Source organism: Podarcis muralis, chromosome 6 (genome assembly GCF_964188315.1).
Source record: "Podarcis muralis chromosome 6, rPodMur119.hap1.1, whole genome shotgun sequence".
NCBI lineage: Eukaryota > Metazoa > Chordata > Lepidosauria > Squamata > Lacertidae > Podarcis > Podarcis muralis.
Window position 1 is genome coordinate 88,879,422 of NC_135660.1, and position 142,599 is coordinate 89,022,020.

At 46.0% G+C, this 142,599-nt stretch overlaps 4 protein-coding genes and 1 long non-coding RNA gene across 7 annotated transcripts; 3 read left to right on the forward strand and 2 right to left on the reverse strand.

Moving 5' to 3' along the window:
- Positions 1-242: 242 nt before the first annotated feature.
- On the reverse strand, positions 243-22,812 carry MTG1 (mitochondrial ribosome associated GTPase 1). Of its 2 annotated transcripts, none has more exons than XM_077930696.1 (11): positions 22,643-22,812; positions 20,901-20,967; positions 19,735-19,837; positions 19,047-19,127; positions 18,728-18,784; positions 17,144-17,234; positions 16,916-16,977; positions 5,788-5,884; positions 4,179-4,260; positions 3,175-3,287; positions 243-2,168 (listed from the first exon to the last, which is right to left on the reverse strand). In XM_077930696.1, the coding sequence occupies exons 1-11, from the start codon at positions 22,746-22,748 to the stop codon at positions 2,071-2,073; spliced, it is 957 nt and encodes a 318-aa protein (XP_077786822.1). In that variant the 5' UTR covers positions 22,749-22,812; the 3' UTR covers positions 243-2,070. The 2 variants fall into 2 exon arrangements, with proteins under 2 accessions (XP_077786822.1, XP_077786823.1); XM_077930697.1 differs by having other exon boundaries at positions 22,576-22,656.
- Positions 22,813-22,849: 37 nt separating this feature from the next.
- On the forward strand, positions 22,850-34,380 carry LOC114596981 (uncharacterized). The gene is made up of 3 exons (XR_003706661.2): positions 22,850-22,993; positions 27,211-32,466; positions 33,474-34,380. It is a non-coding gene; the product is annotated as an uncharacterized LOC114596981 (long non-coding RNA).
- PAOX (polyamine oxidase) lies at positions 31,375-45,479 on the reverse strand. Its single transcript, XM_028728901.2, has 7 exons — positions 45,258-45,479; positions 41,162-41,651; positions 39,409-39,608; positions 36,976-37,231; positions 34,496-34,608; positions 32,285-32,442; positions 31,375-31,590 (listed from the first exon to the last, which is right to left on the reverse strand). The coding sequence occupies exons 1-7, from the start codon at positions 45,433-45,435 to the stop codon at positions 31,447-31,449; spliced, it is 1,539 nt and encodes a 512-aa protein (XP_028584734.2). The 5' UTR covers positions 45,436-45,479; the 3' UTR covers positions 31,375-31,446.
- A 3,369-nt stretch (positions 45,480-48,848) lies between these two features.
- Positions 48,849-61,928, forward strand: TMEM72 (transmembrane protein 72). The gene is made up of 5 exons (XM_028728900.2): positions 48,849-49,853; positions 56,481-56,547; positions 58,294-58,365; positions 58,530-58,669; positions 60,460-61,928. The coding sequence occupies exons 1-5, from the start codon at positions 49,658-49,660 to the stop codon at positions 60,855-60,857; spliced, it is 873 nt and encodes a 290-aa protein (XP_028584733.2). The 5' UTR covers positions 48,849-49,657; the 3' UTR covers positions 60,858-61,928.
- A 33,453-nt stretch (positions 61,929-95,381) lies between these two features.
- Positions 95,382-113,078, forward strand: CXCL12 (C-X-C motif chemokine ligand 12). Of its 2 annotated transcripts, none has more exons than XM_077930699.1 (4): positions 95,382-95,638; positions 101,256-101,373; positions 106,201-106,287; positions 107,014-107,904. In XM_077930699.1, the coding sequence occupies exons 1-4, from the start codon at positions 95,575-95,577 to the stop codon at positions 107,021-107,023; spliced, it is 279 nt and encodes a 92-aa protein (XP_077786825.1). In that variant the 5' UTR covers positions 95,382-95,574; the 3' UTR covers positions 107,024-107,904. The 2 variants fall into 2 exon arrangements, with proteins under 2 accessions (XP_077786825.1, XP_028584732.1); XM_028728899.2 differs by lacking the exon at positions 107,014-107,904 and adding an exon at positions 112,800-113,078 and having other exon boundaries at positions 95,383-95,638.
- The last annotated feature ends 29,521 nt before the right edge of the window (positions 113,079-142,599 follow it).

The following is a 142,599-nucleotide window of genomic DNA, read 5'->3' on the forward strand; positions in this document are numbered from 1 at the left end:
GCTGTCTCTGGTGCCTCGGGGGTGGGAGCGAGAAGGGTGCTTCATTCATGAGAGATTCCACATGAGATATTTCCATGTAAGTAGCATGTTTACAAAATTACCTCTTCTGTACTTTGTAATCATGGGTAGCCCTCACCTATACAAAATGGAGAGGCCCAATTCGTGACACTGTGTCTCAACACTCTTTTCTCGTGTTTGAAAGGTGATGTGAAAATAAAAAAGAGAATTAATCCATGTTAATGTTCGTTTTGAAATCTTGTATTTTAAGAGCAATGAGCTGCGTAGTTATTTTTACAGCAACAAAGCAAATCACAGAGCACCGCAGACGACGAGAGTAATTCGGACAATTTACCGTGTTATTTGTCAGATTACCTGTACAACTGCATAATTTATTCTAAATACAGTGAAATACATTAGGGGGGCAATACCAGGATCTGGGCCTGATAAATGCCCTGATAAATGTCTCAGACATTTGATATAAAAACTGTTAGATAAGAATAGGTCAGTTTTTCGCTACCTGAGCATCTTCAAAATTTAGTTTCAACTCTTGGCTGCTCTTCTATTAAATCCAACGAGGAAGCAATCCTCATGTTGCCTCACAAGTGAACTGCTGCATCCTTAAAACATCTCCTCCCATCTGCCCCAACGCTATTACTTCCCAAGTGTTGCTTCTGAATGCTTCCATCTTATTTCGACAGTATGTGCCATCAGGGCAGCCCCCAGCCATTACAATGGAAAATTCTTGCATGCTAGACTGGGGGAATAAATAGTTGAGATTCCTTTCTCATCCACATCGGCCCCTAATAAAGCGGAGAAGAAGAAGAAGAAGAAGAAGAAGAAGAAGAAGAAGAAGAAGAAGAAGAAGAAGAGTTTGGATTTGATATCCCGCCTTTCACTCCCTTTAAGGAGTCTCAAAGCGGTTAACATTTTCCTTTCCCTTCTTCCCCCACAACAAACACTCTGTGAGGTGAGTGGGGCTGAGAGACTTCAAAGAAGTGTGACTGGCCCAAGGTCACCCAGCAGCTGCATGTGGAGGAGCGGAGACGCGAACCCGGTTCCCCAGATTATGAGACTACCGCTCTTAACCACTGCACCACACTGGCTCCCAGTGTCAACAAAATTCCAGCAAGGAGGACGAAAGCAGAAGAGCAAAGAAGCTGGAGACAGCAAAGCAAATCAACCTCCCAGACCACTCTAAAGGGAAGAAGTTAACCAGCTCAGTCACTTCCGAATTATGGCCAATTTTTCCAGCCTGAGTAAAATGTCCCTTTGCATCAGATCAACTTTGTACAACAGATCTGCCCCAAGACATGGCCAATTCACATTTTAATAATATATTGTAAGAGCAGGCAGGAGGCAACAAAGGCGAGGTGCAGTCCTCGCCGAGAGTAAGGCAGCAGGAGGCAGAAATAACTCCTTTGAACTGGAACTATTTCTTTAAAAATCATTTACTAAAACCATTGTTAGCCACCATTCGCAGACAGCTTACATACATAGTTCAAACAAGTTAAAAATCCACATAATCTACATCACTTTTTAAAATGAAAGTGGAACGGCAGCACTCTCGTGTTATTGCTTAGAAAGCAGAGACAAGCTGAGAATCACTGCCTACCCCATACTGGCACAGGGAAAGCAGCAAGCAGCAGTGAAAGCCCCCCAGAAGTAATAATCCCAAGGGTACTCAGGGTCATCAGTTAGCTTATTGCATGTGCAACTTGCTGACAAACTGTTTGCACAGATACCGCAACCTGTAACAGGTTCCTTTCGATCAGCTTCTGAAGAAAGGCCTTCCTCTCTCTCAAAATAAAAAACTCGTCCAGCTGCTGCAACCTGGAGAAGGAACGGCAGGTGGGGCAGCGAGGGAAGATGTACAGAAAAGAGGGAGAAACGTAGCCAGTTACGGCCACTGCTGCCTGCTCCATCCTCATCACGGGGCTCTGCAACTGCATCCACAAAGGAGGTCAACCTGCCAGTGGCTCCAGGCTTAAGGACGGCACACTGCTGTCCCAGGTAGAATCCTCCAGAATGACCCAGGAGAAAACTTCAGCACCGCCTAGGAAAGTGCTGCCCTTAGTCAAGCATGACTTTCCCCAGGAGTCCCTTGCGGAAAGCGTGGATAAACTCAGACGCCGCTGCGTTGTAGTTTGGTGCCTTCACGGTCACATTTCCTGCCGGGCAAAAGGATGCAGAAGACTGAATTACAGAAGAAGAAGAAGAAGAGTTTGGATTTGATATCCCACCTTTCACTCCCTTTTTAAGGAGTCTCAAAGCGGCTAACATTCTCCTTTCCCTTCCTCCCCCACAACAAACACTCTGTGAGGTGAGTGGGGCTGAGACTTCAGAGAAGTGTGACTGGCCCAAGGTCACCCAGCAGCTGCATGTGGAGGAGCGGAGACGCGAACCCAGTTCCCCAGATTACGAGACTACCGCTCTTAACCACTACACCACAGAACTGTCTGTGCCCATTGTGACGATTACACAGGGCCCCCGGACGTTTGATGGTCTATTGACCCTGTGCCACCACTGTGATTGCTTTCTTCTTTGCCACCAACCCGTTTCTCCTCATGGGTAATCACGGAGTCCAGACAGTTGTTAACATTAACAAATAATCAAGTTTATTTATAGGCATGAACAAGCTTATGGTTTCTGTTAATTTTCCTCGGTAGTTTCTTAAACTTAGCTCCTTAACTGTCCTATGCGTTCCTAACAACTTCAAACTGATTATTCCAACTATCTATCTGACTCCACCTAACAATTCCTCTCACTCTCTCACCACACAACTCGACCAACCCAGACTTAACCTCCCTCCTCCTTCTTCAACTCTCAACTGACTTTCACACAACTCCCCCTCTAACCCTAACTCCTCCTATCAGTTTCCACTGGCCAATCATATCACACTCATTTTAACCCTTATGACCCACCTAGGAGGCAAACGCCACACCCACCGTCACTATGTCGGGAGCAACAGCAGCAGCACACAAAGGCGATCACCAAACCTCGCCTTCCGAGGTGCAGGACGTCAGGAAATGCCAGCAGACACGGGATCCTGGGCGCTTCTCTACATGTGTTTTACCTCTAGGCTGAACTCTTTCCACCCCAATTTGCAAAACTTCCAGGCGGACACCTTAACACAGCCTAAACAGCTGCTGGCAAGGAGAGGAGGACGGGGCTCACCTGTGCCAGTCAGTACTTTGATTTTTTGAGTCTTGCCCAGGCTCAGAGCAATGCTCTTAAGTACACTCTCCACGTTATCCGAAGGACCATCCAGCCCATAACGTTCTACGTAACTGCATGGTCAAGGAACAAAAGGAGAAGTTTCTTTAAAAAACAAAAACAACACAATTTAACACCTGAAAGAATAGCAAAAATGAATAAAAATTGTAGCGATGTCTGCTGGCGATGCAACACTGGAAAAGGTACTATGATACATATATGGTGGAATTGTTTAAACATCAAACAATTTTGGGAAACAATATATAACGAAATGAAAAAAATGTTCAGATATTCGTTTAGGAAAACACCATAAGGTTTTCTATTGGGAATAGTACCAGGAAGTCTAAAGGAAGAAGACAAGACATTATATTTATACGCAACAGTAGCTGCAAGGCTATTGATTGCGAAAAATTGGAAAAGTGGTATTATACCGACAAAAATAGAGTGGCGTGGCAAATTATTGGAGTACTACAATATATCCAAAACAATGGGAGAAATTGGACGGATCTCAAAAGATAAGATAGACAGGGACTGGAAGGTGTTTAAAGGATACTTGCAAAACCATATTGAAAAATCAGAACTCCTATTAGAATAAACAAGTTCCGTTTTAAATACTGAAATACTAAATAAGATGGATAACAATGTGTAATAGAAAAAGAAGCATGAAATTAGGTTAAAGGTGTGTGAAAGAAAGTAATAGAAGTGGAAAGAAACTGCAATTGAGTAGATTGGAAGTCTAAGACAAAGGTGGGGTGAGGGGTGGTGGATGGTGATGGGAAAAGAAATTATCTGTGGGATTGAGTGTAGGTATGTTTGAGCATCTTTAAGGATTGTATGAAATGTATGTTTGTATGCTTGTATATTTGCAATATGTGTGTAATAAAAAAAACAAAAACAAAAAAACCCAGGAGACTCCCATATCTAGTGTTTCCAACCCCAACCTGGATTTTAAGGGATTGTCTCACCTGAATTGCTGCCGCTGGTTCAGTGTGTAGAGAAGGTAATCGGCAATGACATCCTCGCCCACCAGGTGATCCTTGATCGCTCCTGGGTGAAAAATGGCCAGAGGGATTTGTGGCAGAGTTGGGCCGGTCTATACCCACCAAGCATCACCCTATGGCGAATGAGCAGCTGGAGATATCGTCAATAAGATGCTCTAGTGACCAGGCTGAGCCAGATGTTCATTTGGGCAAGATGCAGCACACACCCAAATCCTGGTTGGGCTGGGGTGCCAAGCAATGCAGAATCCAGGACTCCAAAGAGGTTTAAGTGAGCACGTGATCCCTGCTTGCCCCTACTGCCTTTCAAGCTTCATATTAGTATGGGTCAGGATAAGTAAAGGTAAAGGGACCCCTGACCATTAGGTCTAGTCGTGGCCGACTCTGGGGTTGCAACACTCATCTCGCTTTATTGGCAAACCAGAGTAGCGCACGGAAACGCCGTTTACCTTCCCGCCAGAGCGGTAGCTATTTATCTACTTGCACTTTGACGTGCTTTCGAACTGCTAGGTTGGCAGGAGCTGGGACTGAGCGATGGGAGCTCACCCCGTCGCGGGGATTCGAACCGCCGACCTTCTGATTGGCAAGTCATAGGCTCTGTGGTTTAACCCACAGCACCACCCGCGTCCCTCGTGGGTCAGGATACACAGGGCAATATGCAGAGCCATAGGCAAGGAACTAATACAGAAAGATGGTTTAAAGAGCCAGCCCTGGACTTGTGAGCAAGCCTCATAGCTGCAGGTTTGCTATTGTTGTTTTATTATTTGAATTTATATACAGTCCTATACATGGTGGTCTCAGGGTGGTTCACAGAACAATGTGGAATGATGGAGGGTATGCCTTGCTATTATGCTGTAGCAGCAGATTCCCAGATTGGATTAAAAGCCTAAGAATGCTCTGTATTCTGCAACTTTTAAAAGTACATTTGCAACATCAGGCATAAAGCAAGGAATTCAACATCACAGTATTATGGTCACTTTGTCAGCACAAGCTGTTCTAGAGGGAGTCTCCTGAACCCCCAGAACTATTGGGGGGACATGGGATGAGAGTGGAGGAAGCCGTATTGTGCTAGCATGACTTCTGCTGGCTTCCACCAGCACAACTCCTTAGTGGAATCTGGGCCAAAGTGCAATGCTTTGTTCAGTAGTGGAGTCAAACAAAAGTAGCAATGCTATTATCACAAATATGATTTCTTTTTTAGTCTGCGGACTAGAAAAGTTACAGCAGCCTGAATTATAACATTTTAACATAATTCTTTAAAAAAATATTTTATTCATCACCCCAAAAGATTGAAATATATTCATTTTGCTCCCAAAAGTCCCATTTCCCCCCCATTTCAGACTTTTAAGAAAAAAGTTGACTTTTCTGGTTCCCTGGCAATGGATCCTATGTGGCTATTTCCATCCCCTGCCTGGGGCATTGCTTGCTTAGCCAGCAAGATCAAGAATTCTTCTTGTTGATCCCTTTTGAGTTGTTGTTTTACAGAAGCGGTGCATATCAATTTTATGAAAATAAAATAAAATTGCCTCTCCTACCCAGACCCCATAAGTAGCATATATGCACCGAGTCCTCTTACCGCAGAGCGCTAACTTCAGTCCTGTTTCCACACACCCAATCTGGGGAGACAGCACTCCAGGAGTATCCAGCAAGAACATGATGGGCCTTTCGCTCACCTGAAACATGGAGACATCTAACATCCTTTTGGGAAATGATGCTCTAAGAATACGCTTAAAAAATGGCTACCCAGCTCACTCGCAGTGCTCAAGAACCAGTGCAGCCTTCTCAATAGAGGGGTCCTGCTTGAGGCAAGACCCAGATTCTCTAGAAACATCCAGCCTTGATTACTACAACAGTTTACACACACACAGTTGCTTTGGGAAACTTCAACTAATTCAGAACACAGCAGCCAGCCAGAGGCTCAGCAATGTATGAATATTGCAGCAATTCTTAAGAATTGTCACGGACTCAAAGTTTGCTGGTGAGCACAATTAAAACTAGTGCTGCTTCTGCCTTATCAATCCCTAAACAATCTGGGATCAGACAATCTGAATGACCAGCTGTAGTAACTGATCTCAGCAACTGAGATCTTCATTGGATCTCCAGCTTCCACTGCCCATGGAGGTTAAGTGGGTTACTACAGGGGAAGGGATTTTTTTCCTTCTATAACTAAGACCCAACTGCAATTCTTTCCCCAAGGGAGATCCACCTGGAATCTTCTCTATTATCTTTCAGCTGCCATGGCTCACTTCGGTACTGCTGATGCAGCAAAAACCACGTGGGAAGGAGCAGCTAGGAGTTATTGGTCTCTGCGGCTACAGCAGGCGCTGCGATTCTGTGGCCGTTTGACTTCACCCCCCGGGGTGCACTCCATTGTCCCTCGACACAGACAGATGCCAACTACAACTGCCAGAGAAAGTCTGTCCTGTTCATCCCAGCGATTGCTAATTTTAATTTTCTATATAGTTTGGGCTTTGTCTTCGTAGGGTGTTGAAAGGTTTGTGACTCCTGACGATTTTCTGGAAGCTGAATCATGTAATTGCTTTAAAAAGCCTATTGGTGTGTATGCTGCTGTTTTATATTTTTAGGAAGTTTATTATTTACTATTGATTTTATATCTCGGATTTCCTTCTAAGAAGCTCAAGGCAGTGTACCTGGGTCAAGTCACACCCAGCTCCACTTCCGGTCGGTGCCAGCGCTTAATGGCGGTCCTACCTCCGAGCTCCGGAGAAGGACTGCTCCGCAAGTTCGGGTCTTACCCGCTACGGCGAGTGGGGGACCCCTAAAATCTCAGGCGCGGAAGCCTGAGAGCAAGGAGACTCGGTGGGCACCTTTGCGCCCCCCGGTACTGTGAAAGAGCCTTTTTAAAGGCTCCGGAGCGGCATCGGGAGTGAGCGCGGTGCTGAGAGTCGCTACCCAGCCTGCGGAGTGAAGCCGCGTCGCCATTAGCGGAGAGCGCCGATTCCTTCCTGAAAAGAAAATCTGGACTGGATTCCCGTGAGTAAGAAGGGAAAAAAAATCAGGAACCTTTAAAAATAGAAAATTTGGCTGAAACCGGGAGGGCAAAAAATAAGGAAGTCTGCCCCCCCCCGGACTGCAGGAATTTAAAGCAACGAAAGACCTCGCTGCAGTTATTAGAAACTTAGTTGCGAACTGTCAAACCTGAGCTGTCAAAAGTATCTCTCCCCTCCAGATTGGCAGGAGAAGGGGGAAAAAAAGACAGTCTTGTGAAGATACTTTTAACTTAAAGGGAAACAAAGTTTTTCACTGCTCTGATCCCCGGGATGACCTGCCAGGACTTAACACTGGGAAAACTGTTCTTTAAAATAACTTTGAAGTGGATATAGACTATACCTTAAATGGTGAAAAAACTTTAAGACATTTAAGATTTGAATGGGACTTTGTTACTGACATTGGTCTAACCAAATTTAAATTGGAGAAAAAGTTTTACAACTTTAATGGCGGACTTGAGATTTTCTACATCCGGCTTTCTGCCTCTTTGTTGTTTCTAACTTGGAAACTTTTAACTGCTCCCTCTTGAGGGCTAAGAGGGAAAAATTGCAAAGTATCTGACTAATAGTGGGATTTTCCATTGCAAGTTTTTCCTGTGAGAACGGCCTTGGGATATGAGTGGCACGGCAGAGGAGATAAGAACCAGATCTAAAGCTAAACTAACACAAAAGAAAAGAGGTTCAATCTCTGGCAACACAGTGCCTGCACCGGACAGTGTGACAGCAGCATCAATGGAATCTATGACACAGGCACTGCTTAAAATAAATCAATCCCTTGAGGCCTTAACAAAGCAATCTACAGAAAATTCAAAGAAATTGACAGAACTTACAGCAAGATTGGATCTGAATACCACATCAGTGGCAACAAACACAGAATCTATAAATAGACTGATTCAGGAATCTTCAGAAACAAGGAAAATTGCAGAGAGTGCAAAATCTGTTGCAGGTGAGACACAGGAAAGACTTGTGCCGATTGAGAAAAAGGTGAATGAGCATGAAGCGGCGAGGGAGGTATGGCGGTGGGGGCAGATGTCATAGGCGAAGGGGATCGAGATATGGATATGCTCGTACCCCTTCCAATCTGCGCCCCATCCCGAGAGACGAGGGTAGGGTGAGCAAAGATTACTCACCTCCGTCACTGGTGTTGTGCAATGCCAGGTCTATAGGCAACAAAACCGCCACCCTGCGAGATTTCTTCATCTCGCAGGGGGTCGACCTGGCTTGTGTGACGGAGACCTGGGTGCGCGAAGGGGATACTGTTACTTTACGAGAGATGGCGCCCCCGGGTTTCTCCGTCCTCCACCAGTCGCGGACTGTGGGCCGGGGGGGAGGGGTGGCATTATTAATCCGGGAAGATTGTTCTTTCAGGGCTCTACCATCGCCATCGATCCCCGGCATTGAATGTGTTGGCCTAGTGTGGGGCTCCGAGGTGAGCTTGGCTGTCTGGCTGGTGTACCGGCCACCTAGCGCACCAGCAGCCACCCTGTCAGGCCTGCTGGAGGCGGTGGCCGGCTGGGCCTTGGAGTTCCCTAACCTATTGGTATTGGGGGACTTCAACATCCATGCTGATGCCACTCCCTCCTCACAGGCTCTGGACCTGGTGTCTTCCATGGCGACACTAGGGCTCTCCCAGTTTGTTTCGGGCCCCACCCATCAAGCAGGCCACACGCTGGATTTGATCTTTGGCGCTGGTATAGATGTGATCATGTGTCCTTCGATGAAGGTGCCATGGTCTGATCACTACGCTCTGAAAGCCAGGATTGACGTTCCACCCCCACCCTGCTTAGGTGGCGAGCCGATTTGGGCTCGCCCGCAGAGGCTGATGGACCCTGATAGATTCCGTCAAGCCTTGCGGGACCTTTCTCCCCCTGGCGACTCATTGACTGAGCTTGTTGAGGGCTGGAATACCCATCTCCTGGCAGCCATCAATGAGATCGCACCTAAGCGCCCTCTGCGACCCCGCAGAAACCGGGCTCCCTGGTTTACCGAGGAGCTCCGGAAAATGAAGCGGGACCTCAGACGGCTAGAGCGAGTATGGCGGCGTGCCCGTGACGGAGCTTCAAGAACATCTTATAGGGTTTTTATGAAAACCTACGAGATGGCTGTGAAGGCCGCTAAGAAGTCCTACTTCTCGGCCTCCATTGCATCCGCTAGCTCTCGCCCGGCACAATTATTTAGTATAATTCGGTCTTTAACGTCCCTCGAAGGACAGCCAAATTTAAATAACAATTTGACACACAGCTGTGAGGCATTTGCGAGCTTTTTTGCGGAGAAGGTCTTGTTGCTCCGCCATGACCTCCCTGCCAATTTGGATACAATAAAGGAACTGGAGGCCCCTCGACTGTCCTCGGGTCCAGTATTGGACCACTTCGACTGGATATCCCCAGCCGATGTGGACAGACTCCTCCGAGCTGGAAAGCCCACCACCTGTCCTCTTGACCCGTGCCCGTCTTGGCTGATTAGAGCGTGTCCAGATGAGGTGCGGGCTCTCCTGGGGGATATCATCAATTTGTCCCTTGGCACGGGGACATTCCCAGGGGAACTGAAGGAGGCAGTGGTGCGCCCGCTCTTAAAGAAAACATCATTAGATCCTTTAGATCTATCCAATTACCGCCCGGTTTCGAATCTTCCGTTCCTGGGTAAGGTGATTGAGAGAGCGGTTGCTGAACAGCTTGGTGGGTTTCTGGATGAAACATCGGCTCTGGATCCATTCCAGTCCGGCTTCCGCGCTGGTCATGGGACCGAGACGGCTCTGGTTGCCCTAACAGATGATCTTCGTAGACAGCTGGATCGAGGCGGGTCGGGGCTGCTGATTCTTCTAGACTTGTCAGCAGCTTTTGACATGGTCGATCACGAACTGCTGGACCACCGCCTTGCCGACGTGGGGATCCAGGGCACAGTCCTTCAATGGCTGCGCTCGTTTCTCTCTGGTCGGGGACAGAGGGTGGCGCTTGGGGGGGAATTGTCATCGCGCCACTCCTTGGTGTGTGGAGTGCCTCAGGGTGCGATTCTCTCCCCGATGCTTTTTAACATCTTTATGCGCCCCCTTGCCCAGCTTGTCCGGAGTTTTGGGCTGGGCTGCCATCAGTATGCTGATGACACCCAACTCTATCTGCTGATGGATGGCCATCCTGACTCGGCCCCAGACACACTGATCAGATGCTTGGAAGCTGTGGCTGGATGGTTACGTGGGAGCCGGTTGAAGTTAAATCCTTCGAAGACAGAGGTCCTCTGGCTGGGACGGGATGATACGGGAATGAGGGGGCAACTCCCATCTCTTGCGGGGGTGCAATTAGTGCCAGCACCGTCCGTTAAGAGCTTGGGTGTAATCTTCGATACCTCCCTCTCCATGGAGGCGCAGATTGCAGCTATTACAAAGGCGGCATTTTTTCATCTCCGCCAAGCTAAGCAGTTGGCTCCTTACCTCTCTCGCCCTGACCTAGCTACTGTGATCCACGCGACGGTCACCTCCAGACTGGATTATTGTAACTCGCTCTACGTGGGGCTGCCCTTGAGACTGACCCAAAAACTCCAGCGGGTGCAGAATGCCGCAGCGAGACTCCTTACGGGGTCTTCGCTTAGAGATCACATTCATCCGGTGCTATACCAGTTGCACTGGCTCCCGGTGGAGTACAGGATCAGGCTTAAGGTGCTGGTTTTAACCTTCAAAGCCCTATACGGCCTAGGGCCCTCGTACCTACGGGACCGCCTCTCCTGGTATGCCCCACAGAGGAACTTACGGTCTTCAAACAAAAACACCTTGAAGGTCCCAGGCCACAGAGAGGTTAGGCTGGCCTCAACTAGAGCCAGGGCCTTTTCGGCTGCGGCTCCAACCTGGTGGAATGCTCTGTCACAAGAGACAAGGGCCCTGAAGGACTTGACATCTTTCCGTAGGGCCTGCAAGACAGAGTTGTTCCGCCAGGCATTTGGTTAGGGCGCAGCCTGACTCCCTCCTTTGGCAACCTTTACAAAACTTTATGGCTGCCATCAATCTTGATTTTAATTAATTTTTATAATGTTTTTATAATGTCACACTATTTGGTGTTGTTAGCCGCCCTGAGCCCGGCTTCGGCTGGGGAGGGCGGGATATAAATAAAATTTATTATTATTATTATTATTATTATTACTGGAATTACAACGGAAAGAACGAAATCTGAAATTTAGACAGGTTCCAGAGAAAGAAGAGGACAATCTGGCGGAATTTCTCACAGAGGCAATTCTGGAAAATTGGCAAGGAGATCTGGAGGAAGATGAAGTGGGGATAACAACTGCTTTCAGACTTGGTAGAAAGCAAAGCAAGAAGTCAAGGGATTGTCTGATCACCTTTAGAACCAAAGAGGAAAGAGACAAGATACTGAACCTTCACTATCAAAAAGCTTTGGTGATTGGAAACATTCAAGTCCAAATCTTTAAGGACATCCCTAAATACATCTTGGAAGTGAGGACTTTTTATAGAGACCTTGCCAATTTGCTGAGGAAGAACTTCATACCCTTCAGGTGGGAATTCCCACAGGGGTTGTCCTTTAACTACAAAGGGAAGAAAGTAAGAATAAGAACAGTACAGGAGAAAGAGTACTTTTTGGAGAGAAACCTAGAGGACCTACAGAAAGGTACGGTGGACCCGGCAAGAGAAGGACAAGGATTAACATCAGAAGGAGGAGGGCTGACGGACATTGCAAATCTATCATTTGGACTACCACAACCGCCAACTGAAGAGGAAGAAAAACTTGGAGCAGTCGGAGGATCAAACATCTAACAAACAAAATGTCTCTGCAACTTCTAAGCTGGAATTGCAACGGTTTGAACCATCCCAGAAAAAAACGACAGGTTTTCCACATTTTGAAAAGGGAACAACTGGATCTGATATGTCTACAGGAAACTCATATAACTAGAGCACACAGGAAATTGTTGGTGAACAAAAGATTGGGACAAGAATTTATATCTTCCGATAGAGTAAAAAAGAGAGGAGTAGTGATTTATGCAAAGGAAAAATTGGACCCAAAATTAAAATTTAAGGATGAAGAAGGAAGATACCTGGCAATTGAAGTACAGATCCAGGGGGAAAAATATCTGATAATTGGAGTATATGCACCAAATGATGGGAAGGCAGAATTTTTTAAGAAGTTGCATGAGACCTTACTAGATTATCTCGACTGCAAAATAATAATGATGGGGGACATGAATGGAGTGGTCTCTACAAATATGGACAAGGCACAAAGACAGACAATATCTAAAGAAGGAAGATTACCAAAGACTTTCTTCGAGATGACGGAAAATATGGACTTGATCGACATCTGGAGAACAAAGAATCCTCTCGAGAGAGAGGGAACTTTTTTCTCGGAATCTAAAATGACATGGACGAGAATCGACCAAATCTGGGTATCTAGTGTGATGGCTACAAAGATTAAAAAAGTAGAAATCTGCCCAAAAACCTGCTCCGACCATAATGCCGTAAAGATGGAAATGAAAATGACAACAACTGGATCCTTTAGATGGAGAATGAATGACTCCCTATTTAGAGATGAACAATTCTGTATAAAGGCCCTAAAGACATTGAAAGATTACTTCGAGATAAATTTGAGAACAGACGTGGAAAAAAGAACAATTTGGGACGCGAGTAAAGCCGTGATGAGAGGCTTCCTGATACAACAGAATTCAATCAAGAGGAAAAAGCAAAATGAAAGGAAAGAAAGAATTTTAGAAAAAATGAAGGAAGGAGAAAAGAAACTGAGGTCAAAACCAAAGTCTCAAGAAATTTTGAGAGAGATAAAATATTATCAGACGCAATATATGGAACTGACAAATCAAGAGATAGAATGGAAAATTAAACAAATGAGACAAAGGACTTTTGAGTCTGCAGATAAGTGTGGGAAGCTCCTTGCATGGCAATTGAAAAAGAGGCAAAAATTGAATACAGTTACTTGTTTGGAGATAGAGGGAAAGAATGTTCATAAGCCAAATGAGATAAGTAACTGTTTCCAAAGTTTTTTTAGGAAATTATACACACAAGGGCCAGTAAACGAACAAGAAATAGAAGAATTTCTTAAAAATTATGGACTACCGAAAATTTCAGAACAGGGCAAGTTGATTTTGAATGAGAAAATAACAGAACAGGAAATAGAGGAGGCCATTCAAAAGGCACAACTGGGAAAGTCTCCAGGACCAGATGGACTGACGGCTAGATATTATAAAGCTTTGAGAGAAGGTTTAGTGCAACCACTGAAAGAAGTTTGTAATGAAATATTGGAGGGGAAAAAGGCACCTGAAACGTGGAAAGAGGCCTTTATCTCACTTATACCAAAGACCGAGACTGAAAAGAACCAGGTTAAGAACTACCGCCCGATATCATTATTAAATGTGGATTACAAAATTTTTGCAGACATTTTAGCAAAAAGATTGAAGAAAGTATTGACAGGTGAGATTCATAAGGACCAATCCGGCTTTCTCCCGGGAAGACACATGTCTGACAATGTGAGGAACATAATAGACATCGTGGAACTGTTGGAAATGAACATTAACAGAAAAGCGGTTTTGATCTTTGTGGACGCGGAGAAAGCCTTTGACAATATTTGTTGGAGTTTTATGAAAAAGAATCTCCAAGGGATGGGGGTAGGCCAAGGTTTTGAAAATGGTATAGGTGCAATTTATTCTGAGCAGAAGGCAAAGCTAATTGTGAATAATGTGGTAACGGAAGAGATAGCTATAGAGAAAGGAACACGACAGGGATGCCCTATTTCCCCCCTACTTTTTATACTGGTTCTGGAGGTTTTGCTAAATATGATTAGAAAGGACCAGTTGGTTAAAGGAATTCAGGTCGGAGTGAGAGAGTATAAATTAAGGGCATTTGCAGATGACCTAGTTTTGACTTTGCAACAGCCAATCACTAGCACAAAAAGAGTTTTAGAACTGATCGAGATATTTGGTCAAGCTGCAGGATTTAAGTTGAACAAACAAAAAACTAAAGTCTTGGAAAAAAACCTAACAAATGAAGAAAAAGAGACATTCCAGAATGAAACAGGTTTGGAGATAGCAAAAAAAGTGAAGTACCTGGGGGTGAATTTGACATCGAAAAATGTGAATCTTTTTAAAGACAATTATGATAAATGTTGGACAGAAGTTAAGAAAGATTTAGACATATGGTCAAGGCTGAAACTTTCCTTGTTAGGCAGAATTGCTGTTATCAAAATGAATGTATTGCCTAGAATGTTATTTCTGTTTCAGACATTACAAATAATAGACAAGATGGACTGTTTCAAGAGGTGGCAGAAAGACATATCGAAATTTGTTTGGCAGGGCAAAAAGCCAAGAATAAAATTTAAGACATTAACAGATGCGAAAGATAGAGGGGGTTTTGCCCTGCCGGACTTAAGACTTTACTATGAATCAGCAGCGTTTTGCTGGTTGAAAGATTGGCTGCTCCTCGAGAATACAGACATTTTGGATCTTGAAGGATTTGACAACAGATTTGGTTGGCATGCATATATATGGTATGACAAGGTAAAATTGCATAAAGGTTTTAAGAACCATATGGTGAGGAAAGCTCTGTATAATGTTTGGATTAAGTATAAAGACCTATTTGAAAGTAGAACCCCCAGGTGGTTGTCACCAATGGAAGCAAAAGAGGTGAAAAAATTGAATATGGGTTCTAATTGGCCTAAATATTGTGAAATTATAGAACAAGATGGTGAAAATGTAAAATTGCAGAGTTTTGAGAAACTGAAGTCTAAGGTGAGAGATTGGTTACATTATCGACAGATAAATGAAGTATTCAAACAGGACAGAAAGAAAGGCTTCCAAGTGGAGAAGTCAAAATTAGAAACAGAACTGTTAGAACCCAATACTAAAAATTTGTCAAGAATGTACAACTTGCTGTTGAAATGGAATACTCAAGATGAAATGGTGAAATCTAATATGATTAAATGGGCACAGGATATTGGGCATGACATTGAACTTGCTGACTGGGAGCAGTTATGGACCACTGGTGTTAAATTTACGGCATGCAATGCCTTAAAAGAAAACATTATGAAAATGATCTACAGGTGGTACATGACTCCTGCTAAGTTAGCAAAGATCTATCATTTGCCCAACAACAAGTGTTGGAAGTGTAGTGAAACGGAGGGAACCTTCTATCACCTTTGGTGGACCTGCCCGAAGATTAAGGCTTTCTGGGAAATGATCTATAATGAAATAAAAAAAGTTCTGAAGAGAACGTTTGTTAAAAAACCAGAGGCCTTTCTCTTGGGTATGGTGGGCCAAATGGTGCCAAAGAAGGATAGGACATTTTTTATGTATGCCACTACAGCAGCAAGAATTCTTCTAGCAAAGTATTGGAAGACGCAAGAATTACCCACATTGGAAGAATGGCAGACGAAGGTGATCGACTATATGGGACTGGCAGAGATGACTGGCAGAATTCGAGACCGGGGGAAAGAGGCGGTGGATGAAGATTGGAACAAATTTAAAGTTTATCTTAAAAACTGTTGTAATTTGGAAAATTAGGGGCTCAGAGTTATAAGAGATAAAGAACTACAGTTGTATTAATAACTAACTGAAGTTAAATACATGAAATATATTTAAGTTATGATCAGAGGGTTGCTGAAAAATCTTGAAACAAGAATGCAGAAAAGGGGTGGTACGGGGAAGTCGTGTTTTTGTTTGTTTATGTTTATGTCTTTGTTTTGTCTCTTTTTTATTTATGGAAAATTAATAAAAATTTATTATAAAAAAAAAAAAAAGTCACACCCAGCTCCATTCTAGCCTCCCAACATCCGGTGAGATAAGTTACGCTAAAAGATAGCAACTTGCCCAGGGGCCAGCTTAGTAAATCTCATGGCCAAGTGGGGATTTGAATCTGGGTCGCCCTGGCCCTAATCTGACACGCTGACCCGTACACAAAAATGAAACACTGCTTTTCTACTAAAAAATTTAAATTGTTATCACCAGCTGCCTCAAGCATTCCCAATTCATGCAAATAGGAAGATGTAACACAGGAAGATGTAACACAGATGTATGGAAGTGAGAGCTGGACCATAAAGAAGGCTGATCGCCGAAGAATTGATGCTTTTGAATTATGGTGCTGGAGGAGACTCTTGAGAGTCCCATGGACTGCAAGAAGATCAAACCTCTCCATTCTGAAGGAAATCAGCCCTGAGTGCTCACTGGAAGGACAGATCGTGAAGCTGAGGCTCCTGTACTTTGGCCACCTCATGAGAAGAGAAGACTCCCTGGAGAAGACACTGATGCTGGGAAAGATTGAGGGCATAAGGAGAAGGGGATGACAGAGGACCAAATGGTTGGACAGCGTTCTTGAAGCTACCAGCATGAGTTTGACCAAACTGCGGGAGGCAGTGGAAGACAGGAGGGCCTGGCGTGCTCTGGTCACGAAGAGTCGGACACGACTAAACAACAACAACACAGGCGCTGTCTGTTGACTTGTATGTTTACATCCAACACAAATCTAACCAGACATAGAACCCACCTCTGCACACTTTGCAGGTCCGGCTTCTGTGAGCACAGAGGTTTTCCCCGCCACTTTGGGAGGCTACATATTCATGGCAACACTACTCAAGCACTGCCATTTATCACTGACGGAATATCCATCTGTGATACATCCTTCGCTTTCATATACCCAGAAAAGGAGTCTTGCACTGCAGCCCCCCAGCCACTTCCCAATTTGTGGAAGGCCCGTCGTATTACCTGAATTCTGGTGAGAACTGCTCTGGTAATGCCTGGTGTCCCACCAACCACGGAGGCTTTCCCTTTGGGTTGGGCAGAGGGGAGAGAGAAAGGGGAGGGGGAGAGATCAGCAGTTACACGCAACATACAGAGTAGCTGTCAACAGAATAGGTCCCTAGGCCTTTCGGACCATGGAATCTGCTCACATGCACCAGCGCCATTGGTCCGATCCAAAGGAGCAAAACATACCTTTTCTGAGGTGCACCCTTCTCAGAGAATTGATGACTGATGATTTCCCCACATTTGGCACTCCAATGACCATGATGCAGCTCTCCGCGTTCTGGAACCAAGCAGAAAGGCCAGAAGCGGTCTGTAGCCTTGCAAAAATAGCCGACAACAGCTGACAACAGAAGTATATCCATCCACAGAAATAAAGGGCAATAGCTCAGCTGCCCCACTCCCTATCCCCCACCCCATCTTCCTGCCCCACAGCAGTTGATTGCAGATGTTAATCTCCTGTCCTTATCCTGTGCTTGCAGAAATGGAACCATTGTCATCAGGCTACAGTGGTACCTCGGGTTAAGTACTTAATTCGTTCCGGAGGTTAGTTCTTAACCTGAAACTGTTCTTAACCTGAAGCACCACTTTAGCTAATGGGGCCTCCTGCTGCTGCTGTGCCGCTGGAGCACGATTTCTGTTCTCAACCTGAAGCAAAGTTCTTAACCTGAAGCAGTATTTCTGGGTTAGCAGAGTCTGTAACCTGAAGCGTATGTAACCTGAAGCATATGTAACCCGAGCTATCACTGTACTTGTTGGGGGTGGCTGCCTGTCAGGATGAAAGTGGGGGCCTGTTACAGTTTCCATCACTTCCCCTGGAAAAGCTTCCCAGTGCTGCAGAGCGGGGACACCTGAGGCCGCCTCCTCCAGTGATGAGGACAAGCAGCAATTCCTCCTGTGATTTCTCAGGCGGGAGGGGGAAAGGAGGAAAGAAAGGGGGAGGAGAAAGGGGGGGATGCAGGATGGGGGATAGCTTTCTGGGTAGAGGCTGTAACTGTTCTCAGAACTCTATAAAATAATGTCAAAAGGTGGGAGGGCAAGCTGTGTTTCATACTCAGGATTCAATCAAGTGGTTTCACTAATTGGAAATCATTCAGCAAATAATTGCTAGTATCTCCCTACCCCTTGCATGCTCCAGAACAAAAATCGCATTTTTAAAATGCCATGTTAAATATTCTGTATTCAGGTGTGGAATCCCCTCATTATAATAAAGTGCCAGCAACTTTTCTTCAAGGAAAAAAAGCACTGACTATATACAATAGACAGCATCTTAAAAAGTAGAGACATCACCTTGCCAACAAAGGTCCGTATAGTAAAAGCCATGGTTTTCCCAGTAGTGATGTATGGAAGTGAGAGCTGGACCATAAAGAAGGCTGATCGCCGAAGAATTGATGCTTTTGAATTATGGTGCTGGAGGAGACTCTTGAGAGTCCCATGGACTGCAAGAAGATCAAACCTCTCCATTCTGAAGGAAATCAGCCCTGAGTGCTCACTGGAAGGACAGATCCTGAAGCTGAGGCTCCAATATTTTGGCCACCTCATGAGAAGAGAAGACTCCCTGGAAAAGACCCTGACATTGGGAAAGATGGAGGGCACAAGGGGAAGGGGACGACAGAGGACGAGATGGTTGGATAGTGTTCTCGAAGCTACCAGCATGAGTTTGACCAAACTGCGGGAGGCAGTGGAAGACAGAAGTGCCTGGCGTGCTCTGGTCCATGGGGTCACGGAGAGTCGGACACGACTAAACGACTAAACAACAACAACAACATAACTGACCTCATCCCTCTGGTACCGCGGACTGTTGCTGATCAGTTCTGTGACATGGGGAATAATCTGCAAAGAAATAAAAGAGCAGTTTCAGTGGAACTACTGTTGGGCTACTCTTGGCCCCTAAATGAGGGAGATCAACAGGACTACTGGTCCGTGTCTCTCTCTTTTTTTCAATCCCCCAAGTTTCATAAATCTTCTAAGAGACAGGGTCTCACCATTTCAGCTGCTAACAAGCACAAGAAAGGAGCCTGATTTTAGGATGCAAAACTTCCACTCCTAACCTACCTTACCAGAATATAACTTTGCTCTGACAGCAAAGCAGTACCTTTTGGATATTTTCATCTTTCAGGCAATCCGTGAAGAGGACGTTCCTAAAACCTTGCTGTTCCAAACATTCTAGAATCCTCTATAAACATATAAAGAAGAGATTTATGAAATCAGGGAGCGTGAGGAAGATGAGAGTTATTTATACTGTTTATTTATAAAGATCGTGTATCTCGGCTTTATTCACAACGTAGATACAAGGCAGCTGACAACTTGAATTAGCTCAAAAGAACAGAACAATTAAAAATCCAGTGAAGGAACAGTATAAAACAATACAGCAGAGACAGAAAAAGAAAGGGGGAGAACCCATGTCAAAAAAGAACTTTGAAATGTACCTTTAGCTAGAAAATGTCCAATGGAATAAATCAGTTTTAAGTCTTCTCTCAATGCAACTGCAATTGCCTGGGGAAGGTGATTTCATAGACTGGGCACTCTGATGGAGAAAGCCTTTTGTCCAGTCCTCACCTGCTGAACTTCAGTCAGCATGAGACAGCAGGAAGGGCCAGAGAAAATACGAATTTTATTTCTGTCTTGCCTCATGATTCAGAAGGAATCCCAAGACAATTTACGTTAAAAAATAAGTTTCAAGATCCCCAGTTGGAAAACTCATGCTGCTGTTTCTCAGCCTGTCAATTTGTTTGTGGGCTTGTCAAAGTGACAAATATAGAAAGAACCTACTTGGGTCTTACCTGTTTGTGGGTTAGGTCTGCCAGATCCATTTTGTTCAACAATAATAAGTGTGGGCGGATACCTAAGGCTTCCTGCAACTGAGGGTTCCGGCCTGAGAGTGGGATGTGCATGTGCTAAGGAGCCAAAAAGAGACGAGAAAAGCAGCAGCAGCCTAGTGTACATTTAGAAAAACAAAAATCTTTAAAAATCTAACTTACCTTCCTTCCCCTCCCTTCTACAGTTACTGATTTCATATCCTTTTATTACTGCATATACAATTCAAATATATTTATACATTTCCCCCTTATCCTTTCCTTAGTTATCTCTTACTGCCCATGTTTATATCAATCATATTGTTTACAATACGTCCTCAAATAATCAATAATTCCCCCCCATTCTGTTTTTAAAAGTCTCTCTTCTTCTTGATTTCTTATTCTTCTGGTGAGTTTTACCATTTTTGCATATTCCATTAATTTTAATAGATGAAGACTTTCTTGTTCCAACAGACTTTTGGGAAATGACTTTTAATGAAAAGGATGCAGTACTGTTTTCACTGTAATTACATACTTGTATGGTTTTAATAGATCTTAAATATAAAAGTCTATTAATGTATCTATCCATCTACCTACCTATAGCTTTAAATCTATAAATGTTTGCTTTTTTATTATTTTCCTACATTCTTAGCTTTTCTTATGTTTAGCTGTAAGTCATCATGAGTTGTTCTCAGGGAAAATGGTGGCAGCGGGGGTGGAATAACAACAACAATGGCAACCAGCCAGTTGAAATGCCCTCCCATCAGATATCAAGGAAATAAACCACTATCTGACTTTTAGAAGACATATGAAGGCAGCCCTGTTTAGGAAAGTTTTCAATGTTTGAAGTTTTATTCTGTTTTTAATGTTCTGTGGAAAGCCGCCCAGAGTGGCTGGGGTAGAAAATAATAATACTAATAATAATAATAATAATAATAATAATAATAATAATAATAATATATTATTATTATTATTATTATTATTATTATTATTATTATTATTATTATTGGAAACAAATCTTCAGACAGTGAAGCTGCATGAAGATTCTTAACTCTGTGAGGGGGTAAAATTGCAGTGCCCAGGAATTCTTTCTAAGGGAAAGGATGTGTTTTAATGGGTATAGCTTGTGCGCATGCTGATCCCCACAAAAGGATATGCGGGCATCGTGAACCTCCAGTAAACAGTCGACCACTCGCAGGCGTTTCTGCATATCCTTCAGCCCTACAAAAAAACCAAAGTATTAAACAAAATCAGGAAAAGGACTTTGGTATCAAATTTGAAGAATATTGGAATAGTCTATGGACAAAACCCCCACTAAAATCATTTTCCTCTTCACTACTCTTCCCTTTTTTCCTTGTGTGCTGTGCACGTGCGATTTTAGATTTTATGCTTGTAGTCAGGGAGTGTCTTGTTCTGGTTTCATGTAAGCCGGCCTGGGAGCCTTTATAACAGGAAACGAGTGTTTTGGTTTTTTAACCAAATAAACAAACAAATGTCTCCCTGCTTATTTAACATATGCAGAATTCATCATGCGAAAGGCTGGGCTGGATGAATCCCAAGCCGAAATTAAGATTGCCGGAAGAAATATCAACAACCTTAGATATGCAGATGACACAACCTTGATGGCAGAAAGTGAGGAGGAATTAAAGAACCTTTTAATGAGGGTGAAAGAGGAGAGCACAAAATATGGTTTGAAGCTCAACATCAAAAAAACGAAGATCATGGCCACTGGTCCCACCACCCCTTGGCAAATAGAAGGGGAAGAAATGGAGGCAGTGAGAGATTTTACTTTCTTGGGCTCCATGATCACTGCAGATGGTGACAGCAGCCACGAAATTAAAAGACGCCTGCTTCTTGGGAGAAAAGCAATGAAAAACCTAGACAGCATCTTAAAAAGCAGAGACATCACCTTGCCAACAAAGGTCCGTATAGTTAAAGCTATGGTTTTCCCAGTAGTGCTGTATGGAAGTGAGAGCTGGACCATAAAGAAGGCTGATTGAAGAATTGATGCTTTTGAATTAGGTCAGTATACCACTAGTGGTACCTCGGGTTACATACGCTTCAGGTTACAGACTCCGCTAACCCAAAAATAGTGCTTCATGTTAAGAACTTTGCTTCAGGATGAGAACAGAAATCGTGCTCCGGCAGCGTGGTGGCAGCAGGCGGCCCCATTAGCTAAAATGGTGCTTCAGGTTAGTAACAGTTTCAGGTTAAGAAAGGCCCTCCGGAACGAATTAAGTACTTAACCTGAGGTACCACTGTAGTTAAAGCTATGGTTTTCCCAGTAGTGATGTATGGAAGTGAGAGCTGGACCATCAAGAAGGCTGATCGCCGAAGAATGGATGCTTTTGAATTCTGGTGCTGGAGGAGACTCTTGAGACTCCCATGGACTGCAAGAAGATCAAACCTCTCCATTCTGAAGGAAATCAGCCCTGAGTGCTCACTGGAAGGACAGATCCTGAAGCTGAGGCTCCAATACTTTGGCTACCTCATGAGAAGACTCCCTGGAAAAGACCCTGATGTTGGGAAAGACTGAGGGCACAAGGAGAAGGGGACGACAGAGGACGAGATGCTGGGACAGTGTCTTTGAAGCTACCATCAGGAGTTTGACCAAACTGCGGGAGGCAGTAGAAGACAGGAGTGCCTGGCGTGCTCTGGTCCATGGGGTCACAAAGAGTTGGACACGACTAAACAACAAAACAAATATTCAAGGAAACAAGCCCTCCTGGCTCAGAAGGGCTTTGAGCCACGCCACAGAGACGCCTCGGCCTAGAGAGGCCACACCACAGAGACGCCTCGGCCTAGAGAGGCCACGGCCCTGGTTCCTACCGGAAGTCCAGCCTGCGCGCTATTTTTGCCCCCGCTCCCCACCCGAGTGGTCACCGGCCCAACGTGCCTCTCGCCATGTGCCCGGGGAACCAGTGGGCCACATCCCGGCCGCCGCAGTCGAACCGCTCCCGCCAGCCTCGGAGCTGCGCCCGCAAGAGAGACGTGAGTCGCATGCCTGCCTCTTTCGGCCTCTCTCGGCAACTGCCTGTCAGGCGGCTATACGCACTTCCGGTAGAGAGGCCCGGTTTTGTTTCTACGGCAACGGAACAAAGGCCCCGCCCCACCAATCCGAGAGAGGGGCGGGCATCTATGACGTCAGCGGTCGGGAACGGATGCCCGCCGGCGCTCCCATAAGGCTCCCGTAAGGCACCCCAGGCCGCATGCGCAGAACGAAGAGCGGGGCCCGTCGCTGAGGCAGGTAGGGGAGCAAGGCTTAAGTGTTCTGACCCGCAAGGGTCGTACACGTGTTTCACGCAAACGTGTGAACGCACCTTTCTGCGTAGTTTGGTTGGAAAATACCGTGTAGTTTTTGAGGGTGGGGATACAGACCTCGTGGTCCTTGCTGAGCCCTAGAATTGCACGGAGTAGGCTGATCAGTATTTTATTTTGTGGTGTTGTTATTTCTGTTGACATTAGGTGGTGGTTTGTTTTTTTTGCTCTGTTTAATGGAATGACTGCTGGCCGTAGGAAACACTGGGGGAGCAGAAAGGAAAACCAGGATTTTACCATATACGTATGTGGGCTTTTACACCCACCCACCCACCCACCCCATAGCTGTCAACTTTTCCCTTTTCTTGCGAGGAATCCTATTCAGAATAAGGGACCCACACCCCTCAACCCAAATAAAAAGTTGAAGTTTTTCGTCAACTTCCTCAGCCCAGCCTTAATATTGTGTGCAAGATTGTTTTAGCATTTACAGTGGTACCTCGGGTTACATATGCTTCAGGTTACATACGCTTCAGGTTACACACTCCGCTAACCCAGAAATAGTGCTTCAGGTTAAGAACTTTGCTTCAGGATGAGAACAGAAATCGTGCTCCGGCGGCGCGGCGGCAGCAGGAGGCCCCATTAGCTAAAGTGGTGCTTCAGGTTAAGAACAGTTTCAGGTTAAGAACGGACCTCCGGAACGAATTAACGTATACAACATTGCCCCGTCAATGAAAACGCAAGTGCAGTCCATATGTTTGCAGAACGACGGGTCTGCAGTGTTGTCCACTGTATATTTCGGGTTAGAAATGAGGTTGGGTGGTTTAGGGCACCTGTTGCAGCACAGCCATTGCTGTCTCGCGTAATGAGACTGTAGATGAGAGAGTACTGAATGACAACCTTTAAGAGTACCTTAGTGTTATTATCCTAACTCATGCTGGCATGTTGGCACTTAAATGAGTTAAAAACTCTTAGCTTCCATTCCTAAGTACATTATTATTATTTATTGAATACCCCGGGGGGTCTCAGTATAAAGCTGGATGCAGGCAGTGTTAGAAACCAGGATAGAAATTAAGCTATTTGTCACCTGGCTGCTGGAACCAAGGTTACAGGAGCAAAAACAGAAAGTCTAAGCGCCACTTTATATAAAGGTGACTTGCACAGTGGCGGGGGAGAGTCAGCGAACCTATTCTGGAGTCTGGCTGGGTGACATTTCTCCTCCTGTGCCCTCTGCGCCATTGGCGGTAATTTTATTATTGAGTCTCAGTCACCCTACAGGGCGACAAGATTCCTCAAAGTGCTCGCCTCCTGACAATTCCCAGTCGTAAAACGTGCCTGGCTAATTTCGAACGCTGGTGGACTTATAGAAGGGTAAGAGAGTATTGGGAAATGATATATAATGAATTGAAAAAAATGTTTAAAAGTTAAATTTCCAAAAAAAAAACCCAGAGTCCTTTTTGTTGGGGATATAATTCAGAGGGAAATTCCCAGGTGCCAAAAAAGATTATTTATTTATGCTGCTACTGCAGCCCGTGTTTTGTTAGCCCCAAAATGGAAAACGAGTGAGCCAACCAAAGAAGAATGGCAACTTAAATTGATGGAATACGCACAGCTTGCAGATTTAACTTATAGAATAAGAGAACAAGAAGAACAAGAAGAATATACGTTTAAAAAAGCCTGGAAAATGTTCACTGATTACCGTATTTTTCGCTCTATAACACGCACCTGACCATAACACGCACATCGTTTTTAGAGGAGGAAAACAAGGAAAAAAATTCTGAATGAAACAGTGGATGTATCATTTTTGTGCTTCATGCTGTGGCCACAGACATGTGATCTGATGGTGAATTTGGGGTAGCTCAATGCAAAGATCCTGAGGATCCATGTGGATCCATGCTTTTTAACCACATTTTTGCACCATTGCAGCCCCAGGCAACAGTGGGTGTGTGATTTTTGGGGGGCAGGCTGCTATGTGATCTGATGGTGAATTTGGGGTGGCCCAATGCAAAGATCCTGAGGATCCATGTGGATCCATGCTTTTTAACCACGTTTTTGCATTGCAGCCCCAGGCAACAGTGGGTGTGTGATTTTTGGGGGGCAGGCTGCTATGTGATCTGATGGTGAATTTGGGATGGCCCAATGCAAAGATCCTGAGGATCCATGTGGATCCATGCTTTTTAACCACATTTTTGCACCATTGCAGCCCCAGGCAACAGTGGGTGTGTGATTTTTGGGGGGCAGGCTGCTATGTGATCTGATGGTGAATTTGGGGTGGCCCAATGCAAAGATCCTGAGGATCCATGTGGATCCATGCTTTTTAACCACGTTTTTGCACCATTGCAGCCCCAGGCAACAGTGGGTGTGTGATTTTTGGGGGGCAGGCTGCTATGTGATCTGATGGTGAATTTGGGGTGGCCCAATGCAAAGATCCTGAGGATCCATGTGGATCCATGCTTTTTAACCACGTTTTTGCACCATTGCAGCCCCAGGCAACAGTGGGTGTGTGATTTTAGGGGGGCAGGCTGCTATGTGATCTGATGGTGAATTTGGGGTGGCCCAATGCAAAGATCCTGAGGATCCATGTGGATCCATGCTTTGTAACTACATTTTAAGTGGGGAGTGAAGGAAAAACACAGAAGGGACAAGAGAGCGGTGTGCAGAGAAGCAGCTGGCTAAGAAAGCAGGAGAGGGATTTAACGGGAGGGAGAAAAAAAGGCAAAAGTTTCCACAAACCGAAGCCAGCTTTCTCTCTTCTCCTGCATGTTTTCTGGCTGCCTGCGAGGAGCACGGAGAGGAATTAAAAGGAAAGACCTCTGCTTTCCCCTCTGCTTGCCTGGAGGGGAGGGGATTTGCCTGCTCTTTGTTCCGTTTGAGCAAACACAGCAACGAAACAGAGGAGGGTGGGCAGTAAGACCCTGAGGCTCCCCTAATCGGCTCCAGGGACCCCCCACATTCGCTCCATAACACGCACAGACATTTCCCCTTCCTTTTTAGGAGAAAAAATCTGCGTGTAATAGAGAGAAAAATACGGTATATGGGTGAAAATTGTGTTTATTTAAAAACACTGGTAGCATTAAGATAAATTCAACAGTATAAAAGAATTTTGATGGACGTAACAATGGATCGCCAAATGGTTTAGTTCATGTACAATATGCAGGGATGTATGGTATGCAAAATGAACCACGGAAAGAGAAGAAGTCATTGATTTAATGTTGTTTAAATTCGAATCCCCGCGGCGGGGTGCGCTCCCGTTGCTCGGTCCCAGCGCCTGCCAACCTAGCAGTTCGAAAGCACCCCCGGGTGCAAGTAGATAAATAGGGACTGCTTACTAGCGGGAAGGTAAACGGCGTTCTGTGTGCTGTGCTGGCTTGCCAGAGCAGCGATGTCACGCTGGCCACGTGACCCGGAAGTGTCTGCGGACAGCGCTGGCCCCCGGCCTATAGTGAGATGGGCGCACAACCCTAGAGTCTGTCAAGACTGGCCCGTACGGGCAGGGGTACCTTTACCTTTTAAATGGATATTTTGAAATGCTGTGCCTAACCCCAAGGTGTTTTTTTTAATAATAATTTTTATTAATATTAACATATAAATTATAATACGTACCACAAATCTTTATCACTTATACAATCTTTTTGGACTTCCCTCAGCACCTCTGATGATCCACCGTTTTAACCACTTCTTATGCATTTCTTAAATTTATATTGCCTTTAAATGTCTTAACTAATCATCCTCCCCCTTATCCATTTTTGCAATAATTCCAATAATACTCCTCACAAAACTTCTTGCAAACCTACAAATGGCGTCTGATCTTCACAAATACTTTTCAAATAATCTGTAAATCTATTCCAGTCTTCTGTGAATTTCTGGTCCCGCCGATTTCAAACCCTTCCTGTTAGTTTATCCAGTTCTGCATAGTCCATTAGTTTCATCCTCCATTCTTCTTTCGTCAGTAATTCTTCCTGTTTCCATTTTTGGGCCAATAATATTCTTGCTGCCGTTGTTGCATATAAAAAGAGCTTACATTCCTTTCTGTTTATATCACTCCCTACAATGCCCAGTAAAAATGCTTCTGGTTTCTTTATAAATGTATATTTCAACATTTTTTTCATCTCATTATATATCATCTCCCAGAAGCTTTTCACCTTTTTACATTCCCACCACATGTGATAAAATGTTAACCCCAAGGTTTCTTTCTGTCCCCAACCTCAGAATGAGCAGTGAAAGTGAAGAGGCACCGTCGGGGGACCCCCAGGAAGAGGCAGCTGTGGACGTTGCAGCTGCAGAGGTTCCAGATGTGGAGGTTCCAGCTGTGGAGATTCCAGCTGTGGAGATTCCAGCTGTGGAGGTTGCAAAGGTGTCCGTCGAAGAACATGCCGTTCACATCCCGACACCACTGCCACCACCTTCCCCCAGTGGAGAGCGAGAAAGGGGGCCCAGCCAGCGCACAGGCTGGCTCCTAGACCTGCTGGATGACGTCCGCTATCTCATCTCCTGCACCAACTGGTACTAGCAGCTCTCTCTGCCTTCTGCCAACTCGAGCCGGCACAACTGACAGGCCTCGGCTCACCCTCTCAACAGGGCAGCGGCACCCACCTTGAGGGAAAGCGCCTGCAAGATCTGTGATTAAAGGTCTGGGGTGGGGAAAGAAATCTTTTGGACATTCTTTCTGTGGGAAACTCGGTTGTCCTTTTGAGCTGCCTTGTGGCCACCTGGTGCAATTCTAATAATGTTCCCTCCGCTTCCTGTGTAAACTGCTGTTAAGCTTTGGGCAACATCCTGATTCTAGCCCGGCTAATTCTGTGCTGTAATCCCAAGAACCGCTCTGTTAGGGGCAAAACAAAAGCAACAGAAGTCACAGGTAACCTGCTTGGTCTTGCATAAGATGCTTGAATGAAGGTAGAGGTAGCTGCCCCATACGCTAAGTGTGCTGATGTTTGATGGAGCATGTACACAACACATGGGCAAGTGCTTTATCTGTGAGTGCCATTATGTCTGTCCAATGCCAATGTCAGTCTCTCTCTCATCCTGGTAAACCCCACTAGAGGTGGGTCTTAACCCTCTTCCTCACTACTGTAGCGTACTTTCAACAGACCAACCATGGCAAGAGGAATATGAACTATATCACAGCGCTTTAACGATGGGAAGTGCAATGCTGTAACTTTGATTTTATGGGTGAACAGTGAGGAGCACAATTTATCCTCTAGGTTAGTGTTTCCTGTGGGTCACAAAGCGCATACAAGTGGGTCGCAGGCTTTATAAGCCGACCCAGAATCATTACAGAGCTACCTCGGTTTAAGAACAGTCCGGTTTAAGAACGATTTGGTTTACAAACTCTGCAAAACTGGAAATAGTGTCTTGGTTTGAGAACTTTACCTCAGTCTAAGAACGGAATCCGAACAGTGGAAGGGCACCAACGGCAGGAGGCCTCATTAGGGAAAGCACGCCTCTGTTTAAGAATGGTTTTGGTTTAAGAACGGACTTCCGGAACAGATTAAGTTCGTAAACCGAGGTACTACTGTACTGCTTTAATCCTTAACCGGTATGACAAATACCTTTTCAAACTTGTTGTTTTATTGACACCAGTAACTGAGTGTCGGAAAGGCTCAAGTCTTGGGAAACTCTTTCTGACGGCAGACAGCAGATCCTGGAACAGTTGCTTTGACTACAACTGCCCACTTCTGATGTGCAGGTACCAAAAGCAGCAACTACTGTACATATCAGAGGCAAGCTATAGTAGTCAATCAAAACAACTCCATGTACGAGGACCTCGTAATGAACTGTCACCAAATCTGCCACCAGGCTTAGTTAATAGTTAAGCCGAAGGTGATTTGAAATTTGCTTAGTCAAAATTTCCCCATTACTTTCCTGCTGGAAAAAAGGAGAAGTTTGAGTGACATCGCTCTGATGTCACAAAGCTGTATTTGTACAGATGCAACTCATTGAATTGACACGTGATAGATAGGACCTTCAAATATTAATATTTGGAGGAATTTTGGCTTCATGTGACCAAAATTACTCAGTTATCATTGAGTATCCTGAGCCTATTGGTGAAGCAGTATCTGTGCTGCTGCCATTTGATGGCACACATCTTTGCAATAAGGGGTTTTCAGCAATTATTGCTATGAAGACAAAGCACAGTAGCAGGTGATGAGTCAGTAATGATCTGAGACTGTGTCGGACCACCATCAAACCCTGCATTGACCTACATCTGCAGAATGCATGTTCAGCAAGCCATTGTCAGTTCTACCACCTCCTTTAGGTACAACCATAAAAGTCCCTGTGCTCCCTGGAAAACTCTGTTGGACGCACGTTGAGGATGCAATGGAGGCAGCAAAGAATGTCTTTGTCGCCTTCACTGCCACTGAGGAGGATCAATAATGAGTTGAAGTTGTTGGTTATTAAATCTCATCATGCTGGGTACCAGCCTCTTCCAAAAGTTAACTTGTAGAGCACACAATCTTGTTCATATTTAAAGGTAAAGGTACCCCTGCCCGTACGGGCCAGTCTTGACAGACTCTAGGGTTGTGCGCCCATCTCACTCAAGAGGCCGGGGGCCAGCGCTGTCCGGAGACACTTCCGGGTCACGTGGCCAGTGTGACATCGCTGCTCTGGCGAGCCAGAGCCGCACACGGAAACGCCGTTTACCTTCCCGCTAGAAAGCGGTCCCTATTTATCTACTTGCACCCGGGAGTGCTTTCGAACTGCTAGGTTGGCAGGCGCTGGGACCGAAAGATGGGAGCGCACCCTGCCGCGGGGATTCGAACCACCAACCTTTCGATCGGCAAGCCCTAGGTGCTGAGGCTTTTACCCACAGCGCCACCCGCGTCCCTTGTTCATGTTTAATTAAAAATAAAACCTGCTAAGGAACTTTTCAAGCACCATCAAAACGTCAGTGTGAGACTACCTTTTGTTTGCTTGTAGCTTCTAACAATTTAATTTCATGCTAAACCATTAGCTCTAATTCGATCCACATTTGCTCAAAAACGCAAGATTTCTCCCATCCTTAATCTTCTGAACTTGTTTCCTCATAACAACAAATACTTCCCCAGAGCTTGTCTTCTTCTCTGCATTTTCTATCAACTTCAGGTTTAACACAGTGGGAAGCAAAAGTCTCCCTACTTTGAAAAGACAAGGAATCTTTTTCTCCTTCCACGCCCTTTGCCTTCTATATTCGTGGGACCCAAGCATCACTTGTCAAAATACTGTTCCTTCCCCTGCAATTTGCCAAGGACTATTGAACACAGTAGGGACGCAGGTGGCGCTGTGTGTTAAACCACAGAGCCTAGGACTTGCCGATCAGAAGGTCGGCGGTTCGAATCCCCGCGGCAGGGTGAGCTCCCGTTGCTCAGTCCCTGCTCCTGCCCACCTAGCAGTTCAAAAGCATGTCAAGTGCAAGTAGATAAACAGGTACCGCTCTGGTGGGAAGGTAAATGGCGTTTCCGTGCGCTGCTCTGGTTTGCCAGAAGCGGCTTAGTCATGCTGGCCACATGAGCTGGAAGCTGTACGCCGGCTCCCTTGGCCAATAAAGCGAGATGAGCGCCGCAACCCCAGAGTCGGTCACAACTGGACCTAATGGTCAGGGGTCCCTTTACGTTTACCTTACTATTGAACACAGTGTCTTGCTCTCCTAAAGATGCATGGTTCCCAGGTCCCTACATCAGGGGTCAGCAAACTTTTTCAGCAGGAGGCCAGTCCACTTTCCCTCAGACCTTGTGGGAGGCCGGACTATATTTATTGGGGGGGAGGAATTAACAAATTCCTATGCCCCACAGATGACCCAGAGATGCATTTTAAATAAAAGCACACATTCTACGCATGTAAAAACACCAGGCAGGCCCCACAAATAACTCAGAGATGCATTTTAAATAAAAGGACACATTCTACTCGTGTGAAAACATGCTGATTCCCGGACCATCCGCGGGCCAGACTGAGAAGGCCTTTGGGCCAGATCTGGCCCCCGGGCCTTAGTTTGTCTACCCATGCCCTACAGGGATGCCCTGCTCCCAATATACCAAAATACATAGCACACTGGAAATGTGGTAAGATTTGTTTAAGCACCTGTTTTGAGAGTGGGCTGAGATGAGTGGCTCTTTGATGTTTTCGTGTGATCACCGACAAAATTTAACGAAGTACTACACTGCCTCAGTATGAGAAAACAAATGCAAAGATTCAGCTCAGTGCTTTCAAGGGTAAGAAATTATATTCCAGGACCAGAAAACGGAGCTGGCTAATCATTAACACTGGATGTTATTTGTTACACACAGTGGAAACTATGTCGTTTTGCAACTGTGATTCCAGTGATCAACTCGAGAAAAATTATTCCCCCAAGGCGTTTTTATCTCGATTAAAAAAACTGGGTGCCTGGGGCGGTAGTTATACTGACATACCATTTTTAATGATTACTTGGGGGCAGGAAAAGAAACCACTGCTATCTCAGCTTCCGGCTTACAATGCAGCATGTGGCGATTCGGACATATCGTAGATGTCAAGGAGACGATCCGCTTCTCTCCAGCCTGACAACAAGGCACCATGAGTAGTCGAATAGAACGTGCGATGTGTAGCTTCTCCCGCAAACAGAACCTGTGGCGGCTGCAACAAGAAATAGCAGTATTAGTTTAGCCCTGTTTGGGTGAAAACCCGTTAGTGGGAGGCAAAAAAGCCGAGAGGCATGGAAAATCAAACAATGTCTCTGTTAACGCAACGTCCTTCATGTGCCTCCTCCTGGAGAAGTCCAGAGGGTGGCAACACGAGAACAGGGCCTTCTCTGCAGTGGCTCCCTGCCTGTGGAATGCTCTCCCCAGGGAAGTCTGCCTGGCGCCTTCATTATACACCTTTAGGCACCAGGCAAAAATGTTCCTTTGGTTGATCTGATTGACATCCTATGCCCTTTTAAAATGTGGTGTGTGTGTTTTTGGCCAGGGGGCAATTGGGTTGTTGCTTTTATTATGTATTTTGTGGTTTTATGTCTTGATTTTATTCTGTGAACCACCCTGAGACCCCCCTGGGTATAGGGCGGTAGATAAATTCAACAAACAAACAAACAAACACAGGGTGTGCGTTGGGGCTTGTGGACGTTCTGATAAGGCGGTATATAAATTCAATAAAAAACAAACAGACGCAGGGTGTGTGTTGTGGCTTGTGGATGTTTTGATAGAGTGGTATATAAATACAAACAAACAAACAAACAAACAAACAAACGCAGAGTGTGTGTTGTGGCTTGTGGACATGTCAACAGGTGCTGAGAGACAAGCTCCTATACAGCCAGAAATCCAGGATGGGTTACCTTGGAATCAGATGTGCCTTCATGAAGGGGCTGAGCAAGGGCATCTATGTCATCTCCGGAGCTGTCAACAGCCACGTAACTGTAGGATCCTTTGGTGTAAGGCTCGCTGTACCATTTCGAGCGCAGGACGCTCCTCGGAGGAGCAAGTTGTGGATTTCCTGGCCCAAGTGCACAGAGAGCGGGTGAGTATCTTGCCTGCTAGCCCCAATTTCAAATCAAGTACCTTTAACATCACAAGACGGCTGTGTTCAGCAAGCCACTTCAGCCAATTTACCCAGGACACTGGGACATGGCTAGATAAGCAGCAAGGGATGCAGTTGGTGCTGTGGTCTAAACCACTGAACCTTGGGCTTGCCGATTGGAAGGTCGGTGGTTTGAATCCCTGTGACGGGGTGAGCTCCCGTTGTTCGGTCCCAGCTCCTGCCAACCTAGCAGTTCGAAAGCACGTCAAAGTGCAAGTAGATAAATAGGTACCACCCTGGCAGTAAGGTAAACGGCGTTTCCGTGTGCTGCTCTGGTTTCGCCAGAAGCGGCTTAGTCCTGCTGGCCACATGGCCCGGAAACTGTCTGCGGACAAACACCAGCTCCCTTGGCCAGTAAAGCGAGATGAGCGACGCAACTCCAGAGTTGTTTGTGACTGGACTTAACTGTCAGGGGTCCTTTACCTTTTCTAAAGCAGCACCAAACCTGAACTAAAGCAGTTCTTCCAGTGAGAACAGACTACTTCGGCTTCATCAGGTTTAACTGAGATTTGACAATTCAAAGAAAAACAGGGACCTAGGAATTATGTATAACAGGGGCAAGGGAACCTCAGGGTCCCTCCAAATGTTGTTGGACTCCAACTCCCATGAGCCTCAGCAACAGCCAAAGCGTTTCCAGGCATAAAGCATGGGTTGTGATTGGCTGTTGAGCCCCTCAGTTCTGCAATGAAAAACCACCTGAGCCTGGTTTTAGGGAGTATCAATGAAGCTGCACCCCCCTCCCCGGTACAACTGAGGACCACCCATCTCAGGATAACATAGAGTAGATCATCTTGTCAGTCACTTTTTCACCTCAAACTCCTAAACCTTTCAGCCTGCATTCTCAAAAGTAGAGAATATCTTGGCCATAAATACCTAGTTTTCAGAGAAGATAGGTTAGGAAAATCTATTGGGCACCTTCTTGACACTCTATTTCTCTTTTAAATCAGAACCAGTGAAGGCGGTGAAGGTCCTGTGTGAGTGTCTGGAGGCGGTTGGAGGATGGATGGCGGCTAACAGATTGAGGTTGAATCCTGACAAGACAGAAGTACTGTTTTGGGGAGACAGGTTGGGCAGGTGTGGGGGACTCCCTGGTCCTGAATGGGGTAACTGTGCCCCTGAAGGACCAGGTGTGCAGCCTGGGAGTCATTTTGGACTCGTAGCTGTCCATGGAGGCGCAGGTCAATTCTGTATCCAGGGCAGGTGTTTACCAGCTCCATCTGGTACGCAGGCTGAGACCCTATCTGCCTGCAGACTGTCTCACAAGAGTAGTGCATGCTCTGGTTATCTCCCGCTTGGACTACTGCAATGCGCTATACGTGGGGCTACCTTTGAAGGTGACCCGGAAACTACAACTAATCCAGAATGCGGCAGCTAGACTGGTGATGGGGAGTGACCACCGAGACCATAGAACACCGGTCTTGAAAGACCTACATTGGCCCCCAGTACGTTTCCAAGCCCAGTTCAAAGTGTTGGTGCTGACCTTTAAAGCCCTAAACAGCCTTGGCCCAGTATACCTGAAGGAACATCTCCACCCCCATCGTTCAGTCCAGACACTGAGGTCCAGCTCCAAGGGCCTTCTGGCGGTTCCCTCACTGCGAGAAGTGAGGTTACAGGGAACCAGGCAGAGGGCCTTCTTGGTAGTGGCACCCGCCCTGTGGAACACCCTCCCATCAGATGTCAAAGAAATAGACAACTATCTGATTTTTAGAAGACATCTGAAGGCAGCCCTGTTTAGGGAAGCTTTTAATATTTGATGAATTATTGTATTTTAGTATTTTGCTGGAAGCTGCCAAGGGTGGCTGGGGAAACCCAGCCAGATGGGCGGGGTATACTTATTATTATTATTATTATTATTATACAAAATTAAGAGACATTTTGCATAACTTAGGCCAGCAGTTTTAACAGAATAACGCATTGTTTTTGCACCCCTTGTTCCGACGCTTGCGAACAGCTAAGAAGTCATGCGTACCTGTTGCTCTACGAAATACTTCTGTTAATGCAGAAAGGACTTCTGCGTCTGTGAGGGTTTCCATGAATTCAGCTTCTTTCCCAGCAATGAAACCACATAAGATATGTCCGTATCTGGTATGGTAAAAGGAGAAAGGCTTTTTAGAGTCCACAGATGCTGGTCCTATTACTTTCATCTTCATAAAAATCCATTTTTGGGGAAGTGGTACATTTATGAAAGTAGATTTCAATGCTGTATGTTCATACACACACTTTATTCTTAGCTATTCTAACAGTTTCCCCAATAATTTAGAGCAATTTACCTAAGAGGACAGCGCCCAGCCTAAGTGGCTTAGAGTTTCCCAGATAATTTTTATTATTGGTGGTGTGCTGGCCATTTTTCTGTCAAATTGTATGGAGTTGATTCTTATATATTTTAAAAATTTGCATACCACCCTTCATCCATAGATCCCAGGGTGGTTTGCAACACAAAAATACAAGATAGAAAGCACAAAATTTTTAATTATTCTTGTTGACGTTTCTGTAGCTTTGGACTGAAGTTCCCATTTGTTATGTACTGAAGTTCTCACCCTGGGCCAGCAGGGGGATACTGTAGATAGTTATGCAAATGAAGGATCGAAAGTGACGTTCAGTGATTGGATAGTTTTAGAAAGTTGTTACAGTAACGTTGTACTGGAGCTCTATATAAGCAGGCTGACTTAGCCCTTCAGTTCAGTTCTGTTCTGGCCTGTGAATAAACAAGAGCTGTTTGAAGAATCGCTGTGTCGTCTGATATGTTCACTCACAACTTAACATAAAGGATTCACCGAAAAGCATGGATATTGCAAGCTGATGAATGAAAGCAGCTGCCTTAACTTCCATGCCATACAAGCTATGATATAGTGTACTGTACTGGTTTGAGTATGGTGTGGTATACTAGTAGGAACTGGGGTTGTTTAGCCTGGAAAAGAGGAGATATGATAGCCATCTTCAAATGTCTCAAGAGCTGTTTGAAGAATCGCTGTGTCGTCTGATATGTTCACCCACAACTTAACACTATTGGGGTTCTTTCCTGAGCACTAGTGGGTTTTGGTGCACTGTTACTATTTAATCAGTAAGATAAAAACCACTTGCTTAGTTACTGCTATTTAGCACAGCTCCTAGAATCACAGAACTGTAGCGCTGGAAGAGACCCCGAGGGTCATCTAGTCCAGCCCCCTGCAATGCAGGAATCTTTCATCCGACATGAGACTCGAACCCACAACCCATGAGAGTCTCATGCTCTACCGACTGAGCTATTTGTCCTCTTGAAATAACCCCTCATACACGAGTACCACTTCTTTGGTGTAAAGAATTCATTTGGCATATCTGATTTTTTCCCAACAAATTTGTGTAATCAAGTCATCCAGGCTAGAGCTCAGGAGCTCTGAGGTCCAGGGAGGGTCTAGCTCTCCTGAGTCCTGCCAAAGACATCTGCATCGCCTTTTTTAGATTCTTTCTTTCTATATTTTTGTTTGCATATCTCAGCCGCCATAGAAATGCTGGACAAAAGTCTGCTGATAACCCCACATCAATTTAATGCAGGGTGGATTTAATTTTTTTGGGGGGGAAATCAGATTTTTTTTTTATTTAAAACAATTTTTAAAAATTTAAATCAGATTTTTAAAATAAAATGCTTTTGGAGGAAAAATCTTTCTAAAGATAGTTTTCTATTTAAGTTACATTATAGTCCAAAGGCTTTTCATCAGGAAATAAGGATTTGTTTTAAGTTTTTCATGTGTGCTAAAACTCAGTCTAAGTTTTTATTTTATTTTTTTTAAAAAAGTTTAACCACATCGTTAACAAACATGGGTACATATGCAATAATGTTATTGCTTGAGTTAAATAAATTGTTTAAATTGTTATTCAGGAAATGATTATTTTTCTCCTTCCAATAAAGTACAGCACAAAAGTTGTCCAAATATAAACAGTTAACTTATTAAACCTCACAATAATGTCATAATTATCTGTCTATGTATTTCTAATAGTATAACCAAATCAGTAATTTCTGATGTAACTGTAAAAACTACTCTGAAAATTTATTATTCCGAAAATGAAACCTCCCTCTGGTTGTAAATATTAAGATTATACCAGCAAGAATGAGTCTTTCTGTAAAAAAAAAAAAAAAAAGATTTAAATTAAGTCTTACTGACTAGTGATTTAAATGGTGATTTAAATCAAATTGATTTAAATCAAATCCACCCTCGTTTAATGCAAAGACCCAACTTGTTTACCTGATCTGCATGTGATATGCTTCCTGTGTTAAACAAAACAAAACAAAACAAAACAAAACAAAACAACAATAATAATAAATCCTTCCAGTAGCACCTTAGAGACCAACTAAGTTTGTTATTGGTATGAACTTTTGTGTGCATGCACACTTCTTCAAATGACTTGTTCAAACGACAGCTATCCCGGAATGGCCTGCCCTGCAACCCATTCCAGCCTGTCTTTCCCATGTACCTCTCTGCTGGATGGAGAACAACAAAGCCAGCAATCTTCTGGTACCAAATAGCTTCCAAGTCGGCGGGTGGCTCCGCCAGGGGCGATTCTCCATCCCACGCCACCTCAACCACCTGACAATCTGGCTCCCAAAATGGCTGCTCAAATTCCACAAAGATTTTGTTGTTTGTCCCAAAGCCCAGCTTTTCGACTGCAGCCACCTTCCGGGACGGAAGCGGCGGGTTAAAAAAGGTTTCTCCGTGTTCTTTGAGGAAACCTAGGGAGAAGGAAAAGACATGACAGAGATTAATAAAAGAACAGACTTTGGGGGAATGTGCCCAGGACCAGACTGTGCAAACGCTTTAGTAAGCACTGGGGGGGAAATCATCTCCCCATAGGATTTACAGAAGAGTTCTGGATTTGTTACTGACCAAGTTCCTGCTGCTGGAAAACAAACCATGACTCTCCCTTTGAAGCCGTAAACCACAAGATCAAGGGCAGGGAACCTTTTCTGCCCAACGGACTCATTCCCTTCTGGCAACCTTCTGGGGAACAAATATGCCTGAGGTAAAACTGGGCAGAGAAGCTGGTGCGAATTCTACCTTCACTCATGAAGGTACATGACCTGGTTATCTCCTGCTTGGACTACTGCAATGCGCTCTACGTGGGGCTACCTTTGAAGGTGACTCGGAAACTACAACTAATCCAGAATGTGGCAGCTGGACTGGTGACTGGGAGTGGCCGCCGGGACCATAAAACACCAGTCCTGAAAGACCTACATTGGCTCCCAGTACGTTTCCGAGCACAGCTCAAAGTGTTCGTAAAGGTAAAGGGACCCCTGACCATTAGGTCCAGTTGTGACTGACTCTGGGGTTGTGGCGCTCATCTCGCTTTATTGACCGAGGGAGCCGGTGTACAGATTCCGGGTCATGTGGCCAGCATGACTAAGCCGCTTCTGGCGAACCAGAACAGCGCACGGAAATGCCGTTTACCTTCCCGCCAGAGCGGTACCTATTTATCTGCTTGCACTTTGACGTGCTTTTGAACTCCTAGGTTGGCAGGAGCAGGGACCGAGCAACAGCAGCTCACCCCGTCGCGGGGATTCGAACCACTGACCTTCTGATCGGCAAGTCCTAGGCTCTGTGGTTTAACCCACAGAGCTGTTGGTGCTGACCTTTAAAGCCCTAAACGGCTTTGGCCCTGTATACCTGAAGGAGCATCTCCACCCCCATCATTCAGCTCTGACACTGAGATCCAGCACCGAGGGCCTTCTGGCGGTTCCCTCCCTACAAGAAGTGAGGTTACAGGGAAGCAGGCAGAGAGCCTTCTTGGTAGTGGCGCCCTCCTTGTGGAAGGCCCTCCCATCAGATGTCAAGGAAATAAACAACTACTCTGGGCAGCTTCCAACATATATAAAAACATAATAAAAACAACTATCTGACTTAGAAGACATCTGAAGGCAGCCCTGAAGGCAGCCTTTTAATGTGTAATGTTTTATTATGTTTTTATATATGTTGGAAGCTGCCCAGAGTGGCTGGGGCAACCCAGTCAGATGGGCAGGGTACAAATAATAAAATTATTATTATTGTTCTCTCTGCCCACAAGTGCACAATCCTCTCTCTCTCCTCCGTCCAAGCAAGCAGAAGAAGAAGAAGAAGAAGAAGAAGAAGAAGAAGAGTTTGCATTTGATATCCCGCCTTTCACTCCCCTTCAGGAGTCTCAAAGCGGCTAACATTCTCCTTTCCCTTCCTCACCCACAACAAACACTCTGTGTGGTGAGTGAGGCTGAGAGACTTCAGAGAAGTGTGACTGGCCCAAGGTCACCCAGCAGCTGCATGTGGAGGAGCAGAGACGCGAACCCGGTTCCCCAGATTACGAGTCTACCGCTCTTAACCACTACACCACACTGGCTCTCCAAAGAAAACTTCCAAAGCTCATTTCACCCAGGGGTAAAATCTCAAGGGTGTGTTTTTGTGTGTGCCAAGCTGGCAAGGGCATGGCCTGGGGAGAGGCTTTGAAGATGGGAGCATGGGAAGATTTCCTAAATTGACCTGGAGGCATGGGTGTGGGGTTGAGAGGAAGGACAAGCAGTTAAAGTCAAACAATCGTTTGTAAGATTAATCTGTTCAGATCCTTGCATGCAGAAATGGGACGAGGGTTCCTCCACATGAGACTCCCTGCTGCTAAACCGATGGTTGGAATCAGGGCTAAAGGTTCTGGAGGGAAAAGCAAATTTCAAAGGGTGTTTCAGATTCAGAACTGAAGAAACTTTGCTCAGTGTTTGGAGAGAGACTCCCTTGTCTAGCGCCTCTCAGATGATCCTCTCCTCAGCCCAAATGTCTTTGAAGCTCACTTCATACAGAGAAAGATGCGATGAATGCCAACCCTGATTACAGCATGTGCTCTGAGAGATGGAAGGCACAGGCAGCTGGAGGTGAGAATCAGAAATTTCACCTAGAGGCACGGTGACGATGACATGGTCTGCGAAGAACTTCTCGCCATCTTCACATTCCACCTGGACTCCAAAGGTTCGGCCTGCGGGAGCCTCTTCCAAGCAGGAACTATTCCAGTGAACTGTCTTGACCGGCTTGTCAAACTGCACAGTCCCTTTGGGCAGAGATGCCATCAGGCAGTCTATGAGGCCCTCGTAACCACTAAGGGGGAGAAGCAAGACAAAATGAGGTAGCCTGGTCTTGGACACGTTTCCGAGCACAAGTGTTGGTGCTGACTTTTAAAGCCCTAAATGGCCTCGGCCCAGTATACCTGAAGGAGCGTCTCCACCCCCATCATTCAGCCTGGACACTGAGGTCCTGCGCCGAGGGCCTTCTGGCGGTTCCCTCGCTGTGAGAAGTGAAGCTACCGGGAACCAGGCAGAGGGCCTTCTCGGTGGTGGTGCCCATCCTGTGGAACACCCTCCCTTCAGATGTCAAGGAAATTCCTTTCCCTCCCCCACATAGGGGTAGGTTGCTCACAGTGGGAAGCGAGATAAGGTCCAGAACAAGTGAGGGAAAGGGAAATAAAATCAGGGTTGTTGTTCTTTTTAGCAGGAACTGGGGGGGGGGGGGGGCTGAGTTCCCTTACCTTAAAAAAATTAAATAATTGCTTTTATTTTTTCTGTGGGGGCCTGAGCCAAATATCCACCTATATCTGTACTCAATAAAGTTGTGGCCCTTTAATCCAGACCATTGTCTGCTTGAGTTTATTTATCACATCTTACATTTAGCCACTATTGGCAGGCATGGCAGTGCAACTGGGCCTGCAACGAACAAACAAACTTTCCCCCCAGGAAAAAACATGTCCTCCATAAACTTATATGTGCAAAGTAAAGGTAAAGGTAAAGGACCCCTGGATGGTTAAGTCCAGTCACAGGTGACTAAGGGGTTGCGGCGCTCATTTCGCTTTCAGACTGAGGGAGCCGGCGTTTGTCCACAGACAGTTTTTCGGGCCATGTGGCCAGCATGGCTAAGCCGCTTCTGGAGCAACGGGACACCGCGACGAGTGCCAGAGCGCACAGTCCACCATCCCTCAGACCATGTGGTGGGCTGGACTATATTTTTTGGGGGAAATGAACAAATTCCTATGCCCCACAAATAACCCAGCACACATTCTACGCATGTAAAAACACGCATGTAAAAACACGTCCATGGGCCGGATTGAGAAGGTGATTGGGCCGCATGCGACCCCCGGGCCTTAGCTTGCCTACCCCTGCCCAAGAGGCTCAGCAGTTTAGACCACAGCGCCACCCATGTCCCACTTGCAAAATCAAGCCACGGCGGGATGTCCGATCAGCCCATCCCCAAGGGAACCAGAGAAGCCAGCCTATTATTTAATGAGAGCCAAGCGCGGGTGGCGCTGTGGGTTAAACCACAGAGCCTAGGACTTGCCGATCAGAAGGTCGGCAGTTCGAATCCCCGTGACGGGGCAAGCTCCCGTTGCTCGGTCCCTGCTCCTGCCAACCTAGCAGTTCAAAAGCACGTCAAAGTGCAAGTAGATAAATAGGTACCGCTCCAGCGGGAAGGTAAACGGCGTTTCCGTGAGCTGCTCTGGTTTCGCCAGAAGCGGCTTAGTCATGCTGGCCACATGACCCGGAAGCTGTACGCCGGCTCCCTCGGCCAACAAAGCGAGATGAGCGCCACAACCCCAGAGTCGGTCACGACTGGACCTAATGGTCAGGGGTCCCTGTACCTTTAAGCGGGCAACCACTCACTTGGGAAACGTGCAGTCCAAGCCAGGAAGCATGGTGTACTCCCCGAAGGGCCCCAAAGCCACCAGGTCCAAGCTGTGAGTCCCACTCACGCAGCATTCCAGCTTGAAGAATAAGTTGAGGACGGCCAGCTTCAGCCGCTTGGTCTCCTCATCATCTGACCATTCTCTCACCTTCCGAGCGATCGCCTCTTTCAGGTACTCACCCACGCTGGGCACAGGCACTTTGGCCGCATGCACGAACTCGCGCGCTTCTTCCAAGAGAGCAAAGAAGAGCAACCCCATGGAGTCAAGGATGTCGGGACTTAGCAACTGGCCCCGACTGGAGAAGCAGGCCGAAGGCCCCAAAGGGTGGCCCCCGATTTCCACCTGCTGGTTTTCCTCAGACATGGCGGCCTCATCCAGGAGTCCATGCTCCGATGCCAGCTGGAAGACAGGGTTCTCCTTGGAGGGCCCGTGAATCCAGTGGGCACCTATCTCAATCACCTTACCTACTAGAAGGAAGGAGGGAAAGAATCAGCTTTCCAATGTTTCCACAGCATCAAGCCTCAAAGAGACCAATCTTTTAAGGCCTGCTTATTCCAGCTATCAGACAACGAGGGAAACCACAGCTCTCAGATGCTTGGAGCCTTCAGACTTTTGGAAAACCCTCAGAAGGAGTGCTTGTAAATTTGCAAACAAGATGCTCAGGGTTCCAGCCAGCCATGTCCTCTTCCAAAAAGCTCCATTCTGTTCCTCCTTTTGTGCCTCCCCTTCTCCCCACAACATGCTTACATCTTGACTGGGCAGTTCTTGTGTCCTCACCTTATATGTTTTATACAGTGGTACCTTGGTTCCAAAATGGCTCAGTCGATGAACAAATGGGCTCCAGAACACCACAGACCCAGAGGTAAGTGTTCCAGTTTGTGAACGTTTTTCGAAAGTCGAACGTCCGTTTCAGCTGTCGGCATTGTTTGCAGGACCAACCAGATGTTGCGCCTTCGTTTTTGAACGTTTTGGAAGTCAAATGGACTTCCAGAACGGATTGAGTTTATCAACCAAGGTACCACTGTATATGCTTTAATCCGGCCAGTGTGGCTGGCGAAACCCAGCCAAATGGGAGGGGTATAAATAATAAAATTATTATTATTAGTTTTCTAATTTGCTCTGTGTTTCTGCAAACCTAGAGGCTCCTCGCCACCTTTCTCACACACCCTGTTGAGAATGAGTTCGCTGTTCTCCAACGCACTCTCCTGCAAAAGAGGACTGATGCCTAAAATAAAACCTGAAGGAGTGTCTCCACCCCCACCGTTCTGCCCGGACACTGAGGTCCAGCGCCAAGGGCCTTCTGGCGGTTCCCTCACTGCAAGAAGCCAAGTTACAGGGAACCAGGCAGAGGGCCTTCTCGGTAGTGGCACCTGCCCTTTGGAACGCCCTCCCACCAGATGTCAAATAGAACAACTACCAGACTTTTAGAAGACATCTGAAGGCAGCCCTGTTTAGGGAAGCTTTAAATGTTTAATAGTCTATTGTATTTTAATATTTTTTTTTTTAAAAAAATATTTATTAGAGTTTCAAATAGTACAAAAAGCAAAAAAAAAAAAAAAAAGAGAGAGAAAAAAAAGAGAAGAAAAAAGATTCAACCTTTACAATCCAAATTTTAATATTTAAAATTTAATTAATATTTTAATATTTTGTTGGAAGCTGCCCAGAGTGGCCAGATGGGTGGGGTATAAATAATAAATTATTATTACTATTATTAATATTAGGGTTGCACTGAGCAGCACCGAATTCTGTGCAGGCTTGATTTACTGCTACTGAAGCAGTAAACTAGAAGCAGTTTGTTGTGGAGAGTTCTGGCCATGCCAATTCTTCCCCTTCAGCAACACCGGAGTGATCCTTTGTCTAGGTCAGGGGTCAGCAAACTTTTTCAGCAGGGGGCCGGTCCACTGTCCCTCAGACCTTGTGGGGGGCCGGACTATATTTTTTGGGGGGCGAAATGAATGAATTCCTATGCCCCACAAATAACCCAGAGATGCATTTTAAATAAAAGCACACATTCTACTCATGTAAAAACACGCTGATTCCCGGACCATCCGTGGGTCAGATTTATAAGGCGATTGGGCCGGATCCAGCCCCCTGGCCTTAGTTTGCCTACCCATGGTCTAGGTTGCCTGCATCCAGTCAAAACTGCTGGAGACTATAATGGAGGAAGCAGATCTTTGCTTTTAGGCAAGAGAGCAGATGGGCAAAGGGGGAGAAGATGGGAGAACACACAGTACCACCTGAAACGAGGGCTGTGTATACGTTATGATTTGCCCCCTGTATTTGAAGCCATATGCACAATTCGCAGCTATCCTGTAGTTTCTTGAGAAACACTGCTGTTTCGTGCATTTTCTACCCCTCAAACCAGTTTCCATCCGACTTCCTCACCAAACTTGAAATGCAAGGGGACCGGGGGGCCGGGGAAAACGCTGCATTTCAAGCCACTAATGTGTACATTGCTTAAAGGTAAAGGGAGCCCTGACCATTAGGTCCAGTTGTGGCTGACTCTGGGGTTGTGGCGCTCATCTCGCTTTACTGGCCAAGGGAGCCGGTGTTTGTCTGCAGACAGCTTCCGGGTCATGTGGCCAGCATGACTAAGCCGCTTCTGGTGAACCAGAGCAGCGCACGGAAACGCTGTTTACCTTCCCGCCGGAGCGCTACCTATTTATCTACTTGCACTGGCATGCTTTCGAACTGCTAGGTGGGCAGGAGCAGGGACTGAGCAACGGGAGCTCACCCCGTCATGGGGATTCGAACCGCTGACCTTCTGATCAGCAACTCCTAGGCTCTGTGGTTTAACCCACAGCGCCACCCGCGTCCCTGTACATTGCTTAGGTTAGGTGTAAAATTTCAGCCCTGCTGCTGCTCTCCAAAGCACGTTTCTGGGGCTGCAGAACAGAGACCAAGCATGCCCCCATGGCTTGCCTTCTCTGGCAACGGTGATGAGGAGTTGCAGAGGATGAAGGCTGTGCTGGGGGGGGGGGTGTTGTTTTGCAAGAACACAAGTGGGTGGGAAAGTGAAGAAACCAGAAAAGCATGAGAGCAGCAGCTATGCTCAGGCTAAGAAAGAGGGTTCTCAGTGACTCAGTACATCTTTGCAGATTAGATCGCAATGATTTGATTCACTCGATTAGTCAATTGCATTTTCAAATGAATATACAGTGGTACTCAGGTTAAGTACTTAATTCATTCTGGAGGTCCGTTCTTAACCTGAAACTGTTCTTAACCTGAAGCACCACTTTAGCCAATGGGGCCTCCTGCTGCTGCAGCGCCACCGGAGCACAATTTCTGTTCTCATCCTGAAGCAAAGTTCTTAACCCAAGGTACTATTTCTGGGTTAGCGGAGTCTGTAACTTGAAGCATATGTAACCTGAAGCATATGTAACCCGAGGTACCACTGTAATCCAGGATACTGCTGAAAGAGGGGGGGGGGGACACCAAAACCTTGCTGCCCACTTAATTCACAGTACCAATGAAAATATTTTAGTTGATTTATTTAACCAGTTGCAACCCTAGCAGGGAGCAAAAGCAACTGAGAAACCCATCCGCTCCAGCCACTTTCCTCAAATCAACCATGGGAGAAGTAAACCTTTTCATTCTTGAATGCCAACATATGTGAATATTCTGGGCTACTCAGGGAGGTAGGAATCCGACCCTGACCCCAAAGAATATTTTTTTAGAGGCTGTGTGTGTGATGGGGAGCACTCCAAAGTAACCACGAGGAAACACAATAACAAGAAGAGGCCAGGAGGGTGGAGAGACATGTGTTTCAGCATCGCTCAGCTGGTTTAACACCAAGGTTGCAGGTTCGATCTCTCCCTATAGGGGCCAGCCGCATACTCCTGCATTTTAATTTTTTTATGGGCCACCTGCATATTCCTGCATTGCAGGGGGTGGACCAGATGATCCTCAGGGTCCCTTCCAACCCGGCAGTTCTATGATTGGGTTTTCTCTCGGGAAAAGCGCAAAGGGGCGCAAAGTCCGCTCCGGCGCGCCTCGCGTTACGCGGAAGGGTTGCGCCCGCCCTCCGCCCCGCTCTCCCCGGTCCCGATTCCCGCCGGCCAGCCGCCTCTTACGGAGCTTCCCGGAGCGGATGCGGCCCCCGGCTCGGCCCGTGGCTTCCAGGACGCGCACGCCGCCCAGATGCCGGCCGCCCCGGCGAAGGAGCCGCTGAGCCGCGCCCAGCCCGGCCAGCCCCGCGCCCACGATCAGCACCCGCGGCCGGACAAGAGCTCGGCCGACCCTCCGCTCCATGGCTCGCCAGGCGGCTTCTCCCTCGCTCCCTTCCCGGAAGGAGGCGGCCAAGCTTTTAAAACCCTCGTGATCACGAGGAAACGCGGAAGTCTTTGGTCCCCGCCTGCTGCGCTCCGGCTCTGGTGCGCTCTCGTGGCGGCGCTTGGAGGCGATGCGCGGAAGGACCGTGGGAAAGCGGGCAATGCAAAAAATAAAAATAAAAAATTGCGCCGGGGTTAAATCTCTAGAAATCTCTATGTGGGACAAGAAGCTACAGTTAGAACTGGATATGGAACAACTGATTGGATCAAAATTGGGAAAGGAGTACGACAGGGCTGTATATTGTCTCCCTGCTTATTTAACCTATATGCAGAATTCATCATGCGAAAGGCTGGGCTGGATGAATCCCAAACCGGAATTAAGATTGCCGGAAGAAATATCAACAACCTTAGATATGCAGATGACACACTCTTGATGGCAGAAAGTGAGGAGGAATTAAAGAACCTTTTAATGAGGGTGAAAGAGGAGAGCGCAAAATATGGTCTGAAGCTCAACATCGAAAAAACGAAGATCGTGGCCACTGGGCCCATCACCTCCTGGAAAATAGAAGGGGAAGAAAGGGAGGCAGTGAGAGATTTTACTTTCTTGGGCTCCATGATCACTGCAGATGGTGACAGCAGCCGTGAAATTAAAAGACGCCTGCTTCTTGGGAGAAAAGCAATGACAAACCTAGACAGCATCTTAAAAAGCAGAGACATCACCTTGCCAACAAAGGTCTGTATAGTAAAAGCTATGGTTTTCCCAATAGTGCTGTATGGAAGTGAGAGCTGGACCATAAAGAAGGCTGATCGCCAAAGAATTGATGCTTTTGAATTCTGGTGCTGGAGGAGACTCTTGAGAGTCCCATGGACTGCAAGAAGATCAAACCTATCCATTCTGAAGGAAATCAGCCCTGAGTGCTCACTGGAAGGACAGATCGTGAAGCTGAGACTCCAGTACTTTGGCCATCTCATGAGAAGAGAAGACTCCCTGGAAAAGACCCTGATGTTGGGAAAGATGGAGGGTACAAGGAGAAGGGGACGACAGAGGACGAGATGGTTGGACAGTGTTCTCGAAGCTATCAGCATGAGTTTGACCAAACTGCGGGAGGCAGCGGAAGACAGGAGTGCCTGGCATGCTCTGGTCCATGGGGTCACGAAGAGTCGGACACGACTAAACGACTAAACAACAACAACAAGAAAATCCAAGCCTTCGACAACATAAGTGCAGTGCGAGAGCCTGCTCTCTCAGACCTTTTAAACTGGCAATTTTAAAATAAAAGCGCCTTAAAACCTTGAAACTCGGAGAGCGATTCAGTCATTTTCTGTGCGCTAGAGATTACTCCGAGGCTGGATCCTAGTTGGAAGGGTCATCTAGTCCAGGCACCCCCAATCTTCAGCCCTCCAGATGTTTTGGCCTACAACTCCCATGATCACTAGCTAACAGGACCAGTGGTCAGGGATGATGGGAATTGTAGTCCAAAACATCTGGAGGGCCAAAGGTTGGGGATGCCTGATTCTATTCTGACCCCCTGCAATGCAGGAATGTCCACAGAAGCATCCATGACAAATAGACATCCAACCTCTGCTTAAGGTGTTTTAGACCCCAGTGCCCTTCCCCAGATGTTTTGATAGGAATAAAACAGGTGATTGGGGGGTATAAATTATTATTATTATTAGCCTGGATGAAGTAATTGCAAGCTAGGGCAATGTTGTGCAATGTAAGGAGCCTAAGGCTGCAGTCCTTTCCTGGGAGTAAAGCACACTGAGTTGTTGTTGTTGCTGCTGCTGCTGTTGCTGTTGCTGTTAATTGAATTTATATTCTGCCCTATACGTGGAGGTCTCAGGGCGGTTCACAGAACAAAAGTGTGCTGTACACAGTGGGTGGCGCCATGGTCTAAACCACTGAGCCTCTTGGGCTTCCCGATCAGAAGGTTGGCGGTTCGAATCTGCGTGACAGAGTGAGCTCCCGTTGCTGTGTCCCAGCTCCTGCCAACCTAGCAGTTCGAAAGCAAGTAGATAAATAGGTACCGCTGCGGTGGGAAGATAAACGGTGTTTCCGTGCGCTCTGGTTTCTGTAATGGTATCTCCATGCGCCAGAAGTGGTCTAGTCATGCTGGCCACATGACCCGGAAAGCTGTCTGTGGACAAACGCTAGCTCCCTCGGCCTGAAAGCGAGATGAGCACTGCAACCCCATAGTCACCTTTGACTGGACTTAACTGTCTAGGGGTCCTTTACCTTTATCTTTTACAGCAGGGGTCTGCAAACTTTTTCAGCAGGGGGCCGGTCCACTGTCCCTCAGACCTTGTGGGGGGCCGGACTATATTTTGTGCGGGGGAACAAATGAATTCCTATGCCCCACAAATAACCCAGAGATGCATTTTAAATAAAAGCACACATTCTACTCATATAAAAACACGCTGATTCCTGGACCATCCGCAGGCCGGATTTAGAAGGCAATTGGGCCGGATCCTGCACCTGGGGCCTTAGTTTGCCTACCCATGCTTTACAGCAAGCACTTTACATCCGTAGTCACATCCAGTGATGTGTTTATCGAGCCCTCTTTCTGATTTAGTTCCACAAAGTTTGTGCGGAGGCTAGACGATGCCGGATATTGACTGAACATTCACAATCAATGACTTGCAGGGTGGATATGCAACATTGCATCATAGACTCTTAGAGTTGGAAGGGATCCTGAGGATCTCCTAGTCCAACCCCCTGCAGTGCAGGAATCTTGCCCACAGCTGCCCCTGGGTGGCCTCGAACCACCAACCTTCTGGTTAACTGCCAGACACAATGACACATTATATGCCACGGGAGGCACAATTGTTATCACACACTTTCCGGTGCATTTCCCTGACTTCCTTTTCACAAGTAGCCTGCTTTTCTGGGTGGGGGGGGGGGGATGGGTTTGTTGTTCAAACAAACCACCTTCAGTTGCAAAACGTACGTTTGCTGGTACAGTGATACCTCGGGTTAAGTACTTAATTCGTTCTGGAGGTCCGTTCTTAACCTGAAACTGTTTTTAACCTGAAGCACCACTTTAGCTAATGGGGCCTCCTGCTGCTGCCGCGCCGCCGGAGCCCGATTTCTGTTCTCATCCTGAAGCAAAGTTCTTAACCTGAAGCACTATTTCTGGATTGGCGGAGTCTGTAACCTGAAGCGTATGTAACCTGAAGTGTATGTAACCCGAGGTACCACTGTATATGATCGAATCCCACCCCAAAATAGCCGCTGTCCGGAAGCACCTTTTGCGAACGAACCTTTTCTTGAGATCTCCGTCTGTAACATCAATCATATGAATGTATTGTTTAGAACTGAGGAGCTTCTGGTGCACAGAACAGTACTATAGACAGGCTTAAAGCAGGATTCAGGCATTTGCTAAATTAATCTGGATTATGAAAGAGCTATTTGAAAAATGTGCTGCTGGAAGCTGATTTGACTTTCTGCTCCTGTTGCTAAATTGCAATGTTGCTAGGAATTTAGAAGCCGAATGTGATTGGAAGATTTAGTACTATAGCAAAGTAGACAAAGTTAACCCAAATGTTGCTTAATTGGGAAATGGCAAATCTAGGCTTGAGATTAAATAGGAACTATTTCTTAATTATGCAAGTAGGCTTCCTAGAGTTCGGCAGCTTACTGCAGATAAATTTGCTGCATCTGGAAATGAATTTCCTTGATTATAAGGCGTGCATTGGCTTTTAATGGGAATAAATAATTCAATGTTTTCTCCAAAGGGGAAGCACTCTAAATGGCTGCAATGTGGACGAGGAGTGTCTCATAAAAGGAAACACGAAGAACCCTGTGAGTTTTCAGATACTTAGCGAAGTGGCATCCCATTTTGGACATGTCTGCTGTTCAGGTGAGAACTATTGCACCCCTCGTGGTCTCTCAGGAGTGAGCCGGAACGCTCTGAAAACAGCTAGCAAAGCCTTAAGCCCCATGGCAACTAATCTGCATCAAATGTGCAGGAGCAAGACTTTTGCTCGCCTTCGATATGCGCCGACATGAAGCAAGGGGAAGGTGGCCCTCAGGCACTGGCTAAGGTTTCTGCTCTGCCTGGTAATCATTAATTGTCCCACTGAAGGATGCAGGACAATGGCAGCACCAGAAGGACAGCCCAGTCCCGCCGGGACCAGCGCTAACTGCTTCTGCGTGGAAAAAGGGTGTGTTGTTTGGGGTCTTTTTTGTGTAGCACATTGGAATGATGTTCCTTTGGGAAGGGCGGGGATCCCTGACTCCAGGCTCACTCCATCTCAGTGCAGGAAGTCAGAGCATAGGTCTGTCTCAAGAATTTCCAAAAGCTCAAAGCGCTTCTTGCCCAGCCAACATGAAGCAAGCAGCTTTTTGGAATACTCTGGAATATACCTGCCGACTTTTGGGAATCTCCACTGGAGCAGGTAAGAAGTACTGTTGGTGTGATTTTCTGCCCTGCGTTTCTGACATGGATACCACTCTGGTTTTTGAAATTCATTCTTACTTTATTTTATTATATAGGCATGCTACTTTTGACACCAGAAACCTCCCCAAGATTACAAAATGAATTAAAGTAAACCTATAAGCAATAAATTCGGGCAGTGTACATATAGATCCACAGTTCTTTTCCTGATAGTCCGTCCCCTTTGAACAAATAGCATTTAAATGACATAATCCATATACTGTATGTTTAAAGACCAATGGCACTGGTTTAACAGCATCTTTCTTATTGGTGTACATAATGAAAGGCCACTAATCTGACGATTATCTATTTCTCTCCCTCCTTTTTACCCCTGGCCAAATGTATCCTTTGTGTCAATTTCTCAGTTAATGTGAATTCCCAGATGGTATTCACCACTTTGTTCCTCCTGGTTTTTGCTTGTGGTAGATTAAAATTTGATCTGACTTGGATCCCCTCGCCAACCCCAGTTTATATGGGTTTCACAAAATGCAGTACGAGAGCCTGCCCCAGGTGAGGGCGACGGAGGTGTGCAAGGATGAACTAGATTAGTTGTCTGAGTTTTGAAGACCCGACAAGACGCCCATCTTTTAACTAGCACTGTCCTGAAGTTTTTGCTGGTAACTCTCTGCGGTGAATTCATGGGTGGTTGAGGGTAGGAGGGAGAAACCAATCTGTTTTCAAATCAAAGGAGAACGTTGGCAGAGGTGGCGAACCGTCCTTAAGAACAACAACTTTTTGCAGAAAGTTGCTGTGCTGCTTCAAGCTGACTGAGATATGTTGCAGTGGGCAGGAACATGACAACCTGGCTCGTCTCCAAGTATCTGCACCTGTTCTTTCCTGCTCGAGGTTTTAGAATCACAGAATTGTAAAATTGAAAGGGATTCCAAGTGTCCTCGAGTCGAGTCTCCTGTAATGCAGGAATCACTGCTAAAGAATCCCTGAGAGATGGCCATGCAACCTCTACAATTTTTTTATTTTTTATTTTAGCTTAACAGCACCTCTGTTCTTCAGTACTGCACCAGGGTAGATGCTTTCTTCCATCGTTCTCTCCTGGTGTAAGGAATTAGGTACACATAACATGCAATCAGGACGCGGGTGGCGCTGTGGTGTAAACCACTGAGCCTTGGACTTGCCGATCAGAAGGTCGGCAGTTCGAATCCCCACAATGGGGTGAGCTCCCGTTGTTCGGTCCCAGCTCCTGCCAACCTAGCAGTTCGAAAGCACGTCAAAGTGCAAGTAGATAAATAAGTACCACCCTGGCGGGAAAGTAAAAGGCGTTTCCGTGCGCTGCTCTGGTTCGCCAGAAGGGGCTTAGTCATGCTGGCCACATGACCCGGAAAAACTGTCTGCGGACAAACGTCGGCTCCCTCGGCCAGTAAAGTGAGATGAGTTCCACAACCTCAGATTCGTTTGTGACTGGACTTAACTGTCAGGGGTCCTTTACCTTTTTAAACATGCAATCAGTGCTTTTTTTCCTTAAAAAAAATTGTTTAGGGGTACTCTCATTTTCCTACACATATTGAAATACTGCCTCTCAATGAGGCCAAACTTAGATTCACAAAATGTTTAGGGGTATGCGTACCCCTGTGTACCCCCCAGAAAAAAAGCACTGCATGCAATTAAGCAGACAGATATGAGACTCTTGTACAGGGGGACAGGCTGGGAGGTCTGTATGAAGAATTCAGAGGATAGTCATCTTCAAAGATGCTTGTAGGATTTTTCTGCCTCAGGTGCCATAACAACTTGATCCAGCCTTGGTACCCTGGAACTAGACTTGTTGGGAGTGGCCTGCGTTGCTTTGCCTCAGGCAGCAAAATGCCTTGGGCCGGGCCGGGCTGATCTTGCCAGCCCAGCAACCACAAGTCGGGGAAAGGACTGCACCATGCGGCAAATACTTTCAGATCACTGGAGTCATTACTTTCTTTTTGATAAATTTTTTATTAAGATTTTTACATTACAAAATAGAAAAAGAAAAAAGAAAAAGTACAAAATAAAAATAGTTAAAAACAATCAATCTTTTCATCACATTATTTTTCATTTACTTGTTTCTCGGACCTCCTTGTACCTCCCTTTTTTGTATTCCAATTCAATTTATTAGCTCAGCAGTTTCTTTCCCTCTTTATTCTACCCAGATCTTTAATCTTAAATTTTTATAACCTTGAATTTTTACTTATAAAAAACCATTTTTTCATATTCTTTTATACCATTACAGCTAGAAACCAGTCATTACTCCCCCCCCCAATAATATTTATTATTTTCAGTAGATAAACATAATAAAAAAGAAGAGATTAACAATAATAAAGACAAACAAAAAATATGAGAAAAAAGAAAAAAGATACATACAACATATTACCACTTAATTAATTAAAATTAAGTACCATCCATCTTCATAAACATAGTATTTGACTTCCTCGAATCTCTTCCATCTGAATTTCTTAGTAATTATATGTAGCAGTTTCCAATATCAGTGTTTCAAAAGACCATATCACAGTCCTACACTGCAGTCATTACTAGGTTGCAATCTAACAGGGTAAATTCCCCCGCTATCTTGTTCAAATAATAGTCATGAGTGGAATCTTGAGTTCCATCCTTGCAGCTGTATTATTTAAAACAAACGAACAAGAAAGCATTCGGCAAAGCCGAATAGATGTAAGCAATGCAAGTAAGTAAATTGCAGTTCGTTAAATGAGTCTGTAGTTTTCCAGCTCAAAAGTGTTTTCACTGGACTTTTCAGAAGCTGCATGGAGATTTGTTAGCAATAGGAAAGATTCCATAGGAACCTAAATCTTGTGCCACGCAGGCATAAGCTATGCAGGTTCAGTCGCCAGTATCTCCACCTCAAGGGATGATCTCACACAGTAGTGTTGGGAGGGACTCCTGCAGAAACACTGCAGTTACTTCTATTTCATGAAGACATTTATATGCTACGAAGACAGTGCCGCATTTACGTATAAGCTAAGCAAGCTATAGCTTAGGGCCCCACTCTCTTGGGGGCCCCCCAAAAAATTAAAGAAAAAAAAATCTGGATGTACATTTCCAAAATAGAAGATAAAAAAAGAAATAAAACAAAACCTACATACAGCAACAGTGTCTTGTGTTGTGTAGGCTCCTATGATGTTAGTAATGGTCCCCGCCTGCTAGCCTGCTCCCTAAAATATCACTGGTTTGCTCATTTCTGTATATAGGGTGCCTACATTCTGCATGTGCAAATGGCTTTAGATACCCATTAGGTCCATAAATTACCATATAGCATATATTCAACACAAAAAACAGTGACAATTTGTTGTTGACAAATGACAGCTGGACATATAAAGGGCTCCATTTCCTTCAGAAGTTTAGGGCATCATATATGCTATATGATAATTTATAGACCTACAGTGGTACCTCGGCTTACATACGCTTCAGGTTACATACGCTTCAGGTTACAGACTCTGCTAACCCAGAAATAGTACTTCGGGTTAAGAACTTTGCTTCAGGATGAGAACAGAAATTGTGCTCCTGCAGCGCGGCAGCAGCGGGAGGCCCCATTAGCTAAAGTGGTGCTTCAGGTTAAGAACAGTTTCAGGTTAAGAGCGGACCTCCGGAACGAATTAAGTACTTAACCTGAGGTACCACTGTAATAGGTATCTAAAGCCATTTGCACATAACAAAATATGTATTTTATCAAAGTAATTGTTGAACTGTGACATTTTAGGGAGCAGGCTAGCAGGCGGGGCCCATGACCTACATCGTAGGAGCCTACACAACATAAAACACTGTTGCTGTATGTCGGTTTTATTTTATTTGTTTTTAATCTTATATTTTGGAAATATACATCCAGTTTTTTCCTTTAATTTTTTTGGGGGGCCCCCAAGAGATTGGAGCCCTAAGCTATAGCTTGTTTAGCTTATACGTAATTCCCGCACTGCGTGGAGCTTATCCAACAGAATTTTTCAGGTTCCCATTTTCCTCTCACCGGTTCCTCTAAAAATATGAAAGGTTATCACATTATATGCATGACTACGTGTAGAATTTTTATGTGTTAAATACTCCTGGTTTCCTAAAGTAACCAGTGCACATAACTGTAAAAAAAACAACACACCACCACTTACGCAAAAATATTGACTCTTTTGTATGTATTATACATATATTATGTGTAATATTTTGCATATCATTAGTTGGACTGTTTAAGGAAAAACAACAACTTTATTTGACCACGAACCAGTAGCTCAGACATAAGCAGGCACTCAATGCGAGAGATGGACTCATTTAGGCAAACTTGATAGGGTTGGAAGCGCCAAATTCTGCATATAAATTCCATTTAAAGTAGGATTCCCCTCTGGAGGGGTATCTTTGTAAAAACAAATGGAAGCACATGCATAATTAGCTATTGTTCCTTAGTGCATATCCGCTGCAAATTTGCAGACATGAGAAAAGGAAGTGCGCAATGTTGCCATCTTTACACTGGCATTTGCCACGGTACACAAACTAGCAAATGTTTCTGCCCTATAATGTGTGATTCGTTCCCGCTTTGGCTTGCTGAGTAATTGGAATGCGCCGGTTTCTCTCACCGACACACGGAGCTGTTTCACTGTATGGCTAGTTGAGACCAGTCTTGGTTTAGGGATTAAACACTGAATGAAAGGAAAGGAGATCGGAATGGAATGTTCCAAACGTCACAATTCAGATCCCTGGGAAGGGCTAATGCTTTCCTTCTGAACCAGGTCTATCCAAGCCAAAGCTCATTACAGTGCCTAATTCCTCTGAGCCTTTTCGGTGGCATGAATGCTGTAGTTACTGCCATTCATTGACATACATGCTAGGTATTCTCTCTCTATCTGGGCTTATCCAGACTTCCTCTTGTCCCGCCATTTCCCCCAAGGGATCCTAACAGCTCTTACTGTCAGAAAGTTCTTCCTGATGTTTACTTGGAATCTCCTTCTTGTAACTTGAAGCTGTTGGTTCAGTCCTACGCTCCAGAGCAGGAGAAAACAAGCTTGCTCCATCTTCCATGTCACAGCCCTTGAAGATATTTGAAGATGTCTATGATCATATCTCCTCTCAGTACCCCCTAAACACCCATGGCTAAACAGACCCATCTCCTTCAACCCTTCCTCATAAGGCTTGGTTTCCAGACCCTTGATCATCTTGGTTGCCCTCCTCTGCACACATCCAGCTTTTTAACATCCTTCTTAAACTGTGGTGCCCAGAATTGGATGCAGTATTCCAGGTGTGGTGTGACCAAGGCAGAAGAGAGTGGTCCTGTTACCAGGTTTTTGTTGATGCAGCCCAGTGGATAGCCCTATCCTTTACTGGAACATCCTTCCGGACATTCTTATCAAAAAGCTGATGGAACTAGACCTTTCTTCTACCATCTGTGACTGGATTAAAGACTTTCTGAGGGATCGGACACAAACAGTGAGGATTAGGCCTGTTACATCTACCTCCCTGAAGCTCAGCACTGCCCCCCCCCCCAGGGATGTGTGCTGAGTCCCTACCTGTACATATGACTGTATTTCATCTGATCCATCTACTGCAATTATTAAGTTTGCAGATGATACTACCATAATGGGTCTAATTACAGGTGGAGATGAATCAGCGTACAAGGGGGAGGTTGAAAAAGTATCTACATGGTGCCTAGAGAATAACTTGCACCTAAATATTAGCAAGACAAAGGAGATGGTGTTGGACTTTTGGAGGAAGAAAGGGGAACTAGCCCCATTGTATATCGGGGGGGGGGGGGGTTGTGTTGAGAGAGTCTCTTCCTTTAAATTCCTGGGAGTCTACCTTTGTGAAGACCTCACTTGGAAAAACAATATAAGTCAGGTGGTTAGGAAGGCCCAACAGAGACTCCATTTCCTCCGTGTCTTTCGAAAGAACAATGTTAAACAACAATTGAAGACGTCCTTCTACCGGTCCACAATAGAAAGTGTCCTCTCATATTGTATCACAGTGTGGTACGTTGGCTTGACAGCCAAGGACAGAAAGTCTTTACAGAGGGTGGTGAACACAGCACATGATATCATGGGCTGACATCTGATGGGAGGGCGTTCCACAGATGGGCGCCACTACCGAGAAGGCCCTCTGCTGGTTCCCTGTAAGCCCGCTTCTCGCAGTGAGGGAACTGCCAGAAGGACCCCGGCGCTGGACCTCAGTGTCCGGGCTCGATGATGGACATATGAGGTTGTTTAGGGCTTTAAAGGTCAGCACCAACACTTTGAATTGTGCTTGGAAACGTACTGGGAGCCAATGTAGGTCTTTCAGGACTGGTGTTATATGGTCTCAGTGGCCACTCCCAGTCACCAGTCCAGCTGCCGCATTCTGGATTAGTTGTCATTTCCGGGTCAAAGATCCCAGATTCAGAAGATCTCATGCATGCCGAAAGATCTTGCTACAATCTTGAGAGCTCACTGAAATATTGTGGGGTCATATGTGCTCCGCAAGATTTTGCCGGAAACCACCACTGGCAAGGCAGGATTGGCTGCCCCTCTGGGGGGCTGACCCATGGAGTTGTTTATCTTTGGAGGGCATTGCACAACAGAGGAAAATGACTCCCAATGCCCCCAGATCCCAAGTGTTATTCCTTCTTCTCGTCTGTGTTTTGTTTCAGTGCTTATTGGCGTTGGCACAGACACACTGCTCCTGGGTCAGTTCAAGAGCCTGGCTGTCTACTTGCTGTGAGTATGACTGTCTGATTTGGGGGGAAATAACATGGATTTGAGAGAGCAGTATAGATTTGGAACTGTGGTTCGCAGAGGGGCACAGTTCACATGGCAGAAGCTGGGGAATACTGAATGGGGAACCGTTAGCAGAAGCTACACTAGAAGAGGGAGTTAACAGATTCACAGTCTCTGGACAGCATTCAACCCCTTTCTCCAAGAACACGGAGAGCTCAGAAAGTGTTAGAACAGAAAGCGCAGAGGGTTCAAGCTCAGGTTACAAGACGTGGGAGTGACGTAGATTAATAGGGACGGAGGAGGGGAGTAACCCTTAATTGGGAGCACTGCCATTTCTTTGTTCTCTCACTGTGATTATTAAAGATTCTAACTGGTAAGACGTTCCTTTCATTTTATCTTTTGCTTACTGCCATGGGGGAGGAAGTCGATTCCCCGAAGCCTGACAACAGGATGCCGAATATTGCACTATGGTCATGTCAAGGCTCCTTAGAGGAGGAGGCAATAGGGCTTCAGTATCCTGTCAGGGGCTTGGAGCCTCCTTCCCAAAGCCTGGGAAGCTTCTGCCCAGCTTAGGGGGGAGGCGTGATGCTCGCACACGCGACATCAGGACATCGCTCTCCCAAATTGCCCTCGCAAGCTGTTCCCCTATGAAAAGTTTCACTGCACAGCACTGCATGTTCCCCTGTTCATGGTCTAGGACCCTCGTACCTATGGGACTGCCTCTCCCGGTATGCCCCACGGAGAGCCTCAAGGTCCATAAATAGCAACACCCTAGAGGTCCCGGGTCCTAAGGAAGTTAGATTGGCTTCAACCAGAGCCAGGGCCTTTTCAACACTGGCTCCAGCCTGGTGGAACACTCTGCCTCATGAGACCAGGACCCTGCAGGATCTGATTTCTTTCCGCAGGGCCTGTAAGACAGAGTTGTTCCGCGTGGCCTTTGGCTTGGAGCCAGTTTGATTCCCTCCCCTCCCCTTCTTTCTTTTTCTTTTTTCCTTTCTCCTCTGATGAGGCTGCATTTTACCGTATTTTTCGCCCCATAGGACGCACCGGCCCATAGGATGCACCTAGTTTTTTGGGGGGAAATAAAGAAAAAAAAATTATTTCCCCCGAGCTTCCCCCGACCCCAGCCCCCAGAACAGGCTGCTATCCGCAAGCCGTAGGAGAGCTGCGCGAAGTCGTGCATCTCTCCCACGGCTAGCGTAGAGCTGAACGAAGCCCGAAGCCTGGGGTGTGCTGAGCTCAGCGCGCCCCAAGCTTCTGGGTGCAGGCAAGCTCTCCGCTAGTCGTAGGAGAGCTGTGCAACTTCGCGCAGCTCTCCCACGGCTAGCGGATAGCTTCCTGAAGCCTGGAGAGCGAGAGGGGTCTGTGCGCACCGACCCCTCTCGCTCTCCAGGCTTCAGCGAAAGCCTGCATTCGCCCCATAGGATGCACACACATTTCCCCTTCATTTTTGGAGGGGAAAAAGTGCGTCCTATAGGGCAAAAAATACGGTAATATTTTAATGTTTAAATATTTTAATGTTGTATTTTAATCTTGTTTTTAAGTTGTATTCATTCAACTTGTTTTTATTATTGCTTGTTAGCCGCCCTGAGCCCGGCCTTGGCTGGGGAGGGCAGGGTATAAATAAAAAATTATTATTATTATTATTATTATTATTATTATTATTATTATTATTATTACCGAGCGCTGCGGGGGGTTGCCATTTGCTCCTTGTTCCTCGCCCGTTAACGATTTCTCGTTCTTCAGTGTTTCAGGGATAGCCGTGTCCCTGTGCGAAGCAGCATACTTTGTGGGCCTGCTCTTGACCGCTTGCTGCACGTGAGTGTGCCCCGTTCCATTCCTTCCCCCAACCCTCCTTCCCTCCTACAATTCAGCTTGGGGAAGCACTTCTGGGTTGAGCTGGACTCTGAGCTCTTTTTGAGAGTTCACCTTGAGGGTGACTGATGTTTTGCTTTAGCCAGCTTCTCATTCTTCCACTGCAGCCCCAAGACGGGATCTGGGATGCACACTTGCTGGAAGCACGCCAGACGTCGGGGGGCCTTCCAGAAGTTTCTGATGTATGTTTTGCTCTCAGTAGCCTGCTTCCTGCACCCTGTCATAGTTTGGCACGTCACTATCCCAGGTGAGAGGGTGAGAGGGTGACTGGGAATAACCAGTAGAATGGGGGGGGGGGTGTTTATTTTTATTTTTTGCAAATACAGTAAACAGTAGCTGTAATCAAAAAATTATTTTAGGATTCAAAAAAGCAATATAAAGTGTTATGTACTGAAGTTCTCACCCTGGGCCAGCAGATAGCTATGCAAATAAGGGATCGAAAGTGACATTCAGTGATTGGATAGTTTTAGAAAGTTGTTACAGTAACATTGTACTGGAGCTCTATATAAGCAGGCTGACTTAGCCCTTCAGTTCAGTTCTGTTCTGGCCTGTGAATAAACAAGAGCTGTTTGAAAAATCGTTGTGTCGTCTGATATGTTCACTCACAACTTAACATAAAGGATTCACCGAAAAGCATGGATGTTGCAAGCTGATGAATGAAAGCAGCTGCCTTAACTTCCATGCCATATAAGCTATGATATAGTGTACTGTACTGGTTTGAGTATGGTGTGGTATACTAGTAGGAACTGGGGTTGTTTAGCCTGGAAAAGAGGAGATATGATAGCCATCTTCAAATATCTCAAGGGCTGTCACATGGAAGATGGAGCAAGCTTGTTTTCTTTGGAGGGTCGGACTTGATTCAATGGCTTCAGGATACAGGAAAGGAGATTCTTTTTTAAAATATAATTTTTATTAAGTTTTCCATATTTTATTACATTTCAATATCAAAGAATTAAAAAACAATAATTCATGACTTAAAACATTGCTTAAATAAAGCATCGACCTCCTTCCTTCCCTCTAACAGACTTCCATATCTCATTACCAATTTCTCCACATTCCTAAATTCACTTTTTTACCTTAAATCAATCTTTTAACAATCACCTACTTATAAGTAAATCAGCTCCTTAATTTCCCATTACCAAACATTTGAACTTAAATCTACAAACGTATTCAACTGTTTACAATTTTCTTTCATATAGAGTATAAATTTGCCCCAGTCCTTTTGGAACAAATCATCACAGCAATTCCGAATCTTCCCCATCAGCTTCGCCAGCTCCACATATTCGACCATCTTTACTTGCCAATCTTCCAATGTGGGGAGTTCTTGTTGCTTCCATTTCTGGGCCAGGAGTATTCTTGCAGCCGTTGTTGCATACATGAACAAATTTACATCGTTCATTTGAATTTCCTCAATTAACCCCAACAGGAAAGCCTCTGGGTTTTTTGCTGAAATTATACTTAAATATCTTTTTCAATTCATTATATATAGTATCCCAAAAGGCTTTAATCTTGGAGCAAGTCCACCACATATGCAAGAAATTCCCCCAGGAAAGGAGATTCTTACTAAACATCAGGAAAAACTTTCTGACAGTAAGAGCTGTTTGACAGTGCAACAGTCTCCCTTGGGACACTGTGGACTCCCCTTCCTTGGAGGTTTTTAAGCAGAGGTTGGATGGCTATCTGTCATTGATGGATTGCAGGAATCTCCTCTTTTACAGGATAAACATTCCTAGCTCCTTCAACCATTCCTCATAAGGCTTGGTTTCCAGACCCTTGATCATCTTAGTTGTCCTCGTCTGCACACGTTCCAGCTTGTCAACATCCTTCTTAAACTGTGGTGCTCAAAATTGGACACGGGATTCCAGGTGTGATTTGACCAAGGCAGAACAGAGTGGTACCATTATTTCCCTTGATCTGGACTGATGAAGCCTAGAACAGCATTAGCTTTTTTCTCCTCACACTGTTGACTCATGTTCAGCTTGAGGTCCACCAAGACCCCTAGACCTCTCTCTCTGTCTCTTTCCTCACTCTCTCCAGGCACGATGCTGGTGGTCACCGGCTTCACCTACTTCCTGCTCAGTAAGCAACAGAAAGAAACGAGAACACCTGGAGAAGAACAATACACGGATTCCCAAAGCGCAGCTGTAGCTATGACGGATGCAGGCGACACTGAGCAAACCTACACCTTCCCCAGGGGAGCACCTCGAGGGCAACGCAACTCCCTTCTTGGGTTTCTGAGGAGCTTCTTCAAAAGCTGCAAGAAGCAGGATACCGTGGAGGCCTCTTCGAGCTCACCGCCCACAAGGAGGCAGGTGCACTTTGAAGAGAAGGTGGTGAACATCATTCTTTCTGTCAAAGAAAGCCCAGAAGAGCAGGAGAGCTTGGCTGAGGAAACCACATCTGACTTGGCTCCCATCCTTCCGCCCCAGTTGTGACAGCCTACAGCGGAGACAGCAACAGCAAGAACGGGCTCTTTCTGCTTCTCTATGATCCTAGTGTTTGCTGCAGAGACACCTGGAGGCAACTTGTAGAATAAACCTCCCAGCTTTGGTTTAGGCCAGGGGTAGGCAACCTAAGGCCCATGAGCCGGATGCAGCCCAATCGCCTTCTCAATCCAGTCCATGGATGGTCCAGCATGTTTTTACATGAGTAGAATGTGTGCTTTTATTGAAAATGCATCTCTGGGTTATTTGTGGGGCATAGGAATTCGTTCATTCCCCCCCCCCAAAAAAAATATCCTCTGGCCCACCACATGGTCTGAGGGGTGGTGGACCGGCCCATAGCTGAAAAAGGTTGCTGACCCCTGGTTTAGGCCAATGAGAGCAGCCAAGAACTTTCGTTGGCTGAAGTTGGTGGGCAGGGATGAATTCCCCAATCGTCCCCATCCTGTTCTCCCGAGTCCATTCATCTCTACGTTTATTGAAGGAGGGATTTGCCTGGGTTTTTTGTTGTTGTTGTTGCTTCCTTGTTGTTAGCCGTTTGGTTACTACCATAAGACTTCAAAGTCTCCAGTCTGTGGAACGGAGCCAGGACTATGTTGCAGAAAACAGTGAACACAGGAACACAGTGACTGAGAGGGACATAGACCAGGCAACAGCTCACATTTTGTGTCGGTGTCCCTCCATTAATTATCTAGAATCTGACACACATAAACGTGTTTTAATTGAGCATTGTGGCTTCCAAGGCCCCAGAGGGGTAGCAAAAACTCCCCTTTCCAGATTTTCTTCAGTGATGTCGTAAGAATTCCTAAAGGATGAAAAACATCTTCATGTATGCGACAACGGCCCCGAGAGTTTTAATAGCACAAGGATGGAAGACTGAAGAAACCCCAACTAAAGAATCATGGCAAGAAAAATTGATGGACTATGCAGAACTGGCAAAACTGACATACAAGCTATGGGACAAGGATAACTGTGACTGTGATAATTATTACTTAAATAGTTTGAGGATCTATACAACTGTGCAACATGCAGAAAACAGCATTTTTAGAGAAATCAAAGACTGGAACTGAGGGAAGTCGGGGGGGTGGGTGGGTTCTGTGGGGGAGGGGGAAAAGGGGGAAAATAAGGATGATATGTTTCTGGATAATATGTTTTGTTTTAATTTTGAATAAAAAGTAATAAAAAAAATTCCTAAAGGAAGGAGGGAAATAATAAACCTCATAGCCCGCCAGGTTGTTTTGGGCCTAAAGTTGTCTCTATCTTGCTCCCATTGGCTGTGCTTAGCCAGCAGTAAAATAAAACAGCTAGCAAAAGACTTCCAAGTGTCCCTGTTTTCCAGAGACAGTTTCAGATTTACAGAAGCTGTAAATCTGATTTGATCCTGAAATGTGCCACTTCTCCATAGGACGTCCCTATTTCCTTAGGACGTCCCTATTTTCATCGGAGAAATGTTGGAGGGTATGGAGTTATGTGACCCCTGAGCCAAGGAGATAAGTAACTATACTACAACCTTTAGAAGACACCTGAAGGCAGTCCTGTAGTGCGAAGCTTTTTAATGTTTAATGTTTTATTATGTTTTTATATATGTTGAAAGCCACCCAGTGTGGCTGAGGCAACCCAGTCAGATGGGCGGGGTACAAATAATAAAATTATTATTATTATCATGGAATAGGACGTCCCTATTTTCATCGGAGAAATGTTGGAGGGTGTGTAACAAGTCTCACAGAGCAGAGTCAGATGAGAGGAAAGGAAAAATAGCCTACAAAGGCTGTGGACCAGGGCATCACCCACCAGTATTTACAGACCCTCCATGTGTCCTTATTTTCCAGGGACGTCCCTGATTTGGAGAAGCCGTCCCGGTTTCTGATTTGATCCCAGAATGTCCTGCCTTTCCTTAGGATTTCCCTGTTTTCATTGGAGAAATGTTGGAGGGTATGGAGTTATCCCTTCCAACTCTAAGATTCTTTGAGCTGTCCTCCTGACCAAGCCATTTTATATACACCAAAAAGTGGCTGTAGTTAAGCCCATGTGGCCAAATGTGGCGAAAGAACCATGTATAGTTTCCCCTCCCTTTTACAGTAATCTGAGAGAGCGGAGGCAGGAAAATCTCACCCCTCTGCAGTCTGTTGCTTGAACTGTTTCATGGTAGCCTAGAGCAATGAACCTGAGTTATGGATTTCTCATATGGAAAGCACCCCTTTGCAACCTTTGTTTTGCCTGTGGAATGGAAACGAGTGTCAAACAGTTCAGAGAACGAGTAATATGAGATGTGCAAAGGGCTTTTTGCATACCAAAAACACACACCCTATAATATCATCCAGATACAAAAATAACCCAAACTCTTTTGCAAGCAGATGCAAAATACACCCAGATCTACAAATGCCCTGCGCTGCTTGGTTTGATCGCAGATGTAAGACAGTTCCTTTTCTGGGCTGAAGATGGCAATAGATTCCCATAAGAACCGATTGCAGTGGTGATCTGTTAGGTTGCTTCGCTTTGGTGGACAGAATGAATGAATGAATCTTTATTTGCGTCAGCCATCGGCCATAGCAATAAAACAACAAAATGATATACAAAGAATAGAAATAAAAAGTCAAATATATAAAATACATTTTAGCGTTTTGAATCAAATTGAGTCAAATGGTGGATCATTTTCTGATTGCCCCAGCTAAAAACCTTGCAACCTTTGCTGTCACCTGCTCATCTTGATCTGCCAAGAGAAAGGACACTGTGGCAGTGGTTGGGCGACCCGAAATGGACAATAAAAGAAGGGTGATAATCTCGCTCCTCAAGACTTTATAAAGAGTGCAAGCCATAAGGGCATGTGCCACCAATTCGGGACTGCCATCTCCACAGGGACATGAGCGTTTTTTGGGTGGAATCTGTTGGAATCGCCCCTCAAATACAGCTGAGGGCAATACATTCAATTTTGCAAGAGTAAAAGCGCGCCTGTATCTTAGAATTGCTAGGTTATGCAGATAGGGTGCCAGAGAGTCAAAATGGGAAGGTTGAAAATAGTCATACCATGGGTAAAATTTCCTTATTGTGGCCAAGTTGTTCTGATGCTCGATATCATTTAGGCGCTGACAAATTAGACTATTTGCTTTGCGTGTTCAGACCCAGAAACCTCCCCCCTAAATAAATTCACACCTGTCTCAGATTTTGCTTTTGGTTTTTGGCAGAATTTTGGCCACAACTTTATTGATTACAGAAAGTGACTGGTTGCATAGGCTCTGGTTCGACTAGCTCCCTGCCATGCAGGTAGCGCTGACCCAGGGCACCAGCATAGGTCAGCCAAGGATGAACACCTGGATAAGTGGAAAGCCAGAAATAGGCTAACTCTGCCACCCAAATGTCCCCCTGGACTCCGGCACGGGCACAACCCCCTCTCAGGGGTTGACCAAACCATCGAGTCCCTGGATTCCTTTAACGGAATACCCTTCACATAGGGATGGCGAGAACGTTCTCCGATCCCTGTCACCTGAACCATAGCTTAGCCGCAACCTTACAAGTTGTGACGATTTGCTATGCGGCAGGCGAAACCCAAATGGCAACAGCCAATCAGCCAAGTGGGGGAAATTCCTGCCATGCCCCTGTCCCAACGACAGACGACACACGACATTATAGCAAGGTCAAGTGCAAATCCCTAAAATTAGGGAGAGGTGGGCGGGTGTTCCAAATGCAAGCACTGAAAGAGGAAGCTCTGGGTCACGTGCATGGGCATAAATAGGTCCCTCGAACCATTTGGACTGCGTCCCATTGGCCAGATTGCACCCAGCTTCGAGGAACCTACCAATCGGGTGTTGTGGCTGACCAGTCGTGCGCACCCACAACACAGGGTGTTGGTTTTCCAGGTCTCACCACAATACGTGCCCTCTTTAAGGGAGGACCCGATTTACTAAAGCCCAAAGTGAGTCGCTGCTGTGGTGATAAACCACAAGAGTGAAGTTTTTGATAGACAATTTTAGTCCAGGCGCTCTTGTGACAGATTCTTGGTGATAAAAATGCCACCAGTGAAGGACCCCTTGCTAACCACTTAGGCGGCTGGGATAATGCTCTCATTTTTCTCAGGAAAATGAATCTGAGGCATTTTAGCTTCCCCGAGTGTTCGGTGCTCTGTAATGGCACCCTCGCCTGTCCTTTCTGGTTGGCCTTTCAAAGTGCCCGCAGGCTGAATTCAGGCCGGAGATCAAGGCAGCTGCAACACACAGCCTCAACTGAGGGCAATTGTGCTTTGCAGACCTCTGGTTTCTTCCTAGGGAAGCTAATGGACGGAATGAGGGGAGGGAAGCCGAGGAACTTGGAAAGCTTGAATATTCTGGGTGGCGTGGCAGAAAGTTTGCTAGGAGATGTCTGCAGGCGGTGCCGGATTTACGTATAAGCTAAGCAAGCTATAGCTTAGGGCCCCACTCTCTTGGGGCACCCCAAAAAAATTTAAAGAAAAAAAAAAAGGATGTACATTTCCAAAATATAAGATAAAAAATAAATAAAACCTACATACAGCAACAGTGTTTTGTGTTATGTAGTCTCCTATAATGTAAGTAATGGGCCCCGCCTGCTCCCTAAAATATCACAGTTCAACAATTATTTTGATAAAATACCTATTTTGTTATGTGCAAATGGCTTTAGATACCTATTAGGTCCATAAATTACCATATAGCATATATTCAACACAAAAAAACAGTGACAATTTGTTGTTGACACAGGACAGCTGGACATATAAAGGGCCCCATTACCTTCAGCAGCTTAGAACCTCATCAAACCATTTGCACATAACAAAATATGTATTTTATCCAAGTACATCCAGGTTTAAATTTTGGGTGGGGCCCCCAAGAGAGCGGGGCCCTAAGCTATAGCTTGTTTAGCTTATACGTAAACCCGGCACTGATCTGGAGAAATCTCTAAATATGGATATGTATTTTGTACTGTTCTAAGCCTATATTTGTAAAAATCAAATGAAAATTATTTCAAATAATAATAATAAAGCAAACTGGCTTCTGACGCAAGCCTGTCCAAGGCTTCTCCTAGTCTAAGGTTATATGTACATTGGAATCATAGAATTGTAGAGTCAGAAGGGACCCTGAGGGTCATCTAGTCCAACCCCTCCAATGCAGGAATATACAGCTGTCCCATGGGGGAATTGAACCTGCAACCTTAGCGTTATGAGCACCACGCTCTAACCAGCTGAGCAGGGGTGTTTCAAGTCATGTTTGCAGTGCATTGTATGCACCAGAGAAGGCGTGGGGATGCCTTCACCTGATGTGAGTCACCTGATTTGTTTCCCTGTGTCCAATTCCTGTTCTACGAAGCGGCTTGCCTTTTCAAACTGGATGGAAGCTGTTTTGAGGGGGGGGGGACACAGCAAACTGAGATTTCTCAAGAAACCACAGGATGCCTATGGGATGTGGCTAAGGTCATGCATATTCAGCTTCAAACACCCAGCGATGGGAGCACATCGGAGCTGGAATGAACATACAATGTGTACACAGGTTAAAGGATGGAGAGAAAAGTTTGGGTAGCATTTAAGGGAATCACACAGAGTTAATGAGCTAGGCCTGACTTATAACACTTGTTGTTGTTGTTGTTGTTGTTGTTGTTGTTTAGTCGTTTAGTCGTGTCTGACTCTTTGTGACCCCATGGACCAGAGCACACCAGGCACTTCTGTCTTCCACTGCCTCCCGCAGTTTGGTCAAACTCATGCTGGTAGCTTCGAGAACACTATCCAACCATCTTGTCCTCTGTCCTCCCCTTCTCCTTGTGCCCTCCATCTTTCCCAACATCAGTGTCTTCTCCAGGGAGTCTTCTCTTCTCATGAGGTGGCCAAAGTATTGGAGTCTCAGCTTCAGGATCTGTCCTTCCAGTGAGCACTCAGGGCTGATTTCCTTCAGAACGGATAGGTTTGATCTTCTTGCAGTCCATGGGACTCTCAAGAGTCTCCTCCAGCACCATAATTCAAAAGCAACAATTCTTCAGCGATCAGCCTTCTTTATGGTCCATCTCTCACTTCCATGCATCACTACTGGAAAAACCATAGCTTTAACTATATGGACCTTTGTTGGCAAGGTGATGTCTCTGCTTTCTAAGATGCTGTCTAGGTTTGTCATTGCTTTTCTTCCAAGAAGCAGGCATCTCTTAATTTCGTGGCTTCTGTCATCATCTGCAGTGATCATAACACACTTATGAGTGTGTGACTTATAACACACTCCTAAAGGTGCAAGATTTTGTGTGAGTCAGAAAAATCTGCACTCCCTCCCGAGGGAGATACATATGGTCTCATCACTGCTGTTTCAAAAACAACAACAAATATTTGGGGCAATTGTATTTTCATAAGTATTGCAAGCTCCTTTAGGATGGCAGTATGCCCCCAAAGGTGGGTTTTAAAAAGCTGAATAATGATGAAATAATTAAAAGCTTAAATGATGAATAGTGTAGATTGCAATCTACAGGCCATTTTTTATATTTTTTTTGCTGGAACAATTAGTGCCTGCTGGTTGCCGGGATTCTTTCAAAGAATTCCAGAATAGATGGCTATCAGATTGATCTTGCCAGACACTTCTAATTTTCTTAAGCAAGGGGACAAGCATATTTAAGACCACTGGCACAGATTAGAAACTGTGAAGATGTCCCGAGAATGCTCTTTTGTTTTGTAAATCCAAAGCACAATACTGGAGCCTGGTCCTTTTATTTCAAAAAGCCGAAAATGCAAAATTAGAGTGGGCCCATCCTCACTGATTGCAACTTACATACTATTCCTAGTGCTGATGAACAAAATGAATTCTCCCTTCTGAATAATGGATTTTGAGATCACACTAGTTTCGGAATTTAATTTAATTATATATATATTTAACGATTACTTGGAGACTCCAACTGCACACAATGTCTGAATGCAAGCACATATCTAGTCAGTTTTTAAAACTGCTATTTTAAAAATATATTTTCACCCTATGTTAATTTGCCTTGTTTTCATTTTAGGTCCAAAGGACTCATTTTGTAGCATTTATAGCAGTTAATCTACATGCAGCTCATAGTAAGGAAAAAATGTAAAGGGCTCCTGGGTGGTTAAGTCCAGTCACGAACGACTCTGGGGTTGGGGCGCTCATCTTGCTTCAGGCCAAGGGAGCCGGCGTTTGTCCACAGACAGCTTCCGGGTCATGTGGCCAGCATGACTGAACCGCTTCTGGCGCAACGGGAAACCGTGCCAGGAAACCAGAGTGCATGGAAATGCCGGTTACCTTCCCGCCGGAGCGGTACCTATTTATCTACTTGCACTGGTGTGCTTTGGAACTGCTAGGTTGTGGGACAGAGCAACTGGAGTTCACCCCGTCACATGGATTCGAACCGCCGACCATCCGATCAGCAAGCCCAGGAGGCTCAGTATGTGTGGATGTGATCTGAATTGGAATCATGATGTGCAGGGAACGAGGTTATAAGCTTTCTCTTCTCCACATCTGCAATCCGCCTCTAGAGAGAAGAGTCCCTTGATTCCCACCTGGCTTGGAATTGCTTCAGCTGACACCTTAGGTAAAGGGACCCCTGACTGTTAGGTCCACTCGCGGACGACTCTGGGGTTGCGGAGCTCATCTCGCTTTATTGGCCGAGGGAGCCGGTGTACAGCTTCCTGGTCATGTGGCCAGCATGACTAAGCCGCTTTCTGGAGAACCAGGGCAGTGCACGGAAATGCCGTTTACCTTCCCGCCGGAGCGGTACCTATTTATCTACTTGCACTTCATGCTTTCGAACTGCTAGGTTGCCAGGAGCTGGGACCAAACAATGGGAGCTCACCCCGTCGCGGGGATTCAAACCACTGACCTTCTGATCGGCAAGCCCCACCTTAAATGCTCTCATAAAGTATTTGGCTCTCAATAATAGTTTTTGGAAGGCATTGCCCTTCGTTGCTGCATGACTCCCTCCGTGAGCGCGCATTTCTAGTCAGGTTAAAAAATAATAAAATTAAAAGGGACATTTTTTCCTTTTTTTTGCAGATTTCCCTTTGCAGCAGGCGGAGAGGGATAAATTTCAGTTTCTTTCAGGTATTTCCGCCCCCCCCATTAATCCAATTCTTTTGTTTTGTCTTTTTAATTAAAAAAAAAGATCCCCTGGAAATTTGCATGCCCTTTCATGCATGTTTCTCATGACATACACATTTTTCAATGCAAGATTACCTAGTGTGCTATTTTCCAAGCCATGGGAAAAGGCCATAGCTCAGTGGTCAGGCATCCTCAGGTGTGTCTGGGGAAGACTTCCTGCCTGAAACCCTGAAAACAATGGATTACTGAATGGTTTGGTTCATTTAAAATATGCAGGGATGTATGGTATGCAAAATGAACCACAGAAAGAGAAGAAGGGAAGTCGCTGATTTAAGGTTGTTTAAATGAATATTTTGAAATGTAAAATAGAAAAATCTAATAAAAACTATAGATAGATAGAGATAGATAGTATGCATACAGTACACACACACACACACACACACACACACACACAGTGTGTGTGTGTGTGTGTGTGTGTGTGTGTATGGAAACCCTGGAAGGCTACTGTCAGACAGTGGAGACAATAGCTAGACGGACCATTGGTCTGAGGCAATTTCTCTTGTTCCTAATTTTCCCTCAATGGAATGCATTTTTGTACTTTATTATCACTAATGTGCACATTTTGCAGGCAATTTTTCTGACAGACATCTGCATTGCAAAACTGAGAGCAGTGCAAGTTTTGAAGCGAAGCGGTGACTTCAGGTTTGCATACTCTTGAGATGTGCAAAATTGGTAAGTTAAAACGCAAACCAAAGAAAGCCTGCCCCATTCATAGCAGCAAGGTTGTTCTCCCATTACTTCCTGCATACAAATGTGGGAAGTACTGTGCCATTGGCCCTCTCCAGGGGAATACCTAGGGGTTGGCCAAGTTGGGCCCCGACAAAGGCATAAATCAGCCCCCACTTTGTGCCTCTCCACTCTGGCTTGGAGTGGCAGAGCACCCAAGGGTGCAAGGGAACCTAGGTACACCTCTGGCCATCTCTAAACATACCACAGAAGCCCTCTTCCAGTGTTGTTGTTGTTGTTAATAAAACTTGTCGCTTGTCACCCATAGGTCTCGTCCAAGCAACTTATAGCAAAGAAAAATATACAATACAGTACCTGCTATATACAGTGGTACCTCAGGTTACATACATAGGCTTCAGGTTACATATGCTTCAGGTTACAGACTCTGCTAACCCAGAAATAGTACCTCGGGTTAAGAACTTTGCCCCATTCGCTAAAGTGGTGCTTCAGGTTAAGAACAGTTTCAGGTTAAGAACGGACCTCCGGAACGAATTAAGTACTTAACCCAAGGTACCACTGTAAATAGTACTGAACAACAGTAACAATAACCCAGTAATAAACAAAGCAGTACTCTGACTCACTAATTAGCAAACAATACCTTAACCATTCCCTAGTCAAAAAAATCATTCACATCGATCCAACGATTTTTCCAGTGTTTTCCGAAAATCACCTTTTTCTCTTATAATGGCAATGGCGCCCACCTGAGAGGTGCTGGAACAGAGTCCCAGTGATTTCTGGTTGAAAAAAAGCCCTGGCTTTTTCTGATTAAACCTCCAAATAAATTGCTACTTTGTTTTTTATTTTATTTTTACTTCTGTAACAGATTTCATTGTCAGGTTTTTTAAAATGAAAAAACCCCGCCAAAAAACCCACACAACCTTCATTCCAGGTTAATGTTGGAGCGTAATGTAATCTAAATTGGTACGGCCAATTTGTTCAAGAAAGGTGTTCGGTGTTACATTCAGTTTCAGGATGCAATGACCATAAAGAGGCATAGTGTGCTGCAAAGCATTGTTGCCGAAACCACAAAACGATTCCGAAACCACAAAACGACTCGGAAATATTTGTCGTGCGGTTTCACAGTCTGGCAAATCCTTTATAGAGATCAGCCGGCAGACAAATCACGGTTGAGGTTCTATCTGAGGTCTTGGTATCTTAGCGTCGAGATCTCTTCTTGTAAACATTGAGGATGTGGGGAGGGGGAGAGATAGTGAAGGGAGGAAACTCTCAGTCGTAAATATAAATTGGGGTGGGGGACCTGTGGCCCTGCAGTTGTTGTTACAACTCCCACAATCCCTAACCATGGGCCATGTTGGCTGGGGCTCAGGAGATTTATAGTTCATCAATATCTGGAAGGCTACAGTTTCCCTATGCCTGCTACAGACCGAATACCTCAAAACATGATAGCATCGGTCTGCCCCGCTCCCCTATAAAGAGCTACTCTGTTTAGCAGCTTTGTTTCTCAAACTGCCTCTTCATGATTTACATTCGTGTTAAGAAAACAGGTTCCAGTTTGGAGTCTTCTGGGTTCCTCTCGCATGATCCTTGGCCTCTCGCAATTCCTCTCAGTGACTGACCAGACGGAGGAATTTTGAGTTTTTGTTTGTTTGTGTGTGTGTGGTTTTTTTTAAAGCGTGGCAAAAGAGACATACCCAGTCGTAAATTCTGCGCAAGAACAACAGCAAGAAATTGCACAATAAACATTGTTGCAGCTGCCCCAGGGGACACTACACAGCCATGCCTATTAATCATTGGGCTGCGCTGGGAGGACTGAAAAAAGAGAGAGGTGTTTTACATCCACCAAAGAGGCAGTAAGAGAATTGTAGTTAGAAAGGGGCCTTCAAGGTCACCGCTTCTAACGCCTTGCTAGGCACTCTTGATCACTGGCCACCCGGAATCTGTTTAAAAACATCTAATGATGGAAGCCCACCACCTTCTGAGGAAGTCTGCTCCACTGTCAAACAGTTTGTGCCATCAGGAAGTGTTTCCAAAGGTTTAGTTAGGATTCACTTTCTTGTAACTTGAACCCACTAGTTTGGCACCTGCCCTGGGGAGCCACAAAAGGCTATCCTGTTGTTGCAAAACCAACAAGAGAGTCTTGCAGTACTTTAAAACCTTACACGTTTATTAGGACATTGGCTTCTGTAGATGGCTGCCCACTTCAAGAGCTCTAGCTAAGGGTAAATATAGATGGCAAAGTGCGAAATATAGGGAAGTTTATCCATTTCTTAAAGGTGTGCTAATGTAAAGCGAAACAAATGACTGTTGTTAGCTTTGTGGTAGTTGTTGGTGACAAAAATAGACAATTCTGGTTTAAACAGAATAGACGTCTGACTCATTATAGACATTTTAAATATCTGGAGAATGGTCAAGTTCTTTGAATTTTTGAGTTGAGTGGAAAGTTCCAGATTTGCAAATTCCATGAGTAAAATTCTTTACTTTGGAGTAGGTAAAAAGGTAACGGACCCCTAGACGGTTAAGTCCAGTCAAAGGCAACTACAGTGGTACCTCGGGTTACATACGCTTCAGGTTACATACGCTTCAGGTTACATACGCTTCAGGTTACAGACGCCGCTAACCCAGAAATAGTACCTCGGGTTAAGAACTTTGCTTCAGGATGAGAACAGAAATCGTGCTCCGGTGGCACGGTGGCAGCTGGAGGCCCCAATAGCTAAAGTGGTGCTTCAGGTTAAGAACAGTTTCAGGTTAAGAACGGACCTCCGCAACGAATTAAGTATTTAACCTGAGGTACCACTGTATGTGGTGCGGCGCTCTTCTTGCTTTTAGACCGAGGGAGCCGGCGTTTGTCCAAAGACAGCTTTCCAGGTCATGTGGCCAGCAGGACTAAACCACTTCTGGCGCAACGGAACACTGTGCCAGAAACCAGAGTGCACAGAATGACCGCTCCCCACATCAAATGGGGGTGCCTTTTGCATGGTCACGCACAGCCCCCCAGATCCCACTGCGACTCCTGGTAGTTTGGACTGGCTTCATCCTCCCCAGGTTGGATACCTGGAGGTCTCCGCCTCCAATCCCGCCTGGGGAGGCGTTGCCAGGGGATAGGCCAGGTAAGGGGAGGGACCGTCCTGCCCACACAACAGAAGGCAATTCTTACCTGCAAAACACTGTTTACCTTCCCACCACAGCAGTACCTATTTATCTACTTGCACTGGTGTGCTTTCAAACTGCTAGGTTGGCAGAATCGGACGGCTCCTGGCAGGAGCTGGGACAGAGCAACGGGAGCTCACTCAGTTGCGGGGATTCGAACCGCCGACCTTCTGATCAGCAAGCCCAAGAGGCTCAGTGGTTTAGACCACAGCACCACCTGCATCCCTTATTTTGGAGTTGTTGTTTAGTCGTTTAGTCGTGTCCAACTCTTTGTGACCCCATGGACCAGAGCACGCCAGGCACTCCTGTCTTCCACTGCCTCCCGCAGTTTGGTCAAACTCATGCTAGTAGCTTTGAGAACACTATCCAACCATCTTGTCATCTGTCGTCCCCGTCTCCTTGTGCCCTCCATCTTTCCCCACATCAGGGTCTTTTCCAGGGAGTCTTCTCTTCTCATGAGATGGCCAAAGTATTGGAGTCTCAGCTTCAGGATCTGTCCTTCCAGTGAGCACTCAGGGCTGATTTCCTTCAGAACGGATAGGTTTGATCTTCTTGCAGTCCATGGGACTCTCAAGAGTCTCCTCCAGCACCAGAATTCAAAAGCATCAATTCTTCGGCGATCAGCCCTCTTTATGGTCCAGCTCTCACTTCCATACATCCCTACTGGGAAAACCATAGCTTTAACTATATGGACCTTTGTTGGCAAGGTGATGTCTCTGCTTTTTAAGATGCTGTCTAGGTTTGTCATTGCTTTTCTCCCAAGAAGCAGGTGTCTTTTAATTTCGTGGCTCTTGTCACCATCTGCAGTGATCACGGAGGCCAAGAAAGTAGGAGTGGCAAACTCACAGGCCGGCCCACCAACTTCTTCCACATCTCTCTAGAAAGCATGGGTCTGAGTGGTTTAGACTCTGCCCCTCTGCTTTGTCCTGATTTAGCTCTTGAGCACTAAATCGGAGCAAGCATCAATCCGGAGAAAACCAGATTGACGTTTGTTCCGATTCAGCAGATTTCCCAGGGGAAAGCAGCAGGGCAAGCGGAGTGGGGACGTGCCCATTGTCAGAAAGGGAGGCTCTGGAACAGGAAGGAGCACCCCTTCCTGTCTGCACCTGATCTCTAAGTCCTTCTAAGAACGGTATTGCATCAGAGGAAGAAGTGATGCTTTTTGAAGTTAAGGAGAGTTTTGAAACAGTTTTGCCCAATTTTGAAACAGTGTTCCTCCCCATTGCAACTGCTGAGTCTGTGCCTAATATATTGTTACAAAAGTTGGGTGCCTCCCCTGTCTCTGCTGAGCAGTCGCAAAAGCCCATGATGTTCCTTTGGATAATTGAGACACCTATTGGTGTAGTGGTTAAGAGCGGCAGTCTCATAATCTGGGGAACCAGGTTCGCGTCTCCGCTCCTCCACATGCAGCTGCTGGGTGACCTTGGGCCAGTCACACAAGTCTCTCAGCCCCACTCACCTCACAGAGTGTGTGTTGTGGGGGAGGAAGGGAAAGGAGAATGTTAGCCGCTTTGTGACTTCTTCGGGTACTGATAAAGCGGGATATCAAATCCAAACTCCTCCTCCTCCTCTTCACCTATTTACACCTTCAGGCTGCATGCAGGGAGTCCAGATCTTACAGCATGGTCATTTCAAGAAGGGCTTGTCACCCACACCAGTGCAGCCCTGGAGTCCAAGGCATCTTTCCCAGCCAGCCAGCCTTCAGCCAGCCTGCCCAAGATGGCTCCCAGTCTTTCATCCTCCTCCTCCTTCCCTGAACACCTTGCTAAAATCTATGGTGTGATGCCCTCAGAGGGGGTGGCCAACTCACAATGTGGCCCTGAAGCTAGAAAACATTAACTCCCCCGCTGCTTTTGAGAAAAGGACAGTTGGTGTGTTTAAAGGCTGGGCTGATCGAAATCTAAAAAGTCATTTGGGTTAAATAAATTTGTTTCCCACTTTGAAGTGTCAGCAAGAGTCCGCAGGACCATAAAAACCACCACCAACTTTTGTGGGTTTTTTTATAGATGAGTCTGTATCTGCAGAATGTAGTCCGGCTGCTCAAAGGAGCTTCATATTCTCCAAAGATCCTGTCAAGGAAGCAGCATATATTGGCCAAGGAAGCTGCAGATGTTCTAACATTGATTCTGAGGCCATTCAGCCACATTCTTGTTAATCCTTCTTCACTGGTGAGTTGTAATCCTAGGCCCTTCCACCGAGTCCGCAGTGCTCGGTTTGCCCTGGTGCACAAAAGCTTTCATGAGAAGAAGAGGCTCTGTGTTTTCTGTCTCTTTGCTACCGAAGTGTCAAGCTGAGGTCACAAAGTATGAACTGGCTTCTTTGAGTGTGTATAGTCAGCCTTGGAACAAGATATCTGCCTCGCTGATGTTTCTCTATACCAGGCCAAGACTGATGAAAACGCCCCGTGTGCCGGGGTGCAAAATGCCCTGCCTTAGGAAGCTTCGCGGTTTCTTTACTGAGGACTTTGACCTTCCTGCGGTGGCCATTAATGTGAGCGAAATGGACTCTGTTGCGGGGGTTACGGATGTAGGAAACTGCCTTGCGCGGAGTAACACCCTCCCATCAGATGTCAAGGAAACAAACAACTATCTGACTTTTAGAAGACATCTGAAGGCAACCCTGTTTAGGGAAGTTTTTAATGTTTGATGCTTTATTGTGTTTTTAATATTCTGTTGGGAGTTGCCCAGAGTGGCTGGGGAAACTCAGTCAGATGGGTGGGGTATAAACAAACAAACAAATTATTATTATTATTATTATTATTATTATTATTATTATTATTATTATTACCTACACAGACTAGCAGCAGTGTGGGCATCTGTTACAGACCACACATTTGGGCAATGCCTTCCTAAATCAGATTGCCAGATTCTTAAATGGGAGATTATCTAGTTATTGCTGTTGACTTTCCACACTATCTCGGCGCACATCCTGTTATGTTCTGTCCACATCTGTGGACTGAGCATAACGGGATGTAGCCAGGGCTCAACTTTCCAGCTCCCTTCCACCACCATGTGGAAGGTAGATTAGAGAGACTGCTATGCTTAAAGGCCAGACATGCATAGTATCATCTTAAGCAAAATAAGTGTTTTGATCCAAGATAGGGACAACGGATAGGGACGTGGGTGGTGCTGTGGGTTAAACCACAGAGCCTAGGACTTGCCGATCAGAAGGTCGGCGGTTCGAATCCCCGCGACGGGGTGAGCTCCCGTTGCTCAGTCCCTGCTCCTACCAACCTAGCAGTTCGAAAGCACCTCAAAGTGCAAGTAGATCAATAGGTACCGCTCCGGTGGGAAGGTAAACGGCATTTCCGTGCGCTGCTCTGGTTTGCCAGAAGCGGCTTGGTCATGCCACATGACCCGGAAGCTGTACACCGGCTCCCACGGCCAATAAAGCGAGATGAGCGCCGCAACCCCAGAGTCGGTCATGACTGGACCTAATGGTCAGGGGTCCCTTTACCTTTACTAGTCTCTTTTTGTCAGACACTGGCAGGCAACAGTTTGCTTGGACATGAGCCTACGATGCTTCAGTCAGGCTGCAGTCCTAAATACGCTAGTGAGTAAGCTTATTTTGGAGTAAACATGCATAAGGTTCCACTGTTAGAAGAGTAGCATTGCTGGAGCAGGAAAAAGGGGTTCAGGACTTGATTTAACTCTGCAGCTGGCTGGCTGGGTAGCAGTTTAAGAATCAGAAAACCGTGAGTCAGAACCAATGAGCTCTTGCCTTAATCCACGGTTTCCTGTTGAACATGGATTCCCAAATGAGCAACGGTGATGTGAGAGCAGTAGATTCAACGGCAATGTAATCAGTCCTTCTCTGCCATTGAAAAGCCAAGATTATCCACTTTGCTGTGGCTAATCCCTCTGATCTCAGGCGGCTCCGTCGCACCATGTGGGGGTCTGGGCAGTGCAAGGAAGTCCCTCTGGGAATAGCCCTGTGGCAGAAGAGCATCTTGCACCTGCTTGACTCTGCAAGTGAAGACAAAGCGCTTGGCCTTTTATAGCTTAAAACAACAACAACAATTGCACTGCCCTCTTCTCGCATCTCAGCTGCAGGCTAAGCCCACCTGGTTATGGCGTCCGCAGTTAGAGGGGAACATCTCCTTCAAGAGGAAGAATCAAAGGGGATCAAATTTAATTGCCTCCAGTTAAGATCGTTTTGACAACGTGCACATGGCACGTCCAAGAGACATTAAAGTGGGAAGACAGTATTCCCTTTGCGACCAGCCAGGTTGTAAATCATTTAAATAAGGAGCTTCCGGTGGCATTTATGGCTGTACTGGAGGCATCCTTCGTATGTGTGGAATATGCCAGTACAAACACATCCTGCAGATCCAGATCTCTTGGGGAAGCTAAAAGTACGGCCATTTTGCAGGCATGTGTTGGGAAGGGGAAGAGGGGTAAGCAGGACTGAAAAATGCCCTTGATGGCTTTTGAGATACTGACACACCCCTCCTCTGGAGAGCTCATCAATCTGGTCAGTTTGCCAAGTCTCCTGAGACCCAGAGGGTGCTCACTTTTCCACCTTGGAGCAATAGTTTTTGTCCAGTCCACCCCCCTCCTTCCCTCCAATGCTCCAAAGCGTGTTCTCCTTCATGGAGAGCACATGTTGCGCTGCGGGCTAGCAAGACACCCCGCTGTTGTTGGGTGGAAAAGAGTTTGGCCACCATTAGCAGAGGGCTGGCTGTTGCTGGGGAGTATTATATGTTGCCATTTTTTGATTGACAGCCATAGCCTTTAAATGCCCTGCACACAGCGTTGAGCTTCCTCTTTTCGTTGGGTGCATCGGATCACCCGCCCTCCCTTCCCTAATGTTAGGCTGTTTACTTGACCTTGCTATGCCTGTCATGGGGTCGTCTGCTTTGGGGCAGGGGCCTGGTAGGAATTTTGTCCATTTGGCTGATTGGCTGGTGCCATTTGGTTTTTGCCTACTGCGTAGCAAATCGTCACAACTTGTAAGGTTGCGGTTAGGCATTGGTTTGGGAATTGGTTGGTGGAGGGGTATGGATTGGCTGTGCCTGCCCCTCCAAAAGTGCTGCTGCTGCAAGGGTTTTCTGTTAAAGGAACCCAGGGGCTTGCCATTCTTTTGTCTGAACCCTGTCAAGGGGCTGGGGCCACGCAAGAGCCCCTGGGAGCATTTGGGGAGAGGTGAGGCATGGTTCCCAGTCCCGTCTCTCTCCCCAAATATTTTCCCTTTACTGACTTCACAAGCGGGTGAATGTCAGTCTGTCCCCGTGCGGGGTCAGATAGTCGCAACTAATGCCTAAACAACCACTCACATTGCTTGTAATTTAATAAAGTTGTGGCCAAAATTATGCCAAAAACCTTAAACAAAAATAAAGTGTCACTTGTGTTTTATTGGGGATGGGGGGTGTCTTGGGGACCTCGACACGCAACTGGTGTGAAACTGGTTTGAGAAATAGTATTAGAAGTCACCACAGAACTGGCCCTACTAAACATCTTCCAAGATAATAATGCGCACTCAAATCATAAAGAGCTCATAACCCACCTATTCTCAGCAGCCAGAAACATCATAGCCAGATACTGGAGAGATCTGTCAGGAGTAAGCATGGACCAATGGTATCAAATAGTATGGGAAACAGCCTTTATTAGAAAAACTAACCAATAAACTGAGACCGACACAGGGACAAATAGAAGAAGATGCCTTCACCCCAGTGTGGTTCCCCTTTATCACATTCACAGCCCAACAAGACAACAACTAGAATTTGCCGACAGCATACGAATCAATCTGGCTAACCTGATTCAAACACACACACACACTCCATTCACACACAAAAACAAATCTCACTACAGCCAACCAAAGACAACCAATCACATCCTGGGCCACCCCAACCTCTCTCACCACCGAGTAAATACAACGAGCGAATAGGAAGCATACAAGTAACACTGATACAAAACCCCACATATACACTAAGTAGAAGAATAGAAGTATAACCACCCGACCCCACCCCACTCCCCCTTCCCCCCTTCCCCTCTTTTCTTCCTAGCCTAACACTGTATGTAACACTAATGTCTCACAACAAATGAAACTGATCTGTAGAAAACACAATTTGAAAAAGAGACAACACACATTTTTTAAGAATAAGAAATCTTTAATAAAAACATACTTTTTAACACATCAAACATTATTTTTGTGGGTTTTTTTAAAGGTACATGGTACATGTCAATTTTGGGGAATGTTGCCTGAGCACAGATTAGAAACACAGCACTGGAAACACAAAGAATACACAGTAAATGGGAGTGTGAGGAACACAGCCCCAGACTCTGAAAACCAAGGGGTGGACTCCGGGAGCTTGAGAATGGTGCTATCAGAGCAGGGGGCCGTTGCTATTTTTTTAAACAAACAAGCAAATGATAGGTTGAACTTCTCATAACTGATTTCCACACTTGCCCTATTTCCCATATGTTTTAGAAGAAAATTTAGGGTGCCTGCGTTGCTGCCTGAAGAATACATGGAAACAGAATGTGAGAAAAGGCTAGTGATAAGCACCGTGGAAAAGGACTTGGCCTTCTGGTTCCTCGCCCTGAGTTTGTATGAACTCTTCCTCAGAGACAATGAGAAGGAGACTAGAACCTGCAATTCTGGGTGAAGCCGCAAGACTTACCAACTCTGGCTGCCTCGGCAGTGGTTGTTTCCTTGAGAATTGGCACCGATCCATTCAGTTGTTACAGGGAACCTAGACTGAAGTGCTGCCCAACCATTTCATCCCATCCTTTCCCATATTGCCTTCCCAACTATTTCAGCACCTAGTAGTGGTAGCCTCCTCTGGCTGTGAATGCAGACCCTCCAAGTGTCCCTGTTTTCCAGGGACAGTCCCGGATTTACAGAATAATAGAATAGGGTGGCGCTGTGGGTTAAACCACAGAGCCTAGGGCTTGCTGATCAGAAGGTTGGTGGTTTGAATCCCCGTGACGGGGTGAATTCCCATTGCTCAGTCAAAGCTCCTGCCAACCTAGCAGTTCAAAAGGACGAAGTGCAAGTAGATAAATAGGTACCACCCCAGCGGGAAGGTAAACGGTGTTTCCGTGCGCTGCTCTGGTTCGCCAGAAGCGGCTTAGTCATGCTGGCCACATGACCCGGAAGCTATATGCTGGCTCCCTCGGCCAATAAAGCGAGATGAGAGCCGCAACCCCAGAGTCGTTTGCAACTGGACCTAATGGTCAGGGGTCCCTTTACCTTTACCTTTTAATTTTCATATTGGAGGATATGTGAGTGCAGTGTGTGTTTCTCTCCGGCCCTGTCTGGATTGGCAAATGGCTATGGAAAGACCTGGGTGGAGGGAGAAACAGTCAGTGAGCCTTCGGGTAATGTTGGGAAATATCAGGTCAATGTTTTAACATCCTGATTTAAAAGAGAAATTAGAAGAGGAAGCAGAAGGAGAAGAGAAATTGGCCATGCTTGGTTATGACAAATCCTTGCTAGGATCCTTTGGTAAAATTATTGCTTTGACTTCATTCCAAGAATTAAGAGGTGCTTTTGATCATGTAGTTTCACTGCCGTTTGCACCAAAGATGGTTTAAATTCAAGGGGGGAAATGTAGAGGTTCTGCTGGGAGTTCGTCTGGTCCTGGCGACTTACTGCCTTTAAGAGATTTGTAATTGTTGCCCTGAGTTCAGGCTCTGTGACTTGAGCCTCTAGCATTTCCAGATCAGTCTGTGCAAATTTAGGCATATTTGGTTTTTGTAAGAATCTTGTAATATCCTGTTTAACTAGGTTTTCTGATCCATGCAGCTGTTCATAATAAGATTTTAATTGTTCAGAAATCTCCTTAGTAGTCATTGCCAATTTCTTATTATACATAATAGGAGGAATCTTTTTTTCCTTTCCTCCCCCTCCCCCTTTTGTTCTTTTGCTAACAACCTGGCAAATATTTTACCTCCACTTCTTTTTTTTGGCATTGGCAGTGGAAGCCCCAATCTTAGCAGCAAGGGAAACATTTAAAATTCATGGGGTGCAATTCGATTCATTAAATTAAAAAATATGACTATATGCAGATGACCTTCTGTTAGTATTGATTCATCTTTAGCGTTTTTGGAAGGGACTGTTCAACTATTGTCTAAATATGGGACCCTATTGCATTACAAGATTACTTGTAAAACAATCCAGAAGGGATTAACACTAACCTTCAGACAGAAACTAAGGAAAAGCTTGCAGAGATAACAAATTTATTTTTATTCATTTTTTACATTCACCTACCACCATTATCTTCCAAGGATCTCATGGTTTTCCTTCTCCCCATTTCGTCCTCACACAACCACCCTGTGAGGTGGGTTAGGCTAAGAGATGGACGTGAAAATCATTAAAGTAACCTTGGAAGCTGGTTAACAGCTGATCTAGCAGAGATAGAAATAACCACGAAAGCTTTAAAAGCCAGTAACAATTATATTTAACACCATATAATAATTTAAGTAAGATTTACTTGCCAGTACAGCGCAAGTACACCCGTGTCTGGGATGCAGGTGGCGCTGTGGGTTAAACCACAGAGCCTAGGACTTGCCGATCAGAAGGTTGGCGGTTTGAATCCCCGTGATGGGGTGAGCTGGCCACATGACCTGGAAGCTGTACGCCAGCTCCCTCCATCAATAAAGCGAGATGAGCGCTGCAACTCCGGAGTCGGTCACAACTGGACCTAATGGTCAGGGGTCCCTTGACCTCTACCTTTACAGAGCAATTGCTGGAAGTGTAAAGAAGAACAGGCAGGTTTTTGCACATATTTTGGAAATGCCGTGTAATTCAAACCTTCTGGATGAAAAAAATCAAAATTTAATTAGGAAAATGACTGGTTATTTACTACTGCAAAATCCAAAGATACTATTGCTGGACTACCTAAAGGACTTGATTCTTGCTGCTGACTTGGAAATGGTTATTAATCCTCTTACTATTGCTAGGATTTATATAGTGGCTAACAGGGAAAAGAGTACAGCTCCATTTTTAGCTCAATTTTTTTATCAGATTGGAACAGAAAACGGAACATAGCTATGTTATCTAAATTAACATATTATAGAATAACGAGTAAAGAGCAAAAGTCAAATAAATTTCTTTTTTAAAGATGGGCTTTATGTGCGATGACCTGGGGTGATAAATTTCGGGATAATATCCAGCTGTGTATCTATTTTACTCTAAAAAAAGGAAAGAAAGCGGGGGCGGGGCGGAGAGATGCATCAGTAGAACTACCTGGACAAGCCAGCAAAATGAGCAAAGAGGGTGGAATTGTGTGTTAGCCATAGATGACACAGGAGAGGAGAAAATTTCAACACCCGGTCCTGCCACAGAGCAGCTGGGCTCCGTTAAAAGCGCCTTCTCCGTGCGAACCAGGAAGTGACCTCTGCAGACAATGGAACAACTCTTCTTTTCTCATCTCTGCGGCTGCGATTTCCTGGGTGACGCGGACGCTGTTAGGCAGTTGAATGCGCATGCATAGTCTGCCCGTTCCCTTCCCTTCTACTTATTTTTTCTGCATGGCGCCGGGCACTGGCAATCCACGCTATGCCACTGGGTCACGGTGGTGCTTGCAGGGATATGGTGCTTTGCAAGTGACAGTTATCAGTAGCTCAGTGCTGCCCGCAAACGCTGCTTTGAGAGCCAGTGTGGTGTAGTGGTTAAGAGTGGTAGTCTCGTAATCTGGTGAACCGGGTTTGATTCCCCGCTCCTCCACATGCAACTGCTGGGTGACCTTGGGCCAGTCACACTTCTCTGAAGTCTCTCAGCCCCACTCACCTCACAGAGTGTTTGTTGTGGGGGAGGAAGGGAAAGGAGAATGTTAGCCGCTTTGAGACTTCTTCGGGTAGTGATAAAGCGGGATATCAAATCCAAACTCTTCTTCTTCTTTGCAGAGAGTTGTTTCTTTACAGCTGCTGTCATACTGGTGGGTGTGTTTGAGCCAAAATGGCCTGCTGGACCAAAACAGGCCTTCAGACTAGAGGGCTATGCCTATAGACCCTCATCTGGAATACATGAAGTGCAGGTGTGCTCTCAGTCAGCATGGACGAACAGATAACCATTTCCAGTGACTTTCCCCCAGTTATGGCACAACCTCCAGTGGCTAACTCTCCAAAGTCTAAGCGCCACTTGGTAGCACTGTAAAAGCTGTTTAGGAGCTCGTCTCCAGATTAAGTAGGGTAGATGTCATGGGACGCACGTGGTGCTGTGGGTTAAACCACAGAGCCTAGGACTTGCCGATCAGAAGGTCGGCAGTTCGAATTCCCACGACGGAGTGAGCTCCCATTGCTCGGTCCCTGCTACTGCCAACCTAGCAGTTCAAAAGCACGTCAAAGTGCAAGTAGATAAATAGGTACTGCTCCGGCGGGAAGGTAAACGGCGTTTCCGTGCGCTGCTCTGGTTCGCCAGAAGCGGCTTAGTCATGCTGGCCACATGACCCGGAAGCTGTATGCCGGCTCCCTCGGCCAATAAAGTGAGATGAGCGCCGCAACCTTTGAGTCAGCCATGACTGGACCTAATGGTCAGGGGTCCCTTTAATTCATTGCATTCTTATTCCTTTCCGCGGATTCTTTGCCGTTTCGCTTTTGTTACCTGCCCCGATCCCTCAAGATGGAGTCGCTCTGTAAATCTAAATAAATAAACCTGTTTGTAAGCTTTTGAGCTGCTTGAAGCCTGGGGAAGATTTAAATGGTCATGAACTGTTTTAACACCATGTTCTCTCTCTGGTAACGAGAGAGGTGTTCATAGTGCCAGTGGCAATAAATTTCCAGCAGAGGGCAGGCATGTCTCCTATTTACGCCTATTGATCTGTCTACAGACCCGTCCTAAAATTAAGAGGGTAAAACAGAACTAGGCAGGAGATGCTCAGTATGTGTGCTCGATACATTTATCAAGCAGCTTTTGGCTCTGTTATTTAACTGGTGAGAAAATGAGAGAATGGTGCAATCTTCTTCAGAAGTGAGGCATGTCTAAATGAAATTTGCAGGACTCCCAGAAACCCGGAGTTGACTCTGCATAGAACAAAACAGTTGCTTGGCTTTCTTGAATGAAGGCCTGCAGAAAGAATACATAGCTTCTCCACACACACCTAAAGGTTCAAAATCGGGTGGTGGGAGGAGTCATTCGCCAAATAGGAGACCCTCCAAGTGTCCCTATTTTCCAGAGACAGTCCTGGATTTACAGAAGCCAACCTGGTTCCTAATTTGATCCCAGAATGCCCTGCTTTTCCTTAGGTAAAGGTAAAGGGACCCCTGACCATTAGGTCCAGTCGTGACCGACTCTGGGGTTGTGGCGCTCATCTCGCTTTATTGGCCGAGGGAGCCGGCATACAGCTTCCGGGTCATGTGGCCAGCAGGACTAAGCCACTTCTGGCGAACCAGAGCAGCGCACGGAAACGCCGTTGACCTTCCTGCCAGAGTGGTACCTATTTATCTACTTGCACTTTGACATGCTTTCGAACTGCTAGGTTGGCAGGAGCAGGGACCGAGCAATGGGAGCTCACCCCATCGCGGGGATTCTAACCGCCGACCTTCTGATCAGCAAGTCCTAGGCTCTGTGGTTTAACCCACAGCGCCACCCATGTCCTTAGACGTCCTTATTTTCATCAGAGAAATGTTGGAGGGTATGGAGGTATGTGACCCCCGAGCCAAGGGGACAAGGAACTACACAACCTCTAGAAGGTATCTGAAGGCAGCCCTGTTTAGGAATTTAAAAAAATGTTTAATTTTTTAAAAAAATGTTTTTCTAATATACAGTGGAACCACGGTTTTCGAACATAATTCGTTCTGAAAGACCGTTTGAGTTCCGAAATGTTCAAAAACTGAGGCGCAAAGGGCGGCCTGCAAATTTAATAGAGAAAATGGAAAAAAATAACATATACACTCAGCAGAAGCCGTTCAACTTCCGAGGCGCGTTCAAAAACAGAAGCATTTACTTCCTGGTTTATGGCGTTCGAGTTCCGAAATGTTTGTCATCGGAGATGTTCGAAAACTGAAGTACCACTGTATTTTAGAAGCTGCCCAGACTGGCTGTGGCAACCCAGTCAGATGGGCAGGGTATAAATGTTATCATTATCATTATTATTGAATAGGTAAAGGGACCCCTGACCGTTAAGTCCAGTTGCGGACGACTCTGGGGTTGCGGTGCTGATCTCGCTCTATAGGCCGAGGGAGGCGACGTTTGTCTGCAGACAGCTTCCAGGTCATGTGGCCAGCGTGACTAAGCCGCTTCTGGCGAACCAGAGCAGCGCACAGAAATGTCGTTTACCTTCCCGCTGGAGTGGTACCTATTTATCTACTTGCACTTTGACGTGCTTTCGAACTGCTAGGTGGGCAGGAGCAGGGACTGAACAATGGGAGCTCACCCCATCGCAGGGATTCGAACCGCCGACCTTCTGATTGGCAAGCCCTAGTATTATTGAATAGGGTGTCCCTATTTTCATTGGAGAAATGTTGGAGGGTATGAGATAGGTAAAGGGAAGGAGCAAGACAGGAAACGAGCAATGGCACAGTGGACTGTTTTACCAATACAGGCTGGGCAAGACACAGTTTTAATGCCTCTTGTGAGTTGCTCTCCCCATTTGGGGCACTGTCTATCACTCTGGAGAAAGAACACATTAGATTTTACTCAGATGCTTAAAAAGAAGGGCATGGTTCAGCCCTCTTAGGACTGTGTCCCCTGAGTGTTTGCAAACATAAATTCACATCTGGAACATTGAAGTAGGGAGATGGGTAAATGTCTGGCTGGGGGAGGTTAAAGTATCCTTCCCCTCTGCCTTGCCCCTGCTCAAAATAACAACATCTCGAAGTTGCTCAAAAAATAAAATTAAATTCTGGGGCTGTGTTACACACACTGTGTGTAATCTATACTTGTCCCTTAATTTCACTGATTTCAGTCTTAGGTCTGTGTGGACAGGATTTCAGCTTTATAGCCTGCTCCTAAGTATGTTTACCCAGGAATAAGTTCCATTAAAGTCAGTGGGATTTATTCCCAAGTAAATTTGCAATTAACAGCCTTATCCTGTTTCTGCCTGGAACAAGGAGAGAATCCTTCGGAGTGCAAGAGAGTGGCTTCCACGGATGACTCTTGCTTTTTTTGGCATTTTGTGTTCATGAACCAAGAAGAGCCAGCATTGGAGGACGACAAAGGAAGTGCTCGAAATTGTGAGCTGCAATTTGAGAGCTGCCGTGGCAATGCGTTGCTTGCAGCCAGATAACCCATCTGTTGGGAGCTCGTACATTTTCCTTGCCATAACCTCCGTGTTTATCCAGTATTCTTGTTTAAACAAAAAAGTTTCGGGATTTGTTGTTCAGACTCCGAAAGTCGGGATAGACATGATGTGCAAAGGCATGTAACGAAACCCCGGACAGATGCTTCCATTAGGGAAAAGCAGCTTTGGAACATGATTAGAACCAGAAAAGCCCTGGGGGGGAGAGGAAACAGGGTGCTTAACCCTTCTCCCTCCCCTCTAACTCCCCTTCTCCTTAGCTACTTTCACACACACCTGGAGCACACGTTCAGTGATGTGTTTATTCTTGCAGACACATAGACAGAGTTGCCCTGGGAAAGTGGTGGGCAGGGGGGAAAGGTTAAGCAACTCTCCTCTCCCCTCCCCTCCCGTCCTCCCAGCCCCAGCTTCCATGACCAGAATTTCTCTCTCTTATGCGACAGCAACCTAGACAGCATCTTAAAAAGCAGACACATCACCTTGCCGACAAAGGTCCGTATAGTAAAAGCTATGGTTTTCCCAGTAGGGATGTACGGAAGTGAGAGCTGGACCATAAAGAAGGCTGATCGCCAAAGAATTCATGCTTTTGAATTATGGTGCTGGAGGAGACTCTTGAGAGTCCCATGGACTGCAAGAATATAAAATCTCTCCATTCTGAAGGAAATCATCCCTGAGTGCTCACTGGAAGGACAGATGGTGAAGCTGAGGCTCCAATACTTTGGCCACCTCATGAGAAGAGACGACTCCCTGGAAAAGACCCTGATGTTGGGAAAGATGGAGGGCACAAGGAGAAGGGGACGACAGAGGATGAGATGGTTGGACAGTGTTATTGAAGCTACCAGCATGAGTTTGATGAAGCTGCGGGAGGCAGTGGAAGACAGGAGTGCCTGGTGTGCTCTGGTCCATGGGGTCACGAAGAGTCAGACACGACTAAACCAGTGTTTCCCAACCTTTTTTGGGCAAAGGCACACTTGTTTGATGAAAAAAATCTCGAGGCACACCACCATTACAGCCCCATGACGTCAGCGCGCAGCGTCGCGCCGGGAGGGACGCACGAAAGTGTAAGTTTCAATTTTTTTCCCTCCCCTCCTGTGTAAAGGGGAATGCACTCTGCTAAGTAAAGGCACTTGCCACAGCAGCGTCAACGTCACAGCACCCACCGGCACCCAAGAGAGAAGGGGTCTCAGCAGCCCTTTTGCCAGGAAGAGGAGCAAGAACGAGAGGAGGAGGAGGAAGAGGAAGAGAGTCCCCCCCAAAAAAACATTCTCCTTTTGATCTTCCTTATTTGCAATTCCTCATTGCAAAACAGCGGTTGATATAGAGCTGATTTTTTTGTTATTACAGTCCCCACCCCCTCACCTAGAAAAACACCCCCTGTCAATTTTATTATTATCCTTATTATTATTATTATTCCCCGCCACTCTGGGAGGCTGAAGCCCTTTAAGGCTTCCTTCTGTCCACTCTCTGTGAATTACCTGCCCGGAGCGGGTTTCTGGGGGGGGGGCGCTGCTGCCGGTGTCCTCCCCGTCGAGTCTCGCCTTGCCCGGCGCGTGGCGGCCGCCCTTTCCCACACTCTGCCGGCTGCGCTGCCAAGCCCCGCGGCTCGGCCTGTCAGCGTTACCGGGCTCGGCGGGCGGTAATTCCCGAAGAAAGCCGGCGGCGCTTGAAGAGCTGGCAAGCCCCCATTTGCATGTCTGTTTTCCGCAGCCCTTGGAGAGGATTAAGTTCCCTCCTTCCTGCCGGGGAACCTCCAAGGAGGTAGGCTGGTGTGCCGTGGGAGGGAGGCGGGCGAGTTGGGCGGCGAGCACACGCGGGGCGGCGAGCGAGCTCCCTCCCACATCCCATCGCCGCTCGCTTCGGCCGGCCTACTGGGCTGTCGCAGGCGGAAGGCCTGCGCATGCGCGAGGTTTTCGCGCCTTCCTCCAGTAGGCCGGCCGAAGCGAGCGGCGATGGGATGTGGGAGGGAGCTCGCTCGCCGCCCCGCGTGTGCTCGCCGCCGCCGCCCCGCCTCTCGCCGCCCGACACGCCCGCCTCCCTCCCACGGAACACAAGTGTGCCGCGGAACACCGGTTGGGAAACACTGGACTAAACGACTAAACAACAACAACAACAACATGCAACAACAGCCGCACAAGTGCTACTAGCCCAGAGATGGAACGAAGAAACTTATCCAGAGAAGAATGGCAAGCCAAGTTGATGGACTATGCCGAAATGGCAAAATTAACTGGGAAGCTCAGAAATCAAGATGACAAGAACTTTAACAAGGAATGAGGAAAGTTTATAATTCATTTACGAGACCACTGTAAGAAGGTTAAAACATTAGCAGGATTTTAACCACACTTGCCAAGAAATGGAAAGTATGGATAATTTAGAGGGATAATGTTTTTGGGATAAATATGCAGTTGTAAATAATATCATCAGGACCCATGGAAGGGATGGGGGGGGGGGAGTCAGGAATTTCAGAGTAATATTGATATTTGGATTCAGAATTGTTTTTGATGTTGTATGTTTATACTTCCTAAAATCAAATTAAAAAATTGTACAGGAATTTCTCGCTCTTACAGTTGCTTTCCCCTCATTTTGATTTTACAGTGGTACCTTGGGTTAAGTACTTAATTCGTTCCGGAGGTCTGTTCTTAACCTGAAACTCTTCTTAACCTGAAGCACCACTTTAGCTAATGGGGACTCCCGCTGCCGCCGCACCGCCGGAGCACGATTTCTGCTCTCATCCTGAAGCAAAGTTCTTAACCTGAAGCACTATTTCTGGGTTAGCAGAGTCTGTAACCTGAAGCGTTTCATTTTATTTGTTTTTTATCTTATATTTTGGAAATGTACATCCAGGTTTTTTTCCTTTATTTTTTTGGGGGGCCCCCAAGAGAGTGGAGCTTGTTTAGCTTATACGTAAACGTATAGCTTGTTTAGCTTATACGTAAACCCGGCACTGGTTAAACTGGATGGTCCAGAGTGGCTTTCTGGACTACCTCTGCTGCCAGAGGAAGGGAGACCTGGAATGGGTCCCAGCAGAGCTCAGGTCTCTTGCCGGAGGGGCAAATCCTATGAGTAGTTGTGGCAGCAGCTATGCTCATCTGCTCTCACGTGGGAATTGAGGGCCAAGCTGGAAAAACGAAGATAACTGCCCTTTCCCACACACCTGAGGTCAATGGGCGACATTTGTTATTTTTATTACAGTATTCATTTCATTTCTATACAGTTTTTTTAAAAATAATTTTTTACTTAAAAAAAAAAGGTAAAGGACCCCTGGACGGTTAAGTCCAGTCAAAGGCGACTATGTAGTGTGGCACTCTTCTCGCTTTTAGGCCGAAAAAGCCTGCGTTTGTCCACAGACAGCTTTCTGGGTCATGTGGCCAGCATGCCTAAACCGCTGTGACGGAAACCGGAGCACATGGAAACGCGGTTTACCTTCTTGCCTATTTATCTACTTGCACTGGCGTGCTTTTGAACTGCTAGGTTGGCAGGAGCTGGGATAGAGCAACGGGAGCTCACTCCATCGTGGGGATGGAGAAACTCCAAGAAACTCAGTGGTTTAGACCACAGCGCCACCCTTTACCTTACTTTTAACATTTATCATCATACAAAAACTTTAATCATTTTACAAATAGGATTCTCAGAATCCCTGAACCTCCACCCCTCTGTGGTTTCCCCAGATATTCTTTTCAAACTGCATGTCATCATATTCTCTGTATTTTCTTAAATCTCAATTTTCATCATAATTCTTGCTTCATTGCAAGTGGTTTTTAAAATCCTGCCAATGTTTTCCATTGTTTACAGCGTTCTTTTGAGTAATTTAAACAGTTTCCCCGTTCTCTATTCATTTCTATGCAGTTCTTATACAGTGGTACCTCGGGTTAAGAACTTAATTCGTTCTGGAGGTCTGTTCTTAACCTGAGGTACCACTTTAGCTAATGGGGCTCCTGCTGCTGCCGCACAATTTCTGTTCTCATCCTGAAGCAAAGTTCTTAACCCAAGGTACTATTTCTGGATTAGCGGAGTCTGTAACCTGAAGCGTATGTAACCCGAGGTACCACTGTATTTTAAAGGAAAAACCTCAAAGCGGTTTACAAAACCCAGTGAAACACCAAATAAAACAATCCAGCTCATTTGCTGGAGCATGACATTCATAATCTCAGGCTCCTGAGTTCAAGTTTCACGTTGGGCCAAAAGATTCCGGCATTGCAGGGGGCTGGGCTGGATGACCTCCATGGTCCCAAGTCTACAATTCTGTGATTCTGTGATATGCCAGGGCAGGATCCCTGCAGAGCACCACCTCTGACCATTAGGTCCAGTCGTGACTGACTCTGGGGTTGCGGTGCTCATCTCGCTTTATTGTCCGAGGGAGCCAGTGTACAGCTTCCGGGTCATGTGGCCAGCCGGACTAAGCCGCTTCTGGCGAACCAGAGCAGCCCATGGAAACACCGTTTACCTTCCCACCGGAGTGATACCTATTTATCTACTTGCACTTTGACATGCTTTCAAACTGCTAGGTTGGCAGGAGCAGGGACCAAGCAACGGGAGCTCACCCCGTCATGAGGATTCAAACCGCCAACCTTCTGATCGGCAAGTCCTAGGCTCTGTGGTTTAACCCCACAGCCTCGATCATGCAACTGATCAGCCTCGAGATGCAACTGAGGCCAGATTAAATTTCCCAGCGAGCAAAATTCAACTTCTGAAATCGCCATACGTTATTTCATTTTTTGAAGGGTTCTCACTAACATCTCCTGTCGCTCCAGTTAACCATCTATAAACAGCTATTCATGTGACCTCTGCATGATCTCCTCTTCTGCTTCCCAAGGAACCCCTAGAGAGAGGCTCTGTGCTTTGAGCATCCAGGCAGGCAGGGAAACTGGTCGCATTTTATGGAAAAGCAGCAAACTGTTTAGAACGGCATCTGAAAACTCAGGAGTCTGTGATGGCGGCTAATAGAGCAATTTCATGTTACTGCTCGCCTCTTTACGGAGAAACGCATACTACTAAGCTTATTACAGTTTATGAAGGCAATCTGGCCCCATTAAGGCGGGCGGGGGCGGGGGGGGCAAGAAAAAACAAAGGAATGGCTCCAATAAGCTCAAACGAGAGCCATTCTGCATCTGTATGTCTGCTAGCTAAGTCGTACGTAAACCTTTCAAGGCTTGGACTTTCTGAATGCAAAGGGTCAAAAGCAGGGTTTCTCAAACTTGGCTGTTTTTTTGGACTACAATTCCCATCGTCCCTGACCACTGGGAATCCTGCTAGCTAGAGAAGATGGGAGCTGTAGTCCCCAAAACAGCTGGAGACCCAAGTTTGGAAAACACTGCTCTAGATGCAAGCCCATCGACCTCAGACGGGGATGGGGAAGCCTTAGCTTGTGGTGTGGCCCTCAAGACCATTCCACTTGGCCCACGAGGACTCTCCTTCTCAGCCCTGCCCCTTCCTCCACGACTGCAGGCTGGCTGTGGAGAGAGTGGGAAAGTCAGCAAATTGTAGACGCAGGGCCCCGGATTCAATTTGAGATCCTAGCATGGGTAGAAGGGTTTTAACTCTCGGGCCCTCACAGTGGTCCCCATCTAGACTGGGCCCCAGCGGCTGCAATTTGCATTGCCAAAAGGAAAAAGAAGCTGTCACTTAAAACCAACAGATCCCATTTTGAGGGGAGGGGGGTGATGCCTTATCACAGGCTTCCTCAACCTCGGCCCTCCAGATGTTTTTGGCCTACAACTCCCATCATCCCTAGCTAGCAGGACCAATGGTCAGGGATGATGGGAATTGTAGTCTCAAAACATTTGGAGGGCCGAGGTTGAGGAAGCCTGCCTTATCATATCCAGTGGTACCTTGGTTCTCAAACGCCTTGGTACTCAAATAACTTGGAACCCAAACAATGCAAACCTGGAAGTAGGTGTTCGAGTGTGTGAACTTTTTTTGGAAGCCAAACATGCTCCGTTTTGAGTGTTAACGCTTCCAATTTGAGTGCCACACTTCCGTTTTGAGTGTTACTCTGAGGTCTGTCTGCTTTTGCTATTTATTTTGAGTTTTTGTGGCTCTTTTTCTTTCTTTTTGTGACTGTGTGTACATTGTGTGTACAATCAAGTTCAGCAGCTTGATTGATTGTGTGACTGCAGTACATTGTTTATTGCTTTCATTTTATGGATCAATGGTCTTGTTAGATAGTAAAATTCATGGTAAATTGCTGTTTTAGGCATTGTTTTTAAAAGTCTGGAACAGATTAATCCGTTTTGCATTACAGAGGTACCTCAGGTTACATACGCTTCAGGTTACATACACTTCAGGTTACAGACTCTGCCAGAAATAGTGCTTCAGGTTAAGAACTTTGCTTCAGGATGAGAACAGAAATCATGCTCCGGCGGCGCGGCGGTACCAGGAGGCCCCATTAGCTAAAGTGGTGCTTCAGGTTAAGAACAGTTTCAGGTTAAGAACGGACCTCCAGAACGAATTAAGTACTTAACCTGAGGTACCACTGTACTTTCTATGGGAAAGCGCACCTTGGTTTTGGAACGCTTTGGTTTTGGAACGGACTTCCGGAACGGATAACGGATAACCAAGGTACCACTGTTCACTGACCTTCAGAACAACACTGTTGTCATAGAAATGGTCTTGCATTGAACACACTATTTCATCTCGACTATACCATGGGCACAATCAGGGGAGCAGAATAACTCTTCACAACCATTTTCTTTCCCAATGAGTGGTAGAATCAGTGCAATTGTCTGAAAGAATGCAGCAATACTGTGCGGTTTACATCCTGACTCCCAGCTGCGATTAGGTAGCTTATTTAATTACTTTCAGTTATAGAATCTTCACTGGAAGTCTTCGGAAAATCTAGTTATTTCAGCTGCCAGAGGAATGTACATTTCAGGACTTAAAACAAACCTGAACCCACCAACCATATCCTTTTACGGTCCTGGCATTTTCGATAGGTGCCTTGAGAAAGAAAGAAAGTGGGGTATAAGTCAATTAATCAGAATCATCTTTTCTGCAGCCTCTGGGAGGCTACTGGCTTGTCTAAAAAAATCATGGTAAAGAAATAGCCAGGAAGTTTTGCCAAACATAGGCTCATAGGGCAGTATGTGTGTGATATTTACTCCCCACCCCCTCTCAAGAATGGTGCAAGGCAGGTGAGGTGAAAATCAGCAACAAACTCAGTGTGTGTGTGTGTGTGTGTGTGTGTGTTTGTGGGTGGGTGTCTAATGAGCTTCATGGCTGAATGGAGTTTTTAAAAATAGTTTAAAATAATTTAGTGTATACTTTTCAAATTTATACATTTCATTAGTTTTACAATCCATTTATCATTTGACTTCCTTCCCCCTCTTTCTGCTGTTCCTTAAATTTATTTTTTTTATACCTTCTGCATATCCAAATTCATTTAACTTGCTACTATAAATATATACTCTTATGAAACCGCAGGTTATTACACTAATCCTGCTAATGTTTTTATCTGCTTACAATTTATTTGTAAACATTCAATAAGCCATTTCCATTCTTTGACAAAAAGTTTGTTGTCTTGATTTATTATTCTTCCAGGAAGTTTTGCCATTTCTGCATATTGCATAAGTTTTTGTATCCATTCTTCCTTTGCTGGGACTTCTGCTTCTTTCCATTTTGGGGCAAGCAACATTCTTGCTGCTGCAGTAGTAGCATGCATAAATAATTCTCTATACAATTTAGGTAGTTCCGTCGCTGTAATTCCTAAAAGAAAAGCTTCTGGTTCTATTGTAAAAGTTATTTTAATCATCCTTTTCAATTCATTATATATCATTTCCCAGTAAGCTTTAACCTCACTACAAGACCACCACATATGATAAAAAGAGCCTGGCGCTGAGGTCTAAACCACAGAGCCTAGGACTTGCTGATCAGAAGGTCAGCGGTTCAAATCACCGTGATGGGGTGAGCTACCGTTGCTCGGTCCCTGCTCCTGCCAACCTAGCAGTTCGAAAGCACGTCAAAGTGCAAGTAGATAAATAGGTACTGGTCCAGCGGGAAGGTAAACGGCGTTTCCGTGCGCTGCTCTGGTTCGCCAGAAGGGGCTTAGTCATGCTGGCCACATGACCCGGAAGCTGTACGCCGGCTCCCTCGGCCAATAAAGTGAGATGAGCGTTGCAACCCCAGAGTCGGCCACGACTGGACCTAATGGTCAGGGGTCCCTTTACCTTTTTACACCCAAGCCTATGTCTATCACTATGGGCACCTCCAAGCTCCTTTGGCAAATGCCCATCAAATGTTCAGTTAAATATATGATGCAGCTGACTTGGGGTGGAAACCCCTTTCCTGCCATAGATGAATCAGCTCAAAACTGCATGAGAAAAGGAAGCCAGTCAGCCCCAGGTGGCATGACTCATGGTCAGGGATAATGGGAATTGGACTCCATCAATATTTGAAGGGTCACAGATCCCCAGACCCTTCCCTGCAGCCTTGAAGTTGAAGAAGAGCAGCAGAGTCCTCCAGGGACCTTTAGCTGGTCCTTTGTCACCCTTAGGTCCCCAGATGTTGTTGGACTACAACTCCCATCATCCCTAGCTAGCAGGAGCAGTGGTCAGTGATGATGGGAGTTGTAGCCTGATGACATCTTGGGATAAAGGCTGTGTCACTAGCAGCTCATGTCATTGTTTAGTCGTTTAGTCGTGTCCGACTCTTCGTGACCCCATGGACCAGAGCATGCCAGGCACTCCTGTCTTCCACTGCCTCCCGCAGTTTGATCAAACTCATGCTGGTAGCTTCGAGGACACTGTCCAACCATCTCGTCCTCTGTCGTCCCCTTCTCCTCGTGCCCTCCCTCTTTCCCAACATCAGGGTCTTTTCCAGGGAGTCTTCTCTTCTCATGAGGTGGCCAAAGTATTGGAGCCTCAGCTTCAGGATCTATCCTTCCAGTGAGCACTCAGGGCTGATTTCCTTCAGAATGGAGAGGTTTGATCTTCTTGCAGTCCATGGGACTCTCAAGAGTCTGATTTCCTTAAGAATGGATAGGTTGACTCTTCTTGCACAAGGAGAGGGGGACGACAGAGGACGAGATGGTCGAAGCTACGAACGTGAGTTTGAGCAAACTGCGGGAGGCGGTGGAAGACAGGAGTGCTTGGCCTGCTCTGGTCCATGGGGTCACGAAGAGTCGGACACGACTAAACGACTAAACAACAACAAGGCACGCGGGGGGGGGGGAGAGAAGGGCGCCGGACAGCAGCAGCAAAAGCAACATGCAAAAGCAACATCGGAAGTCCGTTTCTCGAGGTGGGGGGGGGCAGGCTTCGTGGGCGAAGAGCCCCTGGGGCTCGCAGCCCCCACGGGATCTCTCTGCCGCGTCTCCGGACTGGGGGGGGGGGGCGGCGGGCGGGCGAGGAAGTCTCTGGGCTCCTTTCCAGCCCAGTTCGGAGGGCGGGCGGATATCACAACGTGCTTCAGGCGGTCCATCCGAGCGACCGGCCCCTTTTCCTCCTCCCCCCCCAAACTCCTCCACGAGCCCCCTCCCCTTCCCCGGCCCCGCCAGCCCCTATAGATGGGAGGGAGGGAGGAACGGCCCGGGCAGACGGCCGCGCAAATCCGCAGCGACGGCAAACAGCTGCAGCTCCTCTGACGACCCGGCTCCAAGTCCAGACCAGCCGCCGCCATGGACAGCAAAGCCGCCTTCCTCGCCTTGCTGCTGCTCCTCGGGACCCTCCGCGCCGCCGACGGTAAGTGCTGGACGGCTCGCTGCCCTCCGCCCCGTCGGGGGCCGACGGGAGCGCGCGCCCTCCGCTTGAACTCCAGCGCCGTCGCGGGGAGGCCAGTCCCGGCCGAGGGCGCACGGCAGACAAAAGCAGGAGAGAGGAGCGGAGGCGCCTAGATCCCGAGCCCAGGGCTGTCGGGGCTCCTCGCAGGTGTTTCTGGGGCTGCTCCGTCGGGGGGCACCCTTGGCGAGCGGAGAGAAGCGGGAGGCAGGGAGGGCGTCGGTGGCCGGATTCCTGTTCCAGAGCAGCGAGCGGGGTGATCCATTTTGGATGGATCTCAACGTTCAGTAAGGCCTGGGGTTTGCCCATTTACCCGTCGGTTGCTCTGCCGTCAAGTGCGGGCTTTTTCTATAACCCGCCCCGCACGTTTTGTAGCCGAAGCCAGAGCGAAGTCCTAAACCCGTTTTTGCGCCCCTTTCCCCTCGAAAGTAGCAAACGCGGCGGGACTGTCGAAGTTTCCCCAATGATGCTTGCAGACGGCTTGTCAGTCCAGAATGAGGAATGCGAAGGAAACGGAGAGGGGGGCCCGCGGGAAAGTGGCTATGCACGACTCTCCCCAACCCACAAAAAAAGCCAATCCACTTGTTCCCGAGTAAAACCGCTCAAAAGACTACGGAGTGGTTCCCAAAGAGGATGCAGGGACTTGTAGGGTCAGCCTTGTTCCTCGCTCGCCTTCTCTCCGGCGTAGAGGGAGCGCCGAGCGCCGCTTCCTCCCGCCGTCGAAGGGCTGTATCTTCGCCCTCGGGCGCTTCTCTTTCTTGTGCGCGAAGGCTCAAGTGGAAGAGAGAGTTGGGTTTTCTTTTCTCTGCGTCCCCGCTTTCTCCCGCACCCTGGTAGCCCCCCTCTGGACTTCGACGCCACCGCCAGCGGACCGGTTGCCTGGGATCAGGCACCTAGACGGCGGGGCTGCTGCGCGAAGCCCCCTTCCCTTCCGCGCAAAGAGGAGGCCCTTTTTCTCCGGGAGGTGGAAAGGCCCAGCCCTGCGCACCTGCGCCTTCATCCAGCAAAGCCGGGGAACCGACGGGGTAGGCGGCCGCACGACCCTTGCATCTCTCTCCACCCGAAGCTGCTCTCCCCTCCCGGGCTGCACAGTCGCCTATGAGACCCGCAGCCCAGTCCAGGCAGTGATGCCAAGTTTGGACACTTGCACCCACGTCGGGGGGGTTGCAGCCCGTTTGCAGCTTATGCTATAAATTCCTTCCACGCTCCCTCCTGCAATCTGAGGCCGCTTACAAGCTTCTGAGCTCAATGCAAGCTCATTTCTCCCCCTCAAATAATTCTGGGCACCTTTAAGGGCTGCTGGGAATTGTAGTTCTGCGAGGGGTAAACTACGGTGCTCAAAATCCTTTGAATCAACGAAATTCACCCAGGTGATGGCTGGATCAGCATCTCTTGAGCATCCTGGTTTGTAGCAGCCCAGCCTACAGGTCTTCTGCAACTGGCAGGCTTGATGTTAAATCTCTTGCTCTTCTTGACTGTTGCCGCTGCTCTTTTGGTTTCAGAAATATCCAAATTTTACGGGTTAATTTATATTCAGTAGCTTCTTGCAGCTTCTTGGGGACAGATACCCAGAGGCTGAGGAGCTTGCCATGGTTTCCTTTTGGAGATACTCCTCCTCCTCTCCATGCAAGCTAAGGCTTTGCAGCTCTGGAAAAACACAGGCAATAGCTGCTTTTGCCACCTTCCTTCGCCTTTGTTCTTGCATACCTGGCCAGCTCTTGGGCAAAGAGGGAACCTCTACCGCAAGGGACAGTCAGCTGGAGAGTCTCCTTGCTTTGCTTTCAGCCAAGCTGCATTGGGGGGGGGGGGGGGTTTGGACTGGATGACCATTGGGCCCCTTCCAAGTCTACAATTCTAGGATTCTAGAAGAGTTCAGTGTAGGCAGAGCTGGGCAGAAGGTGCAGAACCCTGACTGAGTCCCTCATCCTTTGTCCCTTGAAGCCACAATATCCTCGCTTGGAAAAGTTAGGGGGACAAACCGAGATCGCGGACCCAAGGCTTTTAAGCCCTGTTCAGGATCACCCTTATTGGATTTCTTCCCCGGGGGCTGCTTACAACAATGCAAAAAGGCAATACAGTGGTACTCCGGGTTACATATGCTTCAGGTTACAAACGCTTCAGGTTGCAGACTCTGCTAACCCAGAAGTAGTACCTTTGCTTCGGGATGAGAACAGAAATTGTGCTCTGGCAGCTGCACAGCGGCAGCGGGAGGCCCCATTAGCTAAAGTGGTGCTTCAGGTTAAGAACAATTTCAGGTTAAAAACGGACCTCCGGAACGAATTAAGTACTTAACCCGAGGTACCACTGTACTAAAAAAAAAACCAGCTAAGAAATTTGCAGCCATGCAATTTAAAGGACACCTGGGGGGGAGGGGTTCCTGCATTTAAACTGAAGATGGTTATAATCCCCCTGGCATCCTGGTTCTCGAACACAGGCAAGATTCACCTGAGCATGTGCAAAGGATATACTCCTTCAAACCTGCAGCTAAGTGCCAAAGTCTGTATCTGCAGTTGCGGGGAGGGGGTGTTGCGGGCAGGGCCAGCCAGATTAGCTCCCCGTTTTTTCTGCATCCTCAGGTGAAAGCCTCACTAGAGAGGCAACTACAGACGTTTGTTTGGTCTGTGCAACTTCATTTTTAAAAATCGATTTTCATTGCATTTTAAAAATGACAGATATACACCATTTTTTCTTCTTCATTTACGTACGTCATCTATTTACTCTTCTAAACTTGTGCATTTCCATGCTACAATTAATTGACTTCCCTCTACCTCTTTGCGGCTTCATCATCACTCTTTATTTCATTTTTCCTTTGTACTGGGTTTTGGTATACTTTCAACCTTCTCTTTATGGAAGATATCTCATCTAGCTGTCTTTCATTGGTCTGTGCAGCTTCAGAATCACATGATGGAGTAGCCCTCTATACTTGCCCTCCCCAAACCTTCACATTGTGCGCTAAGTTATGTGTCACTGATGCAGAACATTTGTGAATGGATCCCCTGATGGTTTTTTGCTAATAGCAGATGCAGGAGGGGTATGTGACATCCTAATTTGGACTCGGGATCTAGGACCGGGAGAAGAGGGTCTCATGCTTTCTGCGACCAGAGCTTTTGTCTCTGGTCAAAATCCCCCAACTATTGGGCATGCAGAAAGGGACAAATACATACACAGGATGAGTTCCTCCCTTGTTTTCCTCTCTACTGAGGAGGGGATTAACCAGCGGTGGAGTTTATTGAGAGATATACCAGTCTGCAGGGACAGACAGTTATTTATTTACTAAAGGACTGGGAACATTAAAAACCCGTTAGTACACAGTAATACATACTGTGAAATGGAGATGGGCAAATCTGAGGCTTTGTTTCTAACCCAAGATCCTTTTGGTGCAAAAGAAATTGAATTTTAAGACTTCTGAGCTCAGGGACTTGTCATGTACACAACACTGAATACTTCCTTCCATACAAAAAACAAACAAACAAAAACTGCTTCTGGTTATCTCAACACTTCACTAGTACAATGAGTGGAGTCACTTTCGAACCTTTAAGGAATAGGGACCTGAAAGCCTTGCCGGCCTGCAAATCATTCAGAGATCTGCCATTAGAATCTGATTTACCGTCGTAAATTTACTGTTGTAAATCAGATAGGTTGTAGGTCTTAATCTGGAAAAATCACCCTTCTTGCCCCCCTGAAGGCAGAGATTTCCCTGCAAGAATTGTTGGGAGTTTTATAATCCTGTGTTGGGCAAGAAAAGGTCTAACCCTAGGGACTTTGCAACAGGCAACCATTGGCATGTGATACGTAGAATTTGTAAATTGTTATATGTAAACTGCAGTTTCTAAGAAGTAGGTGGGCGAACACAAATGCAGAATAAATAAATAATTGACTGGCAGACCCACTAAGCTGAACATTTTCCCAGACACAATAATAAATCAACAGTTTTTTTGTCTTGGGGGAACTAGGAAAATAATAATAATAAATGGGCAGAATGACCACTTATTCGTGGGAAAAAGAGGCCCAGTGGATTCGAAATGTAAAGAATTCAGTTCCTAAATGAGAGTTTGGAATTGCAGTTACTTTTGAAAGGGACTGCATGATCACTCGGGGAGGTGGAAATATCTGATTGTAGGAGAGTGGAAGTAATAAAATACAGACTTTTTTTTTTTTACAGCATTAGCCTGGTTTTTGAGCACCTGTCACCTTAGGGCTATAGAGGGAGAAGGTAACACACACCTTGAGAAGCGGCAAACAAGGGTGAATTTGCTGGGGTTTTGTTTTGTTCTTAGGGGATTTGAATAGCATTTCCACAGATGCTGACTATTGCTTTACGTGAAGATTCTGTCAGCTGTCTGATAGTCTTATAGTACCCAAGAGTTGAGTTTTCTGTGTTTTGAAAATTACTTGGAAGAAACCTGTGCTGTTGAGTGTGTTCATCTGAATGAACAAGAACCACTTTGAGGATTTATTTTTTTTAATGATCAAGCAGTGCATAATTTTTTGGAAATAAATAAAAAGAACGCAAACGCGCATTCAGGAATCATTGTGTTGACTATGTACAGTGGTACCTCAGGTTATATACGCTTCAGGTTACATATGCTTCAGGTTACAGACTCCGCTAACCCAGAAATAATACCTCGGGTTAAGAACTTTGCTTCAGGATGAGAACAGAAATTATGCTCTGGCGGTGCAGCGGCAGCGGGAGGCCCCATTAGCTAAAGTGGTGCTTCAGGTTAAGAACGGTTTCAGGTTAAGAATGGACCTCCGGAACGAATTAAGTACGTAACCAGAGGTACCACTGTATTGCTAAAAATGGGAGAGGTGGTTTTCATGGGCTTCTTCTCCTGACTCCTACGCAGCTCTGGAGGGTCCTTTGGAGCAAATTCAGTGGGGGAAATCTGCAGAAATTATCATCTCCTTTCTCCCCACACCTTTGGATTTGCATCTGGCTAGCAGAGGGGCCATCAACTACCTGAATTACGCTTTACTGTGAGACCTGGCGCCCCATAATTACCATAGGATTATTCCGCAGTTGCAAAAGCAACTGGACTTGGAAGAGCCACATCTGGGCCAGTCCTTGGGTAGCCCAAAGGTCTCAGCTCCCTTCTCCCTCTCTCTGCTTGCAATCCCTGGGGTTATTGGGGGGGTGGGGGGTGTTGTTTGGCTTTGCAGAGCTGAGGGCCTCCTTTCTTCTCCTGTCTGCCTTTGCATTTGGCCTCAGGTCAAATCCTTTGGCAGGAATAACATTGCAGGGGCCAAGGGCTTTTCATTTGCAGCCTTTATCTTTCTTAATTGCCCCCAGCCACTTGGGACAATTAGCTGGCTCCTTTTTTAAAGAAAGAAAAGCGCTTCTCCATTTCTGAGGTTCCAGTTTCGCGCCCCATTTCGCCTTCTAAAACCCACAAACACCGGGATTAAAAACTGAAATGAGAACTGAAGAGGCTGGGACCCCTGCAGCTTGGCAAAAGTGCTAAAAATGCCAGGAAGAAGTCTTCCCTCCTCTCCTCCCCTTAAAATCTTGTAATCTGCACTGCGAGGTGGTCTTGGTGTCAGCCCAGGGCATCTAAATCCTTTTCTTTATGCCACCCTCCAGGGAAGCCCATCAGCCTGACTTACCGCTGCCCATGCAGATATTTTGAGAGCAATGTAGCGAAATCCCATGTGAAGCACCTCAAGATCTTGACTGTCCCCGGCTGTTCACTGCAGATCATGTAAGTTTGCACCCCCTTTTCTTCCCTATTGCACGCTGTTGCCTCTGGAACAAGTGCTGCTGGCACAGGATAAATGCCGCCTTCTCTCTCTCTCTCGTAAACTTTTTTTTTTAAAAAAATGTATATTCTTTATTGACATAAAAAGTACAAAATCGCAAATGCACAGAGTAAGACAAAACACAGGAAAGAATGGGAAACAAGAAATAATACCAATGTGGAAAACAAAACGGGACGCGGGTGGTGCTGTGGGTTAAACCACAGAGCCTAGGACTTGCCGATCAGAAGGTCGGCGGTTCGAATCTCCGTGACGGGGTGAGCTCCTGTTGCTCAGTCCCAGCTCCTGCCAACCTAGCAGCTCAAAAGCACGTCAAAGTGCAAGTAGATAAATAGGTACCGCTCTGGTGGGAAGGTAAACGGCGTTTCCGTGCGCTGCTCTGGTTCGCCAGAAGCGGCTTAGTCATGCTGGCCACATGACCCGGAAGCTGTACGCCGGCTCCCTCGGCCAATAAAGCGAGATGAGCGCCGCAACCCCAGAGTCGGTCACGACGGGACCTAATGGTCAGGGGTCCCTTTGCCTTTACCTTAGAAAACAAAACAGAACAACAATGACAACATAAAAATATATTGTGTACATTACAAAAAGAGTGTGTGTGGGGGGGAAATCGTTATTGTAGTTAACCGGACCTTAATCTAATAGGGTACTTATAGAAACGATTTCCAAATACAGTGGTACCTCAGTTTTCGAACGTCTCCCTTGACGAACGTTTCTGTCTTCGAACACCGTAAACCCGGGAGTAAATGCTTCCGTTTTCAAACATGCCTCGGAAGTTGAACGATTTCCGCTGAGTTTATATGTTATTTTTTCCTAAATTTTCTCTATTAAATTTGCCAACTGCCCCTTGGTTTTCAAACGTTTCGGGACTCAAATGGTCTTCCAGAACGGATAACGTTAAAAAACCGAGGTACCACTGTACTGTTAAATTTTTGTGCAAACATAGATTTGCTGTACCTTCTGAAAATATTTTGTAAGGGTTAGAACCAAAAATAGGTTTTGTTGTTGTTATTAGCCTAGTTAATTAATTCATAATTGGGTTAATATGTGACGGGGAGAGTATGCCTATCCTGCGATCTTTCAGATGCGAAAGATAATTTTGTACTGGATGAAAAACTGTTTGGTATAATTCAGGTGTGGGGAACCTTGCTGAACTACAACTCCCGGCAACATGGCTAATGGACAGGGAAAGGCAAAGGTTCCCCACAGCTGGTATATTGCGCTGCAGTTGTGGCTAGATGCAAATGCTGAAAATAAATAAATTTATTTACTGGTAGTTGCATTCCTCTCCCTGAGATATTTATCTTGGCCTTGGGCACATGCCACTCACTTTAAGCAGGGAAAACATGTTAAACCAATTGTATTGCTTGTTTTGCATGATAAAGAGTCCAATTTGAGAAACATTCTCAGTGAAACATGACTCTTTGCTTCTTTGTCTAGCCCAGCCGCAGAGTGTAGGTTTAGGTCTAAGAAGCTCTTTGTGCTTAAGTGGAAATTAAGAGGAAACTTGAATGGCAGCTGGGAAGGGGTGAGCAGAGACAGAAGCAGAGGGAAACTGGAAGAACTTCACTATGCCCTCCCCTTTTTTTAAAAAAAGAACAATCGTTTGCCTATTTTTCTTTTAACTAAAATGAGATCTATACAACCAGGGAGAGAAGGGGCTGAGAAGTTCTGATACGGGGCCTACTTGCCTGCCTCCCTGTGGCCACTTCAGGCAATGCACCAAACTATAGAAGTTCATTATTTTTGGTCTTAAGGACTGCACTCCCTACTTAAAATCTCCAGATAAGGCAGGGAAAAGTGTTAAAAAGAGAAACACCTTTGATGGAATCTGGTCTCCCTTTCTTTTCATACGTAAGGAAACCAGTTAGCAAATTTATCCCACCAGTTGTGCAAACATGTCTGTGGAAAGCCTATGTAGACCGTTAACTCCATCAGATTATGTAAAATGATGTTATAATCTTAATGATATGTGGGGGATTTTGCATGACTCAAATGTTTTGCATGACTCCTGGAAAGACTGCCTGTCCCCCCCCCCTTAAGTTTAACCAGGGCAGCGGGAAGGAAGAGCTGGAGGGAGGGCAGGTAAAACAATGAAACAAGCCTCCCATTGCACTCAAGGTTGTTTGACAGAGGAGAGGAAGAAATGTAGCTCCAGGGCTGTAACCCCTGACTTGCCGGGTCTTGGAAGAAGAGCTTCAGGTTGTTTTACAATTATATTCAGTACAGCTGGGGTCTTTTCTAAATACTGGACTTCCTTGAGACCCCCCCCCCCCAGTTAAAGACACTTCTAGGTGCCTAGAGACAAGCCAAACATAGGTATGAGCTCAGGTGTACTCTGTTGCGGTGATGGTGGCAAGAAAGCAAAACTTTTTGCCACCGTTGCATCTTCAGAGTTGTGCGGCAGAGCTCTTCCAGGTATTTTGGAACCTGCTTCCGTTAAACCCATCGGGAGAGATGAAGTCCTGTTTCCACCCATTCCATCCTTGACGGTACAGGTGTGCCCAAAGCACTGACTGGTCCAGGTTTCTTAGATGTTTCAGTTTTGGCAGCCTGAGGGCGTAGACAAGATGCTTGAAGAGATTTGCCCAGCCACTTGTGTGTGATTCTTGCCCATCATGGCTAGTTACATCCTCCGGGAGATAATAAGGTCTCTTTGAGAGAGGGTTGGTCCTGGCTGCCTTGTAGGACGTGGTAGACTGACATCTCCTTTGGTAAACCTATTTGGAACCAGAGTGTTCCACTCCTATCTAGTTACAAATTTCCCCTAATTCAACAGCTGGCTCGAGCGAGTGGCAGCTGGATACAACTGATGAGGTAGACCAGGGGTAGTCAATCTGGTGCCCTCAAGATAATATTGGACTCCCAACTTCCATCAGTCCCAGCCAGCTTGGTCAATGTGGTCAGGGATGATATGAGCTACACCCATGCGTGACTTTGACACCAAAAACAGCTCTGGTCAGCTTAAGACAGGCTTCCTCAGCCTCGGCCCTCCAGATGTTTTGAGACTACAATTCCCATCATCCCTGACCACTGGTCCTGCTAGCTAGGGATCATGGGAGTTGTAGGCCAAAAACATCTGGAGGGCAGAGGTTGAGGAAGCCTGGCCTAAGAGATTACCTTTGTTGGGAGAGTGAGATAGTTGTTGCTTCAGAGTCGTGGTTGCCGGCACTATTTATCTTGGTGAATCTACCATTTCCCTCAGCTTAAGGGGACACACCCAATTAAGCTTGTCATAACAGAAGTTTCTCCTCTCCAATGAAAGGAAACTATTTATTGGTTTTACTTCAGCCAGCTAATTGCATTGTGGGTTGGTGGTCTGGGCAGCACAAGGAGCCTGGCGATGGATTCTGACGCCTGTTTATTTATCAAGTACAGATTTCCTTCTATCTGGCACCGTTTGTTCATGAAAATCAAAACAATAGGCGTTGTGCTTTGCACAGTTGGATGGGGAATTTGGGGCATATTTTCATTTTTAAATTTTTTACATATAACCATTTTTAAAACGCTCCATCCCAAATCACTGTGCAAGTAAACACAATCCGGTGTTTCAAAGGATGTCTATACACACACACACACACACACACACACACACACACACAAAACTCCTTGTGATCCCTTCATTTGAAAGGCGTAACTTCAGGCCTTCAAAGAGTCAGGGTAGGTGTGAATTGAAAGAGGGGTCCCAGGGTTATGTGTGGATTGATCAAAAAGCAGTTTTGTCCCCGGAATGAGGACCTGGTACTCACAAAACAAAACATATACGTGCTGTCCACTCCAAAATTTATGCTGCTGTCAAACCAGCTGTTAATCAGTCCTTTCACATTTAATGAAAATATCTATGAATAAGATATTCCATCCTTAATATTAAAAAAGACTTTAGTCTCCTATTAAGAGGAGAAAAGCTACACATTTCTTGAAAGAAGGAGTAATTTTATATTATTACAAAACGTGTGTTAAAAGCATACAAATATTTGAATTATGGTTGATGTTTCCATCGTGTACAGCAATTGGTGTGGTGATCAGTATTTAACCATCTGTACGAACCTGAAATTCAAATTTTGCATAAAAATGTACAATAATGCCAAACATCCATGCTCTAAATGCAAATCAAATCACAAAAGTCTTTATTTAAAATATTACAAGGCTTGGCAAGAGGGAATATTAGTTGGATCATAGACATGTTCCTCTGATTTCCAGAGCCATTCTCTGGTCCTTTAGTAGCAACTCTTTAAGAAAATTGCCATTTATTTGAATGGCTTTGTGAAGAAAATTTTTATTGGAAATAAAAGTTGGCTCTTATTTCCTCCGAAAACGTGGAAAACCGCCAATCGGATAATGTAAGAATTGAGATTGCTTCAAAACAAGCAGTTATCGGAATCAAGCCTATGGAAATCAATATGATTCTGCAGGTTTCTGAAAGGAAACCATCCTGATTAAAGATGGAATGGTTTAGATTTCTAGCTCTCTTCTAGGCCTAACTAGTATGAGCACAGCAGAGGGCCTTTTCCTTGTGGTCTTTGAAAATGCTTAAAGGTTTCCTGTAGAAATATTCAGTGTGGCGCATTTCTTGGTCATTGTACTGGCTGATTTCACCACCACTGAAATTTTCTTTCACTAGCTGCCTACTGCGTAATGTAAAACGGATAATACTTTGCATCTTGTCCCGGAGTTGAACCGAACAAAATTCAACAGTGCCTTCTCTTGCTCAGGGTTTTCATTCTCTTACTTATTCTGAAATTCCTCCCTCTCCGCCCCTCCTTTTTTTTAAACAGCGCAAGACTGAAAAACAGCAGCAAACAGATCTGCCTCGATCCCAAGTTAAGGTGGATTCAAGAGTACCTGGAGAAATACCTGCACAAGTAAGCCGAGAAAGGACTTAAACCTAAATGCATCCTGGGTAAAACAAAACAAAAAAGCAAAACGAAAAAAACGTGCTGATGGCTAGGTCTAACCAAGATGGATCGAGTTTTCATTGAAAACAGGCCTTGCTCTCATTTGGGGCGTTTTAAGAGATTTCGGTATTTGGGGCCAGAGAGATGCTTGCTGATTGGGTCCCAACGAGGCCACGTTTGTTCCGCGTCCCTCAGGCCATTCTGACAATCAACCTTAATTCCTTCACTTCGCTCCCCGGTTTGAACGCGTTGATTGACCCAGCCTGTGGTATCCGAATGCTGACGATTGATTGCACATTAGATAAGCACTACTCCTAAACTGATCCATGAGCCATGTGTTGCAGAGAGAGGGGTGCCATGGTGGGCTTGGGCAGCAGCCCGGGTTGTGGCATTCGTCACCTTTGCAACGGATCTGAACTGCTTGTTTCCACTGCAGACCAAACCCTACAGGCAAAGGGGAATTAAAGGGGCTCCTTTGGCGTTTGACAAATATTCTCAGTGAGGTAAATCTAGGGGGAATGTTTGAGGCAGCCACTAGGTTCAGGGCAAGCCAAATCTTTTCCTGCTTTATTGTAACATCACAGCTTTTCATTAAACCATACTCACAAGCTCATAGTGCTCTGCTTGAGGTTTATTTACATTTACATTGCTTCTCTTTTCGTCTCCTCTCTTCTCTGGGATTGGATAATGCAGGGATGATTGAGCCGCTGAGTCCCCGCAGACCACTATCAACAATTAGAATGCTCTCTTTGAATTAGAATGCATACTGCAAATGTGGTCTATCAGTTATGGATCAGGATGATATTCTTGGCCCTTGATAAATTGTTACTGCAGCCTTCAGCCAATCAACTAAGAGTTTGAGATCGTGGCTGCAGTGCTGTCAACCTCAGACAAGCTTTCTCGAATCCTTTGCATAGTCCAGCTTGCCCCTGGACTGAGCATGGAAGCTTTTACTGAGCTTTCTTGCGATTCCGCCCTCAACTGCTCCTGTGACCAGTTGATTTCTCATTTAAGGGACACCTGAAAGATGTTCATTTTTACCAGTAATGTTTGAGCCCAGGTTGTAATGTTGGGCCCAGGCTCCGGAGAAATTATCTCGTGTGAATGTGGCCTGTTGGAAAGGTTTAGTGCAACCCACCAGGAGCCCAATTTCAAAAGGGCTTGCACAGAAGATGTCCCTGGAGGATGGTGCCCTTTTGAGCTCCTGTTTTGAACACCCATTTTGCCCATCTGCACAGTACTGAATTCCCCCTGCATTCCAAAGAAGCTTATTTCAGAGCACACTTGTTATCCGTCAATCAGTTTATAATCTCTGAATTGCAGCCACGAGCCTATGGGCAGCTTAAAGGCTGCCTTGCCCGTCAAGGAGTGTTAAACGAATATCTACAGTTATATTAATGTGGTTTATCAATAGTTTCTATTTTTCACATGTACTAACATTGTATTGCATATCATACTATATATATATAAATATATATATATTATATAAACACACTCTAGCAATAAAAGCGGCTATTTTTTATATTACAAAAGCCCAGTTGTATTTGGAAGTTTATTTTTCTGAAATAAAATACTTTTTTTAGACGGGCTGTTCTAAGTTGCTTAAATTTCATGTCCGTATGTGTCTGAATGTGTGCGTGAGAGACCAGCCGAAGATCTCTTAGGCCGAGATTGCTTGTTGAATGTGTGGTGAACATGTGGTTACAATGTGAAGTAAAAAGCGTCTTGCCAGGAAATAACTTTTGTTGCTCACTAACTGCTTACCTTTTTCTTACTGCTCTCCCATGCGCTACTAGGGATGGAAGGCAGCAATGACAATGTCCAAAACAATCAAATAAATAAAATAAATGCAGAGCTATGCAAAGAGAGCATCTCTCGGTTGTGTCATGGTTCTCCTCACTAGTACAGTGGAACCTTGGTTCTCGAAGCGCTTAGTTGACGAACAAATTGTCTCCCGAACGCCAAAAACCTGGAAGTAAGTGTTCCGGTTTTTGAACGTTTTTCAGAAGCCGAACGTCCAACGCGACTTCCGTTTGAGTGCAGGAAGCGCCTGCAACCAATCGGAAGCCACGCCTTGGTTTTCAAACGGGAGTCGAATGGACTCCTGGAACGGATTCAGTTTGAGAACCAAGGTTCCACTGTACTTAAATTTACAACGCAGGGCAAAATTAAGTATGGTATGCAAACCAAGGAATTGTTCTGCCCGGGATCTCTTTTCCGTAAGAAAATTGTCTTAACTTGCCTGTCTTGGCAGTTTTATTTCGTTGTTGTTGTTGCCATTTAAGACAGTGGCGTGCGGTCAGTGGACGAGGGGGACTAGGCTAGTTCCCTAAATGTTCCCGCCCTCCCACCACCTTCCCAAACTCCACCCGGCTTTCGGAAGGAGGTAGCAGGGCTCCAGCATCCTATCAGAGGCCTGACACCTCCTTCCCAAAGCCTGGGTAGCGTCTGCCCTGCTTAGCGAGGAAGACATGATGCTCACTCATGGGATGTGATATCTCGATGTCAGCTCCCCCATCATCCTTGCAAGCTGGCGCCTCTGGCCCTAACCGCCCCCCTACGAAAAATTTCACCGCACGCCACTGATTTAAGATCCCTAAGGTGCAGGTTGGGTAACAACATTTTCTTATTTCATTCATGTAAAAATCATCCTGGCAAATTTCACGTAAAACCCAGCGGGTTGGCTTCTGGTCGGCTGCTGTGCGCAATTTTTATGCTGTTATGTTCCATGCCAGTACCGCAATTCATTATACCCTGGAAGTCAAACAGCCTAGTTCTCAGAACGTTTTGGCTCAGGAGCAACTGAAACCCGGAAGTGACTGTTCCAGTTTTCGAATGTTCTTTTGGAAGCCAAACGTCCGACGGGGATTCCGTTGCTTCCGATTGGCCGCAGGAACTTCCAGCAGCCAATCAGAAGCTGCGCTTTGGTTTTTGAACGTTTTGGAAGTGGAACAGACTTCTGGAATGGATTCCGTTCGACTTCCAAGGTATGACTGTATAAGGAATCAGGTCCTCACTTAAAACTTACTAACCTGTGGATACCTTTTATGGAAATAATAATAATAATAATAATAATAATAATAATAATAATATACCATCACCACTACTACTACACTATTAATGTACATGCTGCTTTAACCCCCAAACCCAACAATGGCCTTTCGCTCTACTAAGCCTATCTTCTAAATTTCAAGAATTAGATGGCGAAGGTAAGGAAGAGAGCCCCAGGTAACCAGAGATTGCTTTGTTTGGGTTGAAGCCAGAAGTTTCGCAGAAAAGGTGTGGGTTTGAGGGAGTCTTTGAAGCGACATCTGTCATGAGGGACTTTAGTTTCAGGTGCTGTCCTGAAGTGCCTCAGTTTTGCCTGAGTCGATCCATGAACCAGATTCTGAGGACCACCAAACTTGACGTGACATGGGGGAGACGTGAACAGCCTTCCAGCTTTTCCAGAGGATGGGGAGGGGCAGCCGGGGGGAGAGGGATGCTTAACCCTTTCCCCTATGGGCTGCTTTCTCCATCAAAATAATACTCCCTACGTGGTTTCTCCCTCGTGCCCCTAAATTCATAGACCGTGTGAATGCACTGAAGTAAAAAACAAAACTCCCCCAAACTGTCAAGATACTTCTACCCTCATCAGTTTGACTTGGTCCTGAGAATGCATATTCCTGGGTTCAAAGTAAGGCAGAAAAAATGAGCAAGGGTTTCACCTAAGAAGGTACCTCTCTTGTTCATCGCTGTTTACAAAGCTGGTTAAATAAGAAGCAACAGCGCAGAGTATCTTCAGAGGAACAGCACTGTTGTCAGCGTGGATTGCACCAGGGAAAAACCCAGCCAGTCTTTTTAGAAACTGATTAACACCCAAGATCTGCCAGGTTGACCAGAGTTTGGAATCGGTGGGTCTCATCTCAGCTCATCCGGAGATAGCTGCCATAAGTCTTCCATCTCGGCTCAGATCGGGCTCAGCCAAGATGGCGGCAAGTCCCGAAACGGTGCCAGTTTGTGGGAGCGTGGTGGTGACCAGCTCAGTTATGTGGCCGAGCAAGGCTGTGAAAATTATAGAGTGGTACTTTGGTAGTAAAATGGCTTAGCTCCCAAACAAATCGACTCCCTAACGCCGCAAACTTGGAAATGAGTGTTCTGGTTTGCGGACGTTTTTCGGAAGCTGAATGTTTGACGCGGCTTCTGATTGGGTGCAGGAAGCCTTGGTTTTTGAACCATTTCGGAAGTCGAACGGACTCCTGGAACGGATTAAATTCAAGAACCAAGGTACCACTGTACTGGCAAGATGGGTCGTCAAATTATATCTTAGTTTTCCCTCTGCCAGACTCAGGGCAGCTCAGTCAGCAATAGTTGAGTTTTGAACAGTGACAAGGCACACCAAGCATAATTTTCCCAGGTGCAAATTACACCAGCTTCCTAAAGTTTGCCTTGTTCTGCACCCATATAATGAAGAAGAGGCTGCCTAGAAAGGGTTTGTGGTCAGCTTGCTTCAAAGGGATGCTTGTTTTGCTGCCCAGAATGACTTTTTCTCCAGAGAAAGACATGCAGGTAAGTCACAAAGGGGTACATGCCTAGCCATTCCTTACTGCACCGATGGAGGCGAGAGGCAGGGATGTGCCTTCCTTGAGAACCTGCTTAGTGGTAGCGTTTTTTGCTCATTTGATTTTCTCTCTCCAGCTTTTGGGGCCCTTTCTAAGCTCATGCTTCAACCCAAGCCCATGGGCAGCTGCCCCCTTCCGCACACCCCCTCACAACTTGCACACAACTGTTGATCTGCTCCTGGTGTGGACCGGGACACAAATCCAATTCTGGCCTTAGAATATGCTCAGAGTTGGGGGTGTCTTAAAACCAGACTTCTAGAGATGCAGATAAGAGAAAGAGATGGTGATATGACCAGAAACACCCATCTATCTCCTGCCTCAACAGTACAACGGGAACGTCACTAGTTTATGGGATAGAGGTTACGGAGCATCTCACTCCTTATTCAGCGACATATCCGGCTCTATCCTGAAGTGTCCACTTTGCTTTCTGCCGTGCAGGCCCACTTAAAGTGCCGAAATGAATCATACTCTCCAGAACACCATGGAATGATGCTTGCCTCCTCACAGAAATACCTTTCGTGGTGTGTTTTGTATGCCTTCTACTCAGTGCTGTTCTTCCAGAAAAAGAGGTGCTAGAACTCACCGTGTTCTCTTATACAGTGGTCCCTCGGGTTAAGTACAGTGGTGCCTCGCAAGACGAAAAGAATCCGTTCCGCGATTCTCTTCTTCTAGCGGTTTTTTCGTCTTGCGAAGCAACCCTATTAGCGGCTAAGCGGATTAGCGCTATTAGTGATTTAGCGGCTTAGCGGCTATTAAAGGCTTAGCGGCTAAGCTGTTAAAAGACTATTAACGGCTTAGCGGCTTAGAAAAAGGGAGGGGAAAGCGGAAAAAAATGGCGAGACTCGCAAGACGTTTTCTTCTTTTTTATATATATACTGTATTTTTTGCTCTATAAGACTCACTTTTTCTCTCCTACAAAGTAAGGGGAAATGTGCCTGCGTCTTATGGAGCGAATGCAGGCTGCGCAGCTATCCCAGAAGCCAGAACAGCAAGAGGGATTGCTGCTTTCGCTGCGCAGCGATCCCTCTTGCTGTTCTGGCTTCTGAGATTCAGAATATTTTTTTCTTGTCTTCCTCCTCCAAAAACTAGGTGCGTCTTGTGGTCTGGTGCGTCTTGTAGAGCGAAAAATACGGGTAATATTTATTCAAAGTTTAAAGTTGCAAAAAAAAAAAAAAAAAAGCAATACAAAATACAGAGAAAAAGAATACAACAATAACAGAAAAAGAAAAAAAGAAAAGAAAAAGGTATCGTCTTGCGAAGCAAGCCCATAGGGAAATTCGTCTTGCGAAGCGCCTCCGCAACAGAAAACCCTTTCGTCTTGCAGGTTTTTCGTCTTGCGAGGCATTCATCTTGCAGGGCACCACTGTACTTAATTCGTTCCGGAGGTCCGTACTTAACCTGAAACTGTTCTTAACCTGAAGCATCACTTTAGCTAATGGGGCCTCCTGCTGCTGCTGCGCCACCGGAGCACGATTTCTGTTCTCATCCTGAAGCAAAGTTCTTAACCTGAAGCACTATTTCTGGGTTAGCGGAGTCTGTAACCTGAAGCGTATGTAACCCGAGGTACCACTGTAATGGCAACGGCGCCCACCTGAGAGGTGCAGGAACTGAGTTCCAGTGAGTTCGGGCTGAAAAAAGGTCCTGGTTTTGCTGTTCCCTTCATAATGTGACTTCAGATGAGCACAGCTAGCCCTGGAACTGGAGAACAGCAGGCTTTTTCTTCAAGTTTTGTAAATAGCCGCTGCGTGCCCACGTCCTCGGCAGGCCTCATACGCTGCCCTGTGCGTCCAGATCAGCCGGCAGTTGCTTCCTTACAGGCCTACCATCTTCCCTCAGACCCTTCCCTTAACAGACTCTCACTCTGTTCTTTATCAACAGGAGATTCAAGATGTAAGAGGCCAGCATTGTAGCTGTCCACAGGATGCCTCACTGTAGAAGCCAGAAAGCAGAGGTCCCGCTATTAGGGAGCGATGAGGGCATCTCTCTTTATCACGCAGCACAAAGCGGCGCTTCATGCACTTCGCAGAGCCTCATGTCCGCACAGAATGCCTTTGCCTTTTGCCAATACTAGCCGATTGTAGCAGGAACTCTCCGTGAAGTTTGGTTTATCACGTAGTAGCACTGACGCCAGCAGCAGATTAAAAACGTTGCTTCGTATATGGCGATTCCTTTCTGCTGTACAGAACCCTGGCACTTGCCAGAAGTTTCCATGCAGGTTAACAATCTACTGTGGTTCATCTGTATGGAAAGGAATGAGGGTGTGTGTGTATGTGTCTGTCTGTCCCACTGACATTTGTAGAGAACACTCTTTTTCCCCTGCAGACCTATGGTGGAAGTTGAGACATCCTGCAGCCACCAGAGTTTGCACAAAAAGTGATGGATGCATTCCATGTGAACAATTTCTATTCCCGTGGGCCCAATGAACGAGGGTCTAAAAAGGATGGTTTTGATGGTGTGACAGGCATCGTGACCTTACCCAGGAATTTCCTCTTTCTGAAATGTTGAACTAGCACATATAGGACTTTGGGATCTTTCTTCCGCAGGGGAAAATGGCCTGCGTTTGCGAGCTCCATAATGCGCGAGCCACAAGTTGATTTCACGTGTGGCAACTGCTGTGTTTGTGTCACTTTTGGGGAACCTGCAATTGCAGAAGTTGCTGCAGTTTAAATTTCTGTGTGCTTTTGGCTCACGCATGCTCAGAACAGTAGGCCACTCCCCCCTGTGAATTAAAGTGGTAAAAAGGAAAAAGAATCTATTAAATATCAGAGAACATACAGAGTGATGAGCACTGTGAGGGGATATCTCACAGTGCTTATGCATATAGATTAGAGACTGCTTGGGGTGTGTATGTGCTGATGAATGTGCAATCAGGTGTCAAAATTATCTGGATAATTTGTTGGGATCACAGATTGCTGGTGCGCCTGAAAGTCTGAAATCTCTTGGGTGCATTGGTTTCTGAACCCAGTTCAACATGGGCTCAACTCCAGACTCTGCTTTTAGTGAATCGCTCCAGAGCATGATTCACTGTGAGCCAAATTTGCATCAGAGACTTACCTGATATGCCAAAAGAGTGTTGGGATTGACCTCGCGTCTCCCTTTCTCATTGAATGTGTGATGCCAAAGAGAAGCTCCGGCTAGTCCCGGAGTCTGTTAGCTATCCTGCTCGTCCATTACTTGGAGTAAAGTGCCAAAGGTGAAGCCACATGAACGATGTTGCTTGTGAAACTGGGGCATAGATGGATGCTAGAAGCTGTCTTGCACATAGGAATCTGTACGGATGAGGGGGTTCGGCTGGTATTTATGCACTGCCAAAGGGAGCGACGATGAGCACAAAAGTTTCCAGCTAAGCCCCTCAAAGCGTACAAGGTTCCCGATCCTCCAACCTGTTCTTTTATCTGCCTGTGACTTTTCTCCTGACAGATTGGTTTAAAGAATCTTGCTTACCACATTCACATAGTTGCATTGATCTGAGCACGACCCAGTTTAGACAGAGGTTGAAAGCTGAATTTTACTGTGTCAAATCCCTCATTTGACACTCGAGCCCATCTTGTCAACACAGAGCGCAGTTGTTCAGCTGACTCTGCCAGGGCGCAGAGACTTCAGGGATGTCCCTGAAATGCCCTCCACGTGGCAAAACAGGGCGCGAATGGGCTCCTCCTGTTATGGTGACTTATGGAGGCCCTAGCTCACATGCCTGCCCTGTAAGTGAGAGGAGGAGTAAAATGACAAGCTTTCCCACACTGAAGCTAATTATGGATGAAAATGAAATTCAGAGGGAAAGAAAACAAAAACACTACACAGGGAAATGGAAAGTAGCATTGAAACGATTAGGTTCCCATAAATGTGGGGAGGAAATCACAGGAGAATTTTTTACACTGGGCTTTAGCTAGAAGTAGACGACAGCAATGCATGGTATTTATGGAACTGCAAAATGACAAATTATGTTTCTGCAAAATGTGCCTCTGTAGTCCAAACGTTTTTTTAAAAAAAGATGAATGAATGTTTAAAACATAAGAAAGTGATGGATAACGAATCCAGGTGGAGCCTGCGTCAGTTATTAGCTGCACTAATTTGCCTTTCTTGCTGTTGCTGATAATGCATTTATCAGGGGAGAAATGAATTCAAAAGACACCTCAGAATCTGCAGGAATGGACCCAGGAGTCTCGACCAGGGATGGTGAACCTTTGCCCCTCCACATGTTGCTGGACTACAAATCCCATGATCCTGATTGTTGGCTGTGCTGGCTGGGACGGATGGGAGTTGCTCTCCAGCAACACCTTGGAGGGTCAAAGATTCATCATACCTAGTCTAGAGAGAGACGTACTTTGACTCAAGGAACCCATCTTTGGCCATTAGCATTTGTCAAAACCAGTCTTTCTGTTCCCCGGGGAAGCTGTTGAATGACAGGAAAAATTCTGTAGTCATTGAGTAAATGTAGGTTTTGTTATTAAGAACCCTGAAATGTTGGACTGAGAGAAACGGAAATTTTTATCTTTTTACTCCAAACAGCACCCTCTGAAGGTGCTTCTGGACCCTCCAAGTGTCCCTGTTTTCCAGGGACAGTCCCCATTTTACAGAAGCTGCCCCAGTTTCTGATTTAATCCCAGAAGGTCCTGGTTTTCCTTAGAATGCCCCTATTTTCATCAGAGAAATGTAAGAGGGGAAGTCTCTGTTTTCACCGGAGAAAAGTTAGGGGTTATGTGCTTCTCCACACGGTTCAAAACAAATAGTTACCCCACTTTTTTACCCCTTGGGGTGTGTGAAAAGCCTCTGGAGGACATTTGGAGCTGATAACCTGTGAGTCAGAGAAGCGAATGTACCTACTCTCTTCATTACGGCTTCTCAGCTACCAAGATCCTCTTGAATGGGGACATGTAGAAATACCACCATGGAGAACTTAAACCCCAGGCGATGTACAGGTAGCAGAACAAAACAGTTCCCCTTGACCAGCAGCATCTATTTAGGGCCTGCCAACATGGCTTAAGAAACACTACAAAGGCACTTCCATCACATAGAATCCAATTGTCACTATGGCTCTTAAGGTGGTATATAGAGAAATGTCTACTACTTACAACTACCTTTTCCACCCAGGGCAGCTGCAATGCGGCTGGATTGGAAGCAGCCGCTTGTGGAAGCGGCTTAATTATATATATTGGTTTTTCAGGGTGGTTTGGATGCAATTTATACTGACTTCCCCGCGCGTGTGGTATTTGCACACAAATGCCCACAAATCTTCCCAAATAATGTGAAAAAGACTTTTATCTTCCGAAAGGCAGCTTTATAACAATATTTCATGCAGTGCTTTTTTAAAATAATAATATTTTTGTTGAGAACTGCTATATGTCTTTGCAAATTATGTTAGCACATGTAATTTCCATAATAAAAAATGTATTCAAATTCCAGCTCTTTTCCCAGTAAGTAGTGTACGTCTTTTTTTCCCTTTGGTGCAAACAAAGTATGGTGTGGAAGAGTGTCTCCTTTCCCTTTCCCCCCTCGCTGTAGTTCTCAGGCCTGTATGGCTGGGTATGTTCCATGGGAAGAGACTATTTCCAGAAGGCCTGTAAGAGCAAAACAGTCCATCATGCAGCAAATATGCCTTTTCTGAGGTGAACAAACCATTCAGCTTTCGTTAAACAATTCATTACTTCTCGTTACTGCTTCTAGGCACAATTTTAAGGGACCTGGATTCCCTCAGCCATGCAGAGGATGTAAAACTTAGAATCATAGAATCATAGAGTTGGAGTAGACCACAAGGGCCATCGAGTCCAACACCCTGCCAAGCAGGAAACACCACCAGAGCACTCCTGACATATGGTTGTCAAGCCTCTGCTTAAAGACCTCCAAAGACGGAGACTCCACCACACTCCTTGGCAGCAAATTCCACTGTCGAACAGCTCTTACTGTCAGGAAGTTCTTCCTAATGTTTAGGTGGAATCTTCTTTCTTGTAGTTTGGATCCATTGCTCCGTGTCCGCTTCTCTGGAGCAGCAGAAAACAACCTTTCTCCCTCCTCTATGTGACATCCTTTTATATATTTGAACATGGCTATCATATCAGCCCTTAACCTCCTCTTCTTCAGGCTAAACATGCCCAGCTCCCTTAGCCGTTCCTCATAAGGCATCATTTCCAGGCCTTTGACCATTTTGGTTGCCCTCCTCTGGACACGTCCCAGTTTGTCAGTGTCCTTCTTGAACTGTGGTGCCCAGAACTGGACACAGTACTCCAGGTACAAGTGCAATACTTTACATTTCTCCCTGTTAAAGTTCATCTTGTTTGTTTTGGCCCAGTTCTCTAATCTGTCAAGGTCGTTTTGAAGTGTGATCCTGTCCTCTGGGGTGTTAGCCACCCCTCCCAGTTTGGTGTCATCTGCAAATTTGATCAGGATGCCCTTGAGTCCATCATGCAACTTGGACCTGGTCCCTCTCATCCCAGCTCCTTGCCCCTCCAGAAGCCAAGCTGAAGCCAACTTGGGTCCATTAGGTAAGGAGCTTGGGTTGTCTGTGTGAAGGGTAGTCAATGTGGTGCCTTTCAGAAGTTGTTGGACTACAACTCCCATCATCCCTGACCCTTGGTTATGCTGGTTGGTGCTGATGGGAGTTGTAATCCAATGCTATCCGGAGGACAACAAGCCTTTGCCAAACCTGTTTACTGTCAAGGTCCTGCAGGCAGAGGCCATTCTAAGTAACACCAGAGCATCCCTCTCCTTTGGACCTAGAATTAGTTGCGGAAACTATGCACCAGGTGTGCCAGAATCTGGATTGTAGTGGAAAGAAGCACCACTCTGTTGGGATGGGGGAAACGTCTTGCAGAGCAGCTCTCCATATCAAAACATGCACCGTGTTTTAGAGGGAATGTTCTATTCCAGAGTGGGAAATGTAACCGGGCACAACACATTAGGTTGCAGCACTTTTCCATCCGTTGTTAGCCTCCAAGATGGTACAGTGAATTACAGGTACCACCTTTACTCCTGAGCAGTGCTTTTTTTTTTCTAAAAAAAATGTTTAGGGGTACTCTCATTTTGACTCAAGAAAATCACCATTTTATAGTTCAAATCGGGAAAAATAAGTACAGTAGATGGACAAAAGTACAAAGATTCACAAAATGTTTAGGGGTACTCTCATTTTAACTCAAGAAAATCACCATTTTATAGTTCAAATCGGGGGAAAAAATACAGTAGATGGACAAAGTACAAAGATTCACAAAATGTTTACGGGTATGCGTCCCCCCAGAAAAAAAAAGCACTGCTCTTGAGACAGGCTCTGCACCTTTAACAAATGCAGAAACTCAGTAGGTCCAACAACCCACTTTGCCACATCTGACATACAGGACTTTCCTCTCATGATTAAAAAAAGCTATTGTGTAGCCATGTAGTGAACACCATCATGTCTCCCCTCCGCAAATAATTTTTATTGGTTTTCATGTAAATACAAGAACAACAGATAACTACCGTAACTTGTCCAGTGCACAAGCAATATGTTTATTTATGCATCATCAATTCAAGCACCCTCTCCATAAAGATTCTTGTTTTGTGCGTGGAATAAAAGTATCTCCTGTCTCATTTATAAAGTACAGAAAGGAAGCTAAATCTCACCAAGAGTGTCTATCCCTGAAGAGCCTTTACTTACCGTTCTGTGGCGTGTAAGGGGTTCCGACAGAGCCACATTCAAAATATTATTTAACCGGATTTCAATGGGGAGTGAACACTGTCATGTCTGAAGGGGGCTTGTGCATATGAACACAAAGGAACATGGACAAAAGGGGCAAGATTGATAATCAGCACACACTGCAGACCCTCCAAGTGTCCCGATTTTCCAGGGACAGTCCCGGATTTACAGAAGTTGTCCCGGTTTCTGATTTCATCCTGGAATGTCCCGCTTTTCCTTAGGGTGTCCCTATTTTCATTGGAGAAATGTTGGAAGGGACATCTCTGCTTTCATCAGAGAAATGTATGGAATAGGATGTCCCCATTTCCATTGGAGAAAAGTTGGAGGGCATGAGACAAGATTGTGTGAAGTGGGTGTCATGAAATTCTACTCAGTATTGATCCAAAACAGATTCCAGCGTATAGTTAGCAGAGTAACAACTTAAACACGTGGCAGGATTTCCAAAAAATAGACCGGAGGCAATTACTATTTCATCCAGCAGAGCTTTACTGCTACTGAAGGCAAATGAGCATAATGGTCACATTCAGGATTGCCATTGTCCATAAGGAATTCAGCTGCAGCAGACTTAACTTAAGCTTACAATAACTTATAATAAGTCTAAAACCTTAAAGGTAAAGGTACCCCAACTGTTAGGTCCAGTTGCAGACGACTCTGGGGTTGCTTGCTCATCTCACTCTATAGGCAGAAAGAGCTGGTGTTTGTGCGCAGACAGCTTCTGGGTCATGTGGCCAGGATGACCAAGCCGCTTCTGAAGAACCAGAGCAGCACATGGAAACGCTGTTTACCTTCCCGCCGGAGTGGTACCTATTTATCTACTTGCACTTAACGTGCTCTTGAACTGCTAAAGGTAAAGGGACCCCTGACCATTAGGTCCAGTCGTGGCCGACTCTGGGGTTGCTGCACTCATCTTGCTTTATTGGCCGAGGGAGCCAGCGTACAGTTTCTGGGTCATGTGGCCAGCAGGACTAAGCCGCTTCTGACGAACCAGAGCAGCACACGTAAACCTTCTGCTTGCTTCTTTCACACAGAGAAGCTTCCAGAACCCTCTTGAATTAATTAGAATAGGAAAGATCTCTACACATCAGAGTGGTACTTTCTGCACTAAGAAATGCAAACTGACCATGGGGTGGAAAGAGACCTTTCTCAGCTTCCCAAAGTAAATGTAAACAGAGAATAATGTTGATTTGTAGTGGAATGGAAAGGTCCGTATAGTTAAAGCCATGGTTTTCCCAGTAGTGATGTATGGAAGTGAGAGCTGGACCATAAAGAAGGCTGATCGCCGAAGAATTGATGCTTTTGAATTATGGTGCTGGAGAAGACTCTTGAGAGTCCCATGGACTGCAAGAAGATCAAACGCATCCATTCTTAAGGAAATCAGCCCTGAGTGCTCACTGGAAGGACAGATCGTGAAGCTGAGGCTCCAGTACTTTGGCCACCTCATGAGAAGAGAAGACTCCCTGGAGAAGACCCTGATGCTGGGAAAGATGGAGGGCACAAGGAGAAGGGGGCGACAGAGGACGAGATGGTTGGATAGTGTTTTCGAGGTTACCAGCATGAGTTTGACCAAACTGCGGGAGGTAGTGGAGGACAGAGGTGCCTGGCGTGCTCTGGTCCATGGGGTCACGAAGAGTCGGACACGACTAAACGACTAAACAACAACAAAGTGGAATGGAAACCAAGATAAGCTTAGTCCATTGCTTCTCAGCCTTTTGGGCTAAGGTCTCCCTTCCTAAACTTCCTCAGCTTTTCTGCCTCCCCACAGAACCAAACATCTGTTCCATAAGCGAGCCCCTTCCATGCATGTGGCTTGTTGTTTCAGGAACAAATCTGCTGGGAACTAATCCAATAGACTTGGCCAGCCTGCCAGGGCCTAATTGTGTTGCTGCAGTGAAACTTGCATAGCTCCACAAATCAGCATCTGTGCAAGCCCAGCTCACCTGCCAACACCTGCAGTTAACAGAGCAGATGCCTATAGCAAAACAGCTAAGACCACCTAGACATAACTGGTCACCTCTTAGTGTTCATGGAGGTGCAGAGGAGCTCTTGAAGTTCCAGCGTGACAGCTTTGCAAAACACAATGCAGATAAAATCACTTCCCATACATTCTAGTTCAGGATGATTTCTGGAGCCAGTTAATGTGCCTGAGGGGCCTGCTTGTTCTGTTACGGATACTTTCTTTGTTAAAAAATAAATTTTATTAAGGATTATAGAGAAAAATACAAAACTTGATATCTTTTCCTGTTTTTTTAACCAAACCAAGACTTTTATATAGATACTATAGAAACCCGAAAAGGGGAGAGGAAAGAAAGAAAGAAAGAAAGAAAGAAAGAAAGAAAGAAAGAAAGAAAGAAAGAAGAAATAATAATACAGTGGTACCTCGGTTTTTGAACTTAATCCATTCCGGAAGACACCGTATTTTTCGCTCCATAGGACGCACTTTCCCCCCTCCAAAAATTAAGGGGAAATGTGTGTGCGTCCTATGGAGCGAATGCAGGCTCCTTGGCTTCAGCGATAGCAACGCGAATCCTCCGAAGCGCAGAGGGAGTGCTCCCTCCGCGCTCCGGAGGCTTCGCGTTGCTTTTGTTGAAGCCTGGAGTGCACCGACCCTTCTCCCTCTCCAGGCTTCAGGGATAGCCGCCTGAAGCCTTCAGAGCGCAGCGCAAGTTCCCGCTGCACTCCATAGGCTTCAGGTTCCTTTCGCTGAAGCCAGGAGAACAAGACTCTCCTGGCTTCAGCAGAGAGGGAGAGCTGCGCAGCGCCCCTTCAGCCAAGCGGGAAGAGAAATGGAAGGGGCTCCTTTTCTCCTGCCGCTTCGCTGAAGGGGAGCTGAGCAGAAAGGGGGAGATTTTTTTTTCTTGTTCTCCCCCTCTAAAACAAGGTGCGTCCTATGGTCCGGTGCATCCTATAGAGCGAAAAATACAGTACTTCTGGGTTTTCAGCGTTCGGGAGCTGAAACGTTCCAAAACTGAGGCGTTCAGGAACCAAGGTTTGACTGTAATGAAAACAATAGAAAAGAGATTAAAAGAGAAAGATAGAAATGTAAGATTCAAAAAGTAAAGAACTTCTGGTTCTTCATCTGTCTGCTATATAAAAACAACACAGTATTCACGTCATCCAATCCCACATAAAACCCCACAAAACCACTTTATATAGACAAACATTATCTTCAATCCGCAAATCCAAATGTCATTATTTCATTTTCTTTCTCGTGCCAAAAGTCTATGAGAGGTTTCCAATCTTTAACAAATGACTTTTCTCTGATTACACATGTCAGTTTCGCCATCTCAGCCAAGTCTGTTAGTTTTAATAGTCATTCTTCAATTGCTGGTGATGGTGATGTCTCCTTCCATCTTTGTGGGCCTTTGTTACGGATACTTCCCAGCTCCTTCGGTCTGCAAATGTGGGCGAGATACTTGCATGGCTGATTGCTTTGTGTTCCTGACTCTTGCCCATCCTCTCTGATGAAAGCAGCCATGGGTGGAATGGTCACATGAGACTGGACACTTCCTTGCAGGAGGATGAGAGACCAAGAGTTTTTAAGGCCACTAATGAAATGCCTTGTTTGAGAAGTTTGTGTCCAGCGCAGCTGTTGACCAGCTCCATCTGGTACACCAGCCAAGACCCTACCTGCTTGTTCACTGTCTTGCCAGAGTGGTGCATGCTCTAGTTATCTCCTGCTTGGACTACTGCAATGCACTTTGCGTGGGGCGGCCTTTGAATGTGACTCAGAAACCACAACTAATCCAGAATGCAGCAGCTAGACTGGTGACTGGGAGCAGCCGCCGAGACCATATAACACCGGTCCTGAAAGACCTACATTGGCTCCCGGTATGTTTCCAAGCACAATTCAAAGTGTTGGTGCTGACCTTTAAAGCCCTAAACGGCCTTAGACCAGTAGAGTTGTAACTTGGAAGTCAAACAGCCTTGTTCTCAAATGTTTTGGCTTCTGAATGATCAAAACCTGGAAGTGACTGTTCCAGTTTTCGAACGTTATTTCGCAAGCCAAATGTCCGATGGGGCTTCTGTGGCTTCTGATTGGCTGCAGGAGCTTCCTGCAGCCAATCGGAAGGCACACTTTGGTTTTCGAACACTTTGTAATTTGAACGGACTTCTGGAACAGAATCCGTTCGACTTCCAAGGTACGATTGTATATCTGAAGGAGTATACCCCCATCGTTCAGCCCAGACACTGAGATCCAGCTCTGAGGGCCTTCTGGTGGTTCCCTCATTGAGAGACGTGAAGTTATAAGGAACCAGGCAGAGGCAGAGGGCCTTCTCGGTAGTGGCGCCTGCCCTGTGGAACGCCCTCCCATCAGATATCAAGGAAATAAACAGCTACAGTACCTGACTTTTAGAAGACATCTGAAGGCCGCCCTGTATAGGGAAGCTTTTAATATTTGATGTTTTCCTGTGTTATATTTATATTTAATTATGCTAAATAATCAGGTATCAATATAACTAATAGCACACATAATAAAAGATAAAGGTAAAGGGACCCCTGACCATTAGGTCCAGTCGTGGCCGACTCTGGGGTTGCGGCGCTCATCTCGCTTTATTGGCCGAGGGAGCCAGTGTACAGCTTCCGGGTCATGTGGCCAGCATGACTAAGCCGCTTCTGGCGAACCAGAGAAGCGCACGTAAACGCCGTTTACCTTCCTGCTGGAGTAGTACCTGTTTATCTACTTGCACTTTGACGTGCTTTCGAACTGCTAGGTTGGCAGGAGCAGGGACCGAGCAACGGGAGCTCACCCCGTCGCGGGGATTCGAACCGCTGACCTTCTGATCGGCAAGTCCTAGGCTCTGTGGTTTAACCCACAGCGCCACCCGTGTCCCTTAATAAAAGAAAAGTCTCATATAATAAACAAGAACCCTGATAGCTCAGTTGGTAGAGTATGAGACTCTTAATTTCAGGGTTGTGGGTTCGAGCCCCACACTGAGCAAAAGATTCCTGCCTTGCAGTTGGTTGGATTAGAACCAGTGTGGTGTAGTGGTTAAGAGCAGTGGACTCGTAATCTGGTGAATCGGGTTCGCTTCCCCACTTCTCCACATGCAGCTGCTGGGTGACCTTGGGCCAGTCACACTTCCCTGAAGTCTTGCAGCCTCACTCACCTCACAGAGTGCTTGTTGTGGGGGTGGAAGGGAAAAGGAGATTGTTAGCCGCTTTGAGACTCCTTATCCCCCCCCCCCATTTTTTTATTGGTTTTCACAAAATTATAAACAAACAAACACATAAAACAAACAAACAAAATTCATAACCTTATTAAAAAATTACACTTATTAACATTGTTAAGTGACTTCCTCGCTTCCCCTTGGATGAATTTCATTGCATGTCCTTTTAACGGTTTTCCAAATCACAGTTCTTATAAAGTTTAACTTGAACCTTAACATCCTTAGATCTTTTCCTTTTGAAATTAAACATATTAATTCGTCACTTAACTTAAGTAAAATCCTAAGCCGATTAAGTATCTACAAGCTGTTTCCAATTTATTTAACTTAACATATTTAACTAAATAATCATTAAATTTAATCCAATCTTCCTGATACTCCTCCTCCTTCTGGTCACGGACTCTTCTGGTTAGGTCAGCTAGCTCCGAAAAATCCATCATCTTCGCTTTGAGACTCCCTAAGGGGAGTGAAAGGTGGGATATCAAGTCCAAACTCCTCCTCCTCCACCTCCTCCTCCTCCACCACCACTACCTCCTCCACCACACCTCCTCCTCCTCCTCCTCCTCCTCTTCTTCTACTACTAGAAGACCCTCGTGGTCCCTTCCAATTCTATAATTCCATGATCCCATGAAGAAGCCAGTGACAAAGGTAAAGTGTTATGAATTTCAAAGTCTACAATTCTATGATATATGTGGAAAAAACAAACCAATCGAAATGTAAGAAGAGCCTTTCTGGATCAGAGCAAAGGGCCATCTAATTCAGTATCCTGTTCTCACAGCCACCCACTAGATGCCACTGGGAAACTCACAGGCAGGACGTGAGCAGAATAGCACCCTTTTCCACTCGCTTTCCTCATCCACTGTCATTCAGAGACATACTGCCTCCAATCCTGGAAGTTGTTGTTGTTGTTTAGTCGTTGAGTCGTGTCCAACTCTTCATGACCCCCTGGACCAGAGCACGCCAGGCACTCCTGTCTTCCACTGCCTCCCGCAGTTTGGTCAGACTCATGTTTGTAGCTTCGAGAACACTGTCCAACCATCTCGTCCTCTGTCGTCCCCTTCTCCTTGTGCCCTCCATCTTTCCCAACATCAGGGTCTTTTCCAGGGAGTCTTCTCTTCTCATGAGGTGGCCAAAGTATTGGAGCCTCAGCTTCACGATCTGTCCTTCCAGTGAGCACTCAGGGCTGATTTCCTTCAGAATGGAGAGGTTTGATCTTCTTGCAGTCCATGAGACTCTCAAGAGTCTCCTCCAGCACCATAACTCAAAAGCATCAATTCTTCGGCGATCAGCCTTCTTTATGGTCCAGCTCTCACTTCCATACATCACTACTGGGAAAACCATAGCTTTAACTATATGGACCTTTGTCGGCAAGGTGATGTCTCTGCTTTTTAAGATGCTGTCTAGGTTTGTCATTGTTTTTCTCCCAAGAAGCAGGCGTCTCTTAATTTCGTGGCTGCTGTCACCATCTGCAGTGATCATGGAGCCCAAGAAAGTGAAATCTCTCACTGCCTCCATTTCTTCCCCTTCTATTTGCCAGGAGGTGATGGGACCAGTGGCCATGATCTTCGTTTTTTTGATGTTGAGCTTCAAACCATATTTTGCGCTCTCCTCTTTCACCCTCATTAAAAGGTTCCTGGAAGTAGAAGATAGCCATTATAGCTGTCATTAGAAATAAGGGGATGAAAATAATGAGTAAGTAATAAAAGATATAAAAACCTGAGTCACTGCAAATTTACTCCATTAATTAAAACTACAGGAGCAATTGTGTCTAGCACTCAGTGGCAGAACCTCTGTGCGGGGGGTGGGGCTGGTTGGGATGACAATCCAACCAAAGCTAAATTTCTAATTTTGATTCCTTCCCACTGGAAACTCAGTAAATCATTAAGTGACAGCAAACATGTGCTGGTATGGCAGTGGGAGAGTCTTTAGCCAGTGCTGTAAACACCACACAGCTGGGACGCTTGACCTTTCTCAGCAACCAAGCGCAATTCATTACGAAGGCACATCGTTCGAAGAAGGGTCCTCTTTTCCCAAGTCCTGCTTTGTCTTCATGGCAGGTTGGCTGAGTAAGTAACGTATAGTGAGCTCTTCTGCCAAACGGAGCAAAGCAGAAAATACTGTATTTTTCGCTCTATAGGACGCACCTGACCATAGGACGCACCTAGTTTTAGAGGGGGAGAACAAGAAAAAAAAATCTCTCCCTCTCTGCGCAGCGCCCCTTCAGTGAAGCGGCAGGAGAAACGGAGCCCCTTCCATTTCTCCTCCCGCTTCGCTGAAGGGGTGCTGCGCAGAGAGGGAAAGCTGCGCAGCGCCTCTCCAGCGAAGTGAAGCCAGGAGAGCAAGAGGGATCAGTGTGCACCGAACCCTCTTGCTCTCCTGGTTTCAGGCAGCTATCCCTGAAGCCTGGAGAGCGAGAGGGGTCAGTGCGCACCGACCCGTCTCGCTCTCCAGGCTTCAGCGAAAGCAACACAAAGCCTCCAGAGTGCAGCGGGAGCTCCCGCTGCGCTCCGGAGGCTTCGGGCAGCTATCCCTGAAGCCAGGAGAGTCTCGGAGTCTCCATGTTGCTTTCGCTGAAGCCAGGAGAGCGAGACTCTCTTGGCTTCAGCGAAAGCAACACAAAGCCTCCGGAGCGCAGCGGGAGCGCTCCCACTGCGCTTCGGAGGCTTCGCGTTGTTTTTGCTGAAGCCATGGAGCCTGCATTTGCTCCATAAGACGCACACACATTTCCCCTTAATTTTTGGAGGGGAAAAAGTGGGTCTTATACAGCGAAAAATACGGTATCTATCACGAAGCAAAACCATACGTTAAAAACTCAACCAAATGTAAACTGAAGAGAAGCGGTTTGTAATGTAGTATCCAATTCAGCATGCGTAAAACTTTAAATAGAAACCTGTCAGAAGAAAAGAAGAAAACTCCACCCAGTTTAGAGCGAAAAGAACCCAGAGAGGCTGGCTGATCTTTGCTAGCGAAGATGTACATAATGAAAAATAAGAACTGTTGGAAATGCACTGTAAAAGAGGGAAATTTTCTCCATATGTGGTGGCTGTGTGACAAGGTGAAGACTTTTTGGGATAGTGTGTATAATGAGTTAAAAAAGATATTTAGGTACACCTTTAAAAAAAACAACCAGAGGCATTTTTGCTAGGAATGGTTGGAGAGGACATTAAAAAGGAAGATCAGAAATTCTTCCTGTATGCCGCAACAGCAGGAAAACTACTCCTCGCAAAGAGGTGGAAACAACAGGATATTCTGACAATTGAAGAATGGCAGCAGAAAGTATTGGAGTATGTGGAAATAGCGAGGCTAACTGGAAGAATCCGACAGCAGGAGGGTGAGAAATTCCAAAAAGAATGGTCCAAATTTATGGTATATTAGAGAAAACTGTACATAAATAAAGACACTCACAGGACTGAAATAAAACTCATGACGTTTATTGTAAACATTTGGTTAGACCACAAGATGTAATGCTGTAATACAATAAGGAATGTATGTCTAAAGTATAACACAAACATTTATTAAGGAATTATAGACATTTATAGAATGGATATATAGTAATCACGCTTACGTAAGAGCAATGTAGAGAAGCTAGAAGAGGGGTAGGTAAAGGTAAAGGGACCCCTGAGCATTAGGTCCAGTCGTGACCGACTCTGGGGTTGCGGCGTTCATCTCGCTTTACTGGCCGAGGGAGCCGGCGTACAGCTTCCGGGTCATGTGGCCAGCATAACTAAGCTGCTTCTGGCGAACCAGAGCAGCGCACGGAAACGCCGTTTACTTTCCCGCCAGAGCGGTACCTATTTATCTACTTGCACTTGACATGCTTTCGAACTGCTAGGTTGGCAGGAGCAGGGACCGAACAACGGGAGCTCACCCCGTCATGGGGATTCGAACTGCCGACCTTCTGATCGGCAAGTCCTAGGATCTGTGGTTTAACCCATAGCGCCACCCGCATCCCCTGGAAGAGTGGTGGAGGGAAGTTAATTTGGATAAGATATAGATTGAAAGGAGAATAATATTGTTAAGCTGTGTTGTGGTTAAGATATTTGGAAAGAATTAATAAACATTATTGTGGGGGGGGGAAGAGGCTGGCTGATCTCCCCTAGGAGAATATTTCCATGCCATGGAGCTGCCACTGAGAAGGCCCTGGATTTGCCTAATGGCCTAGGATGATGAAATGGATATGGAGATCTCCACAGCTGACCATAAGGAAACAGTTTAGCTCAGTTGGTTTAGAGCGTGGTTCTGATAACGCCAAGGTGGTGAGTTCAATTCCCATATGGGTCAGATGCATGTTCTTGCATTGCAGGGGGTTGGACTAGATGACCCTGGTGGGTCCCTTCCAACTCAGCAGTTCTATGGCTCTATGAAAACAGGTGGTCAATGAAATAGATATGGAATTGGAATTATTTTCACGGGCAGCCGACAAAAGCCTGGCTGCCACATTTTGGACCCACTATTGTTCCTGACCTGTTTTTTGAAGGCAGACCCACATGAATAACTGTGGCTGACCACAAGGAGCTGGGGAGAAGCTGGTAAAATAATCTTCTGGCCATTGCCTCTACTTGAGTACAGTGGTACCTTGGTTTAAGAACAGCTTAATTTATGAACAACTTGGATTAAGAAAGCTGCAAACCCGGAAGTAGGTGTTTTGGTTTGTGAACTTTGCCTTGGAAGAAGAACATGTTTCACTTCCTGTTGAGTGCGTTCCATTTGTAAATTGAGTCCCCCGCTGCTATGGGAAAGCACGCCTTGGTTTAAGAACGGACTTCTGGAAGGGATTAAGTTTGTAAACCAAAGTACCACTGTACTCAAAGAAAGTGATGTGCCGAAGAGCGTTGCTAAAGCACATACATTCCCCTTTAAGCTAAACCCTATCTTGCAGTTCACAAGGATTCCCGAACAACAGTACACCAGTCTTGTTAAGAAATAGTTTTTATTTAAACCTCCACACATCTCCTAAGTCCGTTTTTCTTACCATAAGAAAAAGGGTCTTTGGAAGTATACCTTCTGGTAATCTGTCAGTTCTAGAAGTTGTCTTCTCTTGTTAACGTGAGATGACTCAATTGTCATCTCCCATCATTATAATATTGCCATCATATTTCCCCCCAAAATATCCCTCTTCCAGTCCTGCCATTCTTCTTCAGAAGGTGGCACCTCTGGGAAGAAAGAAGTACCTTTTAGCATTTTGTTGACCACAATGCCGTGTGTTTGCCGAGGAAAATGTGTACACGGGCAGCGCCATATCCACAATCCCATCCCATCTGGAAGCTTCCAAAATATGTGCCATCGCCCTGATGTTCTGAGGCCTGAGCCAGTTTGTGAGGAATGTGGATGATTCTTGAGATTCTCTCACAGATCTGATGGTCTCATATTAATTGTGTGTGTTGGCTTCAAATCAGGCTGGGCTGGAAAGGATTTATTTGTACTGATTTAGAACCTATTGAATCTAGAATTACAAACTTGCAAAATCCAGGGGAAAAAATATCTACTGAAACCTGAGCCTCCACAAGCTGTTGATGGCACCTGCCTACAGTTCTAAGTTTACATTTGGCCTGAGGGGACAAAGACCCCTTTGCATGTTAAGGGGGAGGGGACATACCAGCCTTCTTATGTGGGAAGATAAAGACAGAAACCTCTCATTCTAGCCCCAACTTTGATCCCCTTTCCCAACAAGGAAGCACTTCTCTACAGGAATCCCCTGTGCCCCCTGAAAATATCCAGTATCTTCGTTTGCCAGCAAGAAAGAAAGCTGCCAAACAGCCCCAGGAACCCAAACAAAGTTCTGCATAGAAAGGCACTTACATCTAGTTATTTATGCCCCACATTCAACTCCAGGTTGAATGAATGACTGAATCTTTATTTGCATCAGCCATCGGCCATAGCAATAAAACAACAATACGATATACAAAGAACAGAAATAAAAAGTCAATTATATAAAATACATTTTAGGGGTTTGACTCAATAGTCAAATAGTGGGTCATTTTCTGATTGCCCCAGCTAAAAACCTTGCAGCCTTTGCTGTCACCTGCTCATCTTGATCTGCCAAGAGAAAGGACACTGTGGCAGTGGCTGGGCGACCCGGAATGGACAATAAAAGAAAGGCGATAATCTCATTCCTCAAGTCTTTATAAAGAGTGCAAGCCAGAAGGCCATGCGCCACTGATTCAGTGCTGCCATCTCCACAGGGACATAAGCGTTCTTCGTGTGGAATCTGTTGGAGTCGTCCCTCAAGTATAGGTGAGGGCAATACATTCAATCTTGTGAGAGCAAAAGCGAGTCTATATTTTAGAATTGCTAGGTTATGCAGATAGGGTGCTGGAGAGTCGAAATGGGAAGGTGGAAAAATAGATTGCTTCTCCAGGTTGAGGGAATAACAACAAACAAACAAACATTTGGAGATGCGCCATCTCGATTGGCTCACAGCCATATTTCTGAGATGCTTCACCAACGAACACCGCAGTACAATTTGTGGTGTTTTGCTAGTGCAGGGGTCCTATCCTGTCCACTTCTTGCCTTGCACAGCATACCATGTGGGCAGTCTGCTAGAATAATACATAACCCGCGAGATGAATCTCTTTGAGAAACATCTGTTCCCGCACTGCGCTCTGCACACCATTTGCACTGCTTCAGCTTTGCTTTTTCCGTCATCCTGCCTACAGACTGATGCTCCTCCTGGGAACAGCCTCACCTTGGAAATGTATGACAGGTGAAAAGGACAAAGAAGGAGATGAAGAGTTCTGACTGCCGCTGAGATTGTGAGCACACCCTGAGGATCTAAAGGGGGGTAGGAATTTCTGGCTGTGTACACATTCCTATCTGCTCTGCTCTGCTTTCGGAAGCTGTGTGCACACAATCTATCCCGTTGTTTCTTAGGAAGTACAGCATTTGGGTGAATTCCCCTACTGCCATCACCAAAATCAGCTTTGGTGTTTTAACCTAGACAGCATCTTAAAAAGCAGAGACATCACCTTGCCAACAAAGGTCCGTATAGTTAAAGCTATGGTTTTCCCAGTAGTGATGTATGGAAGAGAGAGCTGGATCACAATCAGGTCGTGGATGGCAGTGGTTTTATTCATCATTGACCTGGCATTGCACAGCAACACTTTCAGGTCATGTGGGTTTCCCTTGTTGATTCCAGTATCCTTCCGGTCAGGACCAGACCTGGAGGCAGGGATAGTCCTCAGACAAAGTTGTTACAGTTACGTTGTACTGGAGCTCTAAATAAGCAGGCTGGCTGAACCCTTCAGTTCTGTTCTGTTCTGGCCTGTGGATAAACAAGAGCTGTTTGAAGAATTGCTGTGTCCTCTGATATGTTCACCCACAACTTAACACTGGCGACGAAGGTGGGATGTAACCAATATGCTTTTGTGCCAAATTGAACCATTACGTGTAGTGCTGTATATAAGGAAACCATTACTATTGTAACTAACTCCTTATATCGGTGGGGAGGGTTGTTATGTACTGAAGTTCTCACCCTGGGCCAGCAGGGGGATACTGTAGATAGTTTTCACTCAGGTCCACATATGCAAATAAGGGATCGAAAGTGACGTTCAGTGATTGGATAGTTACAGAAAGTGGTTACTGTTGCGTTCTAGTGGAGCTCTATATAAGCAGGCTGGCTGAACCCTTCAGTTCTGTTCTGTTCTGGCCTGTGGATAAACAAGAGCTCTTTGAAGAATTGCTGTGTCGTCTGATATGTTCACCCACAACTTAACAATTCCAGTTCCAGAACCATATTTTTATATATTCCTTGATGGAGTGAAGGAATATATCGATTGGTGTTTTCATGGTGTTTCAAGCTGGCGATGCACACCTAACCTCTGTGCTGCCTCCTCTCTTAAAACCTTTTCCCTAGGATGCTTGATTGATTGATAAAGGACCTTTCAGTTTGTCAATGAACTCCAGCCATTCATTTCACCAGATGCTGCGGCTTCACAGCTACTGGTGTTGTTGATGACGTCCGCAAGAGAACCAAGAGAAAACCACTTCAAAATATGGCTATAAATGAGTAGCCTCCTCTCTCATTAAAAGATTATGACTCATAGTTCGGATGCCTGAGTGATGCTGACTGGCCGAAGGCATTGATAATTTGGGGGTTTGCAAAGAAATGATCTCTGTTTCCTTGGTCTGCCATGTGTAGCCAGAGCCCATTTATTAATTGTGGCTTTTTTGGGGGGGGGGGGGGACTGGGCATACTTGAGGGATTGCTACCCCTCCCATTCCGCTGCTGAAATGAGCAGCAAAATGCACAATTTAACCTTGCAATGCTGCTTAACTTTTGGCTGTTTAACATGCTGGCTGCTTAACTTTGTTTTGGGATAAGAAGCATATTTACAAATTCAGGCTGAATAGGTCTGGTGGCTTCCTTCCCTCGAACCTTTTCTTGCAGTTTCAGTGCAAATGCATTAGAAACAGCACTCCCTGTCGTCTGCTGTTAAATGCACTTTTGCATAGATATGCATTTGTTCCTGATTTGTTTTCTCCCTGTGAGTATTTGCCAGGGTTAATGGGGGTGAATTCCTTTCCCTTCTCCCCTGTTTGGAGACATCCAGTCGTCTGTGGTCTTCCACACACTCAGTATTGTTTTGTACACAATGTTCTTCCCACATAATGATGATTTCTGAACAGGATAAAATAGGCGCACAGTTTCTAATGGGGATGGAGGAACCAAATATCTCGTTTTTTCTCAATGCCCATCGAGCTCAAGCAGGTGCCTTCACTGTACTATTTCCAGTCCTGTTTATTCAAGTCTACACAGGTCCTTAGAAAGTGGAGGTAATTTTAATTTGTTTTAGAGTGTTAACTTTTGTATGTTTTAAAGTAGGGTTGGGAATTTTTCTTGATTTTACTGTTTTATCTTTTGGAAACCTCCTTGAAGTTTTCCTTACAATCCGGCAGTCAGCAGAGCCATGGAACATTCAAGAGTCCGAAGGTCATATTTTCAGATATACCAGGGGCGTCCATTAAAGATTTCCCCTGATGTACTTCCCATGGACAGAGACAAACAAAACTGGGCAAGCTATTAGTCCTTCTCTACATCGCTACCGGCAAGATTCAAACACTTCTTCCATCACTTTATGCAACTGTGGAGACCTCGTTTTTAGAAGTCAGCAGGTTGTGTCAGAAGCCACGACTTGAACTCAGAAATCAGCATTTCATCGTCTGGAAAAAGCTTGCCCTTCAAAATAACTTCATGGTTAGAAAGAGGTCAAAGTCTGATGGTGTGAGGTCAGGAGAATAAGGGGTGGGCGGGTGAGGAAGGATTTCAAATCCACAGGACTGTGTTTCCGTCTGAGCAACATGTGAATGTGAACTGGGGCATTATCCTGCAGGAGGCGGACACCTTTGGTCAGCACACCACGCCTCACGATTTTGATGGCCTTCCGCAATTTCTGCAGCAGTGAAGCGTAGTATGTCCCAGGAATTGTGGTACCCTTTGCCAGGAAATCGCCTCATGATTTTGATGGCCTTCCACAATTTCTGCAGCAGTGAAGCATAGTGCGTCCCGGTAATTGTGGTACCCTTTGCCAGGAAATCCATCATCACTACCCCGTGCTGGTGCCAGAAAACTGTGAGCATTACCTCGCTCACTGACGTGCCTACTTTGGAGGTGGTGAGGCAGAGTGCTTCCATTATTTGGACTGGGATTTAGTCTCTGGGTCATAATGATGGACCCATGTTTCGTCCTGAGTAATTAGTCTGGCGAAGAAGTCATCATGGTTTTCGTGACACTTGGCCAAAAGAGCCCGTGAGCATGTTCCTGCTTCTGGAAAGGCGTCAGCAGCTGGGGAACCCACCGTGTGGACTCCTTTCCCATGTGCAAACGGTCACGGATGATTTTTTTCTACAGAGCCCACACTGATTTTGACACCTGCAGCTAGTTGGCGAACGGTTATGTGGCGATCTTCCAAAATGGCAGCCTTCATTTGCTGGATGGTGTCTTCATCAATGGCAGACTGTGGTCGCCCAAGAATGGGAGCCATTCCATCGAAGTCTGACCACACTTGAACTGACGATGCCAATGCTTGACTACGTCATACGATGGGGCATCCATCCCATAAGTCCCTTTCATCTCATCAAACGTCTCCCGTGGTGTGTGCCCTTTCAAGTACAGGAACCTGATGACCGCTCTGTATTCAACTGGTTCCATGATCAGACATTACTCCATGTTAGTACCCATAGCAAAGAAAGTGTTAGGAGTTCAGAGCTACAAATTACCACGTTACCTATGGAGAGATGTATTGAAATTGAAATACTTTATTGTCACTTGTACAACTTGTATACAGTGAGATTACACGAGCACCCCCCACTCAGCTCTCTTAGTCTTAATTCCCCTCGTTTACTGACGCACACACACCAAACCCGGAAGTCAGTTGCCCTGTTGCCATCTTTTCATTCAGCAGCCTAACAGCCCAAGGATAGAAGCTGTTCTTTACCCTGTTGGCGCGACTAATCATGCTTCTATATCTTCTGCCTGAGGGCAGGAGATCAAGAAAGTGCTGGCCAGGGTGTGAATCATCCCTGAGAATTTTCCTCACTCTCCTGAGGCAACGTTCTTCCACTATTTCATCCAGTGGATTCACGGGACAGCCCATAATATCTTGCCCAATGTATCATTATACATGTGCAATTTTATCCTCCTACGATAACTGGAAGTGGAAATCTTTAATGAGCAACCCTTGTACAGGTTTGCTTATGAGAGTTGAACAGACTGTGCTTGCAGGTAAGTCACATTATCAGGATCCAGACACCGTTCTGTTTTAAATTTCCATGGAAACTCATTGACTTACCTGCTGCTGTCCCTCTCTTGTTTGTTTGACAGCTTTAAGCAAAATAAAAGTGCCACCCCACCTTGGAAGAATCATTATGTTTCAAAATTCCGGAATTTAAACGTACGGTCTGCTTCATTCATGTGCCAGATTTATGAAATGCCTGATTTCCAATGGGGGGCGGGGGCAGGGAATCAGTGAGCATTGTAATCTGTGAGTATTTTGAGCACCTGTAATCTCCTGTATTTCTGCCAAAGCATACAAGCTGGCTGTGTGCCAAGACTGTCACAGAACAGACCAAAGAGATTGGGGTGGAGATGGCGAGCTCTAGGAAACTCCCACTGGGGATGCAGTAGTGTGATTTGGCAGGTCAAAAAAAAAAAATAATCCAAGGTAAAATAGGATCTGAACTGTCACGTAGAGCAGGTCGGTGTAGACATAAAGCAGTCGAGTATTTATATTACATGAAATTTTAATTACCATACTTTTCCATGTATAAGATGAGGGTTTTTTTTTTACTCTAAAATAATGTTAGAAATTGGGGGCGTCTTATACACAGATAGTGCGTATGTGGAACAGGCAACTGGTTGCAGCTGCGAGCAGGAGCTTGTCAGTGGCGATTGTCCATGCGATTGGCGGCTGCTGGTGGCGAGCGGACAGACGCTGGTTTTGTTCTGCGACGCGTGTGATTGCCAGCATCAGGTGGGTGATTTTGGGGGCATCCCCCTCCAAAAAAGGCCAACGACTCTGGGCCATCTCCCACCATTTTCTTAAATTGGAGGCCCCAAAAGTAGGGGGCATCTTGTACACGGGGGTGTCTTACACACAGAAAAATACAGTAATGACCGCTCCCCACATAAAAACGGGGGGCGCCCTTTGCGTGGACGTGCGCAGCCCCTGGATCTGGAGCGGCTCCCTCAGCACAGGCTTGGCTTCGCCTTCCCTCAGGTGGGATACCTAGAGGTCTCCGCCTACCTCAGTCAGCTATCCAATCCCACTTGGGAGAAGCGTTGCCAAGGAGATCAGGCCAGGTAGGGGAGGGACTACCTGCCCACACAATAGAGGGAGGATCTTACCTGGGAATCCTCACTTGGCTCCAGAGCTTCTTCCACCCTACCCACCCTCAGTTAATGCCTTATTTTGCAGGTTAACTTTTCTTCACAGGTATGCGGGCGCTGCTACGTCAAGGTCGCTGTTAAAGGGCCGGAAAGGAATTTCCCTGAATTGGAAGGTTTTGCCTTTCCTGTAGCAAAACATCACAACTTTGGCGGTATCAGGCCTTGGGCGGAATCCTTTAGTCTATCTTCCTCTTTGCAGCGGCGATACCAGGGTTCCCCGTTAAAGGGGTTTTGAGGGGAGGCTTTGACCGTACGCCAAGAGGTCGTCATTGCTCTCCCCTGCAGCGGCGGCGTAACGGGGGCGGCTATCTCTGCTTGAACATATGTTCTCCAGAGCCGGCCCATCCCCGCCACACACTGGATAACCCTGATGTTCCCTAGATCCCTGGCTGTGGACTGGGGAGGGATAACGCCCAATGCCTGAGCCAAGGTCTACCCACATCTGAAACATAATAAAGTTGTGGCCAATTTAATCCCATAGCTCTTTGTCTTGAGTCATTGGCGCTCGGGATCTGGGGGACTCCGCCTGTCCACGCAATTTGTTGAACCAAGAAGACCAAAACCTTAACAAAGAATGGGGGAAATTTATAATTTATCTCAGAGACCACTGTAAGCAGATGAAAGCATTAGCAGGATTGCAATAGCACTTGTAATGTAGCAAGAACTATGGAGATAATGGAGTTATTTAAAAAAAAAAGGACTATTGGGGGAAAAAATATGGACTATTGGAAAAGATGCAGTAGAAAAGGTTTAATAATAGGACCCACCGAGGGGAAGGTGGGAAGTCCAGAGATTCGGAGGAATCTATAAATATGGATGTGTATGGTTGTACTGGTTCCAGATAGATTTATTCTGGAGACGGATGAAGGAAATACATTTTCTAAAACTGACTGAGAGGGTTCAGGCATTTTTTAAAAAAATCTCCTCCCCCATTGCGATAGCTCAGTTGGTTAGAGCGTGACGCTGATAACGCCAAGGTTGCAGGTTTGATTCCCATAAGGAACAGCTCTGAGGGGGTGGGGTGGGGGACTAAATTTGCAAGTCTCCCCCTCATTTCTTAAAGACGTTTAGAATTAGAATCCTCACAGATCTTTCCATATTCTCGATTGTTGGATTATATAATCTGTTGTTTATCTACGATTTGTTTAGCAAGCATAAAGAGAAGAGTTCAAGCATTACAAAAGTTTACATAAAATTTCTCAGTCCTGCCCCCCCCCTTCCCATCCTACCATTTAAGGACAGTGGTACCTCGGGTTACAGACGCTTCATGTTACAGACACTTCAGGTTACAGACTCTGCTAACCCAGAAATAGTACCTCGGGTTAAGAACTTTGCTTCAGGATGAGAACAGAAATTGTGTGGCGGCAATGCGGCAGCAGGAGGCCCCATTAGCTAAAGTGGTGCTTCAGGTTAAGAACAGTTTCAGGTTAAGAACAGACCTCTGGAACAAATTAAGTACTTAACCCGAGGTACCACTGTATACACGGACCCCTCCCACACAGGTGCCGGCAACTCACAATGTCACATCATGTGGGGACATAATCTTGCTTAAAAGGGGTTTGAATTCCAGAAACAATTCCAGATTGCATGCTGGATAACTGAGTGGAATGCGGCTGGGGATGGAGATATCTCTCAGGAGGTGGAGCTTTGAGGAGCCTCAGTTTCCCCTCTGCATTTGCACCCTCTCGTGTGGTTACTGGAGTGGAGCCCAACTCCAGGGTTGCCAGACTTCAGGGAACCTCGCATTACTGGAATTTGGAGCCTTCTTTCCAGTCTATTGGGGCCAAATAGCCTTTATCCCCCCACCTCCACCCCCCACCGGGCACTTTGCTGATGAATGATAAACACAAGCGGTAATTAAAACAGCATTTTGCCAGAGGAAATCTGGAAGTTGTCAGTAGACTGGAGCTGAAATTACACAGCTGCAGTTGTCCCAGACTGCTCCTTTCCATTAATAGCAGCCCCGTCAGAAGCACTGGAAACGGGACCTCTCCACAACTTTCAGCCCAGGCCTCCCAGGTCTCTCAGGGCAGAGCGGCCGTCACCTCAGATTACATCCTTGCTGTACAAGGTCCTCTATAAAAGCACCTTTGCATCAACAGACCCTCCAAATGTCCCTATTTTCCAGGGCCTGATTTATTTGATCCCTGAATGTCCCGCTTTCCCTTAGGACATCCAATAATAATAATAATAATAATAATAATAATAATAATAATAATAATAATAATTTATTTATACCCTGCTCATCTGGCTGGGTCTCCCCAGCCACTCTGGGTGGCCCCCAACAGAATATTAAAAACACATCAAACATTAAAAACTTCCCTAAACAGGACTGCCTTCTGATTTCTTCTAAAAGTCAGATAGTCTTGACATCTGGTGGGAGGGCGTTCCACAGGGCAGGCACCACCACAGAGAAGGCCCTCTGCCTGGTTCCCTGTAACCTCACTTCTCGCAGGGAGGGAACCGCCAGAAGGTCCTCAGAGCTGGAGCTCGTGTCTGGACTGAGCGATGGGGGTGGAGACACTCCCTAATGTCATCTGATGAAAGTTGCAGGGTATGGAATAGGGAACATCCTTATTTTCATGGGAGAAATGTTGGAGGGGACAAGTCACAAAGGAGCACTAGAGGCTGTAGTGGGGCAGCCCATCGGTGTGGCCTGGTCAGTAATGCACCAAGGCAACTGGTGTGTCAGGAATGCAGTGGGAATGAAAAGCATACACAAGTGAGCACTGCCAATAAATTATTCTGTGCTCTCCCACCATGCCCCGTGTCCGTTCTCTGTCAGCTGAGGAGCAAATAAATTATGCTCAACAATTAGCAAAGGGGAGACAACGTTTTGGCAAACTATTTAAATCATTTATAATTGGACTGCTCACTTTCTCTCTGTCTAACCTGTGAGGATAAAATGAGGAGGGGGGAACCATGTACGTACTGTATGGACAAAGGAAGAAGGCATTTTCTTTCCCTCTTTCAAACCATTTTCATACCAGCTATGTATACAGTGGATGCGGGTGGCGCTGTGGGTTAAACCACAGAGCCTAGGGCTTGCCGATCAGAAGGTCGGCGGTTCGAATCCCTGCGACGGGGTGAGCTCCCATTGCTCAGTCCCTGCTCCTGCCAACCTAGCAGTTCGAAAGCATGTCAAAGTGCAAGTAGATAAATAGGTACCACTCCGGGGGGAAGGTAAACGGCGTTTCTGCTCTGGTTCGCCAGAAGGGGCTTAGTTATGCTGGCCACATGACCCGGAAGCTGCACGCCGGCTCCCTCAGCCAATAAAGCAAGATGAGTGTCACAACCCCAGAGTTGGTCACGACTGGACCTAATGGTCAGGGGTCCCTTTACCTTTACCTATGTTTACCGTAATTTACACACCATTCCCATTGTGTCAATCACCCATCTCCTACTAAGCCTTCTGAGAAAAACCCCACCCCACCCACCCTCCAACTAGATAATAAGGGTCTGGTGACTTCTGTTCCAGTGTATTTATTTAAAAAATATTTTTATTAAAGATTTTCTTGATTTACAAAAGTATGTGTAATGTCTCTCTCTCGTATTTTTACCATGTAACATTTTTGCAAATCAGTTTCATTTGTTGAGACATTAGGAAGAAAAGGAGGAAAGAGGTGGAGGGGGGAGAGGTGAGTGGGTGGGGGTCGGGTGGCGATGTTTCTATTTCACTTAATATATGTATGGTTTGGTGTCAGCGTTGCTTGTGCAGGTTCTCTGCTGTTCTCTTGTGTTCCTTTGGTGGTGAGAGAGGTTGGGGTTGGCCTAGGGTGTGGTTGTTCTTTTGTGGTTGGCTGTGGTGGTCTTTGTTTTCATGTGTGAGTGGGGTGGGTGGGTGTTTTGGATCAGGTTGGCCATATTGATTTGTATGCTGTTGGTGGATTTTTGTCATTGTCTTGTTGGGCTGTGTATGTGATAAAGGGGAGCCATACTGGGGTAAAGGCATCTTCTTCTGTTTGTCCCTGTGTCAGTTTCAGTTTATTGGTTAATTTTTCTAGTAAGGCTGTTTCCCATACAGTGCTACTTCGGGTTAAGTACTTAATTCATTCCAGAGGTCCGTTCTTAACCTGAAACTGTTCTTAACCTGAAGCACCACTTTAGCTAATGGGGCCTCCTGCTGCTGCCACGCCACCGGAGCACAATTTCTGTTCTCATCCTGAAGCAAAGTTCTTAACCTGAAGCACCATTTCTGGGTTAGTGGAGTCTGTAACCTGAAGCGTATGTAACCCGAGGTACCACTGTACTATTTGGTGCCATTGGTCCATGCTTACTCCTGACAGGTCTCTCCAGTGTCTGGTTATGATGTTTCTGGCTGCTGAAAGTAGGTGGGTTATCCGTTTCAGTGTATCTGAAGAAGTGTGCATGCACACAAAAACTTATACCCAGAACAAACTTAGTTGGTTTCTAAGGAGCTACTGGACAATTTTGTAATTTTTAAAATTTATTTCACACCATCATTAAGGGCAGCAACTAGCTTTTCCCAGCTCTGCTCAACTACACTCTGGAGCAGTCTCAAGAAACCGTGTGGCCCGAGGACTGCAGTTTCTGTTTTGCTTCTCCTTAAGAAAACAGGAATATTTTGCCCTTCATGCCAGAAATGTTAATTGGTTAAGTGGCCTGATTAATCATTCATCAGAGACAAAACTTTGTTGCCGTAGTTTTAAGCAGCCACAGCTCCTGCACAAAGCAACAACCTTGTAAATGTGATTGTCCTAGCTGGTTTCTGCAATCTCTTGTTTGGGATAATGTGTTTCGAATTATTTGTTGCTGCGATGCAGTCGAAATAAACTATTAAATTCTTGGTTGTGATGCAGTCCAAGTAAATGAAAGTGTATTCAGTTCATCATCACAGTCAGTTATTGGTAATATATTTTTTTATCCCTCTACTGAATAACCTTTCAAATACTAGGGAACATGGCTGAAATTACTGTGACAATTAATGAAAAACAGACCCATGTGTGGAATTTGGCATCAGGCACACAAGCTGGCCTGCATTCGGAGAATCTCAAATATCCTCACCTCCCCACCCAACAAGTTTATGACCATGAACTCCAAGCCCTCGTGATTAGGAAGGTAGGTGAGAAATGGCTGAGGAACGTACAATGATCCCCCAGAAGTAGCCAGAATTGCTCAGAAACAAGGATCGGGTTGAAATAAGATTTGCTGCCTTCATGCCACAGGTGTGTGACCAGCAAATCAATAAATTATATGCAGCTTTATTTAATTTGTATAATTAAATGGCTGTAGGGCACTGCTGGTGTGGGAGCCAGAAGTGGCCACAGCACAAACCAACGGGGCAGGTGTGCTCTAGCTTTTGTTGGACTACAACTTCCATCATCTCTAACTAGCAGGACCAGTGGAGACCCAAGTTTAGGAAACACTTATAAGGTTGCCATATTTCAAGAGGTAAAAATCCAAACACAAAATGCTGTTGAGCAATCGCCTGATAGCCAAGTCCGAGCTGCTCACGTCAGAGCCTGAACCTGGGCTGCCAACGCCAGAGCCGCTTGCACAATTTACCGTATTTTTTGCTCTATAAGACGCACCAGACCACAAGACGCACCTAGTTTTTGGAGGAGGAAAACAAGAAAAAAAATATTCTGAATCTCAGAAGCCAGAACAGCAAGAGGGATCGCTGTGCAGTGAAAGCAGCAATCCCTCTTGCTGTTCTGGCTTGTGGGATAGCTGCGCAGCCTGCATTCGCTCCATAAGATGCACACATATTTCCCCTTACTTTTTAGGAGGGAAAAAGTGAGTCTTATAGAGCAAAAAATATGGTATTAATTTTTTTAAAACCCCAAATCCAGGACATTTGCTTTAACCAGGCAACTTCAATGTTAAAAAAAGCTCAAGAACTTTGGGGGGAACTTGGTTGGCCTTCATGCATGTTCACATCACCAAATCTGGTTGGGCATGTAGGACCCCCCAAAAGAGGACATGTCTGGGAATTCCCAGACGTATGGCAAACCTAAAAGAGCATGTAAAAAGAATCCTTAAATGTAAATATAAATGACGTCAGTAGCTGAGGTGATCACTCAATCCCACCCCCCGTGCTTCTAGTAATAATAATAATAATAATAATAATAATAATTTATTATTTGTACCCCGCCCATCTGGCTGGGTTTCCCCAGCCACTCTGGGCGGCTTCCACAAAGACCAAAAATACACTAATATGTCATACATTAAAAACTTCCCTGAACAGGGCTGCCTTAAGATGTCTTCTGAATGTCAGGTAGTTGTTTATCTCTTTGACATCTGATGGGAGGGCGTTCCACAGGGCGGGCGCCACTACTGAGAAGGCCCTCTGCCTGGTTCCCTGTAGCTTTGCTTCTCTCAATGAGGGAACTGCCAGAAGGCCCTCGGAGTTGGACCTCAGCATCCGGGCAGAACGATGGGGGTGGAGACGCTCCTTCAGGTATACTGGGTCAAGGCCGTTTAGGGCTATAAAGGTCAACACCAACACTTTGAATTGTGCTTGGAAACGTACTGGGAGCCAATGTAGGTCTTTCAAGACCGGTGTTATGTGGTCTCGGCGGCCACCACCAGTCACCAGTCTAGCTGCCTCATTCTGGATTAGTTGTAGTTTCTGGGTCACCTTCAAAGGTAGCCCCACAGAGAGCGCATTGCAGTAGTCCAAGCAGGAGATAACTAGAGCATGCACCACTCTGGTGAGACAGTCTGCGGGCAGGTAGAGTCTCAGTCTGTGGACCAGATGGAGCTGGTAGACAGCTGCCCTGGACACAGAATTGACCTGCAACTCCATGGACAGCTGTGAGTCCAAAATGACTCCCAGGCTGCACACCTGGTCCTTCAGGGGCACAGTTACCCCATGCAGAACCAGGGAGTCCTCCACACCAGCCTGCCCCCTGTCCCCCCAAAACAGTACTTCTGTCTTGTCAGGATTCATCCTCAATCCATTAGCCACCATCCATCCTCCAACTGCCTCCAGGCACTCACACA

Bases quoted from the DNA above. Each gene is read 5' to 3' on its own strand.
- MTG1 (XM_077930696.1), bottom strand. From the start codon at position 22,748: ATGCGACTCACGTCTCTCTTGCGGGCGCAGCTCCGAGGCTGGCGGGAG. The intron at 19,128-19,734 runs GTAAGACCCAAG...ATATGTTTATAG, and splicing joins CAGACCTAACCCACAAACAG to AGGATTCTAGAATGTTTGGA. The intron at 16,978-17,143 runs GTATGTTTTGCT...CCCAACCCAAAG, and splicing joins AAGGGTGCACCTCAGAAAAG to GGAAAGCCTCCGTGGTTGGT.
- PAOX (XM_028728901.2), bottom strand. From the start codon at position 45,435: ATGGAGCGGAGGGTCGGCCGAGCTCTTGTCCGGCCGCGGGTGCTGATC. The intron at 39,609-41,161 runs GTGAGTGGTTGC...TCTCCCCCTTAG, and splicing joins TTGGACTGCACGTTTCCCAA to TGGTTACGAGGGCCTCATAG. The intron at 37,232-39,408 runs GTGAAATTTCTG...CCTTCTCCCTAG, and splicing joins CATCGTCACCGTGCCTCTAG to GTTTCCTCAAAGAACACGGA.
- TMEM72 (XM_028728900.2), top strand. From the start codon at position 49,658: ATGATGTTCCTTTGGGAAGGGCGGGGATCCCTGACTCCAGGCTCACTC. The intron at 58,366-58,529 runs GTGAGTGTGCCC...CTTCCACTGCAG, and splicing joins CTCTTGACCGCTTGCTGCAC to CCCCAAGACGGGATCTGGGA. The intron at 58,670-60,459 runs GTGAGAGGGTGA...CACTCTCTCCAG, and splicing joins TTGGCACGTCACTATCCCAG to GCACGATGCTGGTGGTCACC.
- CXCL12 (XM_028728899.2), top strand. From the start codon at position 95,575: ATGGACAGCAAAGCCGCCTTCCTCGCCTTGCTGCTGCTCCTCGGGACC. The intron at 95,639-101,255 runs GTAAGTGCTGGA...GCCACCCTCCAG, and splicing joins GACCCTCCGCGCCGCCGACG to GGAAGCCCATCAGCCTGACT. The intron at 101,374-106,200 runs GTAAGTTTGCAC...TTTTTTAAACAG, and splicing joins GGCTGTTCACTGCAGATCAT to CGCAAGACTGAAAAACAGCA.